Source organism: Chenopodium quinoa, unplaced genomic scaffold (genome assembly GCF_001683475.1).
Source record: "Chenopodium quinoa cultivar QQ74 unplaced genomic scaffold, ASM168347v1, whole genome shotgun sequence".
Classification (NCBI taxonomy): domain Eukaryota; kingdom Viridiplantae; phylum Streptophyta; class Magnoliopsida; order Caryophyllales; family Amaranthaceae; genus Chenopodium; species Chenopodium quinoa.
Genome location: NW_018745395.1, coordinates 1228597 through 1372775, shown reverse-complemented (window position 1 = coordinate 1372775; position 144179 = coordinate 1228597). Strand labels below are relative to the sequence as shown.

Sequence of the window (144179 nt, the reverse complement as noted above, 5' to 3'; positions counted from 1 at the left end):
ACAATCACTCTTCTTTTATTCCCACATTGTGCAAATAATGTGCACACCACAATTCCCTCACCTCACCAACTAATAGCTCCCCCAAATCAAGCTTGGGACTAGTAACCAATGGGGCTCATATAGGCTTGTAATGTGGCTAAATAAACAATAAAAGGGCACAAGCAACAACATGGGTAACAAGAAGGGAACAAATGTATCTAATATCGTCTGAAGGCTTCCTAAGAGAACAAATGCCTTCGTCCTCTTCAATGTGCATAATATTGAGCTATATAAACATTACTAATAGTTGCAAACCAATACTCAAATTCATTGACATACTAGGAACTATGGAACTATCACACATTCCTAACCAAATCAACTAGTCAAGCACTATATTCACAAATAGTTGGCAAAATTGACGCATGTTTAGGAATCCAAACAATTAAACTTCAAATCATGATCTACAAATTCACAAAGCTCATTATCATATACCAAGAATCAAAACAATATTTTCTAAGTATGGGACACAAGGAAGCATGAATTACAATTCATTGGAACGTATTTTTGGATTTTTTTTTTATTTTTCAATTTTTTTGTATTTTTCTCATAAGGGAAAGCAAATAGAAACTATACTAAAAAGCAAAACAAACTATACTAGAAAACAAATAAAAAGAGAAAAGGAAGAGAATTACCAAGAGAAAGATCACCCCCCAAGCCAAATCAAGCAATGCCCTCATTGACTTGGGAATGTAGCCTACTCCTCATCCTCATCCATCCTCGAATAGCCCCCTCCATGGATAGGACCGGCTCCTCCATGGCTCAAATCACTACCTCCATAACCTGAACCACCTGCAAAGTAGTTAGGATCCACATTCCCCCTAAGCCCACCAAAAGGAACATCGGTCCCATAACCATGGACCAATGAGTAGTCCACATAGGTACCGTAGGCACTTGGGTCCGTGTATCCTCCTTGAGGATATTGGAACCAATCGGAACAAGTGATTCGGGGGGAATAGCCCCCCGACGTGCATAGTCATCGTACACTAGGTACAAACCCCTCCCGACGTTCCTCTCCACATACCCCACCCGTCTATCTAGAGACCCAACTCTAGTGTCTAAGTTCCTAAACATACTCTCGAATCTCCCTTGCCCCATCTCAATCCTATCCAATTGGCTCCTAAAAGCCGAAAAGTCATAAGGGACATTGGGGTCAATGTTGTATTTGGTTGAGGACGTGGGAATGTCATATGTGTAGGGTTGGGGTGGTGGTTGGTGAAATTGAGGTTGTGGTGAGGGTGGTGCTTGGTGAGACGCTTGGGCCTCACCTTGGTTGCCTAAGTCGAAGGTGTAAGAAGGTAGACCCTTCTCAAACTTGGTCAAAACCGGGTTAGGCAAAGTAAAAGCATTGTCCCTTCTACCCGATTCCCTTTGAATCACCCACTAAGTCTCACTTCCTATGACATTTATCCAATTTAGGCCACCTAAATAGAGTAGGTCCATAAGTGTTGGGCCGGCTACCTTCCCCTCGTTGTTAGGGACAAAGTTAAGGTGATTGACCGCTATGTGAGTTACTAGACCACCAAAATAAATGGGTACCCTAGACCTACCCCCCTCGGCCGCATTGGCCACCCTTTGGAAGTGTTGGGCCATCCTATGGACAATATTGAGCTTATCACTCCTAGGTATCATGTATGACCCTAACAATTCTAGTTCATCCCTCCTAACGTTGGCGGGTTCATGCCTCCCAAAGATGGTAAGACCAACAAACCGTTGCTAAAACTTTGGCACGGGATGTTGTATCCAAGTGCCCTTGGCATGTTGGAGGTTCAAGTTCGCATCCCCCGTAAGGGATTGATAGACAACGACAATGTTGTCTTGAGGAGGTTCGATTGGTCTATCCGATTTTAACTCAAATAATTTGCCAAATTCTTTCAAAGACAATCTAACATCATTATTAAGCAATATAAATTGAACATGAGTAATCAAAGCATTAGATTTTATAACATTAAAACTAGAAATAAATTCCAAGGTCAAATAGTCATAAGTATCATAATGCAACTTAAACAAACCACTCATGCCAATTCCTTTAAACAATTTTTCTACGGGTTTATCAATTCCTAATCTAGCAAGGGTGGGGTGATGAACAAAGCATGTAGGAATTACCTGCCTTGATGTGAGATTGATCATCCGTTGTATTTGCTCTTGGGTGGTGATGACCACCCTCTCCCATCCCGGAACTTACAACTCCGGGTCAATCTTAGGACCTTGTTGCCTTGAGCTTTCCCCCCTTATGGTCCTAGATCTTTTGAGAGCCATTTTTTTATGAGAAATGGTAGGAATTGAATATTTCTCTCTCTTAGGGTTTTGAGAAAAATTGAGAGAAAGTGGTAGAAATTTGGTGTAGATTATAGAGAAAGATGAAAGGATTAAGAATATGTAAAAATATTTGAGTTTTGATGGAAGAATTGGAGGAGATCTTGAAAATAAGGGAGTTTGAAGGTGTGAAAATGGAGGTTTTAGAGAGAGAAAGTAGTAATGAAGAAGATGGAAGAAGAAGAAAGTGAGGAAAGAAAGAAGGGAAAGGAATAAAAGGGGACGGCCAAAAATAGGCGCGCCCGATCGGGCAAGCCTCGCCCGATCGGGCAAAAATACTGAATTCCAGATGCCTCCTTGCGCGCCCAATCAGGCGAGCTCCGCCCGATCGGGCACGAATACGAAGTAAGATTTCGCCTTTTTACTCGCCCGTTCGGGCAAGCTTCGCCCGACATATCTTTTCCTTCACTCGATTTTCCACAAAAATGCGCCCGATCGGGCGAATTAAGCTCCAATTCCAACTCCAAAACCTCCACATAACCGAATTTATTGGCCCTTTTTACAATAAAGGACCCGACCACCTTGACCTTAACTTTTCTGCGAAAAGTTTAAGTTGAGAGTTGAATAGTAACACTTTATCACCCTCCTGGAATTCTCTTGGAAGGATTATTTTGTCGGGCCACTTCTTCGTCTTCTCTTTGTAGACTCGAGCACTATCATAGGCCGTCAACCTAAACTCATCGAGTTGATTAAGTTGAAGTAACCTCTTTTCTCCCGCTAGTTTGGCATCTAAATTGAGTCCTTAATAGCCCAATATGCCTTATATTCCAATTTAACCGGGAGATGGCATGCTTTTCCGTACAGGAGTCTATACGGAGTAGTACCTATAGGGGTCTTGAATGCAGTTCTGTACGCCCAAAGGGTGTCATCCAACTTGTCGCTCCAATCTTTCCTTGACTTTGCCACCACCTTCTCTAGAATGGCCTTGATCTCACGGTTAGAAACCTCAACTTGGCCACTAGTTTGGGGATGATAGGCTAAACCTGTCCTATGGTAGACACCATACTTTTTGAGGAGGGTGTCTAACTTCCGTTCATGAAAGTGAGATCCTCCGTCACTTATTATTGCTCTAGGTACGCCAAATCTTGGAAAGATGGTCTTCTTGAAAAGTCTGTGGACCACCTTGGCATCATTGGTAGGAGTGGCGATGGCCTCAACCCACTTGGATACATAGTCAACGGTGACAAGAATATAACGGTTCCCTTTTGAAGAAGGGAACGGTCCCATGTAGTCTACACCCCAAACGTCAAAAATTTCAACTTCTAAAATTCCTGTTTGGGGCATCTCATGCCTCCGCGAGATGTTGCCAGTCCTTTGGCAAGAGTCACAAGCCTGCACAAAAATGTTAGCATCCTTAAACATCGTAGGCCAATAAAAACTTGACTCATTAATCTTGGCCACCGTTTTAGTGGGGCCATGATGTCCTCCATATGGTGAGGTGTGGCAACTAGTAAGCACACCGTGGACTTCCCATTCGGGAACACACCTGCGAAACAATCCATCTGCACACTCACGAAACAAAAAAGGATCATCCCAAAAATAATGTTTAACATCAGAAAGGAATTTCTTTTTTTGTTGGTAGGACAGATCAAGAGGTAGAGTACCACCCACTAAATAATTAGAAAAATCCGCATACCATGGGTGTTGCTCTACAACTGCATAAAGGTTGTCATCAGGGAAAGAATCATCTATAGGTAGAGAATTCTTACCCTCATCATACCTGATACGTGACAAGTGGTCTGTCACTACGTTCTCCGCTCCCTTTTTATCTTTTATTTCTATGTTGAAGTCTTGGAGCAAAAGAACTCATCGGAGTAGCCTTGGCTTTGATTCCACCTTAGCTATCAAGTACTTCAATGCTGCATGGTCAATAAAAACAATGACTTTAGAACCAACAAGATATGATATAAATTTTTCTAAAGCATAAATAACAGCAAGAAACTCCTTTTCCGTAGTGGCATAATTGACTTGGGCCTCATCCAAAGTTTTGCTTGCATAATAAATAGCATGAAAAACGTTGTTCTTTCTCTGTCCAAGCACGGCTCCTAGCGCAAAGTCACTTGCATCACACATGATCTCGAAAGGAAGATTCCAATCGGGAGCATATATGATGGGTGCCGATATCAAAGCCTGCTTAATCCTGTTGAAAGCCTCAAGACACTCGTCAGTAAAAATAAAAGGAGCATCCTTGAGTAAAAGCTTAGTCAGTTGTTTAGCAATTTTAGAAAAATCTTTGATAAAACGGCGATAAAACCCCGCATGACCTAAGAAACTTCTAACTCCCTTAACATTAACTGGGGGAGGTAATTGCTCAATCACTGATATCTTAGCTTTGTCTACTTGTATGCCCTTATCAGATACAATATGACCTAGAACTACTCCCTCTGTCACCATAAAGTGACATTTTTCCCAATTAAGAACTAAATTGCACTCTTCACATCTTTTCAATTAGCGAGATTAATTAAGCATGAATCAAATGAAGAACCATACACGCTAAAATCATCCATAAAGACTTCCATAATAGACTCTATGAAATCAGAAAAAATGCTCATCATACAATGTTGAAAGGTAGCGGGTGCATTACATAAACCAAAGGGCATTCTACGATAAGCAAAAGTGCCATAGGGGCATGTAAAAGTAGTCTTCTCCTGATCTTTAGGGTGAATCGGAATTTGGAAAAATCCCGAATACCCATCCAAATAGCAAAAGAATTTATGATTAGCTAACCTCTCAAGCATTTGATCTATAAAGGGAAGAGGGAAGTGGTCCTTTTTAGTGGCGATATTTAATCTACGATAATCAATGCACATACGCCACCCTGTTACAGTTCTAGTGGGAATTAATTCATTTTTTTCATTGGTTATTGTTTCGGGGTTTTCTGATGTCCTGCGGGAGAGTTACAATTCCGAGACTGGAACCGGACGCCTGTACCTGCAAAACAAATGGATGCTCCGGATGATTGGAGATCCGCCTCCGACGGTCAAGTTAGTACTTGATTAAGGAGTAATTAATGCGGAAATTAATGTGATTGGGTCTCTCTAGGTGAGAGAGTTTAATGTGTGTAATCTGCGTAATCTCCCTTAATGAGGATTAAGGGAGGTATTTATAACCTCGGGAAACGTGCCAATCTAGGTTTAGGTTAACCTTGGGCTGATTGGGCTTCCCACGGAAGTTGGGCCTAGGTGACCGGTTATCCCAGGTGTCATGGGAAGGACACGTGTCGTGTCGTAATTGGTCCATAGTGGACGGATCATTGCTTGACACGTGGCAGACTCCTATTGGCCCATGTGACGGACACATGGCGGAACCTGATTGGTCCACTTGTCAGATGGTGATTTGTGGGGAAAAATCCCCTAATCATTTGCCCCTCACAGGTGGCACGTGACTGGTCACGTGTTACCTGTGACAGGTATCGCCCTGTAACAGGCGACGACCTGCTACAGGTGTCACTCGGCGAGAGGCCGAAAGATTCTCCCGCCAAAATTTTGAATTCTGGAAGTGACCCTTCGCCTTCTCACTTCGCCTATATAAAGGAGTGTTGACTTCGGTCAGTTTCACACTTGAAAACTTTGTGAGAGAACATTCGGACCCCTGAACTTGCTCTGACATTTTGGACCCTTTCTGCCTACCGCCTGCTCTGACAAGCCGACTGCAAAGGATTTTCAGAACTTCATCAATCGTCACTCGTTCAGGTAACCGTCGGTTCTCTTACTCTTAATTTTCTCTTTACTTTATTCTTTTTTGAAATGGCACCACGGAAGCACACGACACGACCTAGGTTAGTGATCAGCCGGTCACCGGGGACGGCTGAATCTAGGACTAGGAGTGCCGCCTGCCCTTTTCTGGACCCATCTTTGCCCTTTATACAAAGTTTGACTGTATTTGTGTCTATGCAGAGCATGATGGCCAGAACAAAAAAGACTGCCAGGATCTCAAACTCAGACGGCTCCTCCCACAGGGTACCGATTAGTGAAACATCTGACCAGGCGCTAGATGTGGAAGTGAAACAAAGCGGCTTGAAAGCTGGCACTTCTGAGGGAGGAGTCAAAGTGACCCCTTCCCATTTTACAGTTGACAATTCTACATTCTCTCCTGCTCCTTTTAAAGGAGAGGAGGCGGGCCCCTCCGGGAGAGGGGAGGAGTCGTCCTCTTCGGACTCGTCAGAGGACGATTCCGAGTCTAGCTCTTCTGGCCATGCTTCTCTGGACACAGAAGAGAAAAACAGTCGCCTGCAAGAGGCGAGGCTTTCTCACGCAGTTGATAAGGGGGACGATTGGGCGGAGCCATCCGCCTCTCACCGAGAGCAAAATACCCCCTACTACTGCACGGTACCTCGGGGCCGGATCACAGCCATGCAAGAGAAAGTGGAGAGCTTTATCGCAAACCACACAATGGGCCCCGACTTTTTAGTGTTCGTGCCGGATCCAAAAGACACAGTCGTCTGGTCGGCTGGTACCAGTTATGATAGCGCCTGCTTTGGCTGCTACGAGGCGGCCATCAAGGCTGGGCTGCGCTTCCCACTACATCCGGCTGTTCAGCGGATCTTGGATGGGTATGAGTTGGGTTATGGCAGTTAGCCCCGAACTCCTGGGTCAACGTACTCGGCTATGTGGCCGGGTGCGAACTGCATGGGGTGGAGCCGAACTTCGAGGCTTTCGCCCACGTGAACTACCTCAGCCGGACCCTTAAGGCAGGCGGTACCGGCTGGTATCAATTGACGAGCCACAGGGGCTACCTCATGACGAGAGGTAAAGCAAACAAATGGAAGGACTGGCGGAGCACCTTCCTTATCATTGAGAGTTCAGACACAGAGCTGAACAAGCGCTTCAACAGGTGGAACAGGAATCCGCCCCTTCTTGCAGGCGGCCGCAGCATGCCGCCTGTTCCCCCCAAGGCTAAGAAAGAGATCCTAGATAAAGGACTCTTCAAAGTAGAGTCGAAGGTGAACTCTACTTCAGGGGTACGAGAGCAAGTACCCCTACACTGCGTCCCGAGCTTCAAATGGCTCTACGACGAGTACTTTTTGGCCGCCTGTGGCCTCAGCAGTTGGTGCTCAAGAGGTAGCCGGCCTGTCGAATACTCTGTTGTTCCATGCATTTCTTGTTATGACTTTTATTAACTTTGCTATTTGTTTTTGCAGCGGACGCCATGAGCAAAATTACCGCCTCCAAGACTGCGGCGGCCATGTTGCGGGCCTCCATCATGAAACAGTCTTCAACCAACTCCCCCAACAAGGGGGCACCCTTGGTGGGCTTCGAACCTTTCACCCTCTTTTTGGAGTTGTGTTTATGCATATACTGACTCTTTTCTTCTTTTTTAGACGGGCGCTCCAAGAGCTTCTTCTTCCCAACAGCCGGACCCCAAGGCCCGGAGGACGAATGTTGCGAGCTCTCCTGGTTCTGCCAGGAAACATGTGGCGGCTGAGAAACAGCCGGCCACTTCTTATAAAACTCCAGCTGGGCCACCTAGAAGTATGAAATTATCCTTGTAAATTTTAGACTTGCTCCCTTCTTTACTAGGTCTAATCCGTTTGTTTATGCTTGATGCAGCCGGCCCTCAGGAGCCTGACTTGGTCGAGGTGGCCAAGTCTATGATCAAGGTCGTTCCTCCAGCTGAAAGGGAGGCGGTCAAGAGTGTCGACACCCTTGACCTAGACGGGATTGCAGGGGTCCTTGCTGAGGTATACTTAGCATATTTTTGAGTATTTGAATTCCAGGACGCCTGTTTTCTTTTTTGTTTGGAAACTAACGCCTGTTCCCCTTTTTACTTAGGCCCTGCTCCGAGTGAACGACCTTCGCAAGCCGCTTGACCGGAAGAACAAAGAGGTAAAGGCTGCAAAAGCTATGGCCGCCTCTGACTGTGATAAGGCAATGTTTCAAATTGCCCAAAATGAAGTTCTGACCATTGATATTCTTTATTATCAGGCGCAGGCTACCGCCGCTATCCGGGCTCAGTTAGAGGCGGCCTAGAAGAGGAATAGCGAGCTGGAGGCGACCATCAACAACCTCAAGGCCGAGCTGAGACCTCTTCGCCAAAAGATGTCCTCATACGAAACCTTGGAGAAATCCTTGGCGAGCGTAAAGGTACGCCTGGTGACCCAGGAGAAGAGTCTTACTCAGGAGCTCTCGGAAAAGGCCGAGCAAGAAAAGAAAGAGCTGGTCCGGGAGATGATGGAAGACTCTGCTCAAATCCAGCGCATGACTTGGGGCCGCCTCTTCCCCAATGCCGACTTTGCCTCATGGGAAAAAACGTACCGCCAGTGTTCTGATAGATATAATCAAGAGATCCTGGCGGCTGCTGAGGAAGAGGCGTTGGAGGAGGAGGAGCAGCCGGTAGTGGCGCTTGTGCCGCTTGGGGGTAATGCATCAAAGAAGGATGCAGCTGAAGCCGAGTCCAGCAAGAAGAGTGCTGACCAGGCGGCAGCTGCTAATATTGAAGATCTGCCCCCTTCTTAAGCTTTATGTCTTCTTTCCACGGCCTGCATGCCGTTTGTTTGTATTTACCCGACCAAGGGGCCGGGGCTCTGAATATTTTTCCGGTCTTTAATGACCGGCTTCTTTTTAATGAATTTTTTTTGTTTTGCTTCAAATTTGTTTAAGTATTGAATATTCTGATATCCAATTGTACACTATACCGACTGTTTTACATGGCCGATAGTTGCAAACAGGTACGGATAGTTAGTCACGCCGCCTATGCCCCTGGACGACTGGTTGTCTGTTTCCAGGCTAGACGATCAGTCGGCCATTTATCCAATCGGTATTCGAACCATTTTAAAGACTGGATCCCCTTTAGGCAGGCGGTCCTGTCATTTGTAAAATTTAACCAAGTAGGAAAGTTGTTTCCTACTTGTCATGCTTTTAGGCTAGAGACTTTAGGCCGTCTAGGCCGACTGTTTCCCGCCATATCAAATCTAGTGTGAACAGGTGCTGTATGAACACCTTTTTAGTTTCATACTAAAATTTTTAAGGAGTGATCAAGTAAACATGATTGTTACCTAGTCGCCAAGTAACTGAGTAGTAGAGGTATCAAGCGGTGGGTACCGGTTGTTCCCCTTTATTCGCCAATGTTTGTTGGCTTTTAACTCATAGGTTGTTAACCTAGCAGGAGTAGTGGTTGAGAGCCCCTGTTTGCTAAAAACAAGCGGACGACTCATACCTTTTAGGCTCCATACTAAGTTTGAGAGAGTGACTACGAGTTAACTTTGGTGTTACTCAGTCGTCGTCACTCCTGCTTGAGTAGTAAAGGTACCAGGCGGCGGAGGCCGGCTGAACCTTTTGATTCGCCAATGTTTGTTGGCTATTAACTCAAGAGGTACCCCCTGCATTTATCCCAAGTAATACAGGCGGTCATCTGACTCAGATGCCAACTGCTACCACTGGTTTGGTTAGTGATAGAGTTATCCTTGTCTCAAAAACGGCTACGTGGTTGCCCTTGGGGACAATCGTATAGGTGCCGTGTAATTAGTTATAGAGCAATGTTCCACCCAAAAGGGAGCTGCTCTCTGCGACGAATTTCATCCGGAGGGATGCCGTCGGACGCCTGCTATGATGTTGGGACAGGTCGTATTAGTTTAAAGATTGGATCAGTTGGCTTGGCGCCTGGACTGATCATTCGGCTTGTGGAATTGGTTAGTTCTTGGTGAACGTAGGTGCTAAGTAAGAGGAGGGTAGCCAATAAGAATAAAAATTAAACATGGAGAGTAGCCGACTGTTTGTCAGTAGGCATGCCCCTCTTAGGTAAAGATGAAAACTGAGTATGGAGAGTAGCCGACTGTTTGTTATTAGGCGTGCCCCTCTTAGTACAAAATTGAATATTAAGTATGCAAACTTTTATTAAGTAGCCCTTGAATATTTATATCATTCAAAAGAAATATTTCTTAAGATTATCTGCATTCCAAGTTCGAGGCAACGGTTGGCCGTTTGGTGTTTCCAGACGGTAGGTACCGTCCCTGACCTCTTCACAGATTCGGTAGGGTCCTTCCCAGTTGGGAGTTAGTTTGCCAGACTCATTAGCCCTTCCAACTGCTTCCATTTTTCTAAGTACAAAGTCCCCCACTTTGAGTGGACGCCTGTGTACTTTTTTGTTGTATGATCTAGTCATTCTCAGACGGTAAATTTCATGGCGCAAGACAGCATTGCCCCTCCTTTCAGGAAGTGAGTCTAATGCCAGGCGCATGGCTTCCCAGTTTGCCTCTTCGTCATATAGCATTACTCGAAGAGTCGGCTCGTAGTGTTCTATTGGAAGAACAGCTTCCGCACCATAAGTTAGGAGGAATGGAGTTTCTCCAGTTGCCCCTTTTTCAGTCGTCCTAATGGCCCAGAGAACATGTGGTAATTCATCCGCCCATAGGCCGCCTGCTCGTTCAATATTTTTCTTGAGACCGTCTGAGATGATTTTATTAAAGGCTTCTACCTGGCCGTTTGCTTGTGGACGGCCGACAGATGCAAAGTAGTGTGCAATTCCTTGGTCACCCAACCAGCTTTTGAGAACAGGCGTCTCAAATTGGGGACCATTATCAAAAACCATAGACATGGGAACCCCGAACCGAGTGATGACATTTTTCCAAATGAATGAAATTACATCCTTCGTCTTGATTCCCTTTACAGCCTCCGCCTCTACCCATTTAGTGAAGTAGTCGACGGCAACAAGTATGTACCTCCTTCCGCCTGTAGCAGGCGTATATGGACCCAGAATATCCATGCCCCACTTAGCAAACGGTAGTGGGCTATGAATGGTAGTGAGGTCAGTAGCCGGACGGTGAATTAGCTTGCCAAACCTTTGGCACTTGTCACATTTTTTCACCATCTCCATTGCATCTGCTTCTAAAGTAGGCCAAAAGTAGCCCTGCCGCCTTGCCCGTTGAGCAAGCGTCCTACCGCCTATATGGGAAGCACAGTAACCAGAGTGAAGATCGTCTAGTATCTCTCGTCCCTTTTCTGGAGTAACACACTTTAAGAAGGGTTGAAGGTACCCCCTTTTGTGAAATTCTCCCTTTATTATTTCAAAACTGGTTGCTCGTTTTTTCAGTGCTGCCGCCTGTTGATGATCATCCGGCAGGGTACCATTTGTCAGATATGCCCTGATTGGATCCATCCAGGTTGAGCTTCTGTCTAAGATTCCAATAGGTTCTTCCTCAATGCTTCTCCTCTCCATTACTTCCCAAAAAACAGTTCGAGGAGTATCACAGGAGGCGGATGATGCTAATTTTGAAAGTGCATCCGCCTGGTTGTTTTTTGATCTCGGCACTTGGGTCAGATGGAAATCCTCAAGGGAGTCGACTGCTTGTCGGACCGCCTGTAAATACTTGATCATGGCCGGATGGGTTGCTTCGTATTCGCCATTGTACTGACTCACTATCAATTGTGAATCGGAACAGGCGTCTATTTTTCTTGCTCCTGCCGCCTTGCACATGCGGATTCCGGCTAGTAAAGCTTCATATTCTGCCTCATTGTTTGAGGCCTGAAAACTGAAGCGTAAAGCATACTCGTACCTGTCGCCCTCTGGCGACTGACATATGACTCCTGCTCCACAACCATTTGAAGTAGAGCTTCCATCCACATATACCTTCCAGACTTGGTCTGTAACTTGAGAGTCAGGAGGACGAGTCATCTCAACAATAAAGTCAGCAAAGGCTTGCCCCTTCACTGCTTTTCTAGGCTCGAAAGTAACTTCGAGGCTCTGTATTTCTATGGCCCATTTGATCATTTGGCCTGACGACTCCATGATGGTCAGTGGCCGCTTGATAGGTTGGTTTGTATACACGACGACTGCATGTGCCAAAAAGTAGGGCTTCAATTTTTTAACAGCCATGAAGAGTGCAAGACCAAATTTCTCCACTAAGGGATACCTCAACTCGGCATTTTTCAGTACATGACTGACAAAGTAGACCGGGAGCTGACAGCCGTCTCTTTCAACAAGGAGAACAGCGCTTAACGCATGATCAGAGACGGCCAGGTACATGTAGAGTACTTCTTTGGGCAAAGGGCTGACCAGCCTCGGCAAGGAATGCAAGTGAACTTTCAATTTCTGGAAGATCGCCTCAGCATCCGGCCCCCATTCAAACCTTTCCTTTTTCTTAATTGCCTGGAAAAAGTATAGGCATTTGTCGCCTGATCGGCTTAGAAATCTTCCCAAGGCCGCCAGACAACCTGTTAACTTCTGAATCTCTCGGATGGTACGAGGCGACTGCATGTCGATGACCGCCTGCACCTTCTCAGGGTTCGCCTCTATTCCTCTCTGATTGATAAGGAATCCGAGAAATTTCCCAAACTCAACTCCAAAGACACATTTCTTGGGATTGAGCATGACATGGTGCCGCCTGAGTGTGGCGAAAGTTTCTCGGAGGTCCGACAGATGATCTTTCTAAAGTTTAGACTTGAAAATCATATCATCAATATATGCCTCGACATTTCTCCCAATCTGATCAAAGAACACAGTGTTTATCATTCGCTGGAAAGTGGCCGGGGCATTCTTAAGACCAAACGGCATGACCGTGTAACAGTATAACCCCTGATCAGTGACGAAGGCCGTCTTCTCCTGATCTTTTTCCCATAAAGGAATTTGATGGAAACCAGAGTAGGCGTCCATAAAGCTCATCAAAGCATGGCCGGCTGTTGAGTCGACCAGGTTATCAATTTTAGGCAGAGGGTAACTGTCTTTGGGGCACACCTTGTTTAATTCTGTGTAGTCTACACACATTCGCCAGGTGTCATTCGGCTTTTTAACAAGCACCAAATTTGCAACCCAGTCTGGGAAGTAACATTGCCGAATGAACCCTGCATCAAGTAATTTTTTAACTTCGGCGGCTGCCGCCTGACTTCTTTCTTCGCCATGGTTCCGCTTCTTCAGCCGTACCGGCTTCTTTTTCGGATCCACGGCCAGTTTATGTACCGCCAGATCAGGACTAATGTCTGGCATTTCATGGACTTCGAATGCAAAGATGTCCTTGTATTCTTTCAATAGTTTGTGAAAGTCGTCACCCAGGTCCCTTAGAGCAGTCTTCCCAACCTTGATTGTTCTGTCAGGACGCGAGTCATCTAAGATCAGGTCCGTATGCTCACCAGCTGGCTGAGGGCGGAATTCATCCGACCGCTCCTCTGCCAATGATTGCTATTTTTTGTCTTTTCTTGCGGCCCCTGTCTGGGATGCCTTTCTCTTCTTGCCGCCTGCTTCTTGAATAGGCGCACTCTCCTTGACATTATCAAGGTCTATTTTTCCACCGCTCGACCCAGTGGCCATAACAGTGGGCTTGACATCCGAGAGATAGCACTCACGGGCCATCCTCTGATCTCCCCTTAGGGACCCGACTATTCCATTATCCCTCTCAAACTTGAGCAACATAAGAGATGGGATTATAACAGCCTTGGAATTATTCAGGGTTGGTCGTCCCAGAATCATGTTGTAGGCCGAGAGTTCTTCTACTACCAAGAACCGGACTACCATGTGTCGTCCTTCCCCTTTTTCGCCCAGGCGGATGGGTAAATCCACTCGTCCCACTGGGTGGACGACTCCTCCTCCAAACCCTACTAAAGGGTGGGATGCCGGATGTATGCAATCAGTCTGATATTTTAGTTTCGACAGACATTTGCTACTGATGAGATCTGAGGAGCTTCCGGTATCTATGAGGATTCGGCCAACTCTCTGGTTGGCCACTTTACATTCAATAACGATAGGGTCGTCATGCGGCCCTCTTACCCCTCCTAGATCTTCTTCAGTGATGACAATCTCAGGAAATGAATATTTGGAGGGTCGTTCTTGGTGAACGGAATTTACATCTAACCGTCTGATATTGTCTTTGTTGCCCCTAATAGTGGGGCCGCCTCCTGAGAAGCCGCCTGCAATGGTGTAGACGACTGCATCATATGTATCGGAACTGTCGGCCTGTTGATTCTTTTTGGCCGACTGCTTTTTCGAGGAAGTGTTCCCCGTAGATTTCTTGACATAAGTGTCAAGATCACCTTGCTCAGCCAGGCAGTCCAGATACCGCATGAGACTGATGCATTCATTGGTGTGATGACCAACATCTTCATGATAATCACAGAATTTTTCTTGGTTTCGGTTGTTTGCAGAACCCTTCATGGGGACCGGCTTCTCAATTGAGATCCGTCCCTTGATTTCCTTTAGGATAAATTGGATATCCTTGTTAAACGCATACTTTGGGGAGTATGGTTTGAATTCTTTTTTCTTTTTCTGGGCCGGCTGTTTAGAGGAATTAGCCGCCCAGACCTCTTTTCTCTTCTCGTCTTTGTTTGACGACTGTTTCTGTCGTCCTTCTCTTTTGTCGGACCTTCTCCCGTCTGACTGTTTTACCGTACTACAAAGATCAGTCGCCTGTATATAAGCTTCCGCTTCAATCAAGGCCTCTTGAAGAGTCGCCACCCTCTTTCGGACAAAATCAAATTTGAAGGTCGACCCGTCTTTGAGACCTCTGAAAAAGTCAGTATAGGCTACTTCATCCGGTAACCCTTGAATCTGTATTCTCATCAGGTTAAACCGCCTGATGTAAGAACGAAGCCCCTCCTTCTCGCCCTGCTGAATTGTTCCTAAATCAAGGTTCGTCTTCTTCGCAGGGATGTTCATGGCGAAGTTGGAGGTGAATAAGTAAGCAAGCGTCTTGAAGTTATTTACACAACCAGTCGGCAGGTTGCCGAACCATTGTTTTGCGATTCCTTTGAGAGTCGCTGGGAAACACTTGCACCAAGTGGGATCATCCAACCCTTGAAGGTACATCAGGTTGGTGAATGCCATCAGATGGTCTTCTGGGTTAGTAGTGCCGTCATAGGCGCCTACTAATACATTTTTCACTTTGACCTGCTGAGCGGCTTCAGTAATTTCCTTGGAGAAGGCCGACGGTTGTTCATCAAGTCTAAGCAACCGTAGCTGCCAGTCCATAGGTTGGACATTTTTTGCTGCATGTCCACCAAACGGAGGTGGCTGTAAAAAATATTGTTGTTGCGGTACAAACGGTAAGTTTGGTACCGCCTGGTCGCTATGAAAGCCGGACTGACGGGAGGTGCCGCCTGACTGACTCTCATGATACGACTGAGTATGCCTCATCGAGGTATTTCGCAGACTGTCTTGGAAGTTTGAAGTAGAGGCCGACTCTGACAATCGGTCACTCTTCTTCTGCTCTAGCAGTAGCCGAGCGTCTGTGTATGTTTTCCTCGACCCGTCTGCCTGAATATGACGAACAGGTTTCCTATTTCCTGGAGTAGGAAAACGGTATTTTGTGAAATCAAGGGCAGGTGGCTCCCACTTCCTAGATTTAGGATGAGGGGTCGCCTCTCGCCCTTGAACTGGCTTCCTCTTCCGTGAAGTGGAGGGTTTCTTAGCCGACTGCTCCTTGTCCAGAGCAGGCGGCTTCTTGTTGATCAACTCTTGATTTTCTCCCTTGAAGTCCCTCATGAAGGTCATGAGTTCGTTCCTTGTGATGGGAGCAGACCCATCAGTCGGCTGCTGCCGAACAGGCAGTGCGCCTGCTGGCTCGCTTCCAGTTTGAAGATGTTCCCGTTCCCTCCTTTCGGTATGACGGGTACGTCGGGCCCTTAGGGTCCCGTCTGAAGCTGTGTGAGCTTCAACTTCAAATTCATTCTCAGTATCGTGGTCCGACTGAACTAGAGGGTCGTCCAGGGGACGTCTCTCTTCAGGAGCCGGTACAAACGTGGATGCCATCTCAGAAGTACTCTCCCCACAGACGGCGCCAAGATGTTTCGGGGTTTTCTGATGTCCTGCGGGAGAGTTACAATTCCGAGACTGGAACCGGACGCCTGTACCAGCAAAACAAACGGATGCTCCGGATGATTGGAGATCCGCCTCCGACGGTCAAGTTAGTACTTGATTAAGGAGTAATTAATGCGGAAATTAAAGTGATTGGGTCTCTCTAGGTGAGAGAGTTTAATGTGTGTAATCTGCGTAATCTCCCTTAATGAGGATTAAGGGAGGTATTTATAACCTCGGGAAACGTGCCAATCTAGGTTTAGGTTAACCTTGGGCTGATTGGGCTTCCCACGGAAGTTGGGCCTAGGTGACCGGTTATCCCAGGTGTCATGGGAAGGACACGTGTCGTGTCGTAATTGGTCCATAGTGGACGGATCATTGCTTGACACGTGGCAGGCTCCTATTGGCCCATGTGACGGACACATGGCGGAACCTGATTGGTCCACTTGTCAGATGGTGATTGGTGGGGAAAAATCCCCTAATCAATTATCACAGTCATTTTACCCTTTTTTGGCACTACCTGCACAGGACTTACCCATTTGGAGTCAAAAATAGGATAGATAATACCTGCATCAAGTAATTTCAAAACCTCCTTCTTGACTACTTCCTGCATGTTGGGATTTAATCTTCGTTGGGGTTGAATGCAGGGCTTATAGTTATCCTCTAGATGTATCCTATGCATACAAAAGTCAGGGCTAATACCCTTGAGATCATCAATACTGTACCCAATAGCTTTCTTATGGGTTTTGAGAACCCCTAGAAGTTGGGAAGTTTGTAGGTCAGTAAGTGCAGTAATGATGATCACGGGGTATAGTTCCTGTTCATCAAGAAAAATATATTTTAAATGAGAAGGGAGAGGTTTTAGCTCAGGTTTGTTGACCTTTGCAGGTTTTGATTCTGAACTAAATTTACTACCTTCATTGTTTCCTTGGGGCTTAACTCTTTTAAGGAAAGAGCCTTTTCAATATCTTGTACCTCATTATCCCAAACGCTTGCATTGTCTCTAGATAAATTCCCGCAGAGGACTTCCTCTAGGGGATCCCTCGCAAGAACCTGTGGCAAGCTATCATCACAAATATCATCCATTATATTAATTACATCAATATAACAACAATTTTCCTCTAGCATAGGCCCTTTCAAAACCTTCCCTAAATTAAAAGTAACATTGTCGTCACCTACAGAAAGGGTTAGTTTACCATTTTTAACATCAATAATTGCTCCTGCAGTATGGAGGAAAGTCCTACCTAATATAATGGGTATTTGCGTATCCTTTGCCATGTCTAACACAACAAAATCAACAGGAATAAAAAATTTACCAACTCTGACAGGGACGTCCTCTAAAATACCTAAAGGGTATTTTACCGAACGATCTGCCATTTACAAAGTTATATTAGTAACTTTTAATTCTCCCATATTAAGTTTAGCACAGAAAGACGATGGCATGACACTGACACTAGCACCCAAATCACACAAAGCTTTATCAATAAAAACATTCCCTATATGACAAGGGATAGAAAAACTACCGGGATCCTTTAATTTAGGAGGGGATTTGTTTTGCAATAAAGCGCTACACTCCTCTGTGAAAGCTACAGTTTCTACTTCATTAAAGGCCCTTTTCCTAGTCAGAATGTCTTTCATAATTTTAGCATAAGCAGGAACTTGAGTGATTAAGTCAGTAAAAGGAACTGTTACCTGCAGGTTTTTCACAACCTCTAAAAACTTACCGAATTGTTTATCAAACTTACTCTTCAGTTGTCTATTAGGGAATGGAAGTTTGATAACCGGGCTCTGCACATCTCCTCCCTTATCCTGCGATTTACCCTGCACAGAAACATTAGTAGAGTTAGTATCTATTTGTAGCCCTGCAGGGCTAGCAGGATTAACGTTTGGTATAGAGGAATCTAGATCAGGAACCGGTCTATCTTCCTTTGGCATAGGAGGTCCATCATAATGTGAACCACTCCTTAGAGTGATTGCATTGGCATGATCTGTAGGATGGATAGGTTGTGATGGTAGAGCTCCCTGCTGACGGGATTGTAGGGTAGATGAAAGTTGTGCAATTTGATTGTCCATGATTTTATTATGGGCTAGGATGGAATCAATTTGCGCATCCCTACTCTCCATATGCTTTTGCATATTAGCAAGCATTGTTCTAATTTCTGTCATGGCAGGGTCGGAAGATGATGAGGGTGATGCTGGGCTTTTCTGGCCGGAATTAGGATGATAATATTTTTGCTATGGTGGGGTTTGCTATTGTGGTTGTTGTGGAGGTGGAGGGTTTTGTACATTGGTGCTCCGGTATGAAAGATATGGATGGTTCTTATAACCGGCATTGTAGGAATTGGAATATGGGTTATTCTGCCTATAGGTTTGAAAGGCATTAATTTGTTCCATAGGGCTCCTACAATCTTGCTCCCAATGCCCTAAAATTCCACAATTTTAACAAAAAGCTTCATGTTAGCAACAGCATAAACATTAGCTACAGAGTTAGGAGCAACAATAAGATTATCTAATTTTTGACAAATAGACGTTAATTGAGCTTGCAAAAAGAATACGGAATCGACATTATGTTTTCCTTTATTTGCAAACCCTCTCGGATTCCCATATTGGGAATTGTGTATTGCCATGTCTTCGATAACCTGTCCTGCATCGTCCACATTTAAATTCATGAACCTCCCACTGGCTGCAGAATCTAACACCGATCTAGAAGAATTTCCAAGTCCATTATAGAATGCTTGGATCAATTGCCATTGTGCTAGATTGTGGTGGGGGCACTCTCTCTGTAGATCCTTGAACCTCTCCCAAGCCTCATATAGCGTTTTGTCGGCCTCTTGAGCGAAGTTCTGAATAGTACTCCTTAGCACCGCTGTTCTCTCTACAGGATAGTATTTATTATAGAAATTCAAAGCAAGAGTTTCCCAGTCAGTAATACCAAGTGCAGTTCTATTCAAACCATTAAACCATAATTTAGCTTTGCCGCATAATGAAAAAGGAAAAAGAATCTCCCTGATTTGGTCTTGTGTGACCCCGGCTTGTCTAATGGTGTTACAATATTGGCAGAAATCTGCGATGTGAAGATTAGGATCTTCACCCTTAGCTCCACTAAATTGCTTCCTCTCTATCATAGTGATAAATTGGGGCTTGATTTTGAACTGAACTCCATCTAGTGCCGGAGTGGGAGTAAGGTGCGGGAAATCTGTGAGCTTCGGATGTGAGTAGTCACTGAGTTTCTTCTGGGCCGTCATCTCTGATTCTGAATCTGAAGGAATATTTGTGTCACTAGAATAAGAGGGAGGAACTCTTCGACTGTTGTCCTCCTCAGAACCCACAAGAATTTGTCTATAGATTTTCCTTTGCCTATGAAAAGAGCGCTCGATCTCAGGATCGAATGGAATGTAACCTGATCTGGAACACCTGGGCATAAACAAGGAACTAAAAGACAAATATAAGAATTGCCTCAAAGAACTAACATTCTCTGAGACAAAAGGGGATAATCTAGACTACAAAAAATAATCAGAAAATAAAAATAAAACCATTTCCCTGGCAATGGCGCCAAATTTTGACAGGGTAAAGTCGTATCCCCTAATCAAAAGTAAATACCTAAGTCATCTAACTAAAGTAGATAGGGAAGTAGGGTCGAACTCCATAGGGAAACAAGTCTTCCTACTCCTAATTAATTATTAATATCTAAATTATCAAAGTAACCAATATTTTTGGGAATAAATTCTATACTAAGAAGAATAAGGTCGAAAGAAATAAAGTAGGGGAAAATCAAATATTAAAAGACCTAGGGCATAGGTTCACTAATAAACAATATTCCAGGCCAAATCATAATAAGAAATCATCAAGCGTTGATTAATCAGATTATAAAGGGCTTTTGCTACGTATTATAATCACAGAGTTACTTTACCGGTATTAAATCTCATCTGTCGAATCTCGACTTAACCATTTATAAATTAATCCTCCTATTGAAACTAAGCCTAAACATTAATTCTCATCTGTCGAATCTCGAATTAATATTGCTAAACTCATACAATTAAATCTGGCCAAACCTAATTGCATAGCATTAAATCAATCAATAGGAAATTAACCAAGCATTGATAATTAACAATCACAAAATTACCCCTTCATATCATTTATTAGATCCCCATAAACTCTAGAAATAAAACTACTCGTACTCAAGCATCATAATAACTAGACTAATCAAATAAATAAAGCAAAGCATAATCAAAGAAATAAACAAAATAACTGAAATTAAAAGAGAAGAAATTGTTACCAAAAGAAATCTAGATTAATGAAAGTAATTAAGAAAAAAAGTTGAGAGAGAATTTAAGAGAGAGAAATATCCTAAGTAGAGAGAGAAAACCTAAAGAAGAAGGTAATCCAAAATTACGTACATAATTCGTACTTAAACATTCCTCAAAACAAAAATTAAAACTAATCTAATCAGCTCTGAGAAAAACATGCGCCCGATCGGGCGAAGGGCCGCATACGCCGGACATTCTCGCCGGAAAATGCAAAAGGGGGTAGTTTTTTTGATAAAATTTTTTAGTGGGTAGTTATTTCCAAATACCCCTATTAAGCGTGTAGTTCCTGACAAATTTTTCCGTTATAAATTTGTCTTTATAACACCGATCATGATCTTGTTCGAGTTCGAGTTCTGTTCATTTAGAGCCTTTTTGTTAAACACTGTTGTCCAAACTTGTTTAAGAGTAGTTCACAATTAAACGTATCAGATCAACTAGGGTTTTAATTGTAATTAGATTACTTGTAATTAGATTACTAATCACTTGTTCAAGAGTAGTCGATATTGTAAAATACTAGTGTAACATACTAGTTTACATCAATAGACTCCTATGAAGTCTAAATTTTCTTAGAGTTGAAGATAATATTAGACACAAGGCCAAGGGTAACAATAGGGTTGAATTGGGTAAGAATAGGGTATTATTCGGTCAATATCTTGTGACCTTTAGCTGGACAAGCAAAATTGTCTTGTCACTAGTCACATCTTAGGTTGCACATAGGGTAAGAGTAGGATTTGATTTTAAGCTTGAGCTGGACGAAATTGGTTAAGTTTGTCACGTTATTAGGGAAAAGAGGTTGCATTAGGTTCCTTAAATTATGAAAAGTCACATCTGTAGTGGAAAAAGGTTGGACAAGGGACTACTCCCCAATTTTGTTGGTTGCACTACTTCTCCACGAAAAATCTTCCCGCTCAAATTTTTGTTTTCATTTCCATAATTTTTGTTTTTTACATATATTTAAATATTTGAGGATTATCCAATTTGTATGTCAATTGCAAGACATATAACCAACTTCATTGTAAAATAATTTTAAATTTGTAAGTTTTAAGAGGTTAATTTTAAATCTAAAGTCCTTTTGATATTTCGTGGTCTGATATTGTTTTTTTTAATATTTTATTAGTTGAGTAATTATTATTTGTTGTACAATGTACACTTGCAAGATAAATATCATACAAAAATTCCTAAATAGCTAGCCTACGATAAATAACCTCGCCCAAATTCCATCTTTTATCACGCGACCTTTAAATTTTTTTTAAGACAATTGTACGTATAATGTAAAAGTCCATTTGTTATATTGTGGCTATAAGTTGTTTTCAAATTTAATATAAATCGGATTTCGGCTCTTTTTTAATATCGTGGATTGTATAATATATTTTAGTTGGACAATTTGTTTATATGTTTACTATGTGTATGGATCTTCTTCATTTGTTCCTTAACATTTATAAGTTCAATTTTTAAAATTGGTCTATCAGAGTCACTATTTTGTTGATGACAATAATATATAGATAACTACTACGTATTTTATTGAACACTAACTGTTAACTCTAAAAAATACTAACGGTATTTCACGAGTAACACCCAAAGTATGTTTGGAGGACTTTTTTCCCGCCTAATTGTTTTCATGTTATACACGTGGAAGCTTTTCATTGCTCCAAAGTTGGTATAAATATAAAGTTTGGTATCATCCTCAAACATAGTCACTTACACCTGTCACTTAATTCTCAATGGCTTCGAAAATATCAGTGAAGGTTCTCCCAAAGAAAAACAAACTCCACACTGATTGCATCGTTCCCAAACCAAACCCTCCAAAAAAACGTCGAACCAGTAAGGGTTTTAAAAGGCCTCGAAACCTTATGGTTTCCACTCTGAAACGAAATGCCACTAATTGCCTTATGAGGCAACTTCAGAGGAGCGCTAGTGGTGAAACAGGAGATGAAACAAGGCAGATTGGTGTTTCTGGAAAATTCAAACGTCAGATGGCTAATGGCTTGTGTAGGGAATATTTCAAGCGTTACCCCTAGCTTGAACCCCCACTGTGATCATACACTTAAGTACGGTGCCGTCCAAAGGGAAAGAAGATAGAGCAAAAGAGTCGCCAAAAAGTTTTTTAGGAACTTGTAAACCGTTCACGAGGTGAAGGTTACACCCCTTAACGATCCAAGAGATCATTAACTCCATAAGGTCTTGAACCAAATAGGGTTCGGGAATGAAGGTACAAATCCAACCTAAAAGAGATTGAACCTGCCCTAATAATAGGCCTCTACTTTATTATGATCGTACTCATGTGCGCTTTCTGACTAACATGCAAGCAATAGGATTAACCTTAAACCTGTTTATCTATGTTAGTTGAATATTAATGCACAAATAAATCTATTATTGGCAATCACTTGAATTATAATCATATTAACCCTAAACAAGATTATTAATTATCTTATTAAGCGTGATTACAAGTACAAATTCCCTTTAAACATGCATAAAAGGCGTGATCAATAAAAAACAATAAAATCATCAAGCAACATAATGATAATTAAATTATATATAAGTTATCCGTCAATTAACAAATATCATGAAATAATTCGTAAATTAACAAATTATGTAAAACAATTCGTAAATTAACAAATTACATAAAACAATTCGTAAATTAACAAATTACGTGAAACAATTCGCTAATTAACAAATTGCGTTAAATTATATAATTCGACACAACAATAATCATAATCATAATTATCATAATCATGTTCATGTTAAAGCATAATAATAGCAAGATTCTAGGCATGATACTAACAAGATTAATAACAAACCCTAGCATGTCACTAAGCAATAAAAGTCAAAGCTTTAGCCCTAACATGATACTAGGAACTTATTGTTGTCACCCTAAACATCAAATTAAGAAAAACATCCTAACATGATACTAGGAATCATAATAACAACCTAAGCAAGATTTCTACATAATAACATCAATAAATCAATTAAAGTACTTACTTGGATGCCTCGTACCTCTTTCTAATAACAAAATACACACATTAGTAACTTCAAGGAAAATATATACAACAATTAAATTAAATAATTGAAAGAGAGATTTGGGACCAAACCCTCAGAAATTAAACCTTTCACGTCTAGGGCGAAGATAACTTCGAATATGGCTAGGTGTATCTAAATCTAATGAATGAGGAATTTTGTATTTGAGAGAAGGCTAGTTTAGAAAAGAGAGAGACAGAGTAATCAAGAAAATCTTGATGAGAGTTGGTGAATGAAAACGGAGTTTTTAGAAAGCTATTTATAGAGAAAATCAACCAAAAAGATAGAAAAACAAAAACAGAGTTCTGACGCGCCAAACCAGGTTAGCGCCATACGCTGACGTTAGCGCCAGGCGCTAACGCTAGCGCTAGGCGCCAAGCGTAGCGTCAGGCGCTACAGCTGGCGTTTGGCGCTGACTAAGAAATCGACGCGTTTTCTTAAAATCAGATAGAAATAGCCGTACAGGAGGATAAAATCATATTTTCCTCAAAAACGTTCTTTTATTCTGATTAAAACTCTAAAAAGTCAACAAAAGTCAATTTATCAATGCTAATTAAATTAGGAATGAAAAGAACCTTCTAGAAGAATCTAGAAGACTAAAACCATTCCTAATTGCATTAGGAATGATAAATCTATATTAGGCCCTCCTCTAGATCATTGGGCCGCACATAAGACTCAAACCAGGCCCAATTTGGTAATTTGGCCATAACTTCCTCAATATTCATCGAAATTGGGCTTATAATATATCATTGGAAAGCTCTTTTCAAGACCTATCCAACTACACTACTATTGGACCCATATCATGGACCAACCAAACTGGATTGGCTGTTTTCTTAAAATAGGTTTTCAAAAACAGAGAGAAGAGAAAAGAAATTAAAACTATCCGCAACACTAAACTTTCCACACTTTCACTTCATTCGATTATGATTCGACGTGAAAGGTACTCATCACTGGGTTTGGTTTTGGGGAGACACAAATGGGTGTCTACAGCTTGGCTTTATCCAGGTTGCAACAGGCGACCAAGGACAAGCATGACCCTGATTTTGGTGGGTCTCCTGTGATGGATGGCCAGGGATGTCATGCACAGGCCGGTGGAGGGTGTCAATAACACCCACACCATAGTTGTTAAGAGCAATCAACGTCATGACAACGGAGTTGTTTATGAACTGCGAGATAACGACACATTCGAGGCAATCTACGCAGATTACTCATCCCGTTTGGATCTTTCAGCTAGAGATATCATCTTGAAGAAATTTAGCATCCCTATTTTACCTACACAGACTGCTGCTGCTGCAAGGATCCAAACCGGTGACATAATTGGTGTGACCAGTGCGGTACATATTCCAAATTTCGACGTATGTATGTTATTCTTTAAAATGTGTGACATATATTCAACTAACTATGTGTATGAACTTATTTGTAGGTTCCAGGGAATAATATGAACACACATGTGAAGTTGTTCTACATCCGGAACACATGTACACCTCCTCATGAGCTTAGGGTTTATGGCAAACTCACCTCGAGGCTCAAGAATCTGTTTGAAAAATGGGCAGCAGAAATTCACAAGAATCCAAGTTGCATCAAGTTGATGCATCAAGATAGGAAGCTATCTAAACGGCAAACAATTTCAGAAGCCCCTATCAAGAACTTCGACTATGTCATTGCTTTTCCAGAAAGTTGAATGGTTTGCTAAATCTTTTGTTAAAGTCAAGTACTTTAAGTAGTATTATGGTATTTTGTGTATGAACTTATTTGGGCCCATTTGTTGGCTAAGGCCCAGTTTTAGTATTAGTGTGTTTGGGCTTTTGGATGTGTAAGCCCACCACTATGACCCAGGTTTAATATATTTACTTTTGTGATGCTTAATTATCAGCTAGTATGTAATCAAATAGTTAATGTTTTGATTTGTATTGATGGACTTTGATTTCTAATGATGAAATGATGGGCTACATTGTTACTCGGCCCAATTGTACATCTTCATTACGGTAATTGTACATCTTCATTGTTACTCGGGCCACGTGCAATAGGGGCCCATTGGTAAGGGAGTGACTAGCCACCTATATTTTTTGTTAGGTCAATAAAGTAGTGAGGCTCCTTTTAGATGATGGGTTCGACACTAGCCACCTATATTTTTTGTTGGGTCAATATTTTTAGGAGTAGTATGTTACAGAGTACTATCTTGGTCATTTTGTTAAGTTAGAGTTTATTTAGTGTGTGTATCATGGCATTTTAATTCCTGTTTTTTTCAAACTTTTTATTTGTTGTTTGTTAGTAGAAAGTTTATTTTAAAAGGTTATTCTGCTAAAAGCTTATGTTGGTCAAGTTCCGATAAATATCTTTATCAAATAGCTTATTCCTAATTTACTTTAACATTCTTTATGACCTCCTACCTCTTAATTAGCTTATTGGTCATTTAAGTTAATCAAACGAGTCGGGTCAAGTATGGCTCAAAACATTTTCGGGTCGGGTCGGGTCATTTTGGGTTTCGGGTTGATTTTGGGTCGGCGGGTAATCGGGTCGGGTCGGATTTCGGGTCAACAATTCGGTTCGCGTTCAGGTAAGGTCAAGTTTGGTTCGGGTCAATTTTTTGGTCGGGTGAGTTCAGGCCGGGTCAATTTTCGGGTCCAATTTTGGGGTCAACTTCGGGTAGGGTCAACTGCTAGTCAAGTCATATTCGGGTGATTCATTGGGTTAAATTCACTCTGTATATATATTTATTTATTTATTTTTTGACGAAAAACTCGATGTATTTATTAAGGCTATATTTCCATGGATTATAGTAATTGTTTGACTTTTATTAACCTTCTTTTTTGTGTGTTTATAATTTTAGATTGAGAATCACTTTTAGGATCTCCTAAAACTAAGAGGGATGCTCTAACTAATTGAGTTGTACCTCACTCTCTTATTGATCTTAGTTTTAATACGTAATCTTATTATCATTGTCATTGTTGTAATAATTTCTTTGAATTATTCTTATACCCCTTCTGTCCCAAATTACTCTTAACGATTTGACATTTTTCACTACATCTCACTTTGACCATCTTTTTTAGGTATTATTCGAAAGTCAATGTAGTCATGTTAGTTGTTGTTGGGTCTATTTTAATGTATAACTTCCTAATATAAACTTTTTATAACTTATATAATTATTTACTAAAAGAAGTTAAAGGTCGGGTCATTTTCGGGTCGGGTCAACTTCGGGTCTCGGGTCAACTTCGGTTCGGGTCATTCCGTGTCTCGGCTCAACTTTGGGTCGGGTCATCTCGGGTCTGTTCGTTTCGGGTTGGGTCATTTCGGGTTTCGGGTCAACGTCGAGTCAGATCCACTTTGGGTCGGGTATGGGTCGGGTCGGCTTAATTCGGGTTTTGGGTCAATTTTGAGTGGCTGGTTTCGGGTCGATTTCGGATCATGGGTCAGGTCATCGGGTCTGGGTCAGGATTGCCTGGTCGAGCTGAACTCGTGCTCGTTATTTATAGATTGTAACTTTGTTTGCAAATTGTATATTAAAATAATATTACCGAGTTACTCAGGAGCAAGCTTGCCTTGGCAATCGTAACGCTCTTAAACATCTTGAGTCGGCGAATAGAATTCCAGTTTTGACCGAAGGTTGACCAAGTCCATTTCTAATTACTCGTGAGGTACTCAACTCAATTAGCACCCCTTTACCTAACTCGTGAAATAGGAAAAAGGATTCTCGGATTGTGAGTAACATATAAAAAGAACATTCTTTCTGAAAAGCGTTTTTTGGAAGGTATAGTACGTATGTTTGTTTCTATATTATGCATTCAATAAATTGCAACCTTTGATGTAATTAGACCATTTTAGGGCCCACTATAACTTTTTTTTAACATTTCCTTTAACACGTGAAGTGGTGAGGTAAGTATTTCATCACTGTCCTTTCTTCCTTTTAATTTTCTTACAATTCCTCTGCCCTTACACTTCCTCTTTCTTTTCCTTGTCTTTGTCTAGATTGTTCCTTTCCCTTTCTTCTTCAATTTCCTTTCTTTCAACTCTCAAAAATGGTAGTTGGTAGCAAAAGTGCAGCAAAAAACCAGCCTTTCAACCCAGCCGCATGGAAACCTAACCCCAAAAAACCACTTGACGAAAACTTATCCAGTTTTAATGAATACTTCGAAGACATAATCAAAGATATGAAATCATACCGTGAGTACCTTCGAGATGAGAGATCCAAAAAATCAGAGTATAAAGTTGGAGAATAATCCAGAAAGCGGAAGTGGGATGTCAATGCAGGTACTGATAATCCAATTGGCATACCATCTGACACAGAAGAAGATGATGAAGAGAAACAGGAAGAAGGCGAAAAGGACGATGAAGCTGCTAGTGGAAGCAAGGGTATTGGGGGCAACGATGCAGACGCTAGTGATGAAGAAGATGGGTCTGACATGAAGGAGAAGGAAGGTTCTGAAGAGCGTGAAACAGACGAAGATGCTGAATACTCCGATGAAGAGAAGGCTGAAGACTTTGAGGAATCTTCTGAAGAAGACATGGGATCAAAGAATGACCAAAATCTTGTTGATTTTCTGGATGAAGAAGACGCAGAGGGGTATGATGATGAAGGCTATTGGGATGCAGATGGGTTTCACGAATGGAACTACGACGACGAATGGTATGACTCTGAACCTTACTCTTCTGATAACTACTGTGATGATGACAGCGACGACAGTAGTATGTATCGTCGCAGATCTCCTGATCATTGAAGGTAATTATCTGGGGTTGAGTTTGGATTGCTTTTGTTTTTGGGGGTTGTGGCCTTGGCGTAATTAGTTTAGATATGAATCTGGGTAATATGTTTTGGATAGATTATCTAATTCTGGGTTGTTATTATGAAAATAGTTATCTAACTTGATGCATGTAATTATCTATGAAGTCAGGATGTTTTTCCTTTTGTACTCGTGCTATGGAATGTACAGGTTATCTATGTATGATTCTCCTGATCGTTGAATTGTTTTCAAGTTATAAACTATGCAATTTGGTACTTTATCTACTCGCAATATATAATTCATTTTGTTTGAAATTAATTTCGAGTTCAATTTTTGTTAATTTTGTTATTTGTATATGTTAGTGGATATATCAGTGATATAGTTACAGAATACTGTGGGGATATTTTGAAATTGGAAAATTAAATTGAAATTGGAAAATTAAAGTGTCTTAAATTGAAATTGGAAAATTAAAGCGTCTTAAATTGAAATTGGACAAAAATTGAAATTGGAAAATTAAAGTGTCTTAAATTGGATGAAAAAAAAATAGAAGAAAGCTGTAGAAGGGTGTTACAAGGGATAAATTGGGGATTAATAAAAGTGTCTTCAATTAGGGTAATCTTACTTAAATCAATGGGCAATGCAAAGTACATAAGTTACAAAGATAACAATAAGTTAAGGGGTGTTACAAGGGATTAATTAGGGAAGCAATAATGTTAGGGGGTTTCATTGACATGCATAATGACCTTGACATACACAAAAATGATAAACTATTTGAAACTTGTGTATAATTAAATAACTTGACAAATGGTAGTTGCATATGGTGGTATTAGTATTGATATTGTATGGTTGATAATAGTTAATTAGCAACATTGTGTGATTTTTTTCTATTTAACAAGTTATAAAATTCTAAAAGTGTGGTGATATTATTATTTTTACAATTCTAATTAAAATATTCCTATTAAAATAATCTTTTAAATATTCCTATTTTTAATATTTACTATTGTAATTATTTCTTGGAATAATATGATATATTTCACAAGGTTGCATTGATTGTTACTGTAAGTTAGACCCTTAAAAGCTAATTTATTTCACTTTAATAGTCAATTCATTAATTATGGGATTGCACATTAAATTAATTAGTTTTGCTGATAAATTAACTTAATATGATATATTTCACTTTTGCTTATCGAAAGGCGTAAGTGATTTGAATGAAATACGTAGTCGGGGGTAGCAAAATTTTCAAGATAATGAACCAGTTAGTAATCATTGGGTCACGAGCCAGAATTGTACCCAGTGGTTCCAATTCCGGGTAATAAAATAAGGAACCTGTTGCATCCGGTTCCAATTCCAATTCATGATTTTTAGGACCCGGATTAACTAATAAGTTTTTTATAGAATACAATTACGATAAATGTATCTACTTAGTATATAAGTGTTAAACGCTAACATAAATACAAGTAGCTAACGTAAATAAAATAACTTTATGTACATATAAATACAAGTATGAAACATTATAAATGAAAATAAAAGGAAATAAGTGTCATAATCTATTTTATATTCTGAATAATTTTGTACATAATTGGGTATCCTAAATCGAAACCATATCCAAATCAAAGTCAGGTTTAGAATTTGGACCCAAAGTCATTTCCGGTTCCAAATTTTTGGTCCGGGCCCTAAAATTTTGACAGGGTACCCGATTTGCACCTACCTAATACGTGGTTATAAACCTCAGTTTACTAAATTATGAACTTATTCTCAAAATAATTATATTCATTTTACTTTTATCAAAAGGAAAAAAATAATACTCCGTATTAATCATTTTACTCGTAGAAAGGGGAGTGGCTAAGCGTTATTCGTAACATGAATGGACTCCAAATGAATTAAAAGTTATTGTAGTGTTTACTTTAAAAACCCAAAATAAAAAAACAAAAAAAAACTAGATATTTGAATCACTAGCCCTGTCATAGAGATGCGCCGCCATAGGTAAGAAGATTGTATGTCTTCTTTGGGGTAGGCAATGCATTTAATGATATTCTCCAATTTTCCATAATGTAATCATTACTCCTTGAAATACTTATTTTTTATTTTTCCAATTTCATTTTTTACAAGTAGGTTATTTGATTTTTCCATTTTCACTTTTTACGAGTCTGTTTTATCGAATTAAAAGTATTAAGGAAAGTATATTTATGATTATTTCAATACTGTTTCTATCTAATTATAAATAATTGTTATGCAGATAAATTAATTTAAACTACTTTAGGGTACTCTATAAAATTAGTTTTCCTTAATCGGCCTTTTATGTATACATTACCACATAGTACACAAACAAGGATACTTCCTCCGGTTTTATTTTAATTCATCATTAGGAATAATACAAATTACATACACTGGAGTACTAACTTGGAATTTTGAATATAAATCTATATTATAATGGTGTAGCTAATCAACAAGATGTGCAACAATGGTGTAGCTACTAGGTTAAAATTTTTAGTATTTGCAAGCTAGTCCCTTTTATCAACCGAAAAAAGTCTTTTAAATTAATCGAAAAAAGTCTTTCTCAACAAGATATAGAAATCAATCAGAAAAGCCTTTTAAAAAAAGAAATAAATTAATCAAAAAGCGAAAAAAATAAATGATAAAGGGGGGGGGGAGATTCGAACCTAAGGCCACCAACTACAATAGAAATTTTCATTTCAAATGCTTGATAAATAGAAAAATATAACAGGTTGTTTTGGTAAATTTTCAATTAATTAAAGGCTTGATAAATGGAGACCACGTGTCGATACAAGAAATTTTCTATTGTAAAATCTATTCCATACTACTAAAGGTTAAACCAAAATGAAAACTTGACAGTAGTATATTAAAAAAATTTCCTCCAATAAAAGTTGTTGTTGTGTATATATATATATATATATATATATATATATATATATATATATATATATATAATATAATTATAAATATATATATGTATATATATGTATGTGTATATATAATACATACATATACACATATATATATATATATGTATGTGTATATGTATGTATGTATGTGTATATATATATACATACATATACACATATATATATATGTATGTGTATATGTACGTACGTATGTATGTATGTATGTATATATACATACATATACACATACATATATATATATATGTATGTGTATATGTATGTATGTATGTATACATACATACATACATATATATATATATTTAAATGAAAAATATAAAATTAACTTTGTACAATGTTAATTTCATTAATGTACTTTGTACTCCTTAAATTTAAAAAACACTATTTATAACATTATTGAACAACCGTGCATCTATTGCACGGGCTTTGACCTAGCTTAATATATTGTTAATACAAGTGTCGATGGGTAATTATATGACCATGAGTGCATTTCCATTTTATGTGTAGGAGGCCACAACATGTGTTCAATTGTTAAAGGACAAAATATTTTGAACTCGTACGTATTTAACTATAATTCCTCCTTCTATTTAGCTTAACTCGTAATTAACAACATATATAGATGTAACATTATAAAATCCTATTCTTTTGACGGGACGTGCTAATTAAATTTGATTTTGGGTAATGTCGCTAAATTAATTAATTTGTAGTTAAAGTAATCTTAAGGTTGTATATTTGGTTTTAAAAACTTAAAATATTAAGGGGCAAAAAAAGAGGGTATGATTGTGGGCAAAAAAAGAGGTTATGATTGTGGGAATTGAGAGAGGGAATTGAAAGGTCACGTATGACATCATCCCATGACAAAATAACTTCTCCCCTCCCATTATCTTAAATTCAACTTCCATTCCCGTTTTGTGCATAACTTCTCTTCTGAAAATTGTTCTTACTTTTTACATTTTAGTTTTTTGTCTCATTTCTCTTCCCAGAATCTTACTATCTAATCCTTTTACTCAAAATGGTGAAACGGAACAAAGGGAAACAACCCATGATACTGTCAGATCACGATCACCCCAAATATTCTGAACTTCAGTTCCTTGAGTTGAGGCAGAAACTGATAAAAGAGCAATTAACTGATTACCAGATCTGGTGCAACAACCTTCAGTGTCAATTGAACGAAGTTGATACATCCATTTCCAAAATTCATACTGAAAAGGCACAAGCCATTGAAGCACAAAGACAGAAGGAACAAAAGGAACAGGCGTCTAAGGACACTAGGCTTAAGTTGGGAGGTAGAAGGAGGCCCACAAAGGCGGCAAAGCCGCAGGCAATGAAGAGGGTTACTGGTGGGGCTGGGGATGGGCAAGATGCAGTGGGTGATGCGTCTGGTCAGGCACCCCTGGTGCAGGAGAAGCTGCTGGGCAAGTTGGTCAAGAAGTGCAACCAGTGGGAAATAGGCGCAGGCCAAGGCAATGGGCAGTGAGGCAGAGGAGATCTAGAAGTCCCACCAACGATCCGTACCCTCATATCATGTACGTGATCGCTGGTCTCCGGAGGTTTCTGGATCGGATTCAGGTGCATACGGGCACTCGACATCAACCATCGAAAAGCTTGAGTAATGAGGTTGTTAAATCTATGCCAACTACATCTGATTTTGGATGCTGATAAACATGTTGTAATTTTTTGTTGTAGTTGGCTTAGAATATGTGTTGGTTTGTTTGCTTATGTTTTGAACAATTATGCTTATGCTGCCTTAGGTGAGTGTTGGAAAATTAAGTTTCTATTTCTTTGTTGAACAATTAAGTTGCTGGTTTGTTGGATTATGATTATAATTCGGTTTGTTTATTAAGTATGTTGGTTGTATTATTTCGGTTTTGATGTTATAGGGTTAGCATGTTAGTAATCGATCATGGTTACGACTCATAGGTGCGTAAAGTTATATTTACAATGATTCGGCTTGATTTACATTGGATTCGACTATCTAAATTAGTCAATAGGTTCAAGCTAGATTCGATTTAATTGATGCTTCTATTGTTGTTTTATTAATGGTTCTATTATTTTATTGATGCTTCTATTGTTGTTTTATTAATGCGTTTATTATTTTATTGATGCTTCGATTGTATAGTTTCTTTTATTGTAACGTAGACAAAACCAAACGGAGGGAGTAAAGGATTCCATAAAGAGTACTAAGAACGTGTAAACAAATTTAGAATGAGTAAAGATCATAGGTGATTGTATATGACATATAAGTAATCGTCTTGACTAGCTATAAGTAAACGTCTTGAAATGTGAAACTTATAATATACTCTAGTAGAATGGACCGATGCAAAGTGAGTTATACCTAGTCATACGAATTGACTTTGTAAAGTAAGCAGGCCCGTATCTGAGAGGTCCCTTGTTTGAATCCCAAAACCCATTTTTTCACTTCCTGTATATTTTTTTTATTTTTTTTTACAAAAGTGAAGTTCACTTGGTATTCGATTGGCGATATTATAGACTATGTAGTAGTAGTTTACATCATCTTAATTTTTCTAATACATAAAATTTTAGTTTTATAGCATCTGATATCATGTTATTTATTCAAATTAAAATATGTACGATTAGAGTATTACTGTATTAGGGCTTGATTTGAATTTTTATATAATCCCAACGGCATGAAGGTAACATTTTTATAATAACAATATTCCCGAAACATCGGAAAATGTAACTTAAGGTTGGAGTGAAAATAGTTTCGTGCAAACTCATTAATTTGCAATCGTAACTTTTTTCCATCCAATTGGAAAACTTAAAGATGTGTTTTCCATGTCACCTACTATTACCATGTTTCCACACAGAAAATAATAATCTGGTAGCAATGGTATTTGTTAGCAATAATGTTGTTTTAAAAAGAGTTATGCAAAAATTCACAAATCTCAATTGCCAATATATGTATATTTAGGGCATCCAAGTTGTAGTAAATAGAAATTAACATTAACATTTCAAAATAAGACATATACATTTTCATTAGTTAGAAATTATTTAAAAAAAACTTAAGCTACTATTCTAAACCACCCCTAACAGAATTTCCTTTAATTATTCCTTTTTTTCACTTGGCTCATCCTTTTCCTCTGCACCATTTTTCTGATTTTCAATTTTTTGGTTAGTATCCTCCCTTTTCTTTTTAGTTGTACCTCCGTCATTGGATTTGCTCTGAACTTCATCACTGTCAGATTCAACAATCATAACTGGCCATTCACCACAGCCATCCCTTGCATTCTGTCGCTTTTTTTGGCTAGTAGTTTCTTCCTTTTCTTTTTCATTTTTTCGTCACCCTTGAAATTCCTTGTTCTAGAAATTCTAAGTGATTGTTCATCTTGTTCGGCATAGCGGTGACATACACCCGGAAACTTGCAGCATTATCTTCTTGTGATTTTGACTCATCAAATCTCCAAACTGGCGGTGCAAATACGCTACCAGTAGTGGCAGAGCTACCAGTGCTAGCCGCCATTATTATACAGAAATGAATTCTTTGGATTTAAAAAAAAAAAACAAAGTAGAAAAAGAAGATGAAAGACAGAGCAGAAGATTAGGGTACAATATATGAACCATGCAAAATATGTACCTAAATATCAAAGTATAAATAGGGCTTTGAAAATACACCTAAATAAAAAAATTTAAGGAAAATTAAAGGGTTTTAGACCATGAATCAGGGAATTACGAGAAGAAAATTCTAAGTATGGTCTACATTCATAGAATTTGAAGGAAAATACGGGGGATGTAGTCAATCAAACAATCCCACATTTTGATTGTAATTAAGAGTACACTAAATAACAATAATTACGAAATATTGAAAGAATATAGACTTTAAGACTTCCAAAATATAAAATTTTAATTTATACCATTTTCATTTTCTCAAGCATAGTGTCCGAGAATAAGATTAAGAGTTTTTACAATTCTTAATTCATGTATATCATTTTTTCAATTCTTAATTCATATATGAAACTTGTTTTGCTTTATATTCACTTAGTTTTAGGAACATTTGTTCATTTAATTGATATTACAATTATACGACGTAATTCGGTAAGTTGTTATTCTGTATTATCAAACATGAATAGAGTTGATATATGACTTTAATTAAGCATGTTTAGAATTAGATGTTGTTTTTTGGGGATTCAAAAATGTTTTAAATTAACGTAATCTTGGGAATATGTGCAATTAAAACATCTTTAAATTAACTTTATACTTATGTACTTATATTAGATGTTTAAACTTCTCTTATCTAGTAGATCTAATAAAATGATTAATTTTGATTCTCTCTTTTCTAATTTACCTTCTACTAACCCAACTACCTCTATATTATATTACTTTATGACTTTCTCTAATTCCTTCTAAAGTACTAGTTAGATTATTATCGCTTTTTAATACTACATAATTTAATGATTAAATACAGGGTTTTAAAAAAGATAATGGGAAGAGTATGGTAGATTAGAAAGCTATTTCTACATAGTAACTCATATTATGGGAAGTTTTCAATTGAAAGGATTAAAAAAAAAAACTTGAAAAAAGATGTTCGAAGAGGTGTCGAGCTTCTTACCTCCAGTTCATGCGTACAACTTTAATATACATACTTCGCACCACCAAACCATCACACATTACTATGTGCTATTATACAAGAAATTATATATAAACTTAGTATATTTTATTTGTACTATTTAAAGTTAATTTTTTTTATAAAAAAAAAAAATTAAAAGGGTAGCACGTGCTACCCCTTGCCTCTATGTAGGTCCGACTTCCAAACTGCTGCCTCTATGTCTTCTCACAAAAGAATCTCATTTTTTAAAGAAAAGAAATAGGGAAAACATTTTGATCGTTCAACTTCCAAACTCTCTCCCCTGTTGTGAAGCTCATTGAAGCTCAATTTGTGGTGAATCACTTTGACAAATTGCTGATTAAGGTTAGTACTTAACATTTTACTTGATTTTGTGAATTATCTGGTATACATTCTTATGTTTTAGGGTAATGAATGCTTTTCTTATGGGAGGTTCAATTATGAGTTCAGTAAGGGAATTATGATGTGGTGCAATTCGATTTTGCTTAAATTATGCTTGAGATGCACTTTATGTATTGTGGATGCTAAAATTTGGATATTTTCACATATATAAATCGATTATATGGTGTTTGTGTGATGCATGTTACAGTGCTTTTATATAATTTACCTAGGATAAAAAATGTGCTCTTCTTGAAGTAATGATGATTTGTTTTGCATGAAGTTGATATTGAAGTGCAAGGCCGTTGCAATTTGCTATTCTAAAATGAATAAAAGGGCCCTTTATATATTGGAAGATATGTATCAATTTGATAAGAATAATAATGTTTAGTCAAAATTATTTGCTTGAATACTTTGTCGTAGTTAAGGAATACGAATTGTTTATTTTTAATTTGGTCGTAGTTAACTTTTTTTTTGTCGAAAATTCTAGAATGGAGAAATATACATTACAATATCAGGTAATTGAATTGAGGTGATTGTAAAAATACTAATTTGAAGTGACATAAGAATAGAAAAGTGTAGAAATTAATAAGGGAGGTTGGATTACTAGAGGATATATATGGTGCAACATAAATAAGGAGGTTCTTGACTCTTGAGAGTTGTAGCACTAAAAAAATTAAAATAAGAATTACCACATTGCCCTATTGGTATCCTGACGTAGTGTTTGACTTAGAAAGTCTATTATTTGAAGGTGATTAATGTTTGTAAAGAGATCTTTACTATTAAGTTTTTTTGTCTAAAAAATCATAAGGATGCGAGACTCAAAGGAGCTTGATGATGCTATTGCTAAGTATGAGGATTTTTGTGCTGTGCATGGCCGTATCATGGAGGTCATTAGAGCTGGAGCACATTCACTGAAGATGGAGACTGAAAAAAAAAACGGCTGAAGTTTATTCAATTTTGAGAAATGCGTCTGGAGGTGTGGAAGGAGCTGCTACTCAAGCACCTCATGTAGTTCCTGAATTTGTCAAGTTTTTAGATCGAGTAGAGAAAACAGCGGCTGAAGGTGCTATTCAACTTCAACGGTTGAAAGAGGATAAAGAAAATGAAAAAAAAGAATTGGATGAGGTTTTGAAGAAGTATAACAAAAGGGCTAGGGAATAGGAAAGGCTAGATGAATTCAGTTGTAAATCTCAATTGGTTTGTCAACTAAATCATATTGTAGAATATGAATATTTAAATTATTATTAGCCAATTATAATTATTTATTATGCGTCTTGATTAAGTATGAATTAATGATTGATTGATGCTGCAAGTTTACGGGACTATTAAAGTTAGGGCTGTACACAGTTTGGTCTGGACCGTAACCAAACCAGACCAAACCGCATTTTAGCGGTTTGGTTTGGTTTACGGTTTGAAAAAATACGGTTTGGTTTCGATTTTTTGGGAAATACGGTTTGCGGTTTAATATTTATATAATTTTTAAATAAATTATAATAGTTATGACATATTATTAAAAAAAATAAATAAATAAAAACATGAAAAATCATTAGAAGACTATACAGTCAATATACTACTATACTCTATACTCAATCTCAAATATCAATACTTAAAATTCAATAGGTCATATAACTATAATGTAGTATGAATTATTTTTTTGGACAAATGTATTATGTTTTTTTCCACTGTTAATTTGTTATGTATTATTTTTATTATGTGTTATTGTGTTAGCACTTAGCACTTGATTAGTTTGTTGTTATTTTTATTAAAAATTTGTAGTAGAATTTAATCCCTTGGGCTAATTATTTGAACTTTATTATAAATTTATTAATATTTGACAATTTTTAGGAAAAAATGTCGTCTCATCATAAACCGCATACCAAACCGCACCAAACCGCATTATTACGGTTTGGTTTGGTTTGGTTTCGATACTAATATGGTTTGGTTTGGTTTCGATACTAATATGGTTTGGTTTGGTTTGTAAAATTGACCAAACAGTATTTTGCGGTTTGGTTTGGTTTCGATACTAATATGGTTTGGTTTGGTTTAGAAAATTGACCAAACCGTATTTTGCGGTTTGGTTTGGTTTAGAGTCAAACCATACCAAACCATACCATGTTCAGTTATACTATAATATTACTATTTAATTTATTAAAGTTATTATGAATTAATAATGCATTAGTTTCTAATCAATCTAAAATGCATGCAATAAATCAGTAAAATATTTAGCAATCAGTAAAATATTTAACATCTGAAATTAAATAAAACCATAATAAAACATCAAAATCAAATGACAAACAATATATGCAAGTAAAGTCATACATCAAAATCGAACACATAACATAATTATGAGTAATTTTTGGCAAAACTCCTAATTTAAAGGTTAGAGATATGATGAGAAGATTAATCTCTGATCTAATATGTACTAATATTTAAGTGTGTAGTATTAAAATGTGTAACCCAAATTTTATTTAAATTAATTTCATTTATTTCAAATACTCAATCATTAATGAACCGTACCCAATATCAAGCCGCACTGATACAACCCCAAACCGAGAATCAAGTATTTAAACCATTGAAGAGTGACCCAAAGTTACTAGTTAATAATTCCAAACCTTTAAAAACATCCCGTTACAAACCGAAAACCGATAAACCCAACACAAAACTGAACGAAAAACCTGAATGACACTCTTAGTTATTATTATCTTAAGTGTCACTTCGTTTTACGTGCACGGAGTGAAAAAGTCAACTATTCCCTTTTGCATCCTAAAGAAGGAATTTGAAAGGACAATTAAAAACTGACGGCTTGCCTTTGCAATTAAACACATCTACCCATCATTCCTCAGCAATCAGAAATGCCTTTTCATATCAATCTTCTTCTTCCATTGTTTTTACTTCAAAGCTTCAAACCTCTCCCATGGCAGGAAGCGATGATGACACCTCGTTCAATGATTGGTACCGAAATTTCCTTGTAAAAAGGAAAGATAATGTAAAGGGACAGTTCATTGCATCCAATCAAATTCATTTTCAACTAAAGCATAAGCTTAAAATGCTTATGGAAGAGATGAAAGACATTGATGCTGAAATTGCTAAATGCGATGAGGAAGCAAGAAACAAAAACAAAGAAAAGGACTCAAAATGTGCTGAGGATGGCGAAAATAAAAAAAGGGTAAGGATTTAAAAATTGGTAGCGATTTTAAGTCTCCGATTGATCTTGATAGTGATACGGACGAGGAGCCAGTCAGGAAGAGAAGAATTGTGGGTGTCAAAGGAAAAGGATGTGAAAGCAAGGGTGAGTGTAGTAAGTTTATATGACTTTGATTTAGACTATGAAGTTGTGGATTAATTTCTTCCTTAGTGCATTGCAAATTAGGTACTTGTAATATTGTTTTTGGATGTCATGATATGGATGCTTTGCTAGCAATGTCTGCTTTCTATATTTTGTGTTATTAGTGGTCAATTTCCATTTTGGAGATGTTTAACTTATGTAATTTCTCTAGCATTTCTTTGCTTAATTATTAGTTGGTAAACTTGTGAATTTATGTTTTATTTCAACACTTACTAGACAATTAATTGGTGATTTGTTGGAAGAATTATAGTTGATTTTACTGCTTATATTTTGATTGTTGGTAAACTTGTGAATTGATTGTTGGTAAACTTGTGAATTTATATTTTATTTTAACTTATGTAATATTGAATATAAATATTTCTTTCAAATAACGAATTAGTATAGCATTTATAAAGAAATTATCAGGACAAAAAATTACAAAATATTTTGATTGGGATTTTGGGATCGTATTTAAATATCCGATTTTCATTTCCACTAGATAATAGAGATGCATAAGATTGCATTTGAAATCATAAAAGAAATTTCGGATTAGGACGTAGGTTCTAGACTTTTTAAACACATGAAAAACAAGTACACAAAACACCTAAACTAGCACTAGGTCTACATCAAATATAAGATGATTTGATGTCCTAGACAACGTTATGAAAGCACCTTAGTTCTCTTGAACATTGTAGCGATCGAGAAAATCCCTCAGCTTTCTTATAAGGCACTCAGTGATCACACCGTTTTTTCTTTCAATGTATAATTCCACATCGAACTGAGTGTCAAACTTTTGGAGCACAACATGATAAGTTGTCTCGAGGTAATGAACTAGCCAATGCCTTGCAAAATCAATTGGGATATTCTGCATAAAAAAGTAGAATAAGAATTAAAAGCGTGATTTCACTTAATAAAAGCGTGATTTCACTTAATAAGCTCATACCATGTGACAAGTAAACTTATCAAAGTCTTATAATCAAGATACTTACAATAGCTGCTTTACGAAGATAGGCTGCAGTAACAATAAATCGGAAATTTGGTGAAGGGCAACCTTGCGCAAGATCATCAATCCATTCATTAGTCTCGATCATTTCCGGAGAAGACCTCAGATAAGCCGGTATACGCCCAATACGTCTTTTACTAGAACTCCCAACGTCTTTACCTTTTCCTATTCCAATTATCACCTATAATGATTTTAATTCAAATCTGGACTACAATAGCATTGTGCCCTGAGTAAGTGAAATACGAATGTCCCCAGAATTTAAGCAATTGTCTTTCACAAACTCAGGCCAACCAGGTTTCAAGATAGTTTTCCAGCCATTATTGACATCCTCGTCATCCTCTTCATGCACCATAGTTACTTTCCACTCTTTAACACTACCATGCAACAATATGCGTACACGCAAAGAACCATTGTCTAAAACCTCTCTAAACACACCAGGAATGGGCTGAGTATACACACACATTTGAATTAAAATCATTGCAGGTGATAATTGGAATAGCACCAAACTAGAGTATAATTAAAAAAAAAAACTACAAACTAAAACGAAATAAGATGGAAACTCTGGTTTTTCCATACCACATACCAGGCTAATTTTCCCATCAAAAATTCAACATAGTAATAATTATTCAACATGTCCATTCACAATAAACTTCTATACATGCATAAGTAGAAATTTTTTATTCATTAGAACAACAACCAAAAAGCTAATCATTCAATGACAATTAAATGTTGCAATTGTAACAAATTAAAATAAAAATTCAAACAACTTATAATAAAAATTCACCAAACTTAAAATCTTTGATGCTGAAAAGTATACTACTCAACAGTTATAAAATATAAGATACTAGGGATAACACAATTAGAATAGCACAATCCAACTTAATTGTTGCAACACTAATTAAAATTAATGAAAATTCTGACTTATTAAATCCTTACCACGCTACGTTGATGCTTAGTAGCATACTCAACAGTAAAGGGAGCAGTGAGTGAAGCCATAGAAGCCTTTATGCAAATGGAAAATCAAAGACTTAGCCCTTGGCTATTATATAAAAAATCTTCAAAAAAGGTTATCACCGTACTAAAATACTAATAAATGTTTGGCAGAAATCAATAAGTAAGATTCTTTTCCAAAAAACTACATATTCCCATCAAAAATTCAACATAGTAATAATTATTCAACATAGTAAGAATAAGAGGTCAAAGTAGATATGTTTTTTGTCATTCATATGTCCATTCACAATAAACTTCTATACATGCATAAGTAGAAAATATTTTTTACAAACATTTTATTAATTATATTATTAATTGACTTAATCGTTCATTAGTGTAAACAAATAATTCAAGTATTATAAAATCAGTCCTTTATTTTTAACGAGTCCTTTATTACTAATTGATTTAATTTTATTACTAATTGATTTAATATGATTTTTAATTTTTTCATTTATATTAATAATTACATTGACTTAATTGTTCATTAGTGTAAACAAGTAATTCAAGTATTATAAATTTTGTACATAATAAGTAAAGTACAACAACACTAATTTTTCCTGACGAGGGATAGCAACGGGTCAAAATGGTAAAGATTCCACTGTCAAGAATATGAGAAAGTTACTTTCGTATTCCTTACCATAATCCTTACACTCAAAATTTCAATGACACTAATCATGATAGGTAGAATAGATCAAGTAAAGAGATTAGATCACACAGTATCTAAATATGAAACGAGAACACCATTAACAACACAAAGTTTCTAAATCGAGCTCACAATTAACATAATTCGGGTGTTTGGATAACAAACTCAGGACAACATTCACCATGATAATAAACTCACTCTAGTGTTTGGATTAAACTTTTTAAGCCCACATATGTGATATCTCACAAAGCCAGATTAATTAGAATAAATGGGAGTCTGTAGAATATTCCTCCGTCAGTATCTACAGAGGAAGTTCTTCACATGATACTTGAACTTCAGTCGAAACATTCCAAAACTCAGCATATGGGTTATGACCCTTTTTACGCTTCACCTGCAATGAAAAAATGTTAACATCATATAGAATGTTAACAACATATAGCAGCTTTGGGTGAAACAGCTTCCAGAATGTTACCGGTAACTTCGTTTTGACATTGGAGCTACTGGGTCGGGGTTCAACTGACTGACCTTTATTGTCACAGTCCTGCAAGCAATTATAACATAAGAGAGTTAACATATCCAGAAGAATACATGCAATTAAGGAAAAATAAAAACCTCTAGTGTTACATGTAAGACCTTTCTTGTGTTAGGCTTGGTGGTATTGTAACCTAACTCAGCAAGGGTTTTGTTCCGAGATCCCTTTGGACGGCCTCGAAGTTTTTTTTTAATTATTGGATCTTTAACTCCATCATTGTTGGTTGTAGATCCTTTACTAATATTGGGGTTAGGTCTGGCACAACCGGTGTTCGGTGTCACTGCATGGGGTGATGCTTGGTGAGTAGATCTTGGTGTGATCGCTTGGGGAGTTGATTGGTGACTAAGAGTTGATCTTGGTGTGAATGCTTGGGGAGTTGATTGGTGAGTAGGATTTGAACTTGGTGTGGTGGCTGGTTGAGGAACTGGAAGTGAAGACCCAATTTCAAAGGTCGGTAATGCAGTATTCTCCACTAGTTTTGCGCGACTTGCTCTAACCTCTTCACGTAGCTTTTTAACTGCTGCTTGGACGATCTCTACTGTGTCATCATTTACTGTAGACGCTTCCTCGCACAAAGATTCAAGATCTGGTAGCAACGTGTTGTACCTTTTGCATTCCTCTGTTTGACTTGGATCATGGTATGCAACTTTGACCCGGGTGTGCCTCCTAATCACGTCTTTCCGCCATCGGGAAATTACGTACTTGGGGGGAATATCTTTGACCTTATTCTGATCCCACACTCTTATGACGTGCCTACATAGAATCCCATCCTTCTCAAACTTACGACAGTCACAACTACATTCTTTTGTAACTGGATTGAATGTCACTGTGTAAAACCTGTAGCACTCAGTCACTACATCTTCATTGGTGCCACTTTTCCTGATCCAAACTCGATCTTCAATCAAGTACTGAATTGCAGTGGCACTTATAATGTCCTCCACCTTCGGAACAACATACAACATTCGAGCACATTCTCTTTGGAATTCCTAAAATTTTGCATCAGTGTAAATTTTTTGGAAAAATCTCTCCACATTAAATACACTAACAAGACGCCTGATGTATTTGCGGTCCCTATCATCAGCATCTATCTCATCATCCACACGCTTTTTCAGAGCTTGAGAATATTTTTTTGGAAATTCATAGAGTTTAGTGTGCCTATTAACAAATCCATCAAAGAACCTATTAATGCTCTCAACCCTCTGCGTCGTTTTCATCCCAGCCCAAAAATACTCTTTCATATACGCAGGCACCCACATGTGCCTCTCTACAAACAACTCTTGGAGCCATTCATTTTCTTACAAATCATACAACTTCACTGCTTCACACCACCTTCTTTGGAATTCATCTATTGTGAAGCTGTCGTATATCACATTCTTCAAAGGATTCTTGAAATCGTTATACCTAGAAATAAGGTCAGAATGTTTTCTATTGCTCCACAGCTTATAATGCACATGTAATTAACTGAGGAAAAACAACTCAAAACCTAATCCAAATCAGTTAAACAAAATTTTACAAAGCAACACAACCTAATCCAAATCATCAAAATTCCATTTAGAATACAAGAGACATTTAACTCTTTAGCCTATCACAGAAATTACTTACTTGGCACACTTCCCAAGTTTCTCAGGAAATTTCCTCAGTATATGCCATATACACCATTGATGTCGGGTGTTAGGCATAACTTCAGCTAGTGGCTTCCTCATTGCAGCTGCTTGATCAGTTAAAATAGCTGCGGGAGCTTTGTTGCCCATACAAGTCAACCATTGTCGGTAAATCCAAGCAAAAGTGTCACAGTCTTCACGTGAAACAAGAGCACATCCTAACAACAGAGAATGACCATGTTGGTTCACTCCAACAAAGTTAATAAATGGGAGATCGTACTCATTTGTGATATAGGTCGCATCAAAACAGACAACATCTCCAAAATCTTCATACGCTATTATACTCCTAGCATCAACCCAAAGTACATCCTTCAACCGACCTTCTTCATCCAACCTATGAGCATGGAAGAATTTCGGATTTTCAGCCTGCATGTAGTCAAAAAACGCCATCATCGCTTTTGCATCTCCACCCGCCATCTTTGACCGTTTATCCTTATAAACCTCATGTTGCATATCCTTAACATTAGGCAAATTTCCATTCTCCGTGCTCATACATCCACGAATTTGACTCACCGGTACTCCAACCTCATAATAATTAATCAATTTCCTACGAACTGACGGCGTCATCTTCTTCATATGAAATTCTTTAACTAACTAACTTAGCCAGAACGGGGTCCAAGGTATGAGTATGCTCCAACTCCACCGTTATCAAAACCCAAAGCCCTTCACGATTAACACTGCCGTAAATCCTAGCTTGGCAATAACATTTTTTCGACTTCCTTCTACCCCTAGCAAGCTCATCCTCCAAGATGTCACCATTCTCATTAGCAACACATCCGCCAATTTCCATTAACTTTGCCCTTTTATTTGCGTCACGCTTTGCCCTCATATTTGGGGCACCCCAACATTTACACTTCCAGTTCATTCCCCTTCTCTTTTTCTTAATCGTGAATGCAATGTGAACCCTGCTAACTCCAAAGCCACATTGCTCTGCGTATGATTTATAATATTCCTCTATTTCCTGCCAGCCATTGAACACCATTCCAACTTTTGGAGGTTCAATAGAGGTCATCACAGACTTTGTAGAAACAGTTTCAGGGCTCTCTATGGTCTGAATTGGCCCAATTGGGGAAGAGATCTCCCCCATTGGTGTAAGGGAAATGTTTTCCAGCTTGTCTGTATTAGGGCTTATTTCAATCAATGCCCCTAACTCATCCATCTCTGACCTTATTCCTAAATTACTACTAACACCACAGGTCACTGTGAAGACACTAGTAGAAATCCACCCAACATCAGCCAAAACAGTAGAAATCCAAAAACAAGATTAGGTCATACACACATCAAGTCAATCAAAACCACTATATAATTAAACAAGTTCGCAATCAAAATTCAAAGGAAAATTTAGAAACCTTGCATTTATTTAATGTGATTCAAAACAAGACTAACAGAACACTGCCTAACTCCAACACACTATATAACAACAATGTGGCTAGATTATGAGGTAATTAAACAGATGTATAACAACATGAACACCAATTTCACCATATTACAGAAACAATTTCACCAATTTACATCAAAGAACACACAAATCAAGTAGTCAAAAAAGTACATAACACCGATTAAACCTACATTAACACCAATTTCACCAGATTAAAGCATCCTTTCGCCAATTTACACACAAATCAATCTCAAAACAAGCAAATTGCAAGTAACTGAAATGAAACAATTAAAAGCTTAGTATAGTTTGACCTAACCTTCGAAGCAACCATTTACAGCAGCTGGTGATCCATGGCAATCTAAACCATGACGAAAGTGAGGAAAAATTGAGGAGATGCGGCAAGAGGGGGAGCAAAAATTGGGACGACAGTGGAGAGAGAATGAAGAGGATGAGCAACAGTTGGGTAGGGGGGAACTTAACGTCGTTAGTTCACCTCAAACCCCAACATTTACAAAAAATAATAAAATAATAACAAATCCCACGTGGAAGGTGAGATATCCGAAAACCAAAAATCACTGAGAGTAACTGGGCAGTACTCCTTAAATACTCCCTGGAAAAAATTGTCTCGTCTTTCAAAATAATCACACCTTTTAATTATTCTTTTTTAATAATCCTAGTGTTAATGTTAATCTTTTTCAAATGTTTACAAGTGACCTGTAAACAATAGAGTAGATTTAAAAAAAAAAATTAATTTACATATGTCAATACGTGATTGGTAAAAAAAAAAATTATTAAAAGAAACCTACATAAAAAAGGTAAAATCTAATTTAAAAAACACAAAAATTTAATGAATGGCGGTGTTGAGCATGCGAAAGTTTTACAGAGTACTACAGTTTCTATTTTTCTCTCTCCTCATGGGTTTCTATTTGATACTCCCTCCGTTTCATAATGTTAGTCCCATATGGAATCAATCACATAAAATAAGAAAACAAATATATTTAGAATCTAACATTAAAGTACAACAGATTTCATAATTAGTTTACCTTATTTAACTTTTTTTTATTTTTCATTAGGAAAACACAAGTCATAATTGCATAATATAAGGTAAAAATTTCCCTGCTTAGAGTCATGTCATCAATCAACAATCAATTAAAGTAAAAAAAAAATCAAGTCATAAATGAAATATATTCAATATGGGTAGAACTTTTTGAAACGCCCAAAATAATATATGGGACTAACATTATGAAACGGAGGGAGAACTTCTCTCTCCTCTGCACTTCTTCTTTTCTCTTTCTTTCTCCTTTGTTCTTCAATTTCCTTCTTCTTTTCGATTTTATCTTGATTTTGTAACATAATTTTCCTGTTTTGATCAACAATGATTCATCTTTCTACAGCCAATTTCGAGGTATGTATGTTCATCTAATTTTTCTCCCACTACGGAAGCCGCCACCACCACCATTGCCACGAGCTTGAGACTCGTTAACAGGAAAAAATGAATAGAAATTGATAGTTCATCTTTCATAACAGATCAAGTAACAATAGTAGCAATAATAACATATCAAAGTAATAGAAATTTCGAATCAAAGTAACCGAATATGGGTTACTTTTGAAAAAAAAACCAAAAAAAACTAGTGAGATTTTTGATACTACGTTTTGCAATTTGCATATGTAAGTGAATTACTTCTGTGATAAAAAGGATCACTTTTGTGAAAAAAGGTCACTTTTGTGAATAAAAAGGTCACTTTTGTAAAAAAAAAAAGGTCACTTTCATGAAAAAAGGGTCGCTTTTCGCAAAATATTCGATGTACAATAAAACTAGTGTAAACCGAGGGCATGCAAAAGGTTTTGTTTAAAAAAACCACCACCACCTAAGCCACACCACTTTAGCCACTACCATCCCCACCCAAGATCCAAAACCACCACCACCTAGATACCGACCGTGCCGATCAGGACCCCACCCAACGCAACCACAAAACCCTTTTCGAAGTCCCACTAACCCTAAGACCACTCAAAACCCCACCTAACCAGATTCCAGGAAAACGGGGTGGGAAGGTTGGCGCAGCCGAAAATCGTGGGGAAGGGGGAGGTTGGCGCAGCAGGCTGGTTGTTTTTTTTAAAGAAATTAATTAATGATATTTTTCTTTAAAAATAATTTTAATTTTATTTGGACTAATCAGGTGCCGACATGTGTTAGGTAACTTGCTATAACAAGTTAGTTGATCGATTGGGACCATTTGAAGCGGATTGACATTGGTCAAATTATTAAAAGATAGCAAAGGTCGGATTGACCTTAGCAATTTTTCCTAATTTTTAAAAGCCAGTAACAAATTTACCCAAATTTCTCAAGGTACACTATACTATTAAATTGCTTTTTATCCATAATTGATTGAGTGTTGTTTGCTTGTTAATGTGAAATAAATAATTGATTGAGTGCTGTTTGCTAGTTAATGTGAAATAATTAAGCTCTTTGAGTGTTGTTTGCTTGTCAACGTGAAATAATCTAGGACAGAGAGATTAATTTGGAATGTTTGGCAAAAATCTAATTCAAAGAGCTTATCCCACTAATATCTCAATGTGAAATTACATTGTATAGCCCATTGAATCCAGTACCTTATTTCAACAACCTACCCCCACATAGGGGTGCCAATTCAAGTAAACATTTTGGGTTTGGGTTGGGTTTATCAGTTTCGAGTTATAACGGATCGTTTTATAACGAATTGAAATGATTATCGGGTCGGTTTTGGACGTTTTTGAAAATCATCGAGTGGTTTCTGTTTGGTTTTTTTTTATTGTAGTTTCTATTTGGGTCGGGTTGTAGTTGGTTCGAGTCATAATCAATTCGGGTTGAAGCGGGTCAGTTTGAAAACGAGTTTAGCCAGTCTAGAGTAGGTTTTGGTTCAAAACAGTTCGGGTTGTAGTCGGTTCAAGTCATAATTAGTTTGGGTTAAAATGAGTCGGTTTGATAATGGATTTCGATTCAAAACAAATCGAGTGAAATCGATCGGGGGTCCGGTCATTATCGATTTAGTTCATAATCGGTTTGGATTGAATTTGGTCAATTTGAAAACAAATTTACCCAATTTGAAGCAGGTTTCAGTCCTAATCATATTGGGTAAAAATCGAGTCGGATCATTATCGAGTCGAGTTAGCCCGATAACGGGTAGAAACGGGTCATGTTATAATCAAGTTAAATCATAAATAAGTTGGGTTTATCGAGTAGTGGGTTGAAACAGATAGAATCATAAACATATTGGGTTACGGGTTGTAAACGACTCGATCATAAACAGTTTAGTCTCAACGACGGGTTACGGGTTATGAACAATTCAGCTTCAACGGGTTATGGGTTGGAAACGATTCGGTCATAACGAGTTATGGATTATTGTTGACCCTTATGAGGTTTTGATGATGATGTTAAGAATTGAGCAAACTTCCTTTAAATAAGGATTTTCTAGTGTTGTGATGTTTGCAGGTTCAGTAAGCGATGGGAGCTGAAGTAGGAACTGAGACAAAGGAACTTTAGAAGATCCATGAGGACAAGTAAAAGACAGAAGAAGAGTTCCAGCAATGGAACTTCCCGAAGTTTCTTAACAGGAACTTCAAAACGGGTTGTAACGACTTGGTTCCGGTGTAATGCTGGGGCAAGCCTCAACAACCAAGGATCAGTGCAAAGATCGAGATATCAACCAAAAAAGATGGACTTCATAACTTATAGTTGTATAAAAGATAAGTTTGTTTTGTAGGTTGATGTAAACATGTTAATGGTTGTTATGCATGGAATTTATTAGAAATCAGATAAGGCTTGGAAAACTAATCAATTCGTATAAGATAATTATAAGTTTGGTTTTATGAAAAAATATTTATTTGATTTTATCCTTAAAATCTGATTTAACTCGGTTTTATCTTTTTCATAAAATTCTATCTTTTAATTAAAACGAATTTGATAAGATTTGGTTTTCAAATAAAACAAAATTAAATCTGGTTTGGTTTCGGTTTTTAAAGAGATAAAATTAGATTTTTGTTTAACTTATCTTATTTACGAAAAACTTACTTTGTGAGCTGAGGAACCTCTATAAATATAGAAGTAATTCAGCGAAGCAAAATGAGAGTTTTAAGCGTGAAAACCACTTAGTGCTTAAGAGTAAGTTTGCCAAAGGTTAAAGCTTTATCATTTTGATTTCGGGTTTCATGTGTAGCTTTCCATTTATGTGTTAGAGTGTGTCTTTGTGTTGTAATTGGTTTTGGGGTGAGATTGTGGATTCTCTTAAATTCACGTTTACGTTTGTGTTTGAATTCTCTAAAATTCGAGTGGTAGCTGTGAGTGCACAGTGAGTGAAAGGAACCTGAGAGGTGTCTTGGGTCACCTAGGAAGTGTCCTGGGTAGAGGAAGAAAAGGGTCCTAGGAGGTGTCTTAGGTCTGGTAGGAGGTGTCCTATCATATAGTCAAGTGTTCGTGGTGGAACTTGCAAAGCAAAGGTCTGTGTAATAGGTTGTACTAGGAGAGTTGCCTATTATAGTGGAATTTGTTTATAAGTCCCAATAGGGCCGAGGTTTTACTTCCAGTTAGGCATTGGATGGTTTCCTCGTAAAACTTGATGTGTGCTTTAAGTTCCTTTACGTTTTAATTGTTTATTTCCGCTAAAGTTCCGCTATTGGAACCTACTACTATTCACCCACCCTCTCGTAGTAGTTCATCTAAACTAATAATTATAAATGGTTCGGTCACAACAGGTTACAGGTTGGACCGATTTGGGTTTGTTGGATTTTTACCGGGTTCACGCGTTTTCAGTTTAAAATGGGTTGGATTACTATCGGGTTCAGTCCTAATCATTTCGGGTTGTTTTCAGTTTTGGGTAGTAACGGTTTGGCTTGATAACGGGTCGGGTTAGTAATGGTTCGCACAAATTTGGTTCAGTTCAGTTTCGGGTTAGAAAAAATTTGATCTGGTCAGTTTTTGATTTTCAAAAAAGGGTTTTTAATGGTTCATTTCCTTTTCGGATCGGTTCGAAAGAGTCGGGTTTAACGATTCGGGTCAAAAACTGAATCGTTAAAAATCCACAATTAGCTTATTGGCTATTGAATGCTTAAACAACTTTAACCAATCAACTATTTACCAAACAGTTTTATACAATTAGCTAATACAATCAGCTATTAAAAACTATTTAATACTTAATACAAATGAGACTATTTTATATTAGGAAATTTTGCAAAAACCACCTTCTAATTTTTTTTTTGCTTATAACCACCTTTTAAACGACCACCAGTTCAATGTAAAACAATTGATAAATTTGGCTAAAAAAGTGGTAATTTGTAACATTTTGTTTTTAAATTGGTGGTCTTTTGCAATATTTTTTTTTAAAGGTGGTTATATGAAAAAAAATAATAATTTAATAGGTGATTTTTTGTAAAATTTCCTTTATATTACAACTCTTTTTTTTCCCTAAAACTTTGTACCCATTGTTGCGATTTTTATAAAACAAAAGGAGTACGATTATTACGAAATGGAGAATAGTCCATAATAGTCCATAACATTTTATTTACTCCGTATATAAAGTGAACAAAATGTGTAAAATGAATCCACATGTGCATAGCTCTAAAACCCGTATTCCGAAAAGCACATTACAACTCCTCCCTGAGAGCTTTGGTTAGGCGGCGGAAGCGGCGGCAGTAGAACAAGCGAAGGTTGAAAAAACTCATAAAATGTCGAGGACGTTGTTACAGCCGATAGGCCAGAAGCGCCTCACAAACGTTGCCGTAGTTCGATTGAAGAAGCATGGCAACCGCTTTGAAATTGCTTGCTACAAGAACAAAGTCCTCTCTTGGCGTTCTGGCGTGTAATCTTCTCTCTCTTTCTATCTGAAATGAATTATTGATTGTATTTCCAATTCAATATTGGGTCAAATTTGATTAGGGTTCTTTCTTACTTGTATGAATTAATTGCTTTGATTTGTTCAGAGTTTTGTAGTATATAATTGATTTTCTTTCTGGGTTTTACCAAGAATTTACCCAGCTTACTTGTATTAATGTTCTACTAATTTAAATTACAAAATGATGTTATTTTCATAATAGCATTATTGGTATATCTTGGGTCATATCTGATTAGGGTTCTTTCTTACTTGTATGAATTAATTGCTTTGATTTGATGAGAGTTTTCTAGCATATAATTGATTTTCATTTTGGGTTTTACCTCTAAATATTTGCCCATCTTACTTGTATTAATGTTCTACTAGTTTAAAATTACAAATGATGTTAATTTTATAGTATAAAACGAGACTTATCCAAAAATATTTTTCATTATAACATTTTGGGTCATATCTGATTAGGGTTCTTTCTTACTTGTATGAATGAATTACTTTGATTTGATGAGAGTTTTGTAGCATTTAAGTAATTTCCTTTTTGGGTTTTACCGCCAAGAATTTACCCATCTTACTTGTATTAATGTTCTACTAATTAAAATTACAAAATGATGTTATTTTGATAGTATAAAACTAGACTAATCCAAAAACATTTTACATAATATCAATTTTTGTATATCTTGTTATTAGAATTCTATCATATGGCCTGCACTATCATGTGGTACGGAATTGAGGTTCTTTTTAAGATTTATGTGGCGGAGATGTGTATGCTATGGTGGATGCGTGGCCACACAAGGAAGTTTTGGTTGAGAAATGAGTTAATTAGGAAAAAAGTAGGGTTTAAACACTTTGTGTATTTTTGATTTGCTGAAATTTGATGTGATATTAGGTTTAGCAATTGCTCCACAAATGTGAATTCTTTTTCATCATTTATGTCGTTGAGTTTGTTAAAATTTTTGAAACAGAGAGAAAGATATAGATGAAGTATTGCAATCCCAAATTGTGTATTGTAATGTTTCAAAAGGAGTCCTAGCCAAGTCAAAGGATTTGATTGCTGCTTTCGGGACAGATGATCAGTCAAAGATATGTTTGGAGGTGCACAGATTTTCTTTGCCTTTTAATTTTGAAACTCTAATGTTGTAGGGATGCAATAGCTTGGTCTTCTGATACAAGTTTTTTTTGGTTAGATTTTGGACAAAGGAGAGCTTCAAGTTGCAGGGAAAGAGAGGGAGGCCCAGTTATCGAGTCAATTTCGGGATATTGCAACTATTGTCATGCAGAAGACTATTAATCCCGAGACCAAGCATCCTTATACAATTAGTATGATTGAACGTTTGATGCATGAAATTCACTATGCTGTTGATCCCCATAGCAGTTCAAAGAAGCAGGTTAGCAGTCCTTCAGTTCATTGGCTTAAATTTCCTTTCCCTGATTTGCTAGCATCTCAATCTTTTGTTTTCACAATCTTCATATCTTGCTTTGTTGTTGGAGTCATTAGTATAGTTCTGCATCTTTGTTAAGCTAATGCCTTTGATTATTGAATTGCAACTTTATCTCAGTCCTAAAATAACCCACACTTTTTCTTATATAATGGAGTTCCTTAATTTATTATGAACATAATGTAGGCACTAGAGGTTATCCGTCAGCTTCAGCAGAAATTTCCCATTAAAAGATCTCCAATGCGGCTCCGAATCACTGTTTCTCCTGAGAGCTTTCCCTCTATCAAGGAGAAGCTAGAAACAGGGCATGGGGATATTGTGTCAAAGGAGGAATCTGGAAATCAACTTTCAGTTGTAAGTTTGTTCATTACATCAGTGCTTCTCATCCTAATTTTGCAGCCCTGATATCGTTTGTTTATATCTTTTTTACTTGACTGTTATGTTTGCAGCTCTAAACTTTCCCTTTTTATCCATTCCTGCAAGTTTATTGGAGTTGAGCCTATTTCTTGGATAATACTTTTTTGGGTGTGTTATTTGAATGATTTGGGACTTAGATCATCTTTGAATATAATGTGCCTAATAATTGTAACAATTAGGGGACATTTGGTATATGCTACCCAAAAATTGGTTAAGCTATCTTGATTGTGAAACCTCATAAGCCCCAATATCAAGTTCTTTTTCCTCAATTCCTAAAATATTTTGCCTAAGCTCCTCCTCTTATGAATAAAATTCCAAACCTCCTCCTAAAGTTGCTAGCTTTTACAAACCCCCATTTTCAATATATTTAATCAAAGGTTCAACATTGCTCTCTTTAATTTTTTGTCCTCTTTGTGTGAGTAAATTATAAAAAGCATAAAATCAATACACAATGTCTTAACTATATCCACACATTTTTTTAATCTCTCTTGCTCTATCCACCTTTTTTTTTCTCTCTCAAATTGTATGCAAATAATAACCGTACAGAGAAATTAAATTTTATATAATGCAAATGTACAATGAAAGTAATTCTACATGTTACTTGATAACATCCAATAAATTTGAAAAAAATTTAATTTTTATGTTAATAATAACTGTAAAAAATAATAAAATTTTATATTATGAAAATATACAATGAAACTAATTCAACATGTTACTTGTTAACATTTGCTTCCAATAAATTAAAAAATAAAAGTGGTCAAAGTTAATGTGTAAATAGTGAAGAAGTTAGTGTTGCAATATTTTTTGTAAATGGAAGTATTTATATATTGATCTAAATTGTTTATATAGTGTAATGCTATACAAATATTCCATGAAAAAAATTGAGAAGGGTGCTCATCCCTCTGCAGTCTGCTGTTACACTTGATCATATTATAGTTGAATTTACTCCGAGAAGCCTTTTCCACCTGCCAGCTTATCTGTTTTTTGAATTTAAGTAAACTATATACGCAAACATTTCCATGGTATTTCAAATGTTTATCTCTGAATTGCTCTGTTGTTGTGCTTTGTGTGAGTTGATCTGCCTTAAATGTATGTTCATCTAGAGAATCAATTCTTTAAGGCATAAATGATTCAATATCCTAATGAATTAAGCTCTGGATACCGTACGACAAAATCATTAACAATCGACGTGGATCCCTTTATTGCTAAAGTGTGTGAAGGTTTGGATGTACTCTACTACACATTATATCTGTTGGGAACTAGTAAAGGGAATTTTTCTGAAAGACCATCTGGGGGTACCTATATGCCCACAAACCCAAACTCTCAGCAGTGTTACACACTTACACTGCTTCAATGTTTACGTATTTCTGATCCTATAATTAGTGCTGTCTGCTGAAAGATCTTGTATCTGGCAAATTGTCTTTCCCTACCACTAGCGTGGAAAGCTGGCCTAATATTTAATGTTCTGTTACAAACCCTTGGTCAAGTAATCTTGGGCATAATGTTAAGGTATTGTGCATTTGTTTCACAGCTCTTGAGCTCCTTTAATTCATGGCTTAGACTTTTGAGGTAATCAACTTATTTTCCTTCATAGACTGGCGCAAGTGGCGCTGATTCGTATCGATCCAGTTGGGAAGTTTATCAATTTACCACTTTAATCTATACATTGGCTAGGACATGTTCAGTATGTGGAGCGGATTTCTGGGAATTAGTTACACATCTCTAGTGAAAGGATAGAAGACAGACTAGCCAGCTTGAAAAGTATTAGTTCAATTTGGTGTTGTCTAGCATGAATGACCCCTTTCACGTGGGAATAGAGAGAGCAAGTCGTGTCTTGAAAGCTGTAAAGGATGCTAAATTGTTATTGATTTATAAACGGGTGGGATCAATCTTGCTTTTGGGTTAGGCAAGGACAAATAGAAGTCTTCAGTAGCTTGAGCTAGATGCAACTATACTGGAGTGGAGCCCTACTTGCTATCAAATCTGTGTGTTCCTGTAGTTTTGGCTTTGGCTTCATGATATGAGTTTAGCCAATATACTAGAATTTCTGGAAATATTTAGTCAGAATAGCCTTTCATGATCCCACTCAAATGTTAGTGTTGTTTACATTGAGGCCTTAGTTATTTTGCTCTTTGGCCCATTGGTCAATCATCCCTGCATTGACACATACTACAACCTTTAGGTGTTCAACTTATAATTATTGTTGTTATCATGTTATGTTTTCATTGACATTAATTTTTGCCCTTGCCCAGTATAGAATAGCCTTTTCCAATACCTCTATTGTTTTAATAATATGTATTAGAGGGATAGGATATTTATGAGTACATGAAAATGGACTTGAGGAGATTGTTGTCAGGCTGTAATGAATGCTAATATAATAATGTGAGGGCTGCTGATTTCCTGAATTCCTGCTCATACAGGAATTATAAGCTTAAAATTTTTACAATGTTACTCATGTGTTCTAATTTACGAGTGCAGGTCTGTGAACTGGATCCAGGTATATTCCGAGAATTTGATAGCTTTGTGAGGAATCTACAAGGAAGGCTAGAAATTCTTGCCGTCTCTGTTCATTCAGAGGGAGATACTGGTGTTGATGCTTTTGATGAATTCAATGAAGACATTCCACCAAGCCTGCCCAAGGAACCAGCAGAACCTTCTGTTCATCAGCTAAGTGAGAGGTTACAAAAGCAGTCGGTTTCAAGTAGTACTAAAACTTCTGAGCCGGAAGTGAAGCAAACCAAATGCAGCACATGCAACGCTTTTGTAGGTGATGCAAAACAATACAGAGAGCACTTCAAGAGTGAATGGCATAGACATAACCTTAAGCGCAAGACTAGAAACCTTCCTCCCCTTAGTGCTGACGAATGTTTGGCTGATGTGGAATTTGGCGACTCAAAGGAAGATCTCAAGGAATACTCTTTTTAATAATTTTGAATCTCATTTTGCTATTCTGTGCGTACTGTACTGATGCTGCTATAGTGGAACTGATTACGAGAAGATGTGCTTATGTACAAATTTGGACATCATACGATTTGTGTAACAATTTAGAGTGAATGTGAATCTGAGCAGTATGTTTCTTTAGTAATCCCTTCAGGCTTATTAAATTCTCGAATATATTTGGAGACTTTAACCTTTTTACTGCCAAGTTTGCCTTAATTTTTGTGATACTTTTGTTGATGGTAAACACTATAATGCACTAGGTGTACATTAACCTAATGTACATCATGCTTGAGTTTATGAAATGTGATACATATATTCAGAAAGACAGCCTACACCGGTACAACCACTGCTGTTGGCTTTCATCTCCCCTAAAAATCTCAGTATATTCATGTTGGGTGGCTTTGCCATTTCTCTTTAATCTTCACTTTCTTCCTCCTACAATGGCGGATAACAACCATGTTGGAAACCAAGAATCGGTTAATATGGAGGAAAGTAAAAACCGAAGAATCATCACCGTTGCAACTTAATTTTGGAGCTTGTGCTGTTGTGCAGGTAGAAAATGGATCAAGATAAAATTCAACAATAGTGGGTGACCTTGGTTTGGGTTTTGGTAAAATGCCTGAACTTTGAAATTGGGTGGTGATGAAAATGGGAGGACCCAAGATCCCATTGTTGAAGATCGTAACAAGTCCATTGACTATAAGGGGTCAAAAATATGAGTAGAGAAGATAATGGTAATGGTTCGAGTTAGGCCGTTGAGAATTTGGGGAACAGGCAATGTACGATTTCATAGCGTTGGAATGCAGGAATGAGGAGACGACATTCAGGTACTATCTTCGTCTTTTTTTTTGTTCTACGTACTCTGTTTTATTCTTAGGCATACGCCCTTTATCATTAAACATTTCTACGCTTTCTTGCTTAAATTTTGCGTTAAGTGACTGAGACTTTTGAGAGAGAAAAGTTTGGGATTATCAAATTTGTCTCTATGATTTATGTTCAGTTGCATAAATGAGCATTAAACTCAATATTTGCATTTGCTTGTTTTATTCATTTGCTAAGACATTTAACCAATAAACAATGAAATCGAAGTATCAAACAACTTAAAACAATAATGTGTAGCTAAAATGTGAAGTCAAGGCTGTTGATTCATGATCCTGTTGATCTATGTAGGTTTTTAGATAAGAGCAGATTAAAGCATTTTTGATAAGCTTTGTGGTATTGCACGTTTTGTTTATCATGATGATTACCTTGGACTTGCTCACTTGGTATTTTATAACTCTTACATGCCTTTTGAAAAAACGAAATTTACTCTCACTTTTATCTGAGCCTGTAGTTTCCTGAAACTCTGAAAAGAGTCCGCAGCAAGATGAATAAATACAATACTAGAATTACATTAGCACAAAGCAGTTTGATATGCTTTTACATACATGTTTGATGATATACAGAGTGTTTGTATGATAACTGCATCCTAAGCTGATCGCAAAATTAACCATTGGCTGTATTGTCTGCATATAAAGGAGAAATTAAGTATCAGTGATCATCCCAGCTCATAGAATAGAGCTAACTCGATGCAAATAATATACTCTGTAACCTTAGTTTATGTGATATGTAATAGCTTAAAACTTAAAAGATAACTCTACATGCAATAATTGGAAAGGATGTCTTTAAATGTACATATCAACTATGAGGTTTCATATAGACAGTTTTGAATGAAGCATTTACCTTGAACGAATACAAATGTAAGACCTCTTATTTTCCCTGTCTTGTGAGCAATACAAGGAGGCCAAAGCCTGCCATGATCGCAATCTTCATTACCTGCATAAACAATTTTGCTTTATTTTCCAGTCACTGTTATATGCAAATTGATGGAGATTGATCAGTAACAACTAAACCTGGCCGCCTGGTCCAGTAAATGGTATATTGTCAGGCCATCTGTTGGACTCCAATTTTTTCGATCCAGTAGTTCTCTTCTCACTTTTTCTTTGGGTGAGGCCAGTATCTGTGAGCTGAAATCATAACAAAGAAAAAAAAAAAAAAATCAGAAGTTTCCTTGTACAGTTAATTTGACAATACAACATGATAGCACATAGCTAAAATGCATTTCCCCCCTATGAAGACAGCTTCATTATTTATACTTGTAATAATAAAATGACGTACCACACAGCACTAAGCATGCAAATTAATCGCTATTAGTGCAAATCTAATCTTTAGACAACTTGATTATTTTATTTTAAGCAAATTCATGTGAGTAGTTTAGAAGAACTTGCTAGGAGTGATTTCATAGATTTGCTGTTAAAGTAGAACATTTTATGCATGATGCACAGTGCTTTAGATCTGTCTAGGATGAAAGAGGAAGTGCATACTAGTATAAGCTTCATTTCTTTTGGTCAGCTAGGTGTGGACTGACCTTTTCATGATCATTATCCTGACTGCAATTGGAAAGACAACCTTCAGGTACATTCAGACGTGGCCTGCTGTCATCTCTTAAAACACATGAGCGTATCATTTCATCCAAAAATATCCAGCCGCGTAAGCTATCAATTGAATGATGCTCATTCCCATCAAACACTTTAGATGTTCCTCTACATTGAGAAGATTTCCATTGTTTGCTTCTCCATTTATCATCAATAACTAAAGCGTCTTTGGTAGTATATCCATACTTTCGGTTGAAAAATTCAGTAGAAGACTGCTTTCTTCTCGGTAATGCTTCAAGAAGAGTATTCAAAGAAAATGTACTTTTTTCAGAAATAGGTGATGTATGCAACTTTTTCATTGCATTTTTCTCCTCTTTACTCTCTTCATTTGTATGTTGGGTATTAGCTTTACTATACTCATCAGAAATCTCTTGTTGAGTTGATCCATAGTCCTTATATTTCTCTCTTCCTTTCCCCATTTTCTCTGAAGTAGAAGAAGCTGAGGCTGATTCTGAGTTGGACATATCTGTCACGGAACTCACTGAAACTACCTTCTTTAAGATTGACATTTTCATGGGAGTATGCACTCTTGTATTACTGCTTAATTTCCCTGTTTCCTTAGTTTTATATTTACTGGAAAACAACTCTTTCCCTATCTCCTCTGGAGTCGAAGGACTGGGTGCTGCTTCAGAATTTACAACAACTGTCTTCCTTAAGATTGTTTCCTTTGCTTCATCTTTAACAGTTAATAATTTCCCTCTTTCTTTTTCTATTTCCCCTGTAGTAGAAGTAGCTGATGCGGTTAAAAATTTGGACAAAACTGGTTTACTGTTAGCAAAAATTGTCTTCTTTAAGATTGGCACTTTGAAAGGGTTATCCATTCTAGTATTACTCCTTAATCGACTCAATTCCTTTGTTTCATCAGTAACAGGTATTCTTTCCCTTCTTTCTTCACCTACTTTTTCCTGAGTTGAAAGTGCTGGTGCTGATTCTAAGTTCGAGACAACTGGTTCAGTATTGACAGCAACCATCTTCTTTAAGCTTGGCTCTTTGGAAGGAATATCCACAATAGTACTACTGCTAAATTGAGTTGTTGCCTGTGGTTTATTAGTAGCAGTTGATTCAGGAAAAAAAAAAAAAAAAAATTTCTCGGTATCTCATATCTAAGGTGTAAATGCAGTAAAAGGCTATGTTACTCGGACTCAGATACATATGTTAAGACACAAGTATGTGACAGCATAATAGACTCGCCTATTTTATAAAAACTTTCCATAATTTGGTTCCAAATTGAAGTGACAATTTTCTATACCCATGGTTTGGTGTTGGAGATTTGAATTGGGTGCTTGAGGTAAATTATAGAGTCCGAGTAACATAGGTAAAACCTTGAATGACACTATGAGCATAACTGTCAGTAAACAGATACCTTCACTGGACTACTTTCAATAGCAAGCATCAATTTCCTTACATTGGTAGGTGTTTTATTTGACCGTCTCTGCTGCTCCACGTTTTGTCCTTGAATTCTTTCCTTCAGCTGTTGATAAGCCGGAAACTTATCCAGTGCCCCAGTTGATTTGGAGGTGGAAAGTGCCTGTTTGCAGAAAGCGTATTTGAAACATATGTTTATGCAATTTATGAATTTAAAATGAACTTAAATAAAAAGCATCACAAAAATTACTTGTTTCTTCTGACCAGGTTGAGCTTTGTTCAAAACTTCATCATTGGAATCTGTCAATATTATTTTAGCTTGGCTGTCAGGCGGTACACTTCTTTCGCGAGTCTGATGCTGAGCCTTGAGTGAATCTTGTGAAGACGCAGGGCTGATAACAATAACGATTTAGAATCACACTACTAGAAAATTGTCAAAAAAAAATTTCCCTTCGTACCTCATGTTTAATGCACACACAATTCATATTAGTACAAAGCTGAGGAACAAAGATGATGCAGACCTACCACCAGAAGCAACTGCTAAATCTGAGCTACTGTGACTCCTCTTCTGAAGTTCCACCTGCTTTTTCCGAGCTGCAGATTCTCTCTGCAAGTCAACAAAACTCCTACACATTATATAAGGCACAATGGCGATGAGATAACTCTTAGAGACTCATATATATACGTCGTACATGATAGCCACAATCATACTTCATTGGTGATTTATTCACTTTGCAATGATATTACAAGTATATCGACAAAATCTTTATAAGGTTCTGTTGTAGGACTGATTCAGTTGAGAATTCGACAGATAATTACCATACTGCGAATCCTGTTCAGCTCATTTTCTGTAAGGATAAAATGCAGTCTCATACGGATATGCCCCCGTCTTTAAGTGGGAATAGATCATCCCAAGTACCCTTTTCGACAATGGACCTAGTTTCAACATCTGCAAAGCAACTACACTTCCATCAGTGGCTGTCACTGAATCACTGCTCATACTGATATATATGCTCTGCAGTATTTACTGACCTGTATGTGCTATTTCACTCCCTTCAGAGTCACGTATCGATACATTCAATTTGTCCCGTAGAGAAGCTAATGCACTATAAAAATGGAAAAGGTATAAACTTCCATCATTAGGATCTAATTCCAAAAAATAAAATGCTACAAACATACAAAGGAGTACGACGAATTAGCATGAAGTCAAGTGACATTACAAAGAAGTTTCTTTATTGTCCTGCATTTCATGTGCCTGTTTTCCCATAGAAACTGCATTGCCCCAAGACTAAGAGTTTAATATATGACACAAAGTAAAGATGTAGACGAGATTTAATCTAAACGAAACAATTTTCATACCCTTAACACCCATTGATGAAGATTGTGATGGAGATGGTAGTCCCACCAATTCAAGTACTGAAAAAAAAAAAATCAGAAATCTGTCATAGCAGTTATAATACACTTCATGTTGGTACACAAACTAATTAAGGCATGATGAGCTACAACATACCCGATACTTGGATAGTTCCAGGCATTGAAAACGAACGGAAAATCGAGCAATGTCGAATTAAATGATGATTTTCAGTTGTTAAATGAAAAGAAAACAATTTTCAAGGAAATTTTGATAAGCTTTTAGATAGGATGGTTAGGAGTTTGGATTAGATGTGGATGAACCTCAGTGATGAAGGCATCTAAGACATGGACCCACCTAAGCTCAAAGATTTTTTAGTGGTGGCCTCAAATTTTCACATGCCTAAATCACATATTTGTCTCTTTCATGAACTGTATTTAAAAAAAAAAAAAAAAGCAAGTCACAACATCATAAAAAGATGGGGGGCCAGGAATCGGATCTTTTCGGGTTACTTCAAATTCGGGTGAAAGCAGATATTTATAATTCGGGTTAGATTCTACTTCGATTTGTATCATGTTTTGTTTGGGTTATTGTCGACTTGGTTTGAGCTCATATCGATTTGGGATGAGTTTGTAATGATTAATTTCAAGTTCAAGTCAAGTTTAGATCGGTTGCGTATCAGCTCAGATCAAATCTTGGTCAGATTACTACGAATATGAGTAAAGTTTGGATCAAATGTGCCTTAGGCTAGATCAAGCTAGCTCGGATCAAATGTGTCTTGGTTGTGGTTCAAGCTCAAAACAATGTGTCTTGGGTACGAGTGAAGTTCAGATTGTATAAGCCTCGAGTATAAGAAAGGGTTGGACAAGAAATCAAAACGGGTTTTAACACAATTATGATAAAGATTTCGTACATTTGATTAATTGGATTGTTCTAACTAATGGAAGTATGAGTTCAATCATTTTTACTTTGGTTTGATTAATAATAATGGGTCGGAGGGATTCATTTAGTCGAGTGAATTGGATTTGAATTATCTCGAGTTGAGATTAGCTATTAGATAGAATCGAGTTGGATTTTGGTTGACTTAGGTTGGTCCGAGTGTGGGACTGAGCCTTCCGAATGAGAAAGACAATAAAGTGCTTTGTTTCGTTGGAAAAACCAACGCAAAAAAAATCTCAAATTGACTTTCAAAAACCTACTTCTATAGATAGAAAAGGTTGGAAAGAGTGAATTTTCCGAATTCCCTCCCTTTATACGCTCTTTTCTAGGGGTCCCATTCAATTCCTTTGACCGGTCGTTTCGAGCTTCCAGTTCTTCTGGATTGCTAATGTGGTTCGATGACGCCGATGGAAGGAACCACTGGAGATTCATCCAACTGCGATCATAGAATAATGACGTTGGTTAAATCAAATTTCGGGTCTTATAGAATTAAATTAGTTTGAATCAACTCTCAAGTCGAATTGAGCCCCAAGTTATGTCTTGTCAAGTTAATTACAATTGTTCTTTGGTTGAATTTAGTTATATGTTATAATTGATTGCAAGTTGGGTTGGGATCATACATATCAAATCCAAATCGAGTCATGAGTTTAATTTTCTAGCATTGATACTAGATTAGGTAGTGTAGCTCTTCAATTCTTGGGTTAAAAATTGGAGGTCAGGTTGACATCGAATTGATTGGTTTGTCAAATTTTTAGCTCCAAATTAAATTTTTTCGATGTAAGAGTCGGATTTCGATTGGTTTCACCCATTTATTTGAGAGATGATTGTTTGATAGCCCTAGTTCTAACCAGTTCAGCTATATTTGAGTTATCTTGTCTATAGTTAGTAGTTTCACGATTCTAGTTAAAAATTGATTGTGAAAGATATTGCATTATTATCCCTAATATTCAACAACATATTTTAGGCACATTTAATGATAAGATCTTGGAAATGTAAGAAACCTCAAACGTTTAGAATTATTTGGCAAGCGGACGAATCTAGGAATTTTATATGAACCGGACCAGTCTTCTAAAGCATATTCATAAGTTGAATTTTAAATTGCTACAACAAAGAATAAGAAGGATTTTAAAAAGTACATATCCATAACTCCTTAAGCCAATAAAAATGATATATAAAAAAAACTAAAAGAAAAAAGATGCATTGAGCAATAAACGGAAATAACAATATAAAAAAAAAAATAATAGAAAATTGTGTGCTACAGGTTTTGATCTCTAAACCCAAAAAATAAAATAGCAATTGTGCTACCAACTCAACCAAAATTATATTTAATACTCCATGCGTCTCTTAATACAATGCCTCTTTCTCTTTATTATGTGAGGAATAAATGCTTAAAAGAGACATTGTATTAAGGGACGGAAGGAGTATATAATATGGGTGCAACTCGATTGTATTATCCTGACAACCCCTGTATCCGTCCTTGCAACTTACATAATATTTATGGCTATAAAAAGATAGACTTACGTTCAAATGTTACTTTGAGTAACATACATCTCAAAATAAGATGTTCAATTTGTTTATATTTATCCATGTCATCTCTTTTTTAAATTCAATAAATCACTACTACAAAAAAGGCCTTAGAGAACTATTATAATAGGCCTTATAGAACGCCTTAGAGGCGTTCTTCTGCTAAGGATGTGTAAAGTTTACAAAACGGGTGCAAGAGGCGTTCTATATGCAAGGGAAAAGAGAACGGGTACAAGAGGCGTTCTATATCCAAGAGATAACCGTTCTCTTTCCTATTTTATATGTTTTATATAAAATGAATAAAAGAGAACAGTTAGCTAAGATAATCGTTCTCTTTGTCAATTTTTTTTTAAAAAAATTATTAATTTTGCATCACAGAGGTTGCATATCAAATCAATTAATAATTATCAAATCAATTAATAAATCAAATCAAATAGAATTGAAATTGTAAAAGTCAAATATCAAATTAAAAAGAACCTTTATTACTAAGTATTCTTTATATTCAAATAATTACATCTCAAGGACATTTTGATACAATTCTATACCCTAACTTAATAATTATCAATGTGCTAAACTGCTAAGAACTTCAGAAGTGCAACTTAAACTGCCCATGAAATTCGAAACCACCTCCACCAACAAAATTAATTTTGATACAGTACAGTTCAACCACAGCGGAGCTTCAACAACCTGAACTAACAGCAGTGCTTCCACCAACTTGAACCACTCCCTAGTAGCGCCTCGACCAACCTCGACCATTGCAGCATCTCCACCAACGTCGACCACCGCAATGTCTCCACCAACCTCAACCACCGCAGCGCCTTCACCAATAGTGCACGCAAATAGTGAAGCCGCACCAAACACCCACAAATCATAGATGAAAAATAAAAAATTATAATCCAAATCATAAAATAAATATCAATTGATAAAAGTTATAGATCTAAAATTAATAATTAAGAATTAATTTAAAATGCACTTCCAAATTTACACACCTCCAACCACCTTACACGACCCACCAATCAATTCAATGTCAGCCATCACCTACCTTAATAATGTAAAACCCCAATCAACCCACAACAACTTGCGACCATAAACAGAGAAAAATCGAGGTTTCAATGGTTTGAGCTTTCGCGCACCGTATTGCATCGAAGTTTAGTTGTAAATATAGGAAGAAGACGACGGAGAAGGGGTTAATCGGATGTCAGCCGGAGTTTTTATGATGATCAGACTTTGAGGGATAAAGGTAGAAGATAAAGGAGTAAGGATTTCAAAGGAGGGAAGAAGCAAGAAGTGCGTGAGATAGAGGATGAGGAAATGAAGAGGGGAAGTTATTTGAGAATAACGGCTCTTAGAGGAGTTAGGGTTAGATTTTTTTTTTTTTTTTTTTTTTTTTTTTTTTTTTTTTTTAAGGAAAATTAGGGATAGAATTTTGGGCCTCTTGGTATGTTAGATTTTTATTTTTATTTTCATTTTTAAAAAAATAATGTTAAACATATGGAACGGTTAACTAAGAGGAGCGATCTATATTGTAAGTGTAAAATTTGGATATATCAAATAGAACGGTTTACTAAGATATGCGTTTCTATGTAATAAAATCACAATTTAATAAAATAAAAAAAAAATCAAATAGAACGGTTAACTAAGATAGGCGTTCTATATAATCCTAGAGATTGCATATCTAAGTTAACCGTTCTATATCTTGCGTTTCTTATTCTAGTTTTTGTAGTAGTGAATTTTGGTTTTACCAGCAAAATTTTATTTGTTTTTACATGTATTTTATTTGTTTTTACATGGTAAGGTCAATTAGGCCCTTGCCAAAGGCTCCTATCATAGAAATACCTAGCTGGCAATGCTCTAGAGGGGTAGGGGTCAGGTGAGATTTGTTGCTAATGATGAGGATTGAACCTCGCACCTCGAGGATGCGAGGTAACCTCCCATCCACTACATCAAGAGATCTCTCGATTTGTTAACAATTAATATGGTTTGGAATGCAATTTTGAGTTATTAGTTATTCAAAGCGATTTCCTAATATGTTAACTGGTTTTGTGTACGGGTTGAATCAACTAACCCAATTTGACCAAAGTTAGTGTGATCTAGTTAACTGGTAAGACAAGCTGGTATAACCTAGTCGTCCTTGTGTAGAAAAATTGGTGGGATTGGTCGGTTTGTCTATATTTAATTAGTCTGTTGGCCAAAACACATCGATTTTAGTCAAACTATTTCCTTTTTTTTTTATAACTTTCAGCAGGTAGTGATGACGACTATGGTGGTGGTGTGCTCTGATGCACAGTAATAGTGGTGGTGGGATTAGTGGATTTTTGGTGTGTTTTTGGTGGCGTTGGTTGTTGTGGTGGTGGTAGGAGGAGTGTGAGAGGGAAAGGGTGGAAAGGTAATGATGTCAATTTGACGCAAAATGTAGGCAAAATCAAGTAATTTAAGGCTTTATTTAGCGATTTACTATATTTACTTCTACTTCAAAAGCTAAAACACCTTCTAGTGAAAACTGAAAAGACAAGCTTGTATATATCTCGTATTTAAATTTAAAATAGGGATTTTCCAAATGATACCGTACCATTGAACTATTGACTTTTTCGAGTGGTACCCTTATTTTATCTTTCTTTCAATTAATGCCACCCAATTTTTATACTAATCAATACAACAAACTTGTTATTAAAATGTTAAGTATAGGTTAGTTTGCTAATATAATTACCTTAATACCCCTTATCTTCCACTTCCCTCCATTTTTTTAGTTCTTATTCCTCCCATTTTCTGACCTTTTCTTCCATTTTCACCCTTTCCCCCTTACATTTGCAACTTGAATTTCCACCTTCTTATTATTTTTGCAGGAAAATTTTGACAATTACCACCTTTTTTTTATTGAAAATTACCACCTTCTATTTTCAAAAAATCCAAAGTTACCACCTTCTTGCCTCCCAACTACCACATGACGTCATTTTGGGCTCATTCTTTCCCTTTCCTCCCTATTTCCCTCACATTTCTCATTCCTAACTCGATTCTCATCCCTCGGCCCCTTTCACTTTTTCCCCCAAACAATCAAAAACACTTCAATTCACTCCTCTAAATTAAAATTGACGAACAATTATTGGTGGTTTGGGAGAAAAAAAGTGAAAGGGGAGATGAGAAGCCACATAAGAATAAGAAATGTGAGGGAAGTACGGAGGGAAGGGAAAGAATGGGCCCAAAATGACGTCACGTGGTAGTTGGGGGGCAAAAATGTGGTAATTTTTGATGTTTTTGAAAATAAAAGGTGGTAATTTTCAAAAAAAAAAAAAAAAAAGTGATAATTGCTAAAATGGACATAACAGAAGGTGGTAATTGTCAAAATTTCCTTTTTGTAGTGTAATAAATTTTTCTTTTTCTTTTCCTTTTTTTTATTTTTAGGATGATGTTTTGTTCTTTATCAAGACCACATTGATGAATTGTGAGCAAATTCTTGGGCTAAACAAATAGAACAAGTTTTATGACATGATCAATTGAACATTCCCAATCTGTTTTCTTGTTTACCTTGGTCTTGTGCTCTTTGCTAATGATTACAAAAGCAATTAATATTACTAAGTGAGCCCGATCATTAAAATTAATTAAACATTTGACGGATAAAAACTTTGGTAACGAATCTCTGTTCAAAACCACTAATGGAACCACCGCTATAGTTTTCGGAACCAGCGCTATTATATTTAAAGCTACAATGGCGGCTATTGAGGTTGTTGAGTAGAAAGAGTGAGCGCATAAGTAATGGAGGGTTAGAGGCAATATTATACTCACAATGATGAATCCTGTTTGGAATTTTTTACTTTAAAAAAGAAAATAATCTTCTACATTTCTCTTAACCTATAAGAACAAAAATAGTCACGTGAAATCAAGTTTGATTCAAATTGGTGAATAACTTATTAATATCTAACTTCTATAATTTTGGCTAGTGTAAATTTAAGGAAAAAATTAGAAATAATAACCCCAACTTTGGATTATTTTAGAATAATTTGAACTTTGGGGGTAGTTCTTTTTCTTCAATCCCAAAAACCGGTGACAAGTTGAATGGGTTAATTTTTTTTTTTTAAAGTGTCACGTGTCATATGTGAATTGGCTAAAACAATTTATAAAAAAAACAAAATTAAAAAAAAACGCCACCTAATAATTCCGACCACCGCCTAAACCCCCTAATCTCGGCCACCAGCCAAACAGCGAAAACCAAACCGATCCCCAAAAGGGCCTAACTACCTAATCCCGGCCACCACCTAACCCCCTTCCCATTGCGTCGGTTTCCTCCTCACGTTAGTGCTGCGAACCCCCACCGTCCCTCTTTATCCCCGGCAACAATTCTCAATTGAAAACCACCATCCTCCCTTGAAACCTCTCCCTCCTCTCGAAAATCCCTTAAACCACCTCCCCCACCATCGAAAACTGCCAAATACCTCTCCCCTACCATAGAAAACCCTAGCCGCTAGGGTTTTGAGGTGGTGGGAGGAAAGATTTGGGGTTTTTGGCAGTGGGGAAGGGTTTGTTGGTGGTTTCGTGGTGGAATGGGAAAGTGTTTCAGGGAGAGAGGAAAACAGCGACGCCAGGTAGTGGGGGAAGCGTGGCGGGCCGGCGACCGAGGGGCGGCAAGTTGGCAGCGGGGTGGAAGTTAGGGTGGGTCGGTTGGTGAAGCGGAGGTTGAGTGGTAGTTTTCTGATTTTCTGGGTTTTTTCCTTTTTTTTTTAAAAAAAATTTTAAATTTTTTCTGGACCAATCAAGACTTGACACGTGCCAAGTGACCTGATATAATAGGTCATTAACTTTTGTTGACCGGTTAGGAAATGAAGAAAAACAAGACCCCCCTAATATTTGGATTATTACAAAATAATTCAAAGTTGGGATTATTCAACCAAAATTGATGAAAGTTGGGATTATTATTTCTAATTTTTCTTAAAATTAAAGATATTTATGGTCAAAGATGAGTAAAAACTTGCATCGATTTACGAAACAGGAACATCATTTTGAAACGGAGGAATTATCTAATTAGCTAGAGACCTGTAGTGAATGTGCAATGATTAAAAAGCAATATTATGGAGAGTTGCCAGATGAGAGGAGTTAAATTTAAAGGAGAAGCCTCCATGGAAGGAATACAAGGGGTATTACGGTAATAATATTAGCAAATTAACCTATACTTAACTTTTTATAATAACAGCAAGTTTACTATTTTGATTAGTACCAATCGAAAGAAAAATAAAATAAAGTTACTACTTGGAAAAGCCAATAGTTTAATGGTACCATTTAGAAAATTTCTTTAAAATATCAACTAATTTAACAGTAAAGTCAGACAACAATCAGTAAATATGTTAATACTTCATAGGCTTGCACTAATTTCTTTCGCTAATCAAAGTAATATTACTATAAATATTGCTAAATAAATTATTCGCCAAATAGAGTAGTCAACAACTCAACATATTACATATGAACATGATTACATGAAACATGTGATTATGCATCTAATTAGAATTTAATAATCTGCCCTTAAAAGTCAGTAAGCAGATTAATCAAACAATCTACTACCCACCCTTTTATTTATTCTTTAAAAGTTTCTATTGTTTCTCTGGTATTAACCAAAAACAAACAGGATCAACTTACACAAAATTCAAATTTTGCAGCTAATTTTGATCTCAGCTTTAATCTCTTTTTCTCAATCACAATCCAAGATTATCAAGTCTCTACCTGGTTATCCTGGCAATCTACCTTTCACCCTCGAAACCGGGTAAGATATATCATCGTACTGATTATTTTATGTTCCCTCCGTCTCTAACAGTTCTTCCTAGAAACACTTTTGTACAACGATTATTTGTCAAGGTATGCTAATAACAAATTGAAAAAAAATTATATTTTTTTGGTTGGTTATTTATAATGAGGCAGATATATAGGGGTTGGAAAATCAGAGGAAGTGCAATTATTCTATTACTTCATTGAATCAGAAAGAAATGTAGAAGAAGACCCTCTTCTGCTTTGGCTTACTGGAGGTCCTGGTTGTTCTGCTTTCTCTGGTCTTGTTTATGAAATCGGTAGGTATCTGTATCTTTCACTTAAAAATAAGATAACAAAAATAACGATATTATTCATAATATATAGTTGTGTCGTTTTTTCTTCTTGCTCCTACTTTTTTTTTTTTTTTTAATAATTTATTTATTTTTAGTAGGTTTAAATTTGTGCAATGTTTACACTAATACACAACCAATCGTACGAGTTGTTTTATTCAACTAGTTGGTGCATAGTCGAGAAAAAATAAGTTTAAATAAGTTAATAATTTTGAAAATAAATTCAAATTTATGACAAGACGAATAAATTTAGACAACAAACTTATAACAAGATTTAATATGAATTATTCAAATTAAGATATATTAAGTTCAAATAAACTTCTTTAAAAAAAAAAGTTCAAATAAACTCAGATAAAATTAGATAAATTCAGACAATATATTAGACTAGACGATTAGTAGTAAAATTCTGACTTACTATTTCAAAAATTTCTTAGTCAAGCTTTAATATATATACATATATATATATATATATACATATATATATATATATATACACATATATATATATATATACATATATATATATACATATATATATATATATATATATATATATATATATATATATATATATTAAAAAAATAAATAAATAAAAATTTGTGACTATATTTGTGTATTTTCCTTATTTTTAAAAAAACTCTAGCTTTTGCTTGAGTGAGATAGTACAATATTATGACAAATAAATTAGATAGAGCAACTTAATAGCAACCTGTTTTATCTTCTAGTTTAAATTGTCACATCATCTTTTTTAGTTATAATTTTTCTAGCTAAATTTTACTTTAATGCATGGCAAGCTAGTTGTCATTTATTTTTTTCAACTTTATTCTTCAATTAATTAATACCAGATGTAAGCCCGTGCGATGCACGGTTCTAATAAATTATTTTATTTAATTTCAAATTTTGTATATTTATGAAGATCATTCATTAAATATATGGATAAAATTTCTAATATCATAAGATAAATTTTTAATTTTAACACTAAAGTTATCTTTTGTTGTTTTATTAATTTTATGTGACGCTTGAATTTAAAATCTCAAACCTTATTCACTAATTTTGCTTATGTGACAATTTAAATTTTTAATTCATAAAATAAATGACAAATCTAGTTTTTTTTAATTGATCAAAATAAGTCTTTTGGCTATGTGTTTATTTAATATGCTCGTTCTATTTAAAATGGTAGTCTCATTTATAATTGTTTAACTATTAAAAATTATGGGAAATTAGTCATATGAGATTTAGTTTTATTCGTCTTAGTCTTTTGTCTGTGCATTTATTTAATATACCCGTTATGTTTAGAATGTTAGTCTCATTTATAATCGTTTAACTATTAACAATTATGGGAAATTAGTCATATGAGATTTGGTTTTATAATATTTGCTAGGAAAAGATTAAAAATATTTGCATTCATATAGATAAATATTTTTATTTTTTTTTTAATTTTTAAGAGAAGATAATTATAGGTTTTTAAAAATAATTTAAATTTTAATTATTCTCTATTCGTTGTTTTTACGTATCTGTCAAAATTCTTAGATATTATTCGTCACTTTTGCTTAGGTGGCGAGTAAATTTTTTAATTCTAAAATAAATTATTAATCTAATTTTTCATTGGACAAAATAATATCTTTTCTTATGTGGCGTGCCAAATACTCCCGAAAAATCCCGTGCGATGCACGGTTCTAATAAATTACTTTATTAATTTAAAATTTTGTATATTTATGAAGATCATTCACTAAATATATGGATAAAATTTCTAATATCATAAGATAAATTTTTAATTTTAACGCTAAAATTATCTTTTGTTGTTTTATTAATTTTATGTGACGCTTGAATTTAAAATCTCAAACCTTATTCACTAATTTTGCTTATGTAGCTTTTTTATTGATCAAAATAAGTCTTTTTGTCTATGTGTTTATTTAATATACTCGTTCTGTTTAAAATGGTAGTTGATTAGGGGATTTTTCCCCACCAATCACCATCTGACAAGTGGACCAATCAGGTTCCGCCATGTGTCCGTCACATGGGCCAATAGGAGCCTGCCACGTGTCAAGCAATGATCCGTCCACTATGGACCAATTACGACACGACACGTGTCCTTCCCATGACACCTGGGATAACCGGTCACCTAGGCCCAACTTCCGTGGGAAGCCCAATCAGCCCAAGGTTAACCTAAACCTAGATTGACACGTTTCCCGAGGTTATAAATACCTCCCTTAATCCTCATTAAGGGAGATTACGCAGATTACACACATTAAACTCTCTCACCTAGAGAGACCCAATCACTTTAATTTCCGCATTAATTACTCCTTAATCAAGTACTAACTTGACCGTCGGAGGCGGATCTCCAATCATCCGGAGCATCCGTTTGTTTTGCAGGTACAGGCGTCCGGTTCCAGTCTCGGAATTGTAACTCTCCCGCAGGACATCAGAAAACCCCGAAACATCTTGGCGCCGTCTGTGGGGAGAGTACTTTGGAGATGGTATCCACGTTTGTACCGGCTCCTGAAGAGAGACGTCCCCTGGACGACCCTCTAGTTCAGTCGGACCACGATACTGAGAATGAATTTGAAGTTGAAGCTCACACAGCTTCAGACGGGACCCTAAGGGCCCGACGTACCCGTCATACCGAAAGGAGGGAATGGGGACATCTTCAAACTGGAAGCGATCCAGCAGGCGCACCGCCTGTTCGGCAGCAGCCGACTGATGGGTCTGCTCCCATCACAAGGAACGAACTCATGACCTTCATGAGGGACTTCAAGGGAGAAATTCAAGAGTTGATCAAGAAGAAGCCGCCTGCTCTGGACAAGGAGCAGTCGGCTAAGAAACCCTCCACTTCACGGAAGAGGAAGCCAGTTCAAGGGCGAGAGACGACCCCTCATCCTAAATCTAGGAAGTGGGAGCCACCTGCCCTTGATTTCACAAAATACCGTTTTCCTACTCCAGGAAATAGGAAACCTGTTCGTCATATTCAGGCGGACGGGTCGAGGAAAACATACACAAACGCTCGGCTACTGCTAGAGCAGAAGAAGAGTGGCCGATTGTCAGAGTCGGCCTCTACTTCAAACTTCCAAGACAGTCTGCGAAATACCTCGATGAGGCATACTCAGTCGTATCATGAGAGTCAGTCAGGCGGCACCTCCCGTGAGTCCGGCTTTCATAGCGACCAGGCGGTACCAAACTTACCGTTTGTACCGCAACAACAGTATTTTTTACAGCCACCTCCGTTTGGTGGACATGCAGCAAAAAATGTCCAACCTATGGACTGGCAGCTACGGTTGCTTAGACTTGGTGAACAGCCGTCGGCCTTCTCCAAGGAAATTACTGAAGCCGCTCAGCCGGTCAAAGTGAAAAATGTATTAGTAGGCGCCTATGACGGCACTACTAACCCAGAAGACCATCTGATGGCATTCACCAACCTGATGTACCTTCAAGGGTTGGATGATCCCACTTGGTGCAAGTGTTTCCCAGCGACTCTCAAAGGAATCACACAACAATGGTTCGGCAACCTGCCGACTGGTTGTGTAAATAACTTCAAGACGCTTGCTTACTTATTCACCTCCAACTTCACCATGAACATCCCTGCGAAGAAGACGACCCTTGATTTAGGAACAATTCAGCAGGGCGAGAAGGAGGGGCTTCGTTCTTACATCAGGCGGTTTAACCTGATGAGAATACAGATTCAAGGGTTACCGGATGAAGTAGCCTATACTGACTTTTTCAGAGGTCTCAAAGACGGGTCGACCTTCAAATTTGATTTGGTCTGAAAGAGGGTGGCGACTCTTCAAGAGGCCTTGATTGAAGCGGAAGCTTATATACAGGCGACTGATCTTTTTAGTACGGTAAAACAGTCAGACGGGAGAAGGTCCGACAAAAGAGAAGGACGACAGAAACAGTCGTCAAACAAAGACGAGAAGAGAAAAGAGGTATGGGCGGCTGATTCCTCTAAACAGCCGGCCCAGAAAAAGAAAAAAGAATTCAAACCATACTCCCCAAAGTATGCGTTTAACAAGGATAGCCAATTTATCCTAAAGGAAATCAAGGGACGGATCTCAATTGAGAAGCCGGTCCCCATGAAGGGTTCTGCAAACAACCGGAACCAAGAAAAATTCTGTGATTATCATGAAGATGTTGGTCATCACACCAATGAATGCATCAGACTCATGCGGTATCTGGACCGCCTGGCTGAGCAAGGTGATCTTGACACTTATGTCAAGAAATCTACGGGGAACACTTCCTCGAAAAAGCAGTCGGCTAAAAAGAATCAACAGGCCGACAGTTCCGATACAGATGATGCAGTCGTCTACACCATTGCAGGCGGCTTCTCAGGAGGCGGCCCCACTATTAGGGGCAACAAAGACAATATCAGACGGTTAGATGTAAATTCCGTTCACCAAGAACGGCCCTCCAAATATTCATTTCCTGAGATTGTCATCACTGAAGAAGATCTAGGAGGGGTAAGAGGGCCGCATGACGACCCTATCGTTATTGAATGTAAAGTGGCCAACCAGAGAGTTGGCCGAATCCTCATAGATACCGGAAGCTCCTCAGATCTCATCAGTAGCAAATGTCTGTCGAAACTAAAATATCAGACTGATTGCATACATCCGGCATCCCACCCTTTAGTAGGGTTTGGAGGAGGAGTTGTCCACCCAGTGGGACGAGTGGATTTACCCATCCATTTGGGCGAAAAAGGGGAAGGACGACACATGGTAGTCCGGTTCCTGGTAGTAGAAGAACTCTCGGCCTACAACATGATTCTGGGACGACCAACCCTGAATAATTCCAAGTCTGTTATAATCCCATCTCTTATGTTGCTCAAGTTTGAGAGGGATAATGGAACAGTCGGGTCCCTAAGGGGAGATCAGAGGATGGCCCGTGAGTGCTATCTCTCGGATGTCAAGCCCACTGTTATGGCCACTGGGTCGAGCGGTGGAAAAATAGACCTTGACAATGTCAAGGAGAGTGCGCCTGTTCAAGAAGCAGGCGGCAAGAAGAGAAAGGCATCCCAGACAGGGGCCGCAAGAAAAGACAGAAAATAGCAATCATTGGCAGAGGAGCGGTCGGATGAATTCCGTCCTCAGCCAGCTGGTGAGCATACGGACCTAATCTTAGATGACTCGCGTCCTGACAGAACAATCAAGGTTGGGATGACTGCTCTAAGGGACCTGGGTGACGACTTTCACAAACTATTGAAAGAATACAAGGACATCTTTGCATTCGAAGTCCATGAAATGCCAGGCATTAGTCCTGATCTGGCGGTACATAAACTGGCCGTGGATCCAAAAAAGAAGCCGGTACGGCAGAAGAAGCGGAACCATGGCGAAGAAAGAAGTCAGGCGGCAGCCGCCGAAGTTAAAAAATTACTTGATGCAGGGTTCATTCGGCAATGCTACTTCCCAGACTGGGTTGCAAATGTGGTGCTTGTTAAAAAGCCGAATGGCACCTGGCGAATGTGTGTAGACTACACAGACTTAAACAAGGCGTGCCCCAAAGACAGTTACCCTCTGCCTAAAATTGATAACCTGGTCAACTCAACAGCCGGCCATGCTTTGATGAGCTTTATGGACGCCTACTCTGGTTTCCATCAAATTCCTTTATGGGAGAAAGATCAGGAGAAGACGGCCTTCGTCACTAATCAGGGGTTACACTGTTACACGGTCATGCCGTTTGGTCTTAAGAATGCCCCGACCACTTTCCAGCGAATAATAAACACTGTGTTCTTTGATCAGATTGGGAGAAATGTCGAGGCATATATTGATGATATGATTGTCAAGTCTAAACTTCAGAAAGATCATCTGTCGGACCTCCGAGAAACTTTCGCCACACTCAGGCGGCACCATGTCATGCTCAATCCCAAGAAATGTGTCTTTGGAGTTGAGTCTGGGAAATTTCTCGGATTCCTTATCAATCAGAGAGGAATAGAGGCGAACCCTGAGAAGGTGCAGGCGGTCATCGACATGCAGTCGCCTCGTACCATCCGAGAGATTCTAAAGTTAACAGGTTGTCTGGCGGCCTTGGGAAGATTTCTAAGCCGATCTGGCGACAAATGCCTATACTTTTTCCAGGCAATTAAGAAAAAGGAAAGGTTTGAATGGGGGCCGGATGCTGAGGCGGCCTTCCAGAAATTGAAATTTCACTTGCATTCCTTGCCGAGGCTGGTCAGCCCTTTGCCCAAAGAAGTACTCTACATGTACCTGGCCGTCTCTGATCATGCGTTAAGCGCTGTTCTCCTTGCTGAAAGAGACGGCTGTCAGCTCTCGGTCTACTTTGTCAGTCATGTACTGAAAAATGCCTAGTTGAGGTATCCCTTAGTGGAGAAATTTGGTCTTGCACTCTTCATGACTGTTAAAAAATTGAAGCCCTACTTTTTGGCACATGCAGTCGTCGTGTATACAGACCAACCTATCAAGCGGCCACTGACCATCATGGAGTCGTTAGGCCGAATGATCAAATGGGCCATAGAAATACAGAGTCTCGAAGTTACTTTCGAGCCTAGAAAAGCAGTGAAGGGGCAAGCCTTTGCTGACTTTATTGTTGAGATGACTCGTCCTCCTGACTCTCAAGTTACAGACCAAGTCTGGAAGGTATATGTGGATGGAAGCTCTACTTCAAATGGTTGTGGAGCAGGAGTCATATGTCAGTGGCCAGAGGGCGACAGGTACGAGTATGCTTTACGCTTCAGTTTTCAGGCCTCAAACAATGAGGCAGAATATGAAGCTTTACTAGCCGGAATCCGCATGTGCAAGGCGGCAGGAGCAAGAAAAATAGACGCCTGTTCCGATTCACAATTGATAGTGAGTCAGTACAATGGCGAATACGAAGCAACCCATCCGGCCATGATCAAGTATTTACAGGCGGTCCGACAAGCAGTCGGCTCCCTTGAGGATTTCCATCTGACCCAAGTGCCGAGATCAGAAAACAACCAGGCGGATGCACTTTCAAAATTAGCATCATCCGCCTCCTGTGATACTCCTCGAACTGTTTTTTGGGAAGTAATGGAGAGGAGAAGCATTGAGGAAGAACCTATTGGAATCTTAGACAGAAGCTCAACCTGGATGGATCCAATCAGGGTATATCTGACAAAGGGTACCCTGCCGGATGATCATCAACAGGCGGCAGCACTGAAAAAACGAGCAACCAGTTTTGAAATAATAAAGGGAGAACTTCACAAAAGGGGGTACCTTCAACCCTTCTTAAAGTGTGTTTCTCCAGAAAAGGGACGAGAGATACTAGACGATCTTCACTCTGGTTACTGCGCTTCCCATATAGGCGGTAGGACGCTTGCTCAACGCGCAAGGCGGCAGGGCTACTTTTGGCCTACTTTAGAAGCAGATGCAATGGAGATGGTGAAAAAATGTGACAAGTGCCAAAGGTTTGGCAAGCTAATTCACCGTCCGGCTACTGACCTCACTACCATTCATAGCCCACTACCATTTGCTAAGTGGGGCATGGATATTCTGGGTTCCTATACGCCTGCTACAGGAGGAAGGAGGTACATACTTGTTGCAGTCGACTACTTCACTAAATGGGTGGAGGCGGAGGCTGTAAAGGGAATCAAGACGAAGGATGTAATTTCATTCATTTGGAAAAATGTCATCACTCGGTTCGGGGTTCCCATGTCTATGGTCTTTGATAATGGTCCCCAATTTGAGACGCCTGTTCTCAAAAGCTGGTTGGGTGACCAAGGAATTGCACACTACTTTGCATCTGTCGGCCGTCCACAAGCAAACGACCAGGTAGAAGCCTTTAATAAAATCATCTCAGACGGTCTCAAGAAAAAGATTGAACGAGCAGGCGGCCTATGGGCGGATGAATTACCACATGTTCTATGGGCCATTAGGACGACTGAAAAAGGGGCGACTGGAGAAACTCCATTCCTCCTAACTTATGGTGCGGAAGCTGTTCTTCTAATAGAACACTACGAGCCGACTCTTCGAGTAATGCTATATGACGAAGAGGCAAACTGGGAAGCCATGCGCCTGGCATTAGACTCACTTCCTGAAAGGAGGGGCAATGCTGTCTTGCGCCATGAAATTTACCGCCTGAGAATGACTAGATCATACAACAAAAAAGTACACAGGCGTCCACTCAAAGTGGGGGACTTTGTACTTAGAAAAATGGAAGCAGTTGGTAGGACTAATGAGTCTGGCAAACTAACTCCCAACTGGGAAGGACCCTACGGAATCTGTGAAGAGGTCAGGGACGGTACCTACCGTCTGGGAACACCAGACGGCCAACCGTTGCCTCGAACTTGGAATGCAGATAATCTTAAGAAATATTTCTTTTGAATGATATAAATAGTCAAGGGCTACTTAATAAAAGTTTGCATACTTAATATTCAATTTTTTACTAAGAGGGGCACGCCTACTAACAAACAGTCGGCTACTCTCCATACTCAGTTTTCATTTTTACCTAAGAGGGGCATGCCTACTGACAAACAGTCGGCTACTCTCCATGTTTAATTTTTATTCTTATCGGCTACCCTCCTCTTACTTAGCACCTACGTTCACCAAGAACTAACCAATTCCACAAGCTGAATGATCAGTCCAGGCGCCAAGCCAACTGATCCAATCTTTAAACTAATACGACCTGTCCCAACATCATAGCAGGCGTCCGGCGGCATCCCTCCGGATGAAATTCGTCGCAGAGAGCAGCTCCCTTTTGGGTGGAACATTGCTCTATAAACTAATTACACGGAACCTATACGACTGTCCCCAAGGGCAACCACGTAGCCGTTTTTGAGACAAGGATAACTCTATCACTAACCAAACCAGCGGTAGCAGTTGGCATCTGAGTCAGATGACCGCCTGTATTACTTGGGATAAATGCAGGGGGTACCTCTTGAGTTAATAGCCAACAAACATTGGCGAATCAAAAGTTTCAGCCGGCCTCCGCCGCCTGGTACCTTTACTACTCAAGCAGGAGTGACGGCGACTGAGTAACACCAAAGTTAACTCATAGTCACTCTCTCAAACTTAGTATGGAGCCTAAAAGGTATGAGTCGTCCGCCTATTTTTAGCAAACAGGGGCTCTCAACCACTACTCCTGCTAGGTTAACAACCTATGAGTTAAAAGCCAACAAACATTGGCGAATAAAGGGGAACAACCGGTACCCACCGCTTGATACCTCTACTACTCAGTTACTTGGCGACTAGGTAACAATCATGTTTACTTGGTCACTCCTTAAAAATTTTAGTATGAAACTAAAAAGGTGTTCATACAGCACCTATTCACACTAGATTTAATATGGCGGGAAACAGTCGGCCTAGACGGCCTAAAGTCTCTAGCCTAAAAGCATGACAAGTAGGAAACAACTTTCCTACTTGGTTAAATTTTACAAATGACAGGACCGCCTGCCTAAAGGGGATCCAGTCTTTAAAATGGTTCGAATACCGATTTGATAAATGGCCGACTGATCGTCTAGCCTGGAAACAGACAACCAGTCGTCCAGGGGCATAGGCGGCGTGACTAACTATCCGTACCTGTTTGCAACTATCGGCCATGTAAAACAGTCGGTATAGTGTACAGTTGGATATCAGAATATTCAATACTTAAACAAATTTGAAGCAAAACAAAAAAAAAATCATTAAAAAGAAGCCGGTCATTAAAGACCGGCAAAATATTCAGAGCCCCGGCCCTCTGGCCGGGTAAATACAAACAAACGGCACGCAGGTCGTGGAAAGAAGACATAAAGCTTAAGAAGGGGGCAGATCTTCAATATTAGCAGCTGCCGCCTGGTCAGCACTCTTCTTGCTGGACTCGGCTTCAGCTGCATCCTTCTTTGATGCATTACCCCCAAGCGGCACAAGCGCCACTACCGGCTGCTCCTCCTCCTCCAACGCCTCTTCCTCAGCAGCCACCAGGATCTCTTGATTATATCTATCAGAACACTGGCGGTACGTTTTTTTCCCATGAGGAAAAGTCGACATTGGGGAAGAGGCGGCCCCAAGTCATGCGCTGGATTTGAGCAGTCTTCCATCATCTCTCGGACCAGCTCTTTCTTTTCTTGCTCGGCCTTTTCCGAGAGCTCCTGAGTAAGACTCTTCTCCTGGGTCACCAGGCGTACCTTTACGCTCGCCAAGGATTTCTCCAAGGTTTCGTATGAGGACATCTTTTGGCGAAGAGGTCTCAGCTCGGCCTTGAGGTTGTTGATGGTCGCCTCCAGCTCGCTATTCCTCTTCTGGGCCGCCTCTAACTGAGCCCGGATAGCGGCGGTAGCCTGCGCCTGATAATAAATAATATCAATGGTCAGAACTTCATTTTGGGCAATTTGAAACATTGCCTTATCACAGTCAGAGGCGGCCATAGCTTTTGCAGCCTTTACCTCTTTGTTCTTCCGGTCAAGCGGCTTGCGAAGGCCGTTCACTCGGAGCAGGGCCTAAGTAAAAAGGGGAACAGGCGTCAGTTTCCAAACAAAAAAGAAAACAGGCGTCCTGGAATTCAAATACTCAAAAATATGCTAAGTATACCTCAGCAAGGACCCCTGCAATCCCGTCTAGGTCAAGGGTGCCGACACCCCTGACCGCCTCCCTTTCAGCTGGAGGAACGACCTTGATCATAGACTTGGCCACCTCGACCAAGTCAGGCTCCTGAGGGCCGGCTGCATCAAGCATAAACAAACGGATTAGACCTAGTAAAGAAGGGAGCAAGTCTAAAATTTACAAGGATAATTTCATACTTCTAGGTGGCCCAGCTGGAGTTTTAGAAGAAGTGGCCGGCTGTTTCTCAGCCGCCACATGTTTCCTGGCAGAACCAGGAGAGCTCGCAACAGTCGTCCTCTGGGCCTTGGGGTCCGGCTGTTGGGAAGAAGAAGCTCTTGGAGCGCCCGTCTAAAAAAGAAGAAAAGAGTCAGTATATGCATAAACACAACTCCAAAAAGAGGGTGAAAGGTTCGAAGCCCACCAAGGGTGCCCCCTTGTTGGGGGAGTCGGTTGAAGACTGTTGCATGATGGAGGCCCGCAACATGGCCGCCGCAGTCTTGGAGGCGATAATTTTGCTCATGGCGTCCGCTGCAAAAACAAATAGCAAAGTTAATAAAAGTCATAACAAGAAATGCATGGAACAACAGAGTATTCGACAGGCCGGCTACCTCTTGAGCACCGACTGCTGAGGCCACAGGCGGCCAAAAAGTACTCGTCGTAGAGCCATTTGAAGCTCGGGACGCAGTGCAGGGGTACTTGCTCTCGTACCCCTGAAGTAGAGTTCACCTTCGACTCTACTTTGAAGAGTCCTTTATCTAGGATCTCTTTCTTAGCCTTGGGGGGAACAGGCGGCATGCTGCGGCCGCCTGCAAGAAGGGGCGGATTCCTGTTCCACCTGTTGAAGCGCTTGTTCAGCTCTGTGTCTGAACTCTCAATGATAAGGAAGGTGCTCCGTCAGTCCTTCCATTTGTTTGCTTTACCTCTCGTCATGAGGTAGCCCCTGTGGCTCGTCAATTGATACCAGCCGGTACCGCCTGCCTTAGGGGTCCGGCTGAGGTAGTTCATGTGGGCGAAAGCCTCGAAGTTCGGCTCCACCCCGTGCAGTTCGCACCCGACCACATAGCCGAGTACGTTGACCCAGGAGTTCGGGGCTAACTGCCATAACCCCAACTCATACCCATCCAAGATCCGCTGAACAGCCGGATGTAGTGGGAAGCGTAGCCCAACCTTGATGGCCGCCTCGTAGCAGCCAAAGCAGGCGCCATCATAACTGGTACCAGCCGGCCAGACGACTGTGTCTTCTGGATCCGGCACGAACACTAAAAAGCCGGGGCCCATTGTGTGGTTTGCGATAAAGCTCTCCACTTTCTCTTGCATGACTGTGATCCGGCCCCGAGGTACCGTGCAGTAGTAGGGGGTATTTTGCTCTCGGTGAGAGGCGGATGGCTCCGCCCAATCGTCCCCCTTCTCAACTGCGTGAGAAAGCCTCGCCTCTTGCAGGCGACTGTTTTTCTCTTCTGTGTCCAGAGAAGCATGGCCAGAAGAGCTAGACTCGGAATCGTCCTCTGACGAGTCCGAAGAGGACGACTCCTCCCCTCTCCCGGAGGGGCCCGCCTCCTCTCCTTTAAAAGGAGCAGGAGAGAATGTTGAATTGTCAACTGTAAAATGGGAAGGGGTCACTTTGACTCCTCCCTTAGAACTGCCGGCTTTCAAGCCGCTTTGTTTCACTTCCACATCTGGCGCCTGGTCAGATGTTTCACTAATCGGCACCCTGTGGGAGGAGCCGTCTGAGTTTGAGATCCTGGCAGTCTTTTTTGTTCTGGCCATCATGCTCTGCATAGACACAGATACAGTCGGACTTTGTATAAAGGGCAAAGATGGGTCCAGAAAAGGGCAGGCGGCACTCCTAGTCCTAGATTCAGCCGTCCCCGGTGACCGGCTGATCACTAACCTAGGTCGTGTCGTGTGCTTCCGTGGTGCCATTTCAAAAAAGAATAAAGTAAAGAGAAAACTAAGAGTAAGAGAACCGACGGTTACCTGAACGAGTAACGATTGATGAAGTTCTGAAAATCCTTTGCAGTCGGCTTGTCAGAGCAGGCGGTAGGCAGAAAGGGTTCAAAATGTCAGAGCAAGTTCAGGGGTCCGAATGTTCTCTCACAAAGTGTTCAAGTGTGAAAATGACCGAAGTCAACACTCCTTTATATAGGCGAAGTGAGAAGGCGAAGGGTCACTTCCAGAATTCAAAATTTTGGCGGGAGAATCTCTCGGCCTCTCGCCGAGTGACACCTGTAGCAGGCCGTCGCCTGTTACAGGGCGATACCTGTCACAGGTAACACGTGACCAGTCACGTGCCACCTGTGAGGGGCAAATGATTAGGGGATTTTCCCCCACCAATCACCATCTGACAAGTGGACCAATCAGGCTCCGCCATGTGTCCGTCACATGGGCCAATAGGAGCCTGCCACGTGTCAAGCAATGATCCGTCCACTATGGACCAATTACGACACGACACGTGTCCTTCCCATGACACCTGGGATAACCGGTCACCTAGGCCCAACTTCCGTGGGAAGCCCAATCAGCCCAAGGTTAACCTAAACCTAGATTGGCACGTTTCCCGAGGTTATAAATACCTCCCTTAATCCTCATTAAGGGAGATTACGCAGATTACACACATTAAACTCTCTCACCTAGAGAGACCCAATCACTTTAATTTCCGAATTAATTACTCCTTAATAAAGTACTAACTTGACCGTCGGAGGCGGATCTCCAATCATCCGGAGCATCCGTTTGTTTTGCAGGTACAGGCGTCCGGTTCCAGTCTCGGAATTGTAACTCTCCCGGAGGACATCAGAAAACCCCGAAACAGTATTCTCATTTATAATCGTTTAACTATTAAAAATTATGGGAAATTAATCATATGAGATTTAGTTTTATTCGTCTTAGTCTTTTGCCTATGCGTTTATTTAATATATTCGTTCTGTTTAAAATGTTAGTCTCATTTATAATCGTTTAACTATTAAAAATTATAGGAAATTAGTCATATGAGATTTAGTTTTATTCGTCTCGATGAGTACGTTATTAAAATCAAACTTTTATAATATTTGCTAGGGAAAGATTAAAAATATTTGCGATAAAAAAATTGCATCCATATAGATAATTATTACTTAGTTTTTATTTTTTGGTTTTTATTTTTTATTTTTAAGAGAAGATAATTATTGGTTTTTTAAAATAATTTAAATTTTAATTATTCTCTATTCGTTGTTTTTACATACGTGTCAAAATTCTTAAATATTATTTTTCACTTTTGCTTAGGTGGCGAGTAAATTTTTTAATTCTAAAATAAATTATTAATCTAATTTTTCATTGGACAAAATAATACATTTTCTTATGTGGCGCGCCAAATGCTCCCGAAAAATGCCTACTTTATTTATATATAGTAGATTAGATTTTATTAGAAAAAATAATTTCTAAGCTAATTAGTGAATTATCCTCCAACAGCTTCGCTATTAGCTTGAAAGAGTTGCTCGTATAGATGATAATATGAAAATGGAGTTTTAACTCTCTTTTACAGCCCCCTTTAGTAATGATTTGGTACTTTCAGTTGTTTAAAACAATTAAACTACTTGACAGGTCCACTAACATTCAATTACAATGCTTCTAATTCAGCTAGCATACCACAATTTCAGTTAAATCCATATTCATGGACAAAGGTACGTAAATTATTTATTCATTGTGTTAAAGGATTTTTCTCAATAAGACTAGTGTTGTTACTGTATAAAGAAGACATGTTTTAATTTATAATACATATCCCGCCAAACCAACTACATATTGGTGGGGAACTCTACTTGACTACTAGTGATATTGAGATCATAAATTCGAGTCCAACCAACTATATATAGGAGTAAGGGAATTTCTCACCTTTCCTTTCATTCTTAAGCGATGACCTGCATAACTGGCTTGACTAACTAACCTGTGAAAGATTTTGGTTTAATATAATAGAGTCCTTCTTACCCCCTCCCAAAAAAAAAAAAACACAAAAGTGCTTGTTGTATTTCCTTATTTTAATTTGTTTGTTACATATTGCCTTTCACAACTTTTAAAGGTATGGACCATTACTTCTTATTATTTAGCTTGAGGTAAAACTATTAAAAAAAACTAATAATTAAAAAAGATACTCAATATTACATAATAAATTTTTATTTAAAATATTAATTGAAATATATAGTTAAATTAAGACGAATAAATAGTGTAAGAAAATCAATATGGAACAATTTTAAAATAATGGAAGAGTATCATTATTTTACATAAAATACTATATTCTTCGTTATATTTTTTGGGATAAAATTCTTCAATACTACATCAATTGCTCTACTTATTTAATTTACACAATTTATTAACATTTACACTTGCTAACGCATAATTCTGACCATTGCTTATTGTGGCATCGTTTAGGTAGCTAGCATTATATTTCTAGATTCTCCAGTTGGCACTGGGTTCTCATATGGAACAACCTCAGACGCATACTACAGTGATGACATATTACAATCAAAACATGTATATGAATTTTTGAAGAAGGTTAGTGTATTTTAATTATATTAATAATCACTATATTGTAGTTATAAATTTTTGGTGTTTTCTAAAAGATTATCAAATACAGGATTGTTCCTACCATGTAGAAATGCTCTTTTTAGTTTTACATTTTACAATCCATGCATCAAAATAATACTTAGTACGGAGTACTTGATATAAAAACTTGTGTAATATAAAGATGTGGACTGTTTTCCTTAAAGTAACTTATTTACATGAATGCACGCAGACACGCAGTGGCTTTTGGAACATTCTAAATTCAAAACAAATTCTTTGTACATATCAGGGGACTCATAGCAAGATTGTTCCTATTGTTGTCAACGAGATTCTAAATGGTAACGTGTGTTTAGTTTAATTCAGTTCCATTTCAGTTCATTATTATCTATGTATAATCTCTTTTAGAATTGCTTTCAAAAAAAAAAATAAAAAAAAAAAAAAATTCTCTTCTGGAATCATGCAATAATAATAATAATAATAATAATAATAATAATAATAATAATAATAATAATAATAAATCAAGACGAATTCAACAAAATATCAATTAACTATCATCAATTTATTTTAGTATGAAATTGAACCTCCTTAATTTGGCCTACTTATAAGCTAAGTGGATGTGGACTGAACTCTCCTCTTTGGTTGCTCAAACCTATTTTATATTTTTATATATGATCACATGGTATAAGAGACGAGCTTGTGGATCTCTTTCGAGTTGGGTCGGTAATTACTGCTATTATATTCTCCCCTGTCCCAATTTTTTTGCCCCATCGCAAATAATTGGGTCAAATACTCAAACCTCAAAACTTAAACCATAAATTCTCATTTACTAATAATAGCTACTCGTAATTTAGTAATGTGAGGTCTCGTTGGATTCCTCTTATTGTGTATTTTATTAATATCAAATTTTTATAATTTTTTCGTATAAAAATAAAGTTATAAACATTACAAAGTGTGCCTTGAATACCGTGTAAGGTCCAATGCAATGGGGTAAAAATTAAGGACAAAGGGAGTAAAGATTTACCTTCTAATTAGAGAAGGAGAAAGATGTGTATATAAGTGGACCGAACTAGATCTCCTCTGGGTTGTCCAAGTCCATTTAATATTATCTTAAAATTTAACAATCATTTTAAGAATATATGCATGTTAATGTTTACATGCATTGATCATTGTAATTGATGTTTGTTTATTTTGTTTAATGAAGCCCTAAAGACTATAAACAATATTTTCCATTTTTATAAATACAAATACACCATTAATTAAGAACTACTACGTATTGGTTTCAAAAAAAAAAAAAAAAAGAACTACTGCGTATTTATCTAACTATCTGAACTCTAAATTGAATTTGTTTGTCTTGCACGCACTCTTGCATTCTTCTAGCTCTTGTTTTTACATTCGTACTACTGGTTTGTGATGAAGAAAATCCTGAATCCCGAATTATATCTATCTCCATCCTTTATTTTGTAGGGAACAAAAACAGACTCGTACCGAAAATGAATATCAATGTAAGTTCTCAAAACTGATGAATTGATGATGCATGTTTTGGACATGTAAAAAAATAACTTTTATGATTTTATTTTCTCATTTTTGCAATATTTAGTCAAACGATTCAAGAACCAAGTTTTTTCAAAAAAAAAAAAAAAAAAAAAAAAGAATCAAGTTAATACTTTACAGATGAAGGAAATTTCTAATTTTTTTTTTTTTTCAAACTAGCTAGCTTAGATGTAGTGTATGCATAAATATATAATACCAAGATTATTTTTTTTATCACTAATTCAAAGTTTATTTTGATTAAAAATCAATTTGCACATGATATGTCTCGCATTTCTTCATAACAATAATAGTTGATTGTGTCAAAATTGTGTGCAATATTTAATCAATCCGTGGTTTATACACACGGGTGTACAATGCTCATCGTACATCCAGATAAATAAAAAAAAAGCGGAAAGAACATCCTGTGTTTCATAAAGAACATACATGTATTTGACAAAGAACATGTTTGTATTTGACAAAAACATGCATTACCAAAGAACATAAAGATATAATAAAAAGAACGAGATAAAAACTTAATAAAATTTTCTAAAAAATTACATTAACGGAAAAAATTTAGAGGTGATAAAAAATCAAGTAGGACCGGGCCATACCATAATTTCTCGTGCCCAAACTCGTGAAAAAGTAGCGGGTTTTTGGGCTTTTTTCGAGCCTGGTTCGGATTTTAACTAAAAATGCATTGTTAGGCCAATTGGTCTTGGCTGCACTAGAGTGCAGCCAAGATAGCTACAACAAGTGAGGCCCAAAACGCGCGACCCAATAAAAAATGAACATTTAGTTAAAAAATATGAACATGAAAAAAGAAATGAACATTTAATAACAAAAAATGAATATGTAAAAAAAATGAACATTTAATACTTAAAAGTTTACATGTTATAAGGAAATGATCATTTATTAAAAATGAATCTGATTATCATATAATCATAAATTTGCTAGATCACGACCTTAAAAATGAACATTTAGTTAGAAAAATAAACACATAAAAAAACAAGAAAAAAAAGAATATTCAGTAATAAAAATGAATACGTAAAAAAATGAACATTCAGTAATAAAAAGTGAACATGTCAAAAAAAAAAAAAAAAAAAAAGAAGAAGAAATTAACATTTAGTATATTAGAAATGAACCTTTATCATACAACCATAAAATTGGGATTATATACATCGGAAATTCTCCAACTTAAAGGCAAATTCGTTGTAATATCATATACTTTTTCATCACTTCTTACTTGTTTCTTCACTAATTCAGAGTCTTTGTCTTCTACAAATACAATTAATCTGCTCAATAAAATATAACAAATAATCAAAATTCATAATCATCACAACATATGTTCATAATAATTATTTAGAATGTTCATAATATATAATCATCAATACAATAGTTAAAAATATAAATAATTATCACTCTATATGTCATATATTTCATAATCAATAACAGATATGTTCGTAATGAATAATGAAATATATATATTCATAATAAATTTTTCAGATTTTCAACACTATATGTTCAGATAATTTAACTTTCAACGTATTATATTTTACTTTCAACCTAATAAAAATGAACATTTAGTATTAAAAAATTAACACTTATAAAATGAACATGTAACAAAAAGTTATAAACATTTAGGATATTAAAATGAACATGATTTTCATAAAGGTTCAAGTTCATTGTATATAATTATTAATGAAAAATAAAGATAAAATAAATTGTTGAAATATGTTTATTTTTTATGTACTTAATATTCATTTTCGGTGTACTAAATGTTCATTTTTTAAAAGATGTTCATTTTTAAATTCCTACGTGTTCATTTTTTTTTTACAGAAATTATATTCAAGATCAATTGTAAACTCTAAAAAATTGAATATACACCTTAAATCTAATCTTGATTCATCATAGAGAAATGATTATTGATTTGTAACATGATTAGAAATCAAAAGAAAAAAAAAAACAAAAAAGAGAGAGAGAAAGAGAGAGGGGGGGGGGAGAGAGAGAGAATAACTACAAATTAAGCAATACAATTGATATTCATTAACAATTAAGCAATTTAATTGATATTCATCACAAAGTCATAATAATTTCAAACAATCAAACAATAAATAATCATCATGCATGATCAACGAAATCATACAAAATACAATTACAAATTGATAAAATCTAACCTCCAGTGTTTTCTTTGACCTTCAACTTTCTCTCTCCATTTTTTTTCTTTCCTCTTTGATAAAGCAAAATGATTGAATCTGAAACTCATAGATTTAGAAAGAAAGAAGTATACCCATCAAAACACGAATTAGTAACTCAAAAATTTATATAAAGAAGAAGAAAACTTTAAAGATTGAAGGGAAATGAGGTAAAGAGGAGAGAGAAAATGTTAAATTGAGAAGAAAACTGAAGAGAGAGAAAAATAATAGAGCTAAGGAAGAAGAAGAAAGAGAATTAAGATATAAGGAAGAAAAAAAACGTATGTCCATTTTAACGTACTATATGTTCACATTTAATGGTGTTGCAGCTAGCTTGGATGCATTAGAATGCAACCAAGAATTTGCATTTTTAGGCTTGCCCAAACCCACCCTATTTCGGGTCGGGCTGCGAGTCATGCCAATGTTGATCACCTCTTTAAAAATCTTTACCAAAGATTTTATTTCCCAAAAAATAGTTTTCAATCTCTCAAAAAAAAAAAAAATCAACTTCCCATAATAATTTAGTTTTTCTGCTCTAATATTATTTTCAATTAAAAATAATTTAAGATTTCAATATCAAATTTCAAAATGAACATAATTTATATTGGAAAGTACATATAGTTAATACCTAAATAACATACTGATCAAACTCAAAAAACATACAATAATAAAAGTTATCTAAATATGACATAAGGTAATAATAATATAATTTGGGCGTCACTACGACCTTAAAGAACATACACAAATAAATAACATAAGTTATAGGACATTTTGTGAGAAACTACCTTTTAAAGCATTTTTTTTGTGAGAAACTATCTTATAAAAAAAATGTTGTAAAAAACTACCTCATAAAAGCTAAATGTTGTAAGATACTACCCTTGGTCGGAGAGTGAGAGTTGACTTAATTTTCCGGCGTTGACCTAGTCATGTGTCGGTCACGTGACGTTTAATTCATCTTTCCCCATTCCCCCCCCTAATTTTCCCCAAGCCTATCCATATAATACCCAAGATGAATTAAATGTCATGTGACCGGCACATGACTTGGTCAACACCGGAAAAATTTAGTCAACTCTCACTTTCCGACCAAGGGTAGTATCTTACAACATTTAGCTTTTATAAGGTAGTTTATTACAACATTTTTTTAATAAGGTAGTTTCTCGCAAAAAAATGTTTTAAAAGGTAGTTTCTCACAAAATGTCCTAAGTTATAATGTAAAGAACATATAATTATACTAAAAGAACACAATGTTCTTTGTCAAATATAGATATGTTTTTTATCAAACATTGTATGTTCTTTCCGTCTTTTTTTTTGTTTACCCGGGTGCACCATGGTGTATTATCTAATTTTCAATTTTTAATAGTGTGATTATTCTATGCAAAACAAGATTGTGATTATTCAATTTAATTCTTTCAAAAAAAAAAGATTAATTTAATTTAAGAACATAAAATTAGTAGTTTTAAAAAATTATGATATTAGTTTATACTATAATTTTGTACTGTTGACAAAACTTTTAATTTTAATTATTTGTTGAAACTTTTGTTTTCCCAAACCTTAGATTATATATTCTAATAATACTCTGTATAAAAAAATAATTTCCTTAGTGATTGTTAGGTAATGAAATACTCCATAACAGACATGTTTTGAATTATTATATATCAAAATATTATTAGATTCAATGGTGAAATGATGATTTAATATATGTTAGTTTACAAATTATCGATACAGAAAAGAATTTTTTTTTTCAAGTCATTCTGGTTTTTGTTATTATTTCATAGCTTTGTTTTTGTTTATTGATTATATTTTTTCGTCCATATAATATTTATGGGACTTAGGGATACACACTAGGGAACCCAGTTACAGATAATCACGTAAGTAAAAATGCAGGACCAGAGTACATGCATCATGTATCACTACTTTCTGATAAGCTTTATGAGGTAATTATTATTATTATTATTATTATTATTATTATTATTAATTTTTTTTTTTTTTTTTTTTTTACCATCAATTTTAATTTTCTGATAAGTGTAAGTAGGGATTTTTGATACATACCCATGCTATATGAACATTGTACAACACGAGGTATTTGTAGTGTTTTAGGTACTCTAAGCGGAATTTCATGAATCTCATTCATACGCACCTAAACAGGATCTCATGCATACACAAATAAAGGATCACATAATAGTTTAGAATTAACCTTTGATGCGTGAATTCCCAGGCTTTCTTCTATCTTCTTGCGGAGATTAGAGCCCCAATTGTTGCTCCTCTAATATTGGTCCACAAGTGTAGATCGAACCTCCACCAATGCTAGTTGGACGGGAGAGATTAATCTCCTCTTCTATGGAGAACTTCTAACCGGTTGTAGAGAGAGAGGAAGGGAAAAATATTACGTTGTTTCTTTTGAGAGATGAACGTCTGTGCTATTTTTCCCCAAGCCCTTTATTATATATAATCATATTATCTAATTAGGGCAAGACTTATTCCTATCTTACTCCTTATGGCCAGTCTTTCACTAAGCCCAACTTTTGGACTCGGTATTCATGTTCGACCTAGCACTGTAACGTGTGACCTCATAGGATCCATTTAGTTGGCATTGGTTTAACCCAATGATCAATATTGGTCTCTAGCAAGACGTAAAGACGACCCAACTAAACGAACTTATTATCTCCATAATACGATCCATATTATATTAGTAATTGCACGAGAGTCGAGGACACATTTCCTTCAATCTCCCACTTGTCTGAGACAAGCGTGCAATCTTCAAATTCCTTAAGTCTCTTAGTGTCCAATTTGATGGTATGATTACATTTCTATGTCATCCATACTAACGTTCAAATTATTTCTTGAAATCCGAGTTCGAATTGATAAACAAATGATTATCTAGTAATCCATTTGAGCACGGCCATGCATTTCCAATCCATACTCTTCAAGAGGCCAAGACACCCATCCTATCTAACATAGGAGGACCTATTCAATCTTGTGGCAACCAAAACTCCCACTCAACTTTTAGTATAACCCGAATGTTGCCTTTATAGCCCCCTTTTACGGCATGGCGTTTGATAACATCAAAGTTACACTAATCATTGAGCTAAGTAGTGCTCCACTCATGTCTTAGGAATCCAATAACATAATTGCGAAGTTTTCCAAAATTTCTAAGTAGGTCAGTTCGATCTGTATCAACCATACAAATCCATATAATTGACTGAACATCTCTATGTTCCCATAGCCCATGAAACTGCGCTATCAATCAATCTTATATGCTAATCCTTTTCAATAAGTCGTTTATGTCCAGTTTAACGACTTGGATTAGGAACTTAAATATTCCATGAATTCAGTTCACTTATGGGGTTTCATTCATCAAATCACACATTTGACAAACCCATTGAAATTCATAAAATATATTGGACATTTTATTTAATACTAAACCAGGATTAAATAAGTATGAAACTTTGTTTCACATTGATAAACATAGGGAGAACACAATTGATAGTTTTGCAACTGTGTCCAATATACAATCAAAGCTATCTGATATGTTCAATTTCTATTGAACCTAATATGACTTTCATATTTAGGCTTCTGAAATAGTTTAGTTAACAGATTTTGAGACATTCTCATCCATATGAACTTTGCGACCTTTTCTTTTATGATAGTTTATCTCCATATACTTAGACATTGCCTTTTGTTCTTCTCCAAGTACTTCAGGAAACTCTTAATTCTATAATTTCCAATATCACATATCAAAATTCGATTTGAAAATTGCATACATGCATCTAATGAGTATAATGCGTAGCCTTTATGACGAATCCTTTGCAATTGCACAAGGAATGTCACTCATTCGCTAAATCTCATCAGTCCTTGCTTTGCACTGAGTCTTGATAAGCAATGTGCTATGCCACATGGGAGTGAAACCTCCTTTGGAGTTTTCATGCTTGAACGTAGAGAGAACCTCATCTATATAAGTTTCTCAATCAAGTTCAATCATCTTCCAAGACCAATCTCAATAAATCTTGATTCCCAAGATGTACTCATTTAAACCTTCAAGGTCTTTCATACAATAACAATTCATTAGCCATTACTTGACCTATTCAAGTATGGAAACATCGTATCTTGTAAGAAGTATGTCGTCTACATACAAAACCAAGAAGACTACATAGCTCCCACTAAACTTCTTGTATGTACAGGCTTCTTCATTTATAAGACTATCAACCAATTTGATTAACTTAGTAAATCGAAGATTTTGCTCCATGATGCTTATTTCAATCCACTAATGGACTTATGAAACTTACATGCATTTCTAGGACTTCCTGGTTCTTCAAAACGTTAATGTGTGTATCACATACACATTCCCTTTCATGAACAATTTCAGGAAAGTGTTTTGAACTCCATCAACTATATCACATAGAGTTGAAATCACTAGAAGAGTCTGAATAGATATAAGCAATATTAGCAACGAAAGATTTCACCATAGTCAATACTATGAATTCGTTAAATCCTTTAGTGACTAATCAATGCTTGGAAAAAAATTTCCTTCCTTGTCCACTCTTTGCATTCAATGGTTCTCTCCCAATTCATGCAAATCAACCAAGTGTCTCACACTCAATTTTTCAGACATGGAAACCATTTCAGATTTTCATTGTACTAAGCTATTTTGTGACTCGTCAAATCTTACATTCAAAAATCAATATTTTAGAATTTCTTAACCATCGAACTTTTTTCTCTGGCTTAGATTTACTAGACTTTGTGGGTTTATGCGCAACAAGTGAAAACTTATTTTCAATGAAGAACAACATAAGAAGGGTATACATGGAATGTGGCCCTTGACACATGGTTACGTATCCCATTACATTAATGAGACCACGTGTTGTTGTCATTAACATGGTGTGAATCATGCTCATTTTTTAGTTCTCTCGAACACCTTCGAGACTTATACTCCCACTTGCCTTATCTCGAACACCTTCGAGACTTATACTCCCACTTGCCTTATGAAAAGGGCCAATTTTCATAGGGTATGTGGCTCTTCTCGACCTTTTCGAGAATTACTCCCACTTGCCTTTTAGAAATGACACCTTTTTTTTTCAAAAAGGCACCAATTTAAAGCAACAAACAATTTGTCCTCAAAACATTTCGTGGTTGAAGTACCCTTGTACTTAGCTTTAGAATTCAACATCGCATTAAACAATTTAATACAAGTTTCTTTTTATTAAATTTGTAGAAAAACAAAATAAGAACTTCTCTTATCCATATCTTATATGATGTTTTATCTACATTGTGATTTGACGCAGTCCTAATTAGTGTAAAAAGCTCATTTTAAAAGTGTATCCTTAGAACTATTGTTTGGAAGATAGGTACAGTTCACCATGAATTATGCTATATCTTATATAGTTTAATTCCTCCATTTGAAAAACATTTTCTTTTAGTGGAGTAGGTTGTAAACTAATTTTACAATCCTTGGGATGATCATCAAGTTCTTGGCTCAAATGCTCATCACTACGATCACATCATAAATGCTTTTGAATTCTTTCCAAGTCAACAATTTGACTCAAAAGTAAACTGTTACGATCATATCGCAATGTTTGCCAAGTCTCTTTTATTATTCTTTTGAACCTTATTGAACTCCTTCAAAATATTCAGATTCATGCTTCATGTAAGCATGTGTGATCATATTCAAATGAAGTGTCCATGTTCATCTCTAGTCTGTGAACCTTAGGTTTCTTAATTACATCGTTATGTATTCAACCATGTGTTCACGTCACCTTTTCTCCAAAAGATAAACTTTTCAATCATCAAACTACAATAAGATTTGCATGCATCAATGGATTCATAATCTTATGATGTTAGAAGTCCATCCCTTCGGAGCTTCCGTATGCAATTCTATTCGTATTTTGATCAAATTGACATTACTAGAAGTGATTCATACATAGAAATGGTTCATCTATATCTAACATATAGAACTCTTTAACCTATTTAGCATTGCAAAACATCCCTTGATTCAACTAAGCACATAATAACATTTGTTCGATGTGTTGAATCTTTGACATTCAGTGATAACTGCAATGGAATGATGTTTTGATTATAGCAAGAATATAATAACTATTATTTATGTCAATGCTAAACTATATATAGTTAAGTGAAATGTAAAGTCATACATGTAAAACAACATTTGTTTCTCACATTGTAGATTTACTTTTCCCTTATCCAAGTTTCAACTCTTTAACTCAACCTCATTCTTCAACAAGAGAGTTAATCTTGACATCACATGTCAAATAAGTAGATTTTTGCTAAATAAATTTCTATAACTACTTGATGTGGAACATTTCCATTCTTTACCTTCCAACTGTACTTTATGGGGTAGTTTTCAATCTCTTGGAGCCAGTCCTCAATTTAAACATTTGCTATTCATAATAACAGTTGACAATTTAGTAGCTTTGTGATTAAGAATTGACAACTTATTTGTCTTTTCTTTATCCTTTAGCTTTTCTTGTAGTCCCCATCCTTCTTAACCCTTTCTCATTTGAACCATTTAGAACATTTCTTTCAAGCTCAAAGTGATACTATGCTCAACTACTTTAAACATCTTACATAATTTTGCCAAAACCATTCAACACAATTCATGTTGGAGTTTAATCTTGTATTTAACACCGCATGGAATAAGTGATGAATGATGTCACTTAAATTAGTCAACATTTGACAGTATGAAAATCCAAGTCATTCACCATGTTCAATCATATTGATCAAGGAAAAATATTGGGTTCTTCATGTGAGTCGCACTCATGTTGTCTTTAGAGGTCTTGTACCTCTCCATCGAGTCCAATCACTTGAAACGTTTTCAAAATGAGTCAATGGTGGAGCCATTGAATTATTCAAACCTTTTGAGTTCTTGGAAGCTATCATTAGACATGTGACTTTATTAAATAGGTTTTTAACACTCCTTTTAGCCTTTAAAACCCTTTTAGCAAAGCATGGATAATGGTTTACGGATACTCTTTTAGTTTTTAGAACGTTTCTCAATATTTCTTTCAATCGAGGAGATATTCATAACACAAAAATTAATCAATAAAGACATAATATTTGCAAATAAATACAAAGTTCAACTATGTTTATCTAAGTAGTTTATAATTCAAACATCCTTTGAAATCATTTTAGCTACTTTACACTATATTCATTTTGTGTCCCTTCATGAATAACGTGATTCCAAGATCCTATCCCTATGTAGCATTAAGCGGACAGAGGCCCTTCCTTAAGGTTACATTTTCAAGGTAAGTAAACTCCTTTACTAATTACAACTTCTTGTAATTCTTGGTTGGATAGATAACATCACATGTTCAACTATCCCCTTGCTTCAAAATCCAAAACGCTTTTGATGATTTTGTTGAGGGTGACCAAATTAAGTGTGCAAAATTTGCAATTTCACCTTACCTCCCAAGATTAATAATAATTCCCTGCGGAGGCATGACCCATTACTATTAATCAAGGGTTTAATAAGTACTTTATATTTGGAAAAGCGAGCCTCAATATTTGTGGGACTTAAGTTTATTATGTTGTTATAAATTAGTGAACTCTAGAGCATTTGATAACAACATTCAATAACCTTATAAACATTTTAAGAATAATAATAAAATGAATAAAATTAAATATTAGCTAGTATGGCCCCTAATCCTAAGAACTAAGCTTGATTAGGCACTTCCTTGAACTCTTCATGGATCTCCATCCATCTTTATCATGGGCCTTCTCATCTTGGGCTCTTCTTTGGATTAATCAAGTATTTAAATAATTAAACTAATTCATAATTAAAATAAATTACAAAAATACTTAACGATACGCAGATCGTATTTAAATTACAAAAATACACAACGATACGCAGATCGTATTTTCTAATTTAAACTTTGGGCCATACTAGTCATTTATAGCAATAATAATATATCATATATAACATACAACTGCCACATGATAAATCACATAGCATACTTTGCCTAAATTAAAATATCAGATATTCTTAATTAAGGCAACGTATATTTCAAAATATCACATATTTTTAGGACACGATTAGATAATATCTCTATATTATTCATTACCATAATCAAAATATCATATATTTAAATTAGGAATGAGATGAAATCAAATAAATATATAATCTAAGAAAATAAATCACATTTATATTCTAGGATTATCTTAACCAATTTAAAATTTCATCCTAATCATTAGTTAACCATCTAATTTTAATTTGATTAAAAAAATCAAATTATGGATAATCACATAAACCAATTCAAATAACCATAATTGGAATTGCTCATTTATCTCCTTGAAAACAGATTTTCAAACATTTATCCATAATTAAATTTAAATCCATAATTTAAAATTAATTAAAATACTTTAATTTTATCCAATTTTTTTTTTAATCAGAAACAAGGGACTGCCGTGGCTTGAACAGGATGCCCAGCCACGGCACCGCCGCCGCAGCAGCCTGCCACCGCAGCCAAGCAGTCGCCAGCCACGGCAGCACTGGCTGGCGTACCAGCCCAGCACACCTGGCAGCTAGTGCAGTGGCTGGAACTGTGCAACAGTTGCACGTTTCAGCCACTGCCGCCACTGCCCTCCCCTGAAAACTCCGCCCAGCTCCCTTGCGCCCCTGACGACCACCGGAGCAGCCACGGTGGACCACCGACGGGCGAATCTGCCACCCAGCCGTGGCTGCTCCCACTCAACTTCTTAAATTTTTTTTTTGAGTTAAATTAATTCCACAACTCTTGCAAAATTAATTTGGTGATCTAATTAAATTAAACATAAACTCCTTTATGCATAATTTCAGAAAATTAATATAAAATCTCCATTTTAAATAATATAGGGATTTTGATAAAATTTGATTTCTAATTCATATAAAACTCTTTTACATTAATTAATTAATCACACTAAAAACCCTTTTTAAGTATGAGAAATTAAATCAAATAATATGAAATTAACACATTAGTTTTCGAAATTAGGGTTCATAACACAACAAAAATCAGAAAATTAATTAATGCATTTAGGGCTAAAAAATTCGTCTAGGGTTAATAAAAAAAATTTAGCAATTAAATATACATTTAATCAATTCCAATCAATCAAAATCATATTTTAATTGGGTTATTCGATCCATAATTCAATTCCTCCCCTTAATCAAATTAAAATTAACATAAAATACATCAAAATAATCATATTATTGTGACCAATAAATTATATGCAAGGGGCTAACTGATACCACTGTAGTGTTTTAGGTACTCTAAGCGGAATTTCATGAATCTCATTCATACGCACCTAAACAGGATCTCATGCATATACAAATAAAGGATCACATAATAGTTTAGAATTAACCTTTGTTGCGTGAATTCCCAGGCTTTCTTCTATCTTCTTGCGGAGATTAGAGCCCCAATTGTTGCTCCTCTAATATTAGTCCACAAGTGTAGATCGAACCTCCACCAATGCTAGTTGGACGGGAGAGACTAATCTCCTCTTCTATGGAGAACTTCTAACCGGTTGTAGAGAGAGAGGAAGGGAAAAATATTACGTTGTTTCTTTTGAGAGATGAACGTCTGTGCTATTTTTCCCCAAGCCCTTTATTATATATAATCATATTATCTAATTAGGGCAAGACTTATTCCTATCTTACTCCTTATGGCCAGTCTTTCACTAAGCCCAACTTTTGGACTCGGTATTCATGTTCGACCTAGCACTGTAACGTGTGACCTCATAGGATCCATTTAGTTGGCATTGGTTTAACCCAATGATCAATATTGGTCTCTAGCAAGACGTAAAGACGACCCAACTAAACGAACTTATTATCTCCATAATAGGATCCATATTATATTAGTAATTGCACGAGAGTCGAGGACACATTTCCTTCAGTATTTTGGTCATTTTCTGTTAAACTTTTAATTTCAATGGTAACATTAGACATTTGGTAATTAATCGGTATCATTGGAGTACGTATTAATGGTAATATCAGATACCACATTAGTATTTTCATCTCTCGTCTCTAAAGTTTGTTCTTGTTTGAAATTTCTTTGGAAGAAGACTAAGGGCCTGTTCACATTTACTTAATTTCAGTTCAGTTCAGTTCAGCTCCAATCAGTTTAGTTCAGTTCAGTTCAGCTCTTAATTTCCCCCTCTCATAAAATGTTCATTTCAGCTTAGTTCAGTTCAATTCAGTTCAGTTCAGCTCCAATCAGTTCAGTTCAACTCAGTTCAGTAAATGTGAACATGCCCTTAGGGTCTGTTCTCATACGTTTATTTTCAGTTCATTTCAGTTCAGCTCTTAATTTCCTTCCTTATAAAATATACATATTGTCGTATACACTAATTTGTGTACTTTATTTTGTCGATTTATTCTATAGTCTGCCAAAACAAATTGCAACAGTGAATTTGCAAATATAGATGCTAACAATACAAAGTGCTTGGAGTCAGTTCAAGCTATATCGGAAGTAAGTCATAAAAATCTTAATTATGTTTTAAACAACCTTTAATCTTTAAATAATTAATTTACTAATCACGCATCCTTTATTTCCTTATTACTTGCTTCTTATTTTCTTAAGCTATTTTAGCTAATGATTTAGTACGTACTAATACGTATATATGCAGGAAAGCGATCTCATTTGCTCACCGCATATCTTAGAACATAAGTGCATGATGTATCTCCTAAGCCCAAAAAAACAGGTTCCAACACCATATTATTCAAACGATGATCCTCAAAATTTTCTCCGTGGCAAACAAAAATGTCGGGTGATTATTCTTATCGTTCTTTGTATATATCTTTAAATTGTATACTACTTTTGTTTGTGTTTTATCTTAACGTTTACTATTTGCACAAATATTAAGAATAAGATAGTGAGTGTTGGTTGATATAATTGAAAGTGTGTAAAAAATTGGACGAGTGTAAGGAAAAAAAAAATTTATATAGTAAAAGAAAGTGGATATTGTTGTGCATAGAATAAAAGGTGTTTGCCAAAGATAGAATGAATCAAATTGTTACAAGCTAACCAAAATGGAAAGTGTCAGAAAATCAATTTGATAAAAAACTTAGGCTGATGGTTGAAATCTATTATCGATTTATTTAATCTATCATGCCCCCTCAGTCGAGACCCCTTTGTGCTTGAAATGTATACATAGCGCAAAGTGTTCCACTTGAAAATGGGGGTGGATGAGATTTTTTTTTTTTGAATTCATGACCTTTGTATCACGCTAACTCTTGATACCATGTTGAAGGACCATACCAACATGTGAATTGAAGTTTTGCAATCAAAAAGAAATTTGTATGGAATGTAGTAGTATTCTGTTTGTAGTTTGGTTTAGCTATGATGGTTTACACTTTTCCTTGATTATGCTAGCTTTAACGTATCAACCTTTTCTTTTTACCCTGTTTATGAATAATAGAATACTCATTACTTGCTCTCCTACCCATGGGCAAATGATATACAAGTCCAAGAGGCACTTCACATTCGAGAGGTACGTATGCTTTCAACTTTCAACGTTTGATATGAATATTACAAGTAACAACCTTTAGCATAATTAAAAACACAAACACATCAAATTATTGCCTTATTGGTGTTAATTGGTATGTTACAATCGATCTTAGATATATTGTAGTATGGTATAGGAAAAACAAAGACTAATAATCCAAAACAATTAGGAGGAGGTGTTGCAATCTTTGAAACAATTAGGAGTTATTGCAAAATTGTTGGAACATTTATGGAATAATAAATGGAGCTTATGAATCATATATGAAGTTTATATTATACTAAGAGTTGAGGATGATTAGTATTATGATTATACTTAGAGGTATGGCAAAGCAAGATGTATAAAAGTGAAAATACAAGGCAAACTTGACTATTTTGTGCTTCGCCTTGGATGACAGGACAAGGGCGCCCTGTAAGACAATCACGAATAAAGATAGTCACTTAGCTCAATTTCATTTAGATGTTGCTCGCGCCCAACCAAGCGCCCATGCTTGGTCTGCTTGAGCGAAGGGGGCTTTGTCAGTTTTTATATGTTTTCCAAAAGTGCTTTGCGCGCCTGATCAGGTACCCTTGCCTGGTCTGACTGAACGAAGTTCAAAACTAACAATTTTTATAGTTTTTGAACGGATTGCTTTGTGAACAGACACATCTGTTGGAATCAAATTGCTTTTCATATGAACACTATAAATAGGAGTTTATATGACATGCATGGTTGATGAGAGAAGTATTACAACATCATACTTGCTTACTTTGAGAGAAAAACCTGTAGTAATTTTCTTAGAGTAAAAATAAACACATTTCTACATAAACTTTGTTGAATTAGTTTTGCAGGAACAAGCAAAACTATTTGGTTTTTCATTGTATCCCAATAGTTTTATCGTGTAACTCGATTGTTCCAAAGAGAGTCAATAAATAACTATTACGAAAGCGTTTATCACGTGCCTTGAAGAATTTATCCGATCTCTCTGTACATCAATTTTCATTGTTTTTCTAACACAGATGATTTGGAAATAACCAAAGGTTTATAAACTATTAACTCCCAGCTATTTTATTGACGAAAAAAAAATCTAGATCATAGCTTTTTTAGGTGATTATTAATTTTCTCTTTTAATTTTAACAATGTGAGACACTTAAATTCAACAATATAATTGTAAGTATTGATTTCGGGATTTTTTAATATTCGGAGAAAACTGTAATGTATATTTTGTAATCTATGTTGGAATAATTATTTTAAAATAAAACAATAGAAAGTTTTGATCGCAATGTACAAATGACAAGTACAGTCAATCATTTTTTAGTGCAAGAGTAAGATACGATTCTCTTCGCATTATTAATATCATTTAAAAATAATTTAATTTTATTAAATATTATGTTAGTTTAATAAAAATTATTTTAGTTCTGTAAAAAAAAGTTCAACAAATAAAGTTAAGCTCGGCAAAAGTAATGAACAAATATAATAGAACTAACCAGGAGAAAAAAGTTGTAGGGCCTGTTCACATTTACTGAATTGGGTTGAACTGAATTGAACTGATTGGAGCCGAACTGCACTGAACTAATTGAAGCTGAACTGCACTGAATTGATTGAAGCTGAACTGAACTGAGCTGAAATGAATATTTTATGAGAGAGGAAAATTAGGAACTGAATTGAACTGAACTGATTGGAGCTGAACTGAACTGAAATTTAATAAATGTGAACAGACCCTAATCAGTCTAGTTCAATTCAACTCCAATCAGTTCAGTTCAGCTCTAATCAGTTCAATTTAGTTAAGCTCCTAATTTCACTCTCTCATAAAATATTAATTTCAGCTCAGTTTGGTTTAGTTTAGCTCCAATCAGTTCAGTTCAATTTAGCTCCAATCAGTTCAGTTCAGTTCAATTCACTTCAGTAAATATGTCCTTAAATATTTAAAATAATTTAAATTCAACAAAAATAGTTAAATAAGAGAGGTATAAATTCTTATTTCAATTCATTTTGATTTTGATTTTGAATTTTAATTGTATAATGCTCCGTAGATTTTTGAATTAAATTACCTATAAGTTGTATAACCTAACTATTTTATATTAACCAGGGAATGGTTGATTATTGGGTTAGATGCAATCGCAGCTTATCCACGTATACGATTGGTGTTCAAAGCAGTAAAAGCTATCATAAAAGTTTTGCAAAATACTTTCTTTGAGCGCTGATATACAGGTTAGTGCGTCTTTTAATCAGTGGCGGATCCAAAATTTTCTAACTGGTGAATCACCATCAATAATTAATCACTTGTTTCAATTCAAAAATTATACTTCGTATATATATATAAAAATTATACGAAAAGACACACCAGCAATGACATGTGTCATCTCCTGGTGTATCCTTAATTATTATTATTTTTTTATATAAAAAAATCTATTAATTAAGGAAACAAATCAATTTCAAAAATAATATTATTTGTTGTACATATTCCATATTAATGTAGTATATTTAAAATAAAAAGATTTCACAAGTAATTTTTCTAAAATAGAAATTTGGACAACTATAAACCAAAAATTATATTCTTAAAAATATTTTGTGATCTGCTTTACACTATATATAAAAAAAATTGCTCGGATTTTTTGCCTACTTTTATTTTTAATTGTGTATTAGAAGCTACAATTAAAATTTAACATATCACATACTTTTATTATTCCTCGACTAATTTATGATTATAATATTCATCTATTAATAATCTATAACGATCACCGTGCATGGCACGAGATCTAACCTAGTGTGTGTGTGTGTGTGTATATCACCAAAATGATTTCAATCCAAAAATAGGACATAAAAATCCATACTACAATAGTACTTAAAAATTCAATCTTACAAGTCGAAAGTATATACTCCAAATAAATAACATGTTACAAACAAATGGTATTATAAATTTATTACATTAAATTAACTTTTTGATTTCTTAATTTACTTAATTGATAAGTTTTGTGGGAAAATATTAAAATTGGTTGCATAAATATAGTATAAATAGATACAAGAGTTATCAAAAACTTATACGGAGTACCAAATAAAAAAAAGTGAAAAACTTAAGATACCTGTTATTTATTTTAACAGGTCTCTTTAATGAAAAAAGAAAGCAGCGCAACAAATATTCTATGTTAGCAGAAAATAGACTTGTTATCTAGATAACAGGTCTCTTTGATATTTAAAAAAATCTGACAAAGTGCTAACTCAGGTGGGCGGTAGCAATAGCAGCAGCAAAGAGACCGCCTATTTATAATAGGTGGTCTCTTTGATATTTTTTAAAAATAAATTATTTTTTTTAGCTGGTGAGTCACGTGACTCACCATGCACATGAATAGATCCGCTCCTGCTTTTAATGCTTTTTTTTTGTGCAGTGGTTACAAAGTCAAAAGGGCAGATTATGAGAAAAAGTTAATTATTATTGAATTGAAATCATTTTTACTATTTTAACTTTTAAGTGTATAATCTACTTATCCACTAAAATTAAATTTCTTATAGAAACCAAAATAATATAAAAGCCTTTTGAAATAGATACGAATTACTTGCTATAATCTACTTGAAAAGACCGATTTGGAAGATATCCTTTAATTATATTGAATTGAACAAAAAGGAATACGGAGTAATTTAAAGAAAATGGATTAAACTTGAGAATTTTCCAAACAACTTTTTAATTTTATTTTTGGTTTTGGACATGAATTTCTTGTGTGCATTATAGTGGAGACCAAGATAAATCAATATCATATGTGGAATCACAAGATTGGATCAAGCAATTAGATCTCTCAACGAACATGCATTGGAGACCATGGTTCGTTCATGGACAAGTAGCAGGGTGAGTTTCTTCATCTTTAAATCTCCTACTCTCCAAATTGTAACCTATGGATTATTATATATACTACATATATTACTTCTTCATATTATTTGCAATGATTAAATTTTTCACATACATTTTATGTTAAACCGTTACAAATAATATGTCACGAAGATAATAATTTATATTAAATATATTATTATTGAATATTTTAATTAGGGTAGTAGTGTAGTACGACAAATGTACGTCGTATAATGTATTTTGCAAAACTAATTGTATTTTACAGAGTGTTATATTATTATGAAATAATTCATATTAGGAATTTATGCCAACATTAATTAACGAAACTCTTGATGAGTTTTAATTTTAAAAACGGTATGGGGCATAAGTAGGAATGTCAGTGGAGCGGATCAAGTAGGAGATCTGCCCCATCCCCGCTAGGCATAAGTAGGGATGTCAGGGGATGGGTCTTGATTTGGCGGGTGCTGGGGCGGGATGGCGATAAAAAATCATATGGGTGATGGGGCGGGGATGGAATTTACATTGTACCCGCCCCATCCCCGCCCTGCCCCACTTCATACCCGCCTCATCCCCACCTCATACCCGTCGCCCAAACCCGTTTTTCTTGTAGTGAATATTAACAATAATTTTTTTTTTCTTGTAATCTATATTAATTATGTTGGATTGTGTATTGGGAGGTGGGGATTAGGCGGGTCTGAGATGGGGATTAAGTGAGGATGAATATCCAAGTGGAGGTGGGACGAGGATGATTTTAGAATTGTATTCGCTGGGGATGAATTTTGGATCCGCCGTGAGGATGAGGTTGGGGATGGTAATAGGGATGGGGATGGGAAGGCCAATATCCACCCCACCCCGCCCCATTGACATCCCTAGGCATAAGTTCATAACTCATAGTTACGTTTACATGGCCATCCTTTATTATCAAAACTAATCATCTTTAAATTATTTTGCAGATATGTTACGGAATATTTACGCTTTCCTTATCGTTTAACGTTTTCTACAATTAAGGTAATTGTATTTATGTTACTAGTACTTTTATAACCTATATACTATATGTAGAACTAGATTTGGCAATCCCGACCCGATCAAATCGAAAGTGGAGTATACTCGACTATACCCGATTCAAATTGACTCAATACCCAAAGTGACCCGACCCGAAACCAAAAGTGACCTAACACGACTATACCCGACTCAAAATTGACCCAATACCCAAAGTGACCCGACCCAAAGTTGATCCAAAACCCAAAGAGACATGACCCAATTCAAACCTGATTTAACTAACCTGAACAAATTTGTCATCCAAAGTCATTTGAACAATAATTACCTCATTATTATACTTGAAATGACTAGAACCAAAAATAATTGATACCTAAAATAATGTAGCTGATTTAGGGCTTAGTATTTGGCCCAAGCATATATTTATCGATGGAAAAATTACCCGAATTTGAATAATCCGACCTTTGCCTCAACTGCCTAAAAATAATCCAACCTTTCGATTCTTTTTTAATAATATGACCTTTGATGCCAATCCGCCGACCGCTCTCCCGGCTCCTCCTTCAACCACTGACTCGCCTCCCCCGAACCACCAACCACCCTTGAAACCCTTCCTTGTCCGATCTCGAACTCCCTTCCTTTCCCTAACACATTTCCTATTGATCGGCCCCCTCCTCTTCCCCTGTACTTTTTCCGGCCCTTTCCCTTTCCCTTCCCCTTTCCCTGATTTTGTCCCCTCCCCTTCCCACGCCTTGATTTCTGTAATAAACTAATAGTATTGATGGTGTAAAGGCGATGGAAGAAGACAGGGGAGAGCGTGGAGACCGGTGTGGGGGAGTTGGGTCTGGGCATGACAAGGCTGGCAACCGATCTAGGTTGATGGTGGGTAGGGAGGTGGTTGGGGATGATGGTAGTTTTAATTATAATGTTAATGAATGTTATTTGTTAATTAGGATTTAGGATTAGTGATAATTTCCTTTAAAAAAATAAAAATTAAAATAAAAATTAAAAGATTTTTAACAATCACATTTTGATAAGTGTAAGAAAAAATTCAAAGATTAAAAAAAAATTTACCTACTCAATCGGTCACCACTTGGGACCATTTGAATGGATTGACATTAAAGGTCGAATTATTAAAAAATAATCAAAAGGTGGGATTATGTTGGGCGGATGAGGCAAAGGTTGAATTATTTCAGACAATTTTTCCTTCATCGAAAATAATCTAAAACAAATCATTATTTTTTTTTCCTTACCTTTTACTTGAAATTAATTTTATAATGTGCATGTTTTGAGTATTCATTATTGCTGTTTTTTCCAGGCCATTTGAGTTAAAACATATTGGTGAAAGATTGAAAATTAACAAACTTACAACAGATCCCATAATATACTAGAGTTGTGACCATAGATTTAGAAAAGACTAACTTAAACTTAAGAGGGTAGGTTTTTTTTTCCCTTTTTTTTAAAAAAAAAAATCTTAGAGTAAGTAAATGTTTGAACTTATAAATTAAGATGTAAATTGAGGTTCCAATGAATAATTGTAGCACCATATTGTGATCGAGCATCACACTACTGACCTGATCTGAAATAAACCGACATCTGAATTAAGTAGCACCATATTTTTTAAAATCTTAGTGTAAGTAGATGTTTGAACTTATAAATAAAGATGTAAATTGAGGTTCCAATAAATCATTGTAACACCATATTGTGATCGAGCATCACACTATTGACCTGATCCGAACTGAACCGCCAACTAAATTGGAAACAAGTTCCGACCCGAAGTGCTCCGAAATTGACCTAATCAAAACTCACCTAAAATGTTGACCATATAACCCATCTGACCCGATTATCTGTTGACCCAAATTGACTCAACATGTAACCAATCTGAATATAATTTGTTGAACCAAAATTAGCCTAATCTAAAATGACCCTACCATAACGACCCATTTATCAAGTTATGCAGTACTAATTACTTTTTGTGTAAAACTTTACCTTGTGTGTGTCTGTTAGTAATATATAAAGTAATTAAGTTGTTTACAATTACAAAATCAATGCGTTTGAGTGTGGTTAGCATACCATGTTGCCGCTTGTAAAAGAATAGAATAACCCCTATAAAACTGATCAAGTAACTCATGTAATACTTAGCGAGTAACCTCTATAACACTGACAAAATAACCCTTGTAACACTAACCAAGTAACTCCTAAAACACTAATGAAGTAACCCCATGATGACTTGTTACACGGTTATGTGGCCAGCAATACATAAAAGTTGGTGTAACATTTTTAGTTTTGTGCAGGGAGGAGGCCACACTGCGCCAGAGTATAAGCCTCAAGAATCGCTTGCCATGATTGAGAGGTGGCTCGGATTGAACTCGTTATAGTATCACCTTAAATTTAAGGAAAATTTATCAATCGTAGCCAATTTAACTTTGTATGTTACAAATTGTGGTACAACCATTTAAAAAGTTTTTTGCAAATTGCAGCCCAATGGTGCTGCTTGTAGACATCTACTTTTGGCCTTCTGTCCCAACGAAGTGCAATGACGATAAATAAAACCATCTTCGTGTTGGATTAACGTGAAGAACACTTATGGATAACAAATTGAATAGCAAGAACATAAAAATAAGCTAGCCTAACCCAAAAACAAAAGCGTTAAGGTCCAATCAACTAAGTGCGATTATAATTAGGCTTAAGCCCGAGCTTAAACCCTAAAAATGACAGATTTAGAGGCGCCTAGGTTAAAATTAATGCTACCAAAGATAATCCACGCGCATCTCAATGAGTTGTGTTGGTATTGCCGCGCAACTCACAAGGTTGCGCGCAACACCCGGCGCAACTACTAGTGATGCGCTTACAGAAGATTCAGAATTTCATAAAAATATGAAATTGGATCTTACCATAATACCACGCACAAGACAATCAGTTGCGCTGCCTATAGCAGCGCAACTAATCCACTTGCGCTGGGTTGTCGCGCGCAACCCTTTCAGATGCGCGCGGTCAAAACCCTAATCTTACCCATTCCCTATAAATATGGGATTAATACGAGGCTCAAACAGACAGAAATTAACCTAAAACTCTAGCAGAAACTTTGTGAACTTGTGTGCTACCAAACCCTCTTGTCCTAAACACTCACTCCCTTTAGTACTTGTTACTACGATGTAGGTTCCCGAACAAGAAGGAGTCCATAAGTGTTCTAAACGAAGATCTAGCAAAGAGAAGTGGTAAATTCCCAAGCACTTAGATCACCTTTATTTTTATTGTTTAAAACGACTTTAATTAATTAATTAGTGTTGTTTGATCACTTTAAACGGATTTCTAATTAATTAATTCCACATAGTATCTTGCGTTAAATAAGAATAGAATTGAGTAATTAATTTTTGATTGATCACTTAAGCTAAGGCGAATCTTGTTTATTTTGTTCTTCTCACAAATTTGAATTAAATAAAGAATGACGACTTTGCAATGTAATTCCTACGTGATCAATGCCTGTAAATAAAATCAACTAACATAGTTTTTGGTATTGCGTTGCATATATTGTTTGGTGATGAAATCGTGAAAAAGGAAGAGCTAGTAGAGGCCGTAACTAGGGCTAGAATAGCGATTCCTCCCTAAAAGGAACGTTATTTTAGTACCCTCGCTCCCGAACTCATTTCTGGTACATGTAGACAAATTTGGGCATGGGTAAACTTACAATTCGTGCTAATTATCCCTTGAACTCTATTTGGGAGAAAGACATGAACAAGGTTTATGAGTTTTCCTAAAACTCATTGGCGACTCCTACTTGTTACTTACTAAAAAGCGTGACGAGAGGATCATTTCTAATTCAAGGTCCCCCAAACAGTCAGGAATTCAAATCCTAATACACCCTAACAAGTGTAAAGTCCTAGGCTTTTAAAGGGCCATGGGCATCTAAGGAGAAAGATCCCTTACGATGGGAACACCCTCCTTACATTGCTAAATTGTAATTGACACCCAATTCAATTTTTACATTAATTTCCATGCAAAAAAATGTTCAATAAAGGTTTTAGAGTCATTTTAGCTCTGAATTAAGGATCCGAATTGAGCTCGAATTTGACAAAAAATTAATGTAACTGCCTCGATTTGTGATAAAAAAAATATATCAATTTGTGTGCAACTATTTTTTTGTCGTGACGTAACTTTAAAAAAGACTACAATAGGAAATTTGTAAAAATAATTTCATTTACTACCTCCGTTTCATATTATTTGCAACAATTAGACAATTTTCACTCACACTTTATGTCAAATTGTTGCAAATAATATGAAAAAAAGATAGTAAATATAATTAATTTCAATAGAGTAAAAATATTTGAGTTTAATAAAAATATATAATTTTAGTTCATTAAAAATAATTTCAATTTTAGAAAAAATAATTCAGGTGAAGATTGAAGATAATATGGCCTAATTCAAACATGTCCTTAATATACAAGATTTGTTATTAAATAACATGGACATTTACTTTAGTTTATCAAGAGATTTAATAAATATCATTACATGGTATAATAATGCACCAATGAAAAGAGCATAGTGTTAACAACTAATTTTATATTACCAGCAAACTTAAAGTGTATACATCCACTTTTGGTTTCCTGTCCCGACCGAAATTGCTATTACGATAAATAAAACCATCTTTGTGCTGGAGCAACGTGAAGAATACTTATGGATTGCTGATTAAGACTTAAACACATAAAACAACATGCTCGACCCAATACGAAATGATGCAAAGCTAATTAAAACTAAGCACGATCAATAATTAAGCATAATCCCGAGATTAAATCTAATTTTGACAAATTTAGAGATGCCTAGGTTAAAATTCGAGGCTGTCGTAGGTAAAACCCAGCGAAATCTCCAGTACTACACTCGCGGAAGATTCAGAGTTTCTTAAAAATACTGAATCAAATCTTACTGTAAATCCACACACATGAAAATCAATTGCGCTGCCATCACCATCGCATCTTAATCACTTGCGCGCAGCAGACGCGCGTGACCTTTTGAGATGCGCGCGCCACCTGCTGCGACATAATGTTCAAAACCCTAAATGCATCCATTCCTTATAAATAAGGGTTAAATACATATACGAAGCTTTGAAAAGACAATTATTAACCCGAAAGCCAGCAAAACTTTGTGAACTTATCCTCTAATCATCCCTCTTGTCCTAAACACTCACCTCTTTTATTGTTTGTTCTTACGGTGGAGGTTCTCGAACAAGAAGGAGTCCGTAAGTGTTCTAAACAAAGATCTAGCAAGGATAAGTGGTTAATTCTCGAGCACTTAGATCAATCACCTTTTCTTTTCTTGTCTAAACAATTTTGAATTAATTAGTAAAATGTTGTTTGATCACTTAAAACGAAATTTTAATTAATTAATTAATTCACATAGTGTTCATAATTAATTGATTATTTTATCACCTAAGCCAAGGCGAATCTTTTTTATTTTTGTTCTTTCACGAATTTTAATAAATAAATAATAACGACTTTTAGAATGTAATTCCTACGTGATTAAATTGACGACGGGAAAGACTAGGTCGTTGTCATGACTAATCTTCCTATAGCCAAACAAAGTTTGTAATCAATTAACAAACCTAAATACAAGTATAGAGGTAAGTCAAAGGTCGAACCACTAGGAATGGAGGTAAATGTTATAGTCTTATGTCAAGCTACTTTGAAAAGGGGTTAAATTGTTTGGTTTAAACTAGAATCAACTAACACGAGAAATCTAAAACAAATATCAATATCACAAGCACTAGGGAATTATGATCCACATACACACTCAATAGACATGCTAATTGGATAAGAGATTGATTAATCAAGCATTACAAAGGAAAATAGTAATTGCAATGCAAACTAGTGGTCACTACAAATGACAAGCTAGGAACATCACAAATCAAGCAACAATCGATAAATTTTACCTCCAAATCAATGTGTCGTGCCATTAGAGAATCACAATGCACTCTTACATGAAGAACAAGGTTGATCACTATATGTCTATTTTATATAGTATTTTACCCCCGTCCCTTGGTCATAATAAGTAGTGTTTTTTGCTCTTTAGAGCCACTTTTATTACTAATTGGTGTTTTTAGTGTTTTCGTAGATTTGGTTGACTTTTGTAGGGATTTGCACTTTTGGAGCATTTTCCCGAGATATTATGGAGCAACTACGAGCATTGGAGAAGCACGGCCAGTTTCTATAGCCCAAGACCGGTTTGAGCCATCGAACCGGTGGTTAAGGGCTTGGTATATGTGATACCGGGGCATTTGGAACAAGTATTCAAGACCCAAAGAGGAAATTCAGATTGGCCTGAAGAATTGGAGCCCAATCGAAGTCCAAATAGTGGCCCAAGAGTGCCGCCCGGCCAAAGAAGCTGGCGCACGAACTCGCGCCCGGCCGGGCGCGAGATTTGTATCTGATGGAAAAAAAGGCGCGCCCGATCGGGCGCGTGTTATTATTAGGAGTTAATTTTTCGATGTTTAAGTTTGTTTTAGTTTAGGATTCTTGCTTAGTATAAATACTTTTCTGTTAAGCGAGTTTAGTACCTTCCTTTACTCTTTCATAATTCTTTCTTAGATTTTCTCTCTCTACTTGACTTTTAGATTAGTTTCTTTCTCTTATACTTTGTTCTTAACTCTATTCTTAATTCCAGATCTCCTTGGTAACAATTTCTCTTCTCTTAATCTTAGTTATTTATTTTATTCTTTGAACATGTCTTATTTTATTACTTTGATTTGTTTAGATTTAATTATGTGTGAGTAAGTTCTATTTCTAGGGTTTGTGGGGATCCATAAATAATATGAAGGGGTAATTAATTGTTGTTAATTGTCAATGCTAGATTAATTTCCTATTGATTGATTTAATGCTCTGTAAATAGATTTGCGCACATCTTTTATGCATGAGTTTGACAATATTGATTCGAGATTCGAGAGATGAGAATTGATGATTAGGTCTAGCTTCAATAGGCATGTTAATTTATAAATGGTTAAGTCAAGATTCTAGATATGAGATTTAATACCAGTAAATTAATTGTGTGATTGTAATACGTAGCGAAAGCCCTTTAAGATCTGATTAATTTATGCATTGATGATTGATTATTATGCTTTACCCTGGAATATTATTTATTGGTGAACCTATGCCCTAAATCTTTTATTCATTGTTTTCTCTTTACTATTAATCTCCGTAGTTTAGTTTCTTTAATTATAATATATTGGTTACTTGATAATTTAGATTACTTTAATTAATTAGGAATAAAAAGACTTGTTTCCCTGTGGGTTCGACCCTACTTCCCTATCTACATTAATTAGAGGATTTAGGAATTACTTTTGATTAGGTGATACGACTTTAGCCTGTCAATCACTCCTTACAAATGAAGCACATGCACAATTTTATCAACCAAATTCAATCACATCAAATCAATAAAATCCACCAATTAGCTATAATCTATCATTTGTGCATGCTTCACCATATCCCTAGCAATAAAAATACTCACTACACATTGAAGAAATGAAGAACAAAACACAAAAAATCACAATGAGTATCATCTACAATCTAAATCAAATAGAAATTCCAAACAATCACACAATCAAACTTAATTTCAAGCAAATCAAACAATCTAGCATGAATCTAAGCAAACAAGTAATAAAAATGAATTAAAGGAAGAAATTCTCACTAATTATCATTGATTGAAGGAAAATCCACACCAAATTTTAGTGATTGTTGAAGAACAAATCAAATCCAAGACATTCTCTCTCTAAAATCTAAGAGCTAAAGTTTCCCCAAATTGAACTTCTTTCTCTAAAAAACTAACTCTCTATTATATTCTAATACAATTCTCTCTCTAAAAATAGGAAGAAAATCTATATATAGTAAAACTAACTAAGGAGAAGTTAGTTAGACGTCCAAGAAGACCCCGTACAGGTGCGCCCTCGCTCCGGATAGCGCGGCCGCGAAGAAAAGGGTACGAAACGGGGAGCAGGGGTTGCGCACCCACGCCAAGCACATGAGCTCCCACGCCCCTGTCGTGCGCGCCTGCGCCATGGGAGATGGGGATCCTCCTCGTGCGGTCGCTGATGTAGCCCGTGGGCGTGGCAGTCTCTAAATGTCCCCACGGTGGGTTCGACATCGCTTCTTGATGCTAGCGCAACATGAGAGCGCGGCCTTAAAGTCTTGGAGCTTGCACACCTTGACTTTTGAGCTACGAAAGGAGTGGTAAGCTTGCATCTTGAGCTTCATAAGACCCAAGGAAGAGCTACGGAGAGCCTTGGACACCACCGTTCTCCTGTAAACAAAGGAAAGCAAACAAATAAAAAAGAAAAGGAAAAATAAACTAAGAAAAATGCAAGAAAATGTCAAAACAACTAAGAATGCACAAACTAGGGAAATAAAGGTTAAAACTAGAGGAAAAAAAGCTAAAATGAGCTATAAAAGTGACTAAAAGACATCCTAAATGAAACTAAATGAGTGTCATACATGACACTCATCATAAATTCGTGTAAATAAAATCAACTAACTTAGTTTTATAGGTAACACGTTTCATATATTATTTGGTAACAAAATTGTGGAAAAGGTAGAGCTAGTAGAGGCCGCATTTTGGCTAGAATAACGATTCCTCCCTAGAAGGAACGTTATTTTGGTACCCTTGCTCCAGAACTCATTTTTGGTACAAGTAGACCAATTTGGGCATGGGTAAACTTATAATTCATGTTAAATATCCCTTGAACTCTACTTGGGAGAAAGAATGAACGAGATTTTTGAGTTTTTCTAAAAGTCATTGGCGACTCCTTATTAGTTTATCACAAAAAAGCGCAATGATAGGATCAACTAACTCTAATTCAAGGTCCCTCTGCCCAAATAGCCAGAAATTCAAATCCTAAAACATCCTAAAATGTGTAAACTCCAAGGTTTTTAAAGGGCTATGGGAATAAAGGAGAAGGATCCCTTACAATGGGCACACCCTCCTCACAAAAGTACAACATATTTCTAATAAAGATTATTATTAAATCATGTACTAGTAGAAAATAAAACAACATCACTAGAAATACACATAATACTTATGAAGATGAATATTATAGATAAATATATTTTTACAAAATTGGTGAAAATGTGAAGAAAATAAAATATTTTTAAAATGAAATTTTGAATTATTTTTTGGAGAAATTTATTTTAGAGAGGATAATATCATGGAAAATTGTTTTTCTTTTTAAATGATTAATAAGCAAATGCGGGGTAAAAAATTCTTTAGAAAAATTGTAAATAACCACCTCTCAAAAGATCATTTGATTTTATCACCAGTTTTTTTTTCCTATATTGTATTTTTTATTTTAAATAACCACCCACAAAATGCAAAAGGTTAGTTTTCACCACCTCTAAACATGTAGTTCCCATTTTTAAAATAAAAACATCGATTTTTTTTCTAAAATTTGGTCTTTTGAGGTCTTGGGGGTCATATTAATTGGTACATTGACCTCAATTAGTGGTCAGAATTGGAAAAAAAAAAAGAAAAAAATCAATTGAGGCAAAGTGAGACATTGTTTTAGTTGAAAATCACCTCGATTTGCCTTAAACTTTCAAAATGAGGAATTTTTTTTTGGCGAAATTTGACCTCAAATCGCACCCAAAAGTGCTAAATGACCCCCAAAACCTTATTAAACAAAGTTTCGACATAAAAATCAATAATATTCAATTAGTTAAGAGGTGCTAAAATTTAGTTGTATTTTATCATAGCGGCGGTTATTTAAAATATACAAAAAAAAAGGTGATAAAACCAAATTTTGGTGTTTTAATTTGAGGGGTGGTTGTTCATTATTTTTCTTAAATCTTTTGTATTTATAGTTTTTGTAACATAATTAACAATTGATGATCAATAAAATACGCGCTTTTTAACAAAACAATGACTTGTTCTTTTCCATATACTAAGGTAGTTAACGCGCACTCTATATCTAGCCATGTCCTAATATATCTTTCAATTTAGTCTTATGTCACAACTTTAATTATTGGTAGAATTAATGAAGAAAATTACTTAAATAAATATTTTTAAGGTTATAAATGTCTGCACACTATACTTACGTGTAAAAAATAGCAATCAATATTAATGACGACAAATAAGTAAATAAACACTTTAGAGGGTATAGTTGTCTAAACACTATTCATAAGAGTTAATTCATACTTTTTAAAAGATAGCAATGTCCATATTCGCTTCTAGTTTTTATTTTTTTTTATATAATCGTATGTATCACACGCATAATATAACCGAGTGTGGAAACCATGGGTTAATTGAATACTATATATTTTAAAACAATTATACCATTTACCATAAACTATAGGCTCAATTCACCTTAGTTTTGCATATTTGATCTGATATAAATATATGTAATCTGGACTGCTGGTCTGTTCTGATCTAATCTAGTCTGATTTGATCTAATCTGATATAATCTGATTATTTAATTTGATCTAACTTTGACTTTATATTATATGTATGATAATTTATGAAAAATGATTTGGGTAAAAATACCCAAGCCATGTGGCCAAATTAGAAGGGGACATGTGTCACACTAGGAGAGGTTTAAAAAAGGACCAATCACTAGCTGACATGTGGCACCCCAATCAGTAGGGGAAAAGGCGACTTTCAAGGCCCAAATCCTGATGAGAATGCCATTCAAATGGAACAACCAGTTTTTCAAGGATGATGACCAGCAAAAGGGGCACTAATTCTCATGACCCTATAAAAACGGATATTTACCCCAATTTGGGGGCACTTTCATTTATTACAACACAATAAATTTTCTCACATTAGAGAAAATACCTGATCTCGGAATCTAAGAAGATCTACATTTACTTTATGTAATTTTTACTCTCCTACAACTCTTACTAACTCCATCGTCGGAGGCAAAACTCCGCACAACCGGAGCGAACGTTTGTTTGCAAGTACAGGAAAAAGGAACCTAGTCTTGGTAATGTAACTCTTATGCAAGACACATAAAAAAAACCTCGAAACATTTGGCGCCGTCTTTGGGGAGAGTACCTTTAAAATGGTTTCCTAAGAGACTGTACCGCCTCCCAAGGAAATATAGCCAACGACTGAGGTCCATTCGAACCACGATACAGATTCTGATCCAGAGGTCGAAGTATACTGTAACACTCCCTAATCTCCCTCTACGAAAATACCATTATAATACGTATAATTATACCGTAGAGAAAGAATTCAGCGTGTTAACGCCGCGTGATTACGCAAGGCTACTCAAGCCATGAGCATTTTTGGGTTGATAGAGATTAAATTCCCCAAGGCTAAGAAGTATGTAGAACACACATGTTTTTTCAGAAAAACCAAAGGAAGTTGACTGTGAGAAGAGAAATAAAGCCACTGGAAGGATTTCAGGACTGCCGCAACATGACAGAACGTACCGTGTCACGGTGATGAACACCGTGTAACGAGCATTGGATTATTTGATTAAACAACAAGATTAAAAAGGAACCTAAACCGGTTGTCCAAATTATCTTATTAGTCGTGATTTTCAATTACATATTTCCTTTAAACATGCAATATGGTGATCAATAAATATAGAATAAAATCAACATTAATATTGGAAGCAATTTAACAATATCCAACAATATAAAATCGTTAGAAAAATAATAAAAATAAAAGGAACATGATTCCTTACTTAGATTTTGCTTGCTTGCAACTATAAAACAATAAATGAGTTAGTATTTCAAGGAAATAAATAAAACAATAATTAAAATTAAATTAAATAGAGTTGATTTGGGGACAAACCCTCAAGCAGTTCTACCTTCACACCTTGGTTTAAGGACAGAACCTCGGGTAAAGTACGGACTCCTTGGAGTGCTTAAGGAAGGTATTTAGGAAGAATAAGGTAGGCTAGTGTTTAGGCTAGAGCATAGAATAGAGAAGAGAATGTTAATTCATGCCACGGACAACAGAAATGAGGGGGTATTTATAGGAAAAATGAGCAGAGGGAACGCACGGAACCTTAAAAAGATAAAAACACTAAAATTAATGTCGCGACACATCACCAGCCTGCCGCGAAACGGAAAAAATACCATGATACGACACACTTTAGTGTGACGCGGTGAAATCAGGTGTGACGCGGGACAGAAACAAACCTACAGAGGATAAAGCACGTGAAAGATTTACGCGGAGAAAACAAGGAACAATCCCGTGTCCCGGCTGGGCACCGTGACACGGGAAAATATGCTGTGACGCTGCTGGTATGTCTATTTTATATAGTATTTTACTCCCGTCCCTTGGTCATAATTAGTAGTGTTTTTGGCTCTTTAGAGCCACTGTTATTACTAATTGGTGTTTTTTAGTGTTTTCGTAGACTGGGTTGACTTTTGTAGGGATTTGCGCTTTTAGAGAATTTTCCCGAAATATTATGGAGCAACTACGAGCATTGGAGAAGCACGACCAGATTTTATAGCCCAGGACCGTTTAGAGCCATCGAATCGGTGATTAAGGGCTCAGTATATGTGATACCGGGGCATTTGGACAAACTATTCAAGACCCGAAGAGGAAATCCAGATTGGCCCGAAGAATTGGAGCCCAATCGAAGTCCAAATAGTGGCCCAAGAGTGTCGTTCGGCCAAAGGAGCTACCGCCGGAAGGCGCGCCCGGCCGGGCGGGGGAAGTAAGTCGGCGCCCGAACTCGCGCCTTTCCAGGCGCGAGAAACGTACGTGATGAGAAAAAGGTGAGCCCGATCGGGCGGTGCCTCGCCCGATCGGACGCTTGTTATTATTAGGAGACGATTAGCGTCGTTTAAGTTTGTTTTAGTTTAGGATTCTTGCTTAATATAAATACTTTTCCGTTAAGCGAGTTGAGGATCTTCTGTCACTCTTTCTTAATTCTTTCTTAGATTTTCTCTCTCTGCTTAGTTTTTAGATTAGTTTCTCTCTCATATACTTTGTTCTTAAATCTATTCTTAATTCCAAATTATTTTGGTAACGATTTCTTCTACTTTAATCTCATTTATTTATTTTAATTCTTTCATCATGTCTTATTTTATTGCTTTGATTAGTTTAGATTTTATTATGTGTGAGTAGTTTTATTTCTAGGGTTTGTGGGGATCCATGAATAATATGTAGGGGTAATTTATTGTTGTTGATTATCAATGTTGGATTAATTTCCTATTGATTGATTTAATGCTCTGTGACTAGGGTAGGCCTGATCTTTTATGCATGAGTTTGACAATATTGATTTGAGATTCGAGAGATGAGAATTGATGTTGAGGTCTAGTTTCAATAGGCATGTTAATTTATAAATGGTTAAGTCGAGATTTGAGAGATGAGATTTAATACCGGTGAATTAATTGTGTGATTGTAATACGTAGCGAAAGCCCTTTATGATCTGATTAATTTATGCATTGATGATTGATTATTATGTTTTACCCTGGAATATTATTTATTGGTGAACCTATGCCCTAGATCTTTTATTCATTATTTTCTGTTTACTCTTAATCTCCGTAGTTTAGTTTCCTTTGATTATAATATATTGGTTACTTGATAATTTAGATTACTTTAATTTATTAGGAATAAAAAGACTTGTTTCCCTGTGGATTCGACCCTATTTCCCTATCTGCATTAGTTAGAGAATTTAGGAATGTTTTTTGATTAGGTGATACGACTTTAGCCTGTCAAAATTTGGCGCTGTTGCCGGGGAAACGATTTTATTTTTATTTCTGATTATTTTTGTAGTCTAGGTTATTTCTTATTGTCTCAGAGAACGTTAGTTCTTTGAGGCAAGTCTCATATTTGCTTTTAGTTCTTTGTTTATGCTCCGGGTGTTCCAGATCGGGTTACATCCCATTCGATCCTAAGATCAAACGATCCTTCCATAAACAGAAGAATTTTCACAAGCAAATTTTGGCGGGTTCTGGTGATAATAATAATCACCGAGACCCTCCAACTGATTCTAGCGATTCAGAGGTATCTTCCTATCCAGAATCAGAGATGACGACTCCAAAGAAGCTTAGTGATTACTCACAACCAAAGCTTACAGATTTTCCACACCTTACTCCCACTCCAGCTCTTGATGGGGTACAGTTTGAGATTAAACCCCAATTTATAACGATGATAGAAAAGAAGAAATTTAGTGGAGCTAAGGGTGAAGACCCGAATCTTCATATTGCAGACTACTGTCAGTAATGTAATACCATCAGGCAAGCTAGGGTCACACAAGACCAAATCAGGGAGATTCTCTTTCCTTTTTCTTTAACTGGAAAAGCCAAATTATGGTTTAATGGTTTAAATAGAACTGCATTTGGTATAAGTGATTGGGAAACTCTTGTTTTGAATTTTATAACAAATATTATCCTGCAGAGAGAATAGCTGTACTACGGAGTGCAATTCAGAACTTTGCCCAAGAAGCCGATGAAACTTTATATGAGGCTTGGGAGAGGTTCAAGGACATACAAAGAGAATTCCCCCACCATAATCTGGCACAATGGCAGTTGATCCAAGCCTTTTACAATGGGATTGGAAATTCATCTAAAATAATATTGGATTCTGCAGCTAGTGGGAGGTTTATGAACCTTAATGTTGATGATGCAGGTCAAGTTATCGAAGATATGGCGATAAATAATTCCCAATATGGGAACCCTAGAGGCTTTGCTAACAAGGGGAAGCATAATGTTGACTCTGTATCCTTTTTGCAAGCTCAATTAACCTCTATCTGCCAGGAATTAGATAATCTTAGTACTGCAAATGTAGCTAATATTTCTGCAATTAATAATAATGCTAATGAGGATTTCTGTGAAAATTGTGGAATTTTAGGTCATTGGGAACAAGATTGCAGGAGTTCCGTGGAGCAAGTTAATGCCTTTCAAGCTTATAGGCAGAATAACTCATACTCCAACACCTACAATCCTGGGTACCGGAATCATCCGTACCTTTCCTACCGGAGTACCAATGTTTAAAATCCACCACCACCACAAGAACCACAAGCGCCACAACAACAACAGCAGAAATATTACCACCCCAATGCTGGCAAGAAGAACCAACCACAACAACCCTCCTCATCTTCTGATCTTGCTTTGGTAGAAATTAGAGCGATGCTGGTTAATATGCAGAAGCACATGGAGAGTAGATATGCCCAAATTGATTCGATCCTAGCACACAATAAAATTGTAGATAATTAAATTGCGCAACTTTCCGCTACTCTACAAGCCCGTCAACTGGGAGCCCTGCCAGCACAACCGACCAGGCCTACGGATCAAGCCTATGCAATTACTCTAAGGAGTGGTTCAAACTATGAAGGGCCCCCTATGCCCAGAGATGATGAACCTCTAATAAATAATGCTAATTTTGATTCCGTTAAACCTGACAATTTAGCTAATAGCCCTGCAGGGCTAAAGAATGGTACTAATATATCTTATTTTACATTGCAGGGTACGACTCCAGGGAAGGTAGCAGCTCCAGATAAGAGCAGTAATGCCCCAAAGCCAGTTATTAAACTTCCATTCCCCAATCGTCACTTGAAAACAAATTTGGATAAGCAGTTTGGTAAGTTTCTGGAGATGGTATAAGATTTGCAGGTAACAGTTCCCTTCACCTAATTAATTACACAAATTCCTGCATATGCAAAATTTACGAAGGAATGACAAGAAAAAGGTCTATTAGTGAGGTAGAGACAATACCTTTCACTGCAGAGTGTAGTGTCGTACTTCAAAATAAATCTCCACCTAAATTAAAAGATCCGGGTAGTTTTTCTATCCCTTGTCATATTGGCAATCTAATGATTGATAATGCATTGTGTGATTTGGGCGCAAGCGTTATTGTTATGCCATTATCTATGTTTTCCAAGCTAAATATGGGTAAATTAAAAGCTACTAATATTACTCTACAAATGGTTGACCGTTCTTTTAAATACCCCTTAGGTGTTTTAGAGGATGTTCCTATTAGAGTAGGTAAATTTTATACACATGTTGATTTTGTTGTTCTTGATATGGATGAGGATATGCAAACCCCAATTATTTTGGGTTGACCATTTCTTAACACGGCAGGGGCAATTATTGATGTGAGATGTGGCAAATTGACACTACAGTAGGGGACGATAAAATTATTTTTAATCTTAAAAATACCCTAAAAGCCCCATGACATAGGAGAAGTGCTTTAGTGTTGATGTGGTTCAAAATTGTTCTAACAAGCCCCAAGCCCTTGTAAAATATCCCTTGGAGGCGGTATCTTGTGTTGCATCCTTTACAGATGAGATAGACAAATGGCAGAAGGAAGTTGATGCAATAGAAAGAGCCTTTTACACTGTCGGTCTTGGCTTTAGGGATGAGAAGGTGGAATTAAACGAGCAAGTTGTGGAAATTGAGCCTACGGTGAGTGTTCCGCCAGATCGAGTTGCAAGTGCTAAATGCAGTGTCAATTTTAAGCAATTATCGATCGAAGAGGGATCTTTAGTGCGTAGCATTGAAGAACCCCCAGTCCAAGTTAAGGAAGATCCACCAGATGAAGTGAATTGGCGTCCCACAGGGTATGTTAGGAAGCCGCGTTGTGGCCCAAACACCGCTTGACCGGGTGAGAAACCACCCGACCAAGCGTTAGGCCAAGGGTCCTAGTTCTTGTACTTGGTAATAAGGTCGTGCGGGACCTAGATAAACCAGCGCTTCACAGGAGGCAACCCATATTTTAATGCTTTTTAGACTAGTTTTTCTTTCTTTTTCTTATGAGAGGAGAGATGAGGGAATTTAATGAGTTTTATGATTTTTTGTACAGGTTTTGAAGGAAAAGAGTTAGCCAAAAATTGAAGAAAAGAAGAAAACAAAAAAATCGTCCAATTAGCCTCGGGCCCGATCAGGCGAAGCTCGCTCGATCGGTGCGAGAGTGAGGTTATAAAAAGCATAATTTTTGCCCGACTGGGCGCGGAAATATGACGTATACGGACATTTTTATCGCCCGATCGGGCAAAGGGCGCCTTCTTTCCTCATTTCTTTCTCTTTACCTCCATATAGTGTAAACCGTTCACGGATCATAAAAGGTAACCACGATAAAAGGACAACGATAAGCAACGACGATTGACCCGTGAAGGTTACACCCCATTCATAATCCATGAGATTACTGACTCCATATGGTTCGGAACTACGAAGGAGGATCGGGGTTGATGGTACGAAGTGAGTCATGGAGTAACATTCGTCCGTATTGGCCTCTACTTGATTCTTATTGTGTAAAGTGATTCCAGCGATCTCAAACGCATACTACAAGAAAAAGGTTAAATACCGACAGAAATTTTCCCTTGAAAAAAGGCCAAATTGGTTGAATATTAATGCAACATATTATTCTAAAATATTGTGATTATTTGATTAAACAACAAGATTAAAAAGAAACCTAAACCGGTTGTCCAAATTTTCTTATTAGTCGTGATTTTCAGTTACATATTCCCTTTAATCATGCAATATGGTGATCAATAAATATAGAATAAAATCAACATTAATATTGGAAGCAATTTAACAATATCCAACAATATAAAATCGTTAGAAAAATAATAAAAATAAAAGGAACATGATTCCTTACTTAGATTTTGCTTGCTTGCAACTATAAAACAATAAATGAGTTAGTATTTCAAGGAAATAAATAAAACAATAATTAAAATTAAATTAAATAGAGTTGATTTGGGGCCAAACCCTCAAGCAGTTCTACCTTCACACCTTGGTTTAAGGACAGAACCTCGGGTAAAGTACGGACTCCTTGGAGTGCTTAAGTAAGGTATTTAGGAAGAATAAGGTAGGATAGTGTTTAGGCTAGAGCATAGAATAGAGAAGAGAATGTTAATTCATGCCCCGGACAGCAGAAATGAGGGGGTATTTATAGGGAAAATGGGCAGAGGGAACACACGGAACCTTAAAAAGATAAAAACCCTAAAATTAATGTCGCGACACGTCACCAGCATGTCGCAAAACGGAAAAACATACCATGATACGGCACACTTTAGTGTGACGCGGGACAGAAACAAACCTACAGAGGATAAAGCACGTGAAAGATTTACGCGGAGAAAACAAGGAACAATCCCGTGTCCCGGCTGGGCACCGTGACACGGGAAAATATGCTGTGACGCTGCTGATATGTCTATTTTATATAGTATTTTACTCCCGTCCCTTGGTCATAATTAGTAGTGTTTTTGGCTCTTTAAAGCCACTGTTATTACTAATTGGTGTTTTCTAGTGTTTTCTTAGACTGGGTTGATTTTTGTAAGGATTTGCGATTTTAGAGCATTTTCCCGAAATATTATGGAGCAATTACGAGCATTGGAGAAGCACGACCAGTTTTTATAGCCCAAGACCGTTTAGAGCCATCGAACCGGTGATTAAGGGCTCAGTATATGTGATACCGGGGCATTTGGACCAAGTATTCAAGACCCGAAGAGGAAATCCTGATTGGCCCGAAGAATTGGAGCCCAATCGAAGTCCAAATAGTGGCCCAAGAGTGTCGTTCGGCCAAAGGAGCTACCGCCGGAAGGCGCGCCCGGCCGGGCGGGGGAAGTAAGTCGGCGCCCGAACTCGCGCCCGTCCAGGCGCGAGAAACGTACATGATTAGAAAAAGGAGCGCCCGATCGGGCGGTGCCTCGCCCGATCGGGCGCTTGTTATTATTAGGAGACGATTAGCGTCGTTTAAGTTTGTTTTAGTTTAGGATTCTTGCTTAATATAAATACTTTTCCGTTAAGCGAGTTGAGGATCTTCTGTCACTCTTTCTTAATTCTTTCTTAGATTTTCTCTCTCTACTTAGTTTTTAGATTAGTTTCTCTCTCATATACTTTGTTCTTAACTCTACTCTTAATTCCAGATTATTTTGGGAACGATTTCTTCTACTTTAATCTCAGTTATTTATTTTAATTCTTTCATCATGTCTTATTTTATTGCTTTGAAGTTTAGATTTAATTATGTGTGAGTAGTTCTATTTCTAGGGTTTGTGGGGAACCATAAATAATATGAAGGGGTAATTTATTGTTGTTGATTATCAATGCTGGATTAATTTCCTATTGATTGATTTAATGCTCTGTGACTAGATTATGCCTAATCTTTTATGCATGAGTTTGACAATATTGATTCGAGATTCGAGAGATGAGAATTGATATTTAGGTCTAGTTTCAATAGGCAGGTTAATTTATAAATGGTTAAGTCGAGATTCGAGAGATGAGATTTAATACCGGTGTCGTTTTATAATTTTGGGCTATTTCAGTTTATTATTATTAATTGGGCTAAAATAATAAATAATATGAAATAAATAAAAAGGTTTGGGCCAAAATAAAAATTGGACTATGCTTTGACTAAACATTAGAACTGATTTTAATGAACTAAGTATGATTGAATATGAATTTTAAGCACTCTCGGGATTAAATACTCAACCCGACCAATATTGATGGTTAAAAGGTTTTTCATCATCGGGTTTGGTTTTGGAGAGAAATTTTTAGGTGTCTACAATATATATCTAGTAATTGCACATGACGAAGACATAAATCCTTCAATAATAATTTGTAATTAACACTATATCTAATTATTATAAAATTATATTCTACCTACATTTGTATTAGTTGTAATTTTAGATTATTTTATATCTCACAAATAATACCCTAATGTTGCAACTAATATCAAATGGAGGTAGTATAATAATTTGTCTAAAATAATATTAGGTAATGATATATTGACAAAGGCTATATTCGGTCACTGGACAAACACCATAAAGCCAAACAATGTTTCTACCAAAACCAATCTAATAGAAGTTTATAGCATGTTTGTTTGTGGGGATTATTGGTGGGATAAGGATTTATAATCCCTCATGTCCCATTATCCCTTGTTTGTTTGAGGGGATACAAGTTATCCCATATAAAAGGGATGAGGACTAAATTGGGGCTTATCCCTCTATTTCTATAACAAGGGGACAAGTATAAGGTTTGGGGATAAAAATTAAAAGGTAAAAGACAAATTTGCCCTTAATGAAAGGAAAGGAAGAGGAGAGAGGAAAAAAATTAGTAAGGATAGTTAAGTAAATTTGCTAGTTATCCCAATTAATTTAATTCCCAACTCATTCCAAACAGTGGATATCATAATTTTATCCTTATCCCACCTAATAATTCCCTATCCTTATCCTTCTTTCTTATCCTCATCATCCCTATCCTTGTTGCCAAACGCCCCGTTAGGGTAAGTAAAGGATCGTATCCCCATGGAATAGTAATTATTTAATTTTTACCTTTATTATTGGGTCAATATCAAGTTATTCATGTGTCATTTATCATACTGCGTGGTTAATTATTACGAAATGAGAAGAACTAGTTTTCTCATTCAATCAACTCTTGTGTAATATTTATCTAAGAGCTAGATTCAAATTGAATAATTATCGATGAGTTATCATACCTACTTACATAAGTGAGACAAATTGTAATGAACTAGTGATAGACTGATAGATTGATAGCTGATAGTCACATATGGTGATATACCAAAAAGAATGTCCTTTTTTTAAGGTACCACACACTCTTCAATAATTGTTTGATCTAATGAGGCTATGAGTACTATTAGTTTGTTTTTTACTAATTCAATTTGTATAAACTATTTGTTACAGTTTTAGACTTTCTAACTTATTAATAATTAGAAAATTTGTAAATATATAATAGTGTAAGGACTTGAAAAAAAAGGGTCAATAATAGGTTAGGTTTAAAATTATGGTCGGGTTAAAATCAGATCGATTAAAATTGGATTGGTTTAAAATTGGGCCTGGTTAATATCAGTTTGGGTAAAAACAGACCGGGTTAAATCGATTAATTTTCGGGTCATTTTCAGATCGGGTTGAGTTCTTGTCGGATAAAAATTGGTTGGGTTTGAGTTCAAATCAGATCATATCGGGTTCGTTCAAGTCGGGTCAAATTGGTGCCGGGTTAAATTCGGATTCGGATATAGTTCGGGTCGGTTATAGATCGGATTTAGGTCCTGTATTTCACGGGTCAAATTGGATCGGTTACAGTTCAAAACAAATTATTATTTTCGGATCAGTTCGATTTTGACACCTCTAGTTCCTATGGGATGGTGTGAGGATGTGAGCAGCTGAGCAAGATTTCAGCCTTTCTCTTTCTCTGTTTTCAAATCTCCCTCTGACATATAACTGATGATTTAACGTAGTTAAACTTTAATTTGCATACATGCCGATACACTTTGTTTATTTATACTAATACTTATTTATAATAAATTTCATGATAAAACATTTTTTCTTTAATTTGTAAAAAACTATTAGTCAAATTTGATATATCAATAGTGAAAGCAAAACTTTTATATACATCCAATGTACAATAATTTATTGTAAATAGGGGGTCACTTTGATTAAATTTAGGGTCACTTTTACAATTTTTTGGGTAACTTTTATCAATAAAGCATAAATACTCGTAACTTTTACTTATGTCAGGATAACTTTTATTCATATTAGGGTAACTTTTGCTCATATTATGGTAACTTTTGCTCATTTTAGGGTAAATTTATAAGAGATGTACAATATTTATTATACATCCAATTTATTTAAAAGTTATTTAAGAGTATTATTATTGGTAAACTATTGATATTTCATATGTATAAAAAAAATACTTGTAAAATTTTCAATAAATATTTATTTTTTATCCCTAACTTATAAAATATTTCTAGATTGAACTCAATATCTTTTTACCGTTAAGTCATCAAATCAAAGTAGCTCAACTAAAGTTCTAAACATTGTATAACTACATAACATCCGATACATTTATCTTCTTTATGCAAATACTTTTAATGAAATATAACACAAGCATGCATAAGGCAAAAATGTCATTGGTAATAATTCTTCTTAAAAGGCTAGCCATATCGGCATACCACACATCGCGCATGTTGGAATCCCTCGTATCATAAAAATTGTTTTTAAAAAAAGTAACTAGGTTTTAACCCATACGGTGCATGGTTTGCTCGTAAGTAACTTAAAAGAAGAAGTGTAAAGAACTATACTTGTAAGTTATAATAGAGAATCGGTAAGAATGAGAAAATACTTATTAATATGTGAGTTGTGCCAATGAATATGCATATTTAGGGGTGTCCTTTTCGTTTTCCGGGTTGTTTTAGTCCAAATCCGATCCAATCTAAAATATAATTCGGTTTTCAATTTTCCAATCCGATCCGATTCGAATTTCTCTCTTAGTCCAATCCAATCCTATCCGAATTAATATTTGATTATTTGGATCCGATCTGAAAATCCGAATAATAATACATTATTTTTTAGCACCTAACGATTATAAAAAAAAACTAGCTTTAATATAAATACAAGTCTTCAAAATCATGACTAACATAAATAGTTCAATATTAAGTCACTATCATCTATATCTATACTTTATATATTAAAAAGCGTTTCTAAAAACGTTTATGTGCCACGTGGCACCCTCGCCATGTCATCTATCAACTATGAGCATATTCTAATTGAAATATCTATCATGAGATTCGAACTCACAACCACAAAAGTATGAATTAGATGTCTCGCCATCTCATCCATATATTAATCATATTTTAATACTCGACTCATAAATATATAAGTATATGGATTGGATGGAGTTCTGAACATTTAATAACTGCAATTCTTTATAAAAAAAATTGATCCTATTATTTGCTAATTATGGTCATCGAGATAATACATGCAAGCAAGAAAAATTAACTATTGTTATAAATTTTAGTTATTCAATTATTTTGATAATAATTATGTCTTTATTTTCATTACTTCCTCCGCTTTTTAAATATTGCACCACTTGCCTTTTAAGGAAGTTTCACAAATATTGCACCATATCTATTTTAGGAAAAGAATTATTTGTGTTCACACTATAAATACCTAATATACCCTTGCTTTTCAACACTTAATTTTATTTTGTATATACTATCACATAGGCAACTTTGTATTTCTACCTTTCTCTCTCGTCCTTTTTTTCACTACCAAAAAATTTGTGTCAATCTCTTATGGTGCAATAATAAAAGAACGGAGGAAGTATATTATAAATTATATACAAAGGATATGTCTATATAATTTTTTTTACAAGAACATGTTTATATAATTAGTCAATAGTTATTCCATAAATAATTTAGGAAAAATGGAAACTAATAATCCCACCTTTGGGTTTTCTGCTCAAAACAATCCCACCTTTTCGAAATCCCAAAACAATCCCACCTTTAACCCCCCATCTGCTCAAAACAAGCCTTTTACCGGTTTGTAAAATTGGTAACTTGTTTCAGAAGGTGACTTGACACGTGTCACCTTCTGATTGTTTTTTTTAAATTACTTAATAAAATTAAGATTAATTAAAAAACAAAATTATGTCTTCTTCGCTCTTCCCTAATGCCGGAGACTGGCCGGAGCTCCCTCTCCCCCTGCTGGACACAGCCACCCTACCGGCACTCCCCCCTTGCCAGACCTGCTGCCCTTTCCAGCCCCACTCCCCTCCAGTCCCTTCCCTGACAGTGAAGTCCCACCCTTTTTCCCCGTCAACGAACAACCCCCATGTAGACACCCATTTGTGTCTCCCCAAAACTAAACCCAGTGATGAGTACTTTTCACGTCGAATCATAATCGAATGAAGTGAAAGTGTGGAAAGTCTATGTGTTGCGGATAGTTTTAATTCTTTTCTTTCTCTCTGTTTTTGAAAACCTATTTTAAGAAAACACCAATCCAGTTCATTTTGGTCCATAGCAAGGGTCTAATAATAGTGTAGTTGGGTTGGGTTCGAAAAGAGCTTTCCAACGATATATTATAAGCCCAATTCCGATGAATAATGAGGAAGTTATGGTCAAATTACTAAACAGGGTCTGGTTTGATATTTATGTGCGGCCTAACGATCTAGAGGAGGGCCTATTATTGATTTATCATTCCTAATGTGATTAGGATTGATTATAGTCTTTTAGAATCTTCTAGAAGGTTCTTTTGAATCCTAATTTAATTAGCATTGATAAATTGACTTTAGTTGACTTTTAAGAGTTTTAATAAGAATAAAAGAAGTGTTTTTAAGGAAAATATAATTTTACCCTCTCGTACGCTTAAATTTTATCAAAATAAGAAAACGCGTGGAAAAGATGATTGCAGCGTCTGGCGACAGGATCAGCGTCTGGCGATAGACCTAGCATCTGGCGCCACATCTGGCGTTTGGCGATAGGCTCATGTTTGGCTACAAAGTCGTGTTTTATTCTCTTCGAAACTCTGATTTGTTTTTTATCGTATCCGGTTTATTTTCTCTATAAATAGCCTCTTAAAACCTTCGTTTTCAATCATCAATTCTCATCAATCCTTATTCTCTCTAATTCTCTATCACCAATTCTCATCAAGAATCTCTTGATTACTCTCTCTCTTTTCTAAACTAGCCTTTTGCATACAAAATTCCGCATTCACAAGATCTAGAAACACCTAGCTGTAGACACCCAAATGTATCTCCCCAAAACCAAACCCAGTGATGAGTACCTTTCGCGTCGAATCATAATCGAATGAAGTGAAAGTGTGGAAAGTTTAGTGTTGCGGATATTTTTAATTTTCTTTTCTCTTCTCTCTGTTTTTGAAAACTTATTTTAAGAAAACAGCCAATCCAGTTTGGTTGGTCCATGATATGGATCCAATAGTAGTGTAGTTGGATGGGGCTTGACAAGAGCTTTCCAACGATATATTATAAGCCCAATTCCGATGAATATGGAGGAAGTTATGGTCAATTTACTAAACTGGGCCCGGTTTGAGCCTTATATGCGGCCCAATGATCTAGGGGAGGGCCTAATATGATTTATCATTCCTAATGCAATTAGGAATGATTTTAGTATTCTAGATTCTTCTAGAAGGTTCTTTTCATTCCTAATTCAATTAGCATTGATAAATTGACTTTCGTTGACTTTTCAGAGTTTTAATTTAAATCAAAGAGCATTTTTGAGGAAAAGATACGATTTTATCCTCCAGTACGGCAAATTTATCAGATTTTCAAAAACGCGTCAAAAACAGGACTAGCGCCTGACGCCAAGCATTGGCGCCTGGCACTAGGCCTGGCGCCTGGCGCTGGCATTGGCGCCTGGCGCCAATGAGCTGGTGCTGGCGCCAGCTCTGTTTTAGGTACGCCAGATGCTCTGTTTTGTAAATTTATCTTTTTGGCTGATTTCTCTATAAATAACATATTAAAAATTCCGTTTTCATTCATCAACAATCAGTTTTAATTAATATTCACCTACAATCAGTTTTCATTCATCAATTCTCTCTCATTCTCTTCTATAATCATTCACCATCTCTCTCTCTTCTAAAAATTGCTTTTCACATACAAAATTCCGCATTCACAAGATCTAGAAACACCTAGCCATATTCGAAGTTGCCTTCGCCCTAGACGTGAAAGGTTTAATTTCTGAGGGTTTGGTCCCAAATCTCTCTTTCAATTATTTAATTTAATTGTTTTGTTTATTATTTTCCTTGAAGTTACTAACGTGTGTATTTTGTTATTAGAAAGAGGTACGAGGCATCAAAGTAAGTACTTTAATTGATTTAATTGATATTATGATCATGTTTAAATTGTTATTATGATATTCCTAGTATCATGTCTAGGGTAATTTTAATATTAAATATGATTGTTATGATGCCTTTTATTTTCTTCCTAATATTTATTCATGTTAGTATCATGTTAGGGTTAAAGCTTTGATTTTTATTGCTTAGTGACATGCTAGGGTTTGTTATTAATCTTGTTAGTATGATGCCTAGGATCTTGCTATTATTATGCTTTAACATGATTTATGATTATTATTCTGATTATTTTTATAATTTTATGATGATGATTATAATTATTATGATTATTATTATGTTGCTTGATTTTTATTGTTATTGCCTGATCACGCCTTTTGTGCATGTTTAAAGGGAATTGGTACTTGTAATCACACTTAATAAGATAATTAATAATCTTGTTTAGGGTTAATATGATTATAATTCAAGTGATCGCCAATAATAGATTTATTTGTGCATTATATTCAACCAACATAGATAAACAGGTTTGGGGTTAATCCTATTGATTGTATGTTAATTAAAAAGCGCACATGAATACGATCAGAATAAAGTAGAGGCCTATTATTAGGGCAGGTTCAATCTCTTTTAGGTTGGATTTGTACCTTCATCCCCGAACCCTTATTTGGTTCTAGACCTTATGGAGTTGACGATCTCTTGGATCGTTAAGGGGTGTAACCTTCACCTCGTGAACGGTTTACAAGTTCCTAAAACTTGTTGGCGACTCTTTTACTCTATCTTCTTCCCTTTTGGACGCCACCGTACTTTAGTGTATGATCACAGTGGGGTTCAAGCTAGGGGATTAACGCTTGAAATTATTCCCTACAGTTTTTGGCGACTCCACTAGGGAGGATTTCTATGTTAATTCCTTAATTTGTTTCGGGAATGATTTAGAATGAGTGGATGTGACTCGAAACGTTCTAAGTATTTCATGTGCGTAATTTTGATTAACATTATTGTCATATGCATAAAAAAGATCTCATTGGAAAGACCATCCGTAATGAGTTAAAAACATAGGATTTTACACGTAGGAAATTTGAGAAATATCTTTCACAACTAGGACCGAAATAACACCGTGCGAAACTGGAAAATTTTATCGAGCACAGAAAGTTGATGAGGCATGTGGGAAGTAGCGCCAGGGGCCAGAGCTTGGCGCCAGACTTTTAGCCGTAGCGCCAGACGCCAGCATTGGTGCTAGGCGCTACAGTTAAAAACTGGCGCCAGTCTCTGATTGCTGGCGCCAACCTCCCCCAATACCGAGCCAGAAATATGCGTTCTAATTTCGACCGGTTTTTCGTATTGTTTGCTCGATCCTACTTCCTGATTGAATTTTTTCTCACTTTTCTGAAACCCATATGTGTTCTACATATGGACATAACCCTCTGGGAATTCATGCTCCATCTACCTAATTGAACGCTCTGTGCAACAAAGGGTACATCCGATATGTTGAATTCACCAAACCATGGAAGCGAGTTTTTTCTAAAACTCGCGGTGTCCCATCTACTCGCGCTAACCCTTCACGGTTAGGCTTCCACGCAGTGCATCCGGACAATTAACCATGGACCCTCTATTAACTAAACCATATCCCGAACTTTAGAGAACTAGAGCCATGGTTAGGTTGCGAACTCATTGCATCATATCGTGCCTACTTGACTAATTGTGCATTATTTGTTGTGCATATTTTCTTTGTTTCTCTTAACCGTTTGTTTGACTTGTGTCGAGATTAAATAAATTAATGACTTAAAGAACTTTGCCTAATTAATTAATTAATTAATTTGAGTAAATAAATAATATTTTAATCGAAATTGACCTAGTACGACTTTAGGCATACCCCAGTTGATTAATAACACCGAAAACAGTCCCAGATTGAAGCTCCAATATTGGCGCCAAAGTCTGAGCTGTAGCGCCACCCTGTGGAGTGTGGCGCCTGGCGACAGCTCTGTCGTCTGGAGCCAAGCTACACAGTGTGACGCCAGTTTGGCCGACAGTTCGGATTATTGGTCGAGTCATCACCTAGTATATAATTAATCAGTTTGCTAATTAAGTCGGTTAATTTTCGCTGTCGATAACACCTTGTCGAGTCATTAATTGAGTCTAGTCACATAGTCTAGCCACATGGTCATGACACGAGTCTTAACATATCACCTACACTCACTAGTCTTAGCACACACTTTGAGTACACATCACCATGACCATGTCTTAGGTTCATGCATGAGTCGGTCATTTCCGTCATTTGAGTTGGGGGTACATTCTATTCCTAATTCTTCATATCCCTCCACCTCCATCATCCTTCTTTCACATTCTATTCCAATCTTTCTTCACTTCCTCCTTCCATTGCATGTTGAATAAAGTTTGAGTCAAATAATTAACAATAAATATCCCCAATTTCCTTTTCCACAGTACTTGGTCGAGGAGAGAAGGGCGATTAATCAAGGATAACCTCTTTGTTCAAGTCTCACTTTTTGATAAACCGATTCGTCAAAAGAGGAAGGCTAAAAAGATAATGGCAACTCAAAAAGAAGTCAATGAGCTTAGGAAACAATTGGTTACCGTGACTGAGACACTGAAGCTACTCACACTCAAGATCGATGATCCCGTGAAGCAGCAACAAATGAACCTCATGCAAGAGAGTCTAAGCAAGCTATCTAGTGACTATAAATTTCAGGGCATGAGTTCACAAGGGGTCTCGCTGGACAAGGAAATTCTCCCGCATAAGTTCAACACCACTGACATCCCTAAATTCAAGGCAACAAATAACCTTTACTTCCATCTAAGAGCTTTCGAAACTATAATGAACATTAAGGGTATCGATAAGAAGGTTTTCCCCTCTCTGTTCCCACTATCTCTTGAAACCGTTTGCCAACAATGGTTCTTCTACCTTGACAAGGAGAAAACCTCTACCTGGAAATTGATAGTAAACGCTTTCGTTGATAGATACAAGTGCAATATTCAAGTTGAAACCGATCATAGACAACTTTAGATGCTAGGAAAAAAACAGAATGAAGGCTTTACTTCTTTCTTTAATAAATGGAGGGAAACTTCCGCCAAGATGATCGAGGTCCCCACCGAAAAGGAGTCTGTGAGGATGTTTATCAAGAATCTCCAAGAAAAGTATTCAAAGCACTTAAAATATCAACACAACTTGAATACTTTCAGAGCCGTTTATGACATAGGTATTGAGATCGAAGACGACCTCGCAAAGCAAAAAGCTACTAACAATAGTTACCACGGTGGCTGGAAAGGAAAGAAGAACAACCATCCTTCTTCTTCCGAAAACGCCCACTCTAGTAATAATGTTAGTACCTTTGACCATAATGGTGTCTTAGCCATGGACAATCAAGGATCTAAAAGGAAACCCTGGCGAGAGTTCACACCCATTGGAATGACCTACGATGCTACTTTCAATCGTCTCTATGATCGAGGATTAATCAAACCTATTGGCCCTACCGAGGATCCAACACCAGAAAATCGGTCTTTGAGATGGAATCAAAACTCTTATTGCAAGTACCGTCGAGGAAACGGTCATACCACTGATGAATGATACAGGTTTCAAAACCTCATTCAAGATCTCATAGAGGCAAATAAGATCCCATTGCCTCTAGCTAGCGAGAAGACTGGATGATGTCGGAGCAAACAACACAAGACAGAGGCGAGCTTCAACGACAAGATTTCATGACCTTTTTTTTTCTATTTCTTTTTTTCCTTTCCCCAATAAGTCTAGCATAGGCACCTTTTCTTTTCCTTTAGATTAATTTTGTAGATTCTTTTCCCTTTTTTTTTTTATAAAATGAGCATTTATTTCCTTATATATGATCATCACATTGCATTGCATTAAAAAAAAAAATCCATGTCGAATTAAGCACAAGGTATACCAATGATTTGAGGCACCCTTGTAGCCACATCATATCTCCTTTCACTTTTCAAATTTACAATCCTTTCTTCATAAACCACTTTGAGCCTCGCCTAACGATAGACTCTTCTTTTTTCAACCTACATCTACCTAACCTTGGGATGGGATAGTGTGCAACTTATGCAGTCTCAAAAGCTTGAGTGATATCAAAAGATAAAAATAAGAAAAAATAAAATAAATAAAAGTGTAAAAAAGGGCAAGTGTTCCAATGTCTTTGATATGAACACGTCTCAGATTGCGTTTCTTATCGAGTGCTCGGTACCGTGCCTGAGAAACATGAATGCCAAGTGAGTGATAGACCGCATGATCGGGATTGCCCACACTTATAAAAATAAATTAGATGCTAAAGCAAAAGATAAAAGAGAGCTAAAAAAGAGTAAAACCTCAAGCAAAAAAAAAATATAAAGATTCAAAAGCAAGGTTGCAAACCTTGGGGGCTTATCTAGGGTCTTGAGCCTTTATCCCCTTATTCTTCCATAACCTTTAGCCTAACCACGTTACAACCCTTTAAAAGACCTTTTTGAGGTATACACACACTTGTGCGAGGTTCGGCTAGAGCTACGTTCGGCCTGATTCCTAACGGATACGTAGGCAACCTCACATCGAGGTGCGGCCGTAATAAAAATGCATTCATATTCACATTTACACACTTACACCATGTTCATATCAAGGGATTTTCTATGCTCATCCCTTTTCATTTAGAGCTAGACTTGGGGGCTTGATCCCTACATCATTAGCTTACCTAGCCTAAGAGTTTCCACGAGTTAACTCTTTTAACAAATAATATATTTTCCCACACTTAGCTTTTGTGGCCTAGCTTTAGTGTCACTTTCACACACTGCACAGATACATGACCAAATATATTTCCCTTAGGAACCCTTTGTCATGAAATCTTAACATTGAAGCATGCCTTGTCACATCACTCATCACTCATAACTGTCATTGCATCACGAAGTATGAAGTGCTTAGCCTCCGTGCCTAAGTTACCCAAATACTTTCATCATGGAGTCAACCATTGAGATAGCCTAGGATGGATTAATCCTTGCACCTTGAGAGATAGTATCAAACAACATTTGACTAAGCTCATTCAACATGCACCTTTAAACACTTCGATTCTTTTTTTCGCGTCTTTCTTTTTCGGGAGAAAGTCGGTACCCTCCACAAAAATGACCGGAAATTTTTTGCTTTTTTGCTTTTTTTGCATTTTCGAGTCGCACGATCACATTACGATGCACACACGAGTCATGTACACATTGAGTCATGTCGTGTCATATCACTTTGATTTGAGTCTAACACATGTGTCATTTAACTTTGAGTCGAGTCAACCTCGAGTCAGTCAATCATATCGAGTCAAGTTTATACCTTGAGTCGTGTCAAGTCGATGAGTCAAACAACATTAAACCTTAGGTCAACCCTAAGATAAATAAAGAGATTGGCTAAGTTCTATAGTCGAAAAAAAATACAGGTGCAGCAAAATAGGAAAAACCCTACTTTAGCGCCCGGTGCTAGATCTTTTCAGCAGCAACACAGTTCGAAGCCTCTCAGAAAGGTGATTTCGACCTCATACAGCAATTTCAGGTTCCTTGGTACGCCAGTTAGCCCTTATAAGCAATTTGACATGATTAAGTAGTCGGTTTGATTACAATCTAAGTGATCGACTTGACGAAAGATCGTCTCACCTAGCTTAAGCGCCTAAAACACTGGATCATTACAATCGGTTTAAAAGCAAGCACTTAAACGACAATATTTCCAAATATGGATTGTCGCGCGTTCTTCTTCAACGACAATTTTTCCAAAAATTGGATTGTCATCCCCAACTGACAATATTTCCAAAAATGGATTGTCATGCATCTTCTTCAACGACAATTTTTCCAAGATTGGATTGTCATCTCTGGCAAAGCTTCCAAGCGTGGACTGTCGTGCTCCTTCTTTGTTTGGCAAGTTTTTCCAAGTTCGGATTGTCATACATTCATAGATCGCTGGCAAGTTTTCCGAGATTGGATTGTCATACACCCAGTTCCCTATGGCAAAATTTCCCAAAGGATTGTTGTAGGTCTCTATTCATCATAAATTTCGGCAAAGGTTCCTCAACGTGAATTGTCATTCATTTCAGTAAGTGGCAAATTTTCCCGAAGTGGATTGTCGGTCAACACTTTTTTGCAAATGTTCCAAGACGCGGATTGTCAATAGTGGAAATATTTTCCCAAAAGGATTGTCGCATAGAGTTGGCAAATTTCCAAGGTGGATTGCTTTCAAGAGTTATATTCCAAGATGTGGATTGTCGATCGTAGAAAAGTTCTTATGAAAGATTGTTACGAAGCATTGGAAACATTTCCAAGGATGGATTGTTACGTCGCATTGACAACATTCCTTAAATCGGATTGGCATACATCATACAAGAGTTGTGTTGGCAACTATTCCCAAATAAAAGAGGATTGTCGACATACTGGTTCACAAGCAGCAAAACGCCGACGTACTAGCATAGCAGCATTAAGGATTAAAAAGCAGTGAACTTTTCGAAGACTATCACTGCGGAAAAAGAAGCTCTTCGTTCAGAGACGAATGAAAATTGAAACAGCAAGGTGGCGTTCCCTAGATTGTGGAGAGTTGTCACAAACAACTGAGGATTGTTTTAAGAGAAGCAATCTTCGATAGTATTCCCTTAGCTGACGTGGAATATTATCAATGCGGATGAGGATCGTTTCAGGCGAAGCAATCTTCTAATTTGGAAGCAGTTACAGGCGTAGCGGTTTTCAAGCGGGATGACGTTCTCTAGCTTGCAGGAGGTCATTAAAACAAGGATACAGAAACAATCGGTTACTTTCAGAGAAGTGTGCTCGACGGTGCAAGATACACCTTTCTTAACTCTCTTATCTGTTTAATTAACGCTAGTTTGCAGGTATCGGCGTTACAAGAGTGGTTTAGGATCGCAAAACGTTCTGGATCATTCTCCGTCCCTATCGATACTTTGACTTTTGTTTTCGAACCTTGCGTTTCTCCAAACTCAGTCAAAGTGGGGGCTTCTGTAGACACCCAAATGTGTCTCCCCAAAACCAAACCCAGTGATGAGTACTTTCGCGTCGAATCATAATCGAACGAAGTGAAAGTGTGGAAAGTTTAGTGTTGCTGATAGTTTTAATTTTCTTTTCTCTTCTCTCTGTTTTTGAAAACTTATTTTAAGAAAACAGCCAATCCAGTTTGTTTGGTACATGATATGGGTCTAATATTAGTGTAGTTGGATGGGGCTTGACAAGATCTTTCCAACGATATATTATAAGCCCAATTCCGATGAATATTGAGGAAGTTATGGTCAATTTACTAAACTGGGCCCGGTTGAGCCTTATGCGCGGCCCAATGATCTAGGGGAGAGCCTAATATGATTTATCATTCCTAATGCAATTAGGAATGGTTTTAGTCTTCTAGATTCTTCTAGAAAGTTATTTTCATTCCTAATTCAATTAGCATTGATAAATTGACTTTCGTTGACTTTTCAGAGTTTTAATTTAAATCAAAGAGCATTTTTGAGGAAAAGATACGATTTTATCCTCCAGTACGTCAAATATATCTGATTTTCGAAAACGCGTCAAAAACAGGACTAGCGCCTGACGTCAGGCATTGGCGCCTGGCACTAGGCCTGGCGCCTAGCGCTGGTATTGGCGCCTGGCGCTAATGTTGGCACCTGGCGCCAATGAGCTGGTGCTGGCGCCAGCTCTGTTTTAGGTACGCCAGATGCTCTGTTTTGTAAATTTATCTTTTTGGCTGATTTCTCTATAAATAACATATTAAAAATTCCGTTTTCATTCATCAACAATCAGTTTTAATTAATATTCACCTACAATTAGTTTTCATTCATCAATTCTCTCTCATTCTCTTCTATAATCATTCACCATCTCTCTCTCTTCTAAAAATTGCTTTTCACATACAAAATTCCGCATTCACAAGATCTAGAAACACCTAGCCATATTCGAAGTTGCCTTCGCCCTAGACGTGAAAGGTTTAATTTCTGAGGGTTTGGTCCCAAATCTCTCTTTCAATTATTTAATTTAATTGTTTTGTTTATTATTTTCCTTGAAGTTACTAACGTGTGTATTTTGTTATTAGAAAGAGGTACGAGGCATCAAAGTAAGTACTTTAATTGATTTAATTGATATTATGATCATGTTTAAATTGTTATTATGATATTCCTAGTATCATGTCTAGGGTAATATTAATATTAAATATGATTGTTATGATGCCTTTTATTTTCTTCCTAATATTTATTCATGTTAGTATCATGTTAGGGTTAAAGCTTTTATTTTTATTGCTTAGTGACATGCTAGGGTTTGTTATTAATCTTGTTAGTATGATGCCTAGGATCTTGCTATTATTATGCTTTAACATGATTTATAATTATTATTCTGATTATTTTTATAATTTTATGATGATGATTATAATTATTATGATTATTATTATGTTGCTTGATTTTTATTGTTATTGCCTGATCACGCCTTTTGTGCATGTTTAAAGGGAATTGGTACTTGTAATCACACTTAATAAGATAATTAATAATCTTGTTTAGGGTTAATATGATTATAATTCAAGTGATCGCCAATAATAGATTTATTTGTGCATTATATTCAACCAACATAGATAAACAGGTTTGGGGTTAATCCTATTGATTGTATGTTAATTAAAAAGCGCACATGAATACGATCAGAATAAAGTAGAGGCCTATTATTAGGGCAGGTTTCAATCTCTTTTAGGTTGGATTTGTACCTTCATCCCCGAACCCTTATTTGGTTCTAGACCTTATGGAGTTGACGATCTCTTGGATCGTTAAGGGGTGTAACCTTCACCTCGTGAACGGTTTACAAGTTCCTAAAACTTGTTGGCGACTCTTTTGCTCTATCTTCTTCCCTTTTGGACGCCACCGTACTTTAGTGTATGATCACAGTGGGGTTCAAGCTAGGGGATTAACGCTTAAAATTATTCCCTAAACTAGCCAAGTTCGAAGTTGTATTCGCCCTAGACGTGAAAGGTTTTTAATTTCTGAGGGTTTGGTCCCAAACCTCTCTTTCAATTATTTAATTTAATTGTTGATTTTATTATTTTCCTTGAAGTTACTAACGCTTGTATTTTGTTATTAGAAAGAGGTACGAGGCATCCAAGTAAGTGCTTTAATTAATTTTATTGATATTATGATATAGAAATCATGCTTAGATTGTTATTTTGATCTTCCTAGTATCATGTTTAGGGTAACAATTATAATTTCTAATATCAAATATGACAATTGTGAATCCTACGATGCTTCCTATGTCTTTCCTAATATGCATGTTAGGATCATGTTAGGGTTAAATCTTTGATTTTTATTGCTTAGTGACATGCTAGGGTTTGTTATTAATCTTGTTAGTATCATGCCTAGGATCTTGCTATTATTATGCTTTAACATGATGATGATGATTTTTTTATTATAAATATTATGATTATTTTTATAATTGTTTATGATGATTATTAAGTTGCTTGATGCTTATTATTGTTTATTGCTTTATCACGCCTTTTATTCATGTTTAAAGAGAATTTGTACTTGTAATCACGCTTAATAAGATAATAAATAATCTTGTTAGGGTAATATGATTATAATTCAAGTGATCGCCAATAATAGTTTTGTTTGTGCATTAATATTCAACCAACATAGATAAACAGGTTTAGGGTAAACCTATTGATTGCATGTTAGTCAGAAAAGCGCACATGAATAAGATCAGAATAAAGTAGAGGCCTATTATTAGGGCAGGTTCAATCTCTTTTAGGTTGGATTTGTACCTTCATCCCCGAACTTCCAGTCATGGTTCTAGACCTATTGGAGTTGACGATTTCCTAGGTCGTTAAGAGGTGTAACCTTCACCCTGTGAACGATTTACAAGTTCCTAAAACTTGTTGGTGACTCTTTTGCTCTATCTAATTTTCATTTGGACGCCACCGTACTTTAGTGTATGATCACAGTGGGGTTCAAGTTTGGGGTAATGCTTGAAATATTCCCTACACCCCACCTCCTCTTCCCGTCAACTTTGAGATAAAACTAAATTGTTGTTGTTCGATCCGGCGGCGGTTATAGCAAAACATACCTCGAGTTTCGTGTGGGCCAGGTGGGAGAAGGTGATATGAGGTTTTCCGTTTTGGTGGCCTGAAGGTTGGGAGTACAAGATGGAGGCCGATTTGAGGGTGGTCTGTTGGGGTTTGGTGAGTCCGACTCACCGCGGAAACGACCCCGACCCAAGGAACCACTCGTTATTAATAAAACCATAAAGCATAAATAAACACGAGAAAAGGAAGAACGAATCATACCCTTGAAGCGAGCTTCGCCCTCACAAAACGGGCTCTTACTTGAAAGCCATGTGCACCGCAAATGCCGTGCCTCCAACGGTATCCACCCACAAAGGACGAACACGACTTTTTAGGTCCGCTACCTTAGAGTTAGCAAGGTCCGACCAAAACCCAAGTGTTAATGGAGTTTAAGAGTTTTTCTAAAAATATGGAATGCTCTTTCTAACTCCCACTCAAGCACTTTACTCCAAATCCCAAGGTTGGTATTTATAGAGGAAAGTATGAGTGGGAATTTCTATCCCATCAATGTGGGATTCATGAAATTCCACAAATTAATTTAAAGCTAAATTAAATTAAATATATAAGCAAGTAATAAATCAACAAGTGTCCTAGTCATATGTAAAGAGGAGTATGGACCACTTGGAGAGGAGGGGACCATACTTGCTCCCCACTCCTTCCTCTCCTTGTGACACTTGTCCACACCAAAAAGCAAGCATACTTACTAGCTTCCCCTTTCTACCCGACCTAGGCCCACGGCCCAGCTAGCCTCGCACCGTGCGGGCTGCTAGCTGCTGCCAGCTCGGCCCAGCACGCCCACGCACATCAGTGCGGGCTGCTGATACCGAGGGCGCTGCTAGCTAGCCATGCACATGTGCGGGCTGCTAGCAGCAGCGCACGCCACGCACTGCTTGCGGGCTGCTGGCCGTGCTGTGCTAGCATGCCTCGCACATGGTGCGGGCTGCTAGCCACGCCTTACTAGCATGTCTCGCACATGGTGCGGGCTGTTAGCTCGGCTAATCCCATAGCACTCGGGATTCCGATGCTAGGGGTATTTTGGTCATTGTTGATTTATTACTAATTTGTCGTCTCGTCTTTTTATTATTTTTGACTCGACTTTCGACGCTCGGTTTTGATGCTCTAAGCTCGAATTTCCGACGTCTAAATATTTAACACTCGGGCGAAGAATTAATTTCTTCCGAATTAATTTGTCGAGTCGGTTCGTATATTTTGCTTGGGTGTGACCCGAAGGATTCAGTCAAGATTAAGCTGTAACATTAATTATATTAATATTACTGATCGAAAGCGGCCTCCACCCAGGAATTCCGATCACTTGACCTTAATGAATATATTAGCTTTCTAATAATTCTGAACCCGCCATCAGAATAATACACGTACTTGTTCGAAGGACACCATTCCTTTCAATCTCCCACTTGTCCTTCCGAACAAGTGTACATTTAGTGTATAGCCCCTTTCCTATGTCTCTTCATGTCTCTTCAAAAACTACAGAGTAAGATTACTCGTCATCTCTGTTACGTCCAGAAGTGTTTCTCGAAATCCGAGTTTGACTGTCAATAAGCAGATGATTTCTAAAATCCATCTGAGCACGGCCATGCATTTTCACAGTCTCGCTCTTCGAGAGGCCTTGTAAACAACAAGACATGTTCCCTATTGTTAGTAGGGGGACATTTACAGTCTTGTAATGTAGCTTCTCTTACTAAGAGGACCTAGCCGCCCGATATCTGTCGTTATAATCCCCAGTTACGGCAGACGTTTGGCGGAAACCAAAGCGGACTAGTACTCAAACAAGAGACCTCCCACTACTCATGGTCAAGGAAAAGAGTTCCGATAGTAATAATGAGAAAAATGCTTATGACGATTTTAAATATCTTAAAGTATTCTCATAGGTTGATCCAGTATGGTTCTAAACCAATACCTGTGCAAATGATTTATATCCTCATAGCACAAGAAACGGTGTTATAAATCATACTACACACTAATCTCTAATGGTCATTAATCATCCACAAAAAATATGACCTTGATTAGGGATGATTTTCGATTAAAATATTCAATGTTCACTTAATAGGTGTTTCGTTATCCAAGCCATTGACTTGATAGCCTATTTTGAATATTTATTAAAATCGAATGGACTCATTATTTAATTCTAAACCACAATTAAATAGTTTTATGGAATATTTAGAAATATTTTTTTCCACTATGAAACTTCACAATGTTTCATCTTATGATAAATGGTTTTTTCCCAAATGTTTTAAGAGTAGTACTCTTCATAAAACATTTTGTTGAGTAATTAAGTTTTGATGATTGTAAACTAATGATGATTATCTATCTAATGTGTTTGTTAATTTGTGCATAGAAAGAACAAGTTATACTTGGAACAGGATACAAGGAACCTGAGCAATGACAAGTATGTATATAAGGAACTTAAGCAATATATGATAAGCAATAGAAGAACAAGAACAATGATGAGTGTTATGGTTGATAAGCATGATGATGGCTAAGGAACCATGAAGGTAACTATGTAAATAGGTGTTTGCATAAGTTAGCTTCATGAGGTAAGTACACTATGCATACATGAGCTATATATGTGTAGGAGTATTTACATAAGCTTTAAGTTTAATTAGTTCTCTCACTTGAAGTTTGTTTATGACAAACAAACTTCAATCTAATGTTTCTCTTAAGTGTTTATGTGAAGACATGAACTGACTTAGGTGAAGTCAATGGGTTGGAACATAGAAGACTTCAAGAGGAATAAGAGAGAATGAATTAACCTAAAGCAGGTTCTCCCATGAGAACCAAACCAGAAAGGAACCTGAAGGTATTCTCTAACGAGATGCAGAAGGAACCTTTGGCAGGCTTTCCCACAAGAGCCGGAGCATGTTCCCTAACAGGTACATGAAGAGTTCCCTAACAGGAACTTTACGTTGCCCCGAGAACAAGAATACATCAATACTACAAGATTCCTGAACAAGAGTTTCAAAGAAACAACATGAAGACGAAGAAATCGAAGTATATCGCTCTAGGATTCATGTAAGTATGTTGGACATAAAAGTCAGTCTGGAACAAGTCTAAAGAACCAAGGTGAACTCATGATAGTCAATGAAATTAGAGTTACTGACTTGTCAGGAACTCAGAGACTGTCAGAGTTCCAGAACCTAATCGGAACTTACGTCTGCACGTCGTTAAAGGTCGCAGGTCGAATTTAATTATATATTTATCTACCACGTGCATATCTTTTAAGGATTTGGTTTTACAGAATAAAGATATTTATTTTCTAATAAATCCTTGTGGAAAAAGATAAGTTATTTTTGGAAAATATTTTCAGCAAAATAAGTTTTAAATAAAATCTAATTTTATGGCAAGTATATCTTTTGTAAAATGATATGGTAATTATATCTTTTGTAAAAAGATATGGTAAGATATATTAGTATATTTGGAAAATATAAGATTTAGATAAAATCTGATTTTATGGTAAATATATCTTATTATTATTGATAGAATATATTCTTAACAAAAGATATATTTTTGGAAAACTTATTTTTGGAAAATATCTTTTATTTCTATCTTTTAATAAAACTTATCTTTTACGAAAAGAATAATTTGGGTGTACTATAAATATGCTCATATGTATTCATTCAAAGTCGAGGCTGATGAAGCTTAGTGGTCGTGCTTAATGGTTTCATCCTTCACCACGAAGCTAAGTCAAACCTCCAGGTCGAAGTTCCAGTCAGGTTCCAGTT

At 36.6% G+C, this 144179-nt stretch overlaps 5 protein-coding genes across 9 annotated transcripts; 2 read left to right on the top strand and 3 right to left on the bottom strand.

Moving 5' to 3' along the window:
• Nucleotides 1-42031: 42031 nt before the first annotated feature.
• Nucleotides 42032-46459, bottom strand: LOC110712953 (protein FAR1-RELATED SEQUENCE 4-like). The gene is made up of 4 exons (XM_021891414.1): nucleotides 44088-46459; nucleotides 42587-43886; nucleotides 42426-42494; nucleotides 42032-42344 (listed from the first exon to the last, which is right to left on the bottom strand). Exons 2-4 carry the CDS (start codon nucleotides 43445-43447, stop codon nucleotides 42255-42257), a joined length of 1020 nt encoding a protein of 339 aa, XP_021747106.1. The 5' UTR covers nucleotides 43448-43886; nucleotides 44088-46459; the 3' UTR covers nucleotides 42032-42254.
• A 4628-nt stretch (nucleotides 46460-51087) lies between these two features.
• LOC110713008 (ribosome maturation protein SBDS-like) lies at nucleotides 51088-56377 on the top strand. The gene is made up of 5 exons (XM_021891470.1): nucleotides 51088-51355; nucleotides 52342-52471; nucleotides 52564-52764; nucleotides 53002-53169; nucleotides 55711-56377. Exons 1-5 carry the CDS (start codon nucleotides 51222-51224, stop codon nucleotides 56155-56157), a joined length of 1080 nt encoding a protein of 359 aa, XP_021747162.1. The 5' UTR covers nucleotides 51088-51221; the 3' UTR covers nucleotides 56158-56377.
• A 1128-nt stretch (nucleotides 56378-57505) lies between these two features.
• Nucleotides 57506-61789, bottom strand: LOC110713007. Of its 5 annotated transcripts, none has more exons than XM_021891466.1 (12): nucleotides 61522-61782; nucleotides 61371-61450; nucleotides 61232-61283; nucleotides 61044-61117; nucleotides 60831-60960; nucleotides 60533-60618; nucleotides 60262-60403; nucleotides 60010-60174; nucleotides 58580-59683; nucleotides 58065-58178; nucleotides 57895-57987; nucleotides 57506-57677 (listed from the first exon to the last, which is right to left on the bottom strand). In XM_021891466.1, exons 5-11 carry the CDS (start codon nucleotides 60882-60884, stop codon nucleotides 57922-57924), a joined length of 1731 nt encoding a protein of 576 aa, XP_021747158.1. In that variant the 5' UTR covers nucleotides 60885-60960; nucleotides 61044-61117; nucleotides 61232-61283; nucleotides 61371-61450; nucleotides 61522-61782; the 3' UTR covers nucleotides 57506-57677; nucleotides 57895-57921. The 5 variants fall into 5 exon arrangements, with proteins under 5 accessions (XP_021747158.1, XP_021747157.1, XP_021747160.1 ...); XM_021891465.1 differs by having other exon boundaries at nucleotides 61371-61427; XM_021891468.1 differs by having other exon boundaries at nucleotides 60052-60174; nucleotides 61371-61427; nucleotides 61522-61777.
• A 2484-nt stretch (nucleotides 61790-64273) lies between these two features.
• On the bottom strand, nucleotides 64274-65606 carry LOC110712901. Its single transcript, XM_021891361.1, has 2 exons — nucleotides 64815-65606; nucleotides 64274-64643 (listed from the first exon to the last, which is right to left on the bottom strand). Exons 1-2 carry the CDS (start codon nucleotides 64858-64860, stop codon nucleotides 64387-64389), a joined length of 303 nt encoding a protein of 100 aa, XP_021747053.1. The 5' UTR covers nucleotides 64861-65606; the 3' UTR covers nucleotides 64274-64386.
• A 3822-nt stretch (nucleotides 65607-69428) lies between these two features.
• On the top strand, nucleotides 69429-103931 carry LOC110712915 (serine carboxypeptidase-like 1; the record flags this gene model as incomplete). The annotated part of the gene is made up of 12 exons (XM_021891381.1): nucleotides 69429-69571; nucleotides 69727-69872; nucleotides 83954-84033; nucleotides 84776-84898; nucleotides 85140-85245; nucleotides 86372-86409; nucleotides 90462-90563; nucleotides 98991-99077; nucleotides 99235-99375; nucleotides 100027-100098; nucleotides 102179-102300; nucleotides 103817-103931. Coding segments are annotated over 11 exons (1146 nt in total), but the record flags the coding sequence as incomplete, so codon positions are not given.
• Nucleotides 103932-144179: the final 40248 nt, after the last annotated feature.

Bases quoted from the DNA above. Each gene is read 5' to 3' on its own strand.
- LOC110713007 (XM_021891466.1), bottom strand. From the start codon at position 60,884: ATGAGACTGCATTTTATCCTTACAGAAAATGAGCTGAACAGGATTCGC. The intron at 60,175-60,261 runs GTAATTTTTGTG...TTCTGCAAACAG, and splicing joins AACCTGGTCAGAAGAAACAA to GCACTTTCCACCTCCAAATC. The intron at 57,988-58,064 runs GTTTAGTTGTTA...TTGTTTATGCAG, and splicing joins TTACTGGACCAGGCGGCCAG to GTAATGAAGATTGCGATCAT.
- LOC110713008 (XM_021891470.1), top strand. From the start codon at position 51,222: ATGTCGAGGACGTTGTTACAGCCGATAGGCCAGAAGCGCCTCACAAAC. The intron at 52,765-53,001 runs GTTAGCAGTCCT...AACATAATGTAG, and splicing joins ATAGCAGTTCAAAGAAGCAG to GCACTAGAGGTTATCCGTCA. The intron at 53,170-55,710 runs GTAAGTTTGTTC...TTACGAGTGCAG, and splicing joins CTGGAAATCAACTTTCAGTT to GTCTGTGAACTGGATCCAGG.
- LOC110712901 (XM_021891361.1), bottom strand. From the start codon at position 64,860: ATGGCTGACATTGAATTGATTGGTGGGTCGTGTAAGGTGGTTGGAG. The intron at 64,644-64,814 runs GTGTGTAAATTT...CTATTGGTGAAG, and splicing joins GTCGTGTAAGGTGGTTGGAG to GCGCTGCGGTGGTTGAGGTT.
- LOC110712953 (XM_021891414.1), bottom strand. From the start codon at position 43,447: ATGTTGTATGTTGTTCCGAAGGTGGAGGACATTATAAGTGCCACTGCA. The intron at 42,495-42,586 runs GTCTTACATGTA...AATTGCTTGCAG, and splicing joins CCAAGCCTAACACAAGAAAG to GACTGTGACAATAAAGGTCA. The intron at 42,345-42,425 runs GTAACATTCTGG...TTTTCATTGCAG, and splicing joins ATGTCAAAACGAAGTTACCG to GTGAAGCGTAAAAAGGGTCA.